The 132201-nt window shown below is 40.6% G+C and overlaps 5 protein-coding genes and 1 long non-coding RNA gene across 9 annotated transcripts in view; 4 read left to right on the forward strand and 2 right to left on the reverse strand.

Annotated features, from left to right (window-relative positions):
• Positions 1 to 7669, forward strand: part of LOC144082989 (BTB/POZ domain-containing protein KCTD16-like) — a 13520-nt gene extending 5851 nt beyond the window's left edge. Inside the window, exon 2 of the mRNA XM_077610511.1 lies at positions 5753 to 7669. Coding sequence (XP_077466637.1) covers positions 5753 to 6204 — 452 coding nt within the window. The 3' untranslated portion in view covers positions 6205 to 7669. The remainder of the gene's footprint in view (positions 1 to 5752) is intronic.
• Positions 7670 to 13206: 5537 nt separating this feature from the next.
• LOC144082222 (uncharacterized) lies at positions 13207 to 25963 on the reverse strand. Its single transcript, XR_013303194.1, has 6 exons — positions 25893 to 25963; positions 25686 to 25821; positions 23786 to 23836; positions 16853 to 16929; positions 13403 to 13457; positions 13207 to 13340 (listed from the first exon to the last, which is right to left on the reverse strand). It is a non-coding gene; the product is annotated as an uncharacterized LOC144082222 (long non-coding RNA).
• LOC144082220 (E3 ubiquitin-protein ligase SH3RF2-like) lies at positions 25296 to 43611 on the forward strand. Of its 2 annotated transcripts, XM_077609208.1 has the most exons (12): positions 25296 to 25517; positions 25725 to 25835; positions 26714 to 27094; positions 28695 to 28988; positions 33481 to 33576; positions 34376 to 34771; positions 40098 to 40216; positions 40715 to 40885; positions 41083 to 41357; positions 41446 to 41756; positions 42235 to 42527; positions 42605 to 43611. In XM_077609208.1, the coding sequence occupies exons 3-12, from the start codon at positions 26756 to 26758 to the stop codon at positions 42783 to 42785; spliced, it is 2475 nt and encodes an 824-aa protein (XP_077465334.1). In that variant the 5' UTR covers positions 25296 to 25517; positions 25725 to 25835; positions 26714 to 26755; the 3' UTR covers positions 42786 to 43611. The 2 variants fall into 2 exon arrangements, with proteins under 2 accessions (XP_077465334.1, XP_077465332.1); XM_077609206.1 differs by lacking the exon at positions 25725 to 25835.
• A 74-nt stretch (positions 43612 to 43685) lies between these two features.
• Positions 43686 to 53018, forward strand: LOC144082221 (kinesin-like protein KIF3A). The gene is made up of 17 exons (XM_077609209.1): positions 43686 to 43847; positions 44245 to 44518; positions 45207 to 45351; positions 45611 to 45695; positions 45841 to 45946; positions 46149 to 46288; positions 46371 to 46568; positions 46655 to 46829; positions 46906 to 47004; positions 47990 to 48146; positions 48344 to 48524; positions 48694 to 48804; positions 48893 to 49018; positions 49328 to 49381; positions 49680 to 49748; positions 49847 to 49977; positions 51449 to 53018. Exons 1-17 carry the CDS (start codon positions 43842 to 43844, stop codon positions 51495 to 51497), a joined length of 2106 nt encoding a protein of 701 aa, XP_077465335.1. The 5' UTR covers positions 43686 to 43841; the 3' UTR covers positions 51498 to 53018.
• Positions 53019 to 58479: 5461 nt separating this feature from the next.
• On the forward strand, positions 58480 to 84658 carry LOC144082312 (transcriptional regulator ATRX-like). Of its 2 annotated transcripts, XM_077609370.1 has the most exons (35): positions 58480 to 58667; positions 59761 to 59822; positions 59944 to 59990; positions 60075 to 60184; positions 60257 to 60337; positions 60445 to 60554; positions 60630 to 60697; positions 60781 to 61688; positions 61773 to 62687; positions 64860 to 64926; positions 65251 to 65384; positions 65461 to 65619; positions 65706 to 65823; positions 65902 to 66001; positions 66352 to 66513; positions 66660 to 66801; positions 66989 to 67098; positions 67484 to 67630; positions 67700 to 67877; positions 67973 to 68110; positions 68185 to 68360; positions 68435 to 68552; positions 69811 to 69941; positions 70097 to 70191; positions 70306 to 70445; positions 71034 to 71187; positions 71326 to 71426; positions 72134 to 72242; positions 72334 to 72511; positions 73338 to 73529; positions 79487 to 79636; positions 80958 to 81074; positions 82558 to 82653; positions 82949 to 83077; positions 83441 to 84658. In XM_077609370.1, exons 2-35 carry the CDS (start codon positions 59766 to 59768, stop codon positions 83660 to 83662), a joined length of 5859 nt encoding a protein of 1952 aa, XP_077465496.1. In that variant the 5' UTR covers positions 58480 to 58667; positions 59761 to 59765; the 3' UTR covers positions 83663 to 84658. The 2 variants fall into 2 exon arrangements, with proteins under 2 accessions (XP_077465496.1, XP_077465495.1); XM_077609369.1 differs by having other exon boundaries at positions 60781 to 62687.
• A 6185-nt stretch (positions 84659 to 90843) lies between these two features.
• On the reverse strand, positions 90844 to 101888 carry LOC144082434 (fibroblast growth factor 16). 2 transcript variants are annotated; one of them, XM_077609602.1, is made up of 4 exons: positions 101389 to 101888; positions 101112 to 101304; positions 97864 to 97967; positions 90844 to 93316 (listed from the first exon to the last, which is right to left on the reverse strand). In XM_077609602.1, exons 1-4 carry the CDS (start codon positions 101524 to 101526, stop codon positions 93071 to 93073), a joined length of 681 nt encoding a protein of 226 aa, XP_077465728.1. In that variant the 5' UTR covers positions 101527 to 101888; the 3' UTR covers positions 90844 to 93070. The 2 variants fall into 2 exon arrangements, with proteins under 2 accessions (XP_077465728.1, XP_077465726.1); XM_077609600.1 differs by having other exon boundaries at positions 101112 to 101888.
• Between the last annotated feature and the right edge of the window lie 30313 nt (positions 101889 to 132201).

Raw genomic sequence — 132201 nt, forward strand, 5'->3', positions numbered from 1 at the left:
TCACAGCGTGCATTATTGTAGTATGTCGCATGACGGTCATAGCGTATGGTCAACGATTACAAGGCCGGCCTGTAACGGAGGCAGAGTTTGAACACAGCCTGTTTGAAGTATGAATGAATTGTCGATTCCTACAGGGGATGGATGTTCCCAGCCGTGAATAACTCATCCACTACTGATGGAAGACCTGTGCAGTCACGGCTAGGTGGTGCCGCCATTTTGCACTACATCATTTCGAGTGGTGGCTTTGCCTTACCTTGGCAGGAAATAAGAGTTTATATTGAGAATGTGCAGACTCAACTCAAAGGGAAAACATACACATTTGAATACATCATTGGAGGTTGATCATTTGTATTTTCATTATGACCCTCATTCCAATCTGACCTCTGACTTTAAGAAAGAATAAAGTGTAACAGTATATAATATGAAATAGCAAACATGAAAACGAAACAAGACCACTTTCAAAAATCCATACCCCATTGTAAACCCTGAGCATTAGGTCAATGAAATCATTTTGAACAGTGTTTGAAAGGGAGAAAACAAGTCAATGGGAGTGTCATGGGTTGCTGACATATAACTTCTTAACAACCCCTCCAGGGAGGCCTTTCATGTTGCGAGGAGTTGTGAGTTTTCGGTCAAAATGGAAAGACGGCACTTTTTCGGATGTTTCCCCACTGTTAGGTTGCAGCAATGGAGTAGAAATATACTGTATTATCATAGTATGTATTTTGTTGTAACAATAAACACTCATTTTTAACAACGAGCTTTCCAATAGGAGGTACTCCAGGCAGGGAAAATCAGTAGAAAACGAAGATACTAAAATGCCTGTTTGCCTATTTGGTAATCTTCCCTTTTGGACTTGCACCTGAACGCAACACTTAAACACTTAGGAAGGTCCTATTGTAGCTCCCCATTGAATTTATTGTCAACTTGCTACAGTTTAGTCATTTTCGATTGTCAACGCGACTGATAACAAGAATAAAATAGAGGGTTTAATTTATTTTTGCATGTGTTATCATGCTGGTAGTTAGCTGCCCGCCACGTTATATTTGTTTTTAGTTGTGCTGGACTCGTTTGTAAATATTGTAAAGACTATGCTTATATAAAATAATTGTTACAATAAAAAATAACAACAACATAATTTGCAGTTTTGCTACAATACTTCAAAAGACTTTTGACCCTGTCTGCATTGTTGATTCATCTATTTTTCAGTATTGCACCCACCCACATTTGGAAGGAGAATCCCACACTTGTTAGAAACAATCAGCAGGAAAATAAGTCAGTTTCTCATAAATATCAAAGAATAAAAACTCATTTGGTTTCAGGTCAAAGAGTAGCAAAAGATTATACGCTAAGCACTTTAAAGCCGATGCTCGCTCTCACTTGGAATGCTCTCAATATTTGTTACTGTCTGAGTGTAAGCACTTTATATTGACAAATTCAAATATATGTAAATATTACAAGACATTGTGTGCGCTGACAATCAGTTAAGCTGCTGCAAAGATGCTTGAGAGGCAAATAGCAACGTGGTGGACAAACGGATTTCTTGACTGCTATAAGGACAGTCACTTTGCAAGACAAGCTTTTTCCTCCCGCTGCTGCAAGGGCACACTGACCTAATTCATAAGCTAACAAGCATGTAAACTACACTCCTCCTGAGGCTGTGCTAGCTAGGCTAAAACGTATCGGTGTGGATACGAGACGAGAAGGCCGAGAGTTCACAACTTACCTGGCAAAGTAATTATTAAAAAAAAAAAACTCTTGAAATCGCCATACAGCGGTTAAGGTAACTACAATAGAGTGCTGATAAAAAGTGCAAATTAAAGCCGGCTTCACACTTTCTGATCAAAGTCAGCATGATCCGGATTATCCAATTTCTGTAAAAAAAATTATCCGGAAAAGTTTTGGTGTGGGTTGTGATTAGTGCCGATTTTCCCGGAAAATAGTCACAGTAATCGCAGAGTAAAATCAGATTAAAATATTTAAAAAGTGAGAAAATGTTGTAATACCACGACAAAAAGGCAATAAAATTCAGTGGAACCATTTGCAATGGGAATGAATGCTAATTCATGTTTTTCATTGCAGAATATTATCAAAACGAGGAGATTAGGAATTCTTTCTTTGACCCTTTGGCACAGAAGTAGCAGAAAATAATAACGTCCATATTTCTGATGAGATAATGCAGCATGTCCTCTAGATAAATTATACTCTACGGTTAATTCAAGTTAAAAGGGAAAACCAAGCCAAAAAATAGCACGACACGAGACGTCTGAGAATGCCTTTGCCTCAAGGCACGTGCAATTCCTAATTTTCTGTTGTCTGTAATTTCCATCCTATTCTCATCTTCTCATATTCTTTCACAAAAAAAACAATATGCAAAGATGATGCAAAACTGTTAACCTTTTGATGTGCAATGAACTGAGCTGCCGTGATGCGTCACAAACTGTCGACATGCATGACAGCGGTTCAAACACTGATGCCTCATGTTGGTTTGGTACGACTTGATATTTATTTTTCTAAGGAGCATTCAGAACAGAATATAGTCTTGCGTTTAACCTTTCAAGCATAGCCCTGGAACCGCTTTCCTAATGCAAGAAGTGTGTTAATTTAGGGGCGAGCAAACAAAATCAGTGACATTTGCGTTTGTCTGAGCCCCTTCAGACTATGTGATGTTCTACTTCTTCTGCCATTTAGGAGGATTTAATTGCTAAAAAAAATGGCCATTTGAATGGGCATCACAGCTGGTGATTTTCTGTAAAATACCCTCCAACCTCTGCCTGTCCTGCTCTCATTAAAGAAAGTTCAGTTTAGCATTGTTACTTATGACAAACGGAGTCTGCTAGCTCCAGTTTTTTTTAATGTGGCGGTAACAGGATCTCTTAAGAGAGTCTTATGGATCGGAGAACAAAGGAACGCCGATCAATGGCTTCCCTGAAAAGATACAGAAGATGCACGCCTACTTTTTAAACATAACCACATTCAGGACATGGGTAAGTTTTACTCTTTAGTGGTTGGCCCTGTTTCTTATAGATATCAAAAGCATATTTTGTTTAAGTGGCTACTGAAGTGTATATACTATGATTCATAGTATTGATAGTAGTTTCATAGTCTATGAAACATTAAATTAGTAGGAATGCTACTGTATTATCCAGACTATAAGTCGTTTTTTTGACAGTTTGGCTGGCCTGTGTTGAATGCTCAAGCACACCTTATATATATATATATATTTTTTTTTTTCCTCTTCATTGTGTTCTTTTAAGTATTATTGTTATTATTATTATTATTATTATTATTATTATTATTATTATTATTATTCGTCAATAAGAGGACATAAACCATCAGACTAAATTATCTTAGCTAATAGATCAAGGGTTTTTATTATTATAGATTCATGCGATATTTACATTATTTGGTATTATCAAAGTAAAGAAAATCCATACTGTTGGCTTTTTCTCCGGAGTATAACCTAGTTGAAAAGCTAGCTGCTACGACAAAAGTAAGTTAGTAAATAAAGAAAAAAAATGAAATATATACAAAATAGAGGAGAGCATGGTGAGGGAATGGTTAGCACATTGCTTAGATCGAGGGTTCAATCCCTGGTGGCTGCTAGTCGTTCTTTTGGAAAACTGAAGATGGGTATCATGAGACTCACTGCTTTGTTCTTCTTCTACCAAGATTATAAAAAAGGTATTCGTAACAGGGTTGCGTGCAAAGTGCCACACGCGTTCCTTATTTTTATGAAAACAATCAAAAAAAGACAGCAATGAACCAAAAAAAGACCTCCAAATTTGGTCATTGTGGGGTTGTTACAAGAAAATGTAGCACTTTTTCAGCTATTTAATTCTTTATAAGGCAAGTGACTATTTTTGGCCTTTAAAAAAATTAAATATTAAAAGAAAATCATATCAGCCGTGCTTTGGAATCCTCCCTACTCGCCCCACCTGACACTGTGTGATTTAGTAAGTACTCTTTCTCAAGCTCAAGGGGGCCTCAAAGAGACCCAAATTGAAGACGTGGACAGTGTCACGACGGCGGAGAAGACCGGGAACACGTGCCACACTCTCGGCGGATTACTTGGATAACGGATAGCTGAATTATACTCCAGTTGATTTCAAGTCATTCTTCTACAAGGCCTGAAAATTGCACGCAGCTATTATTGGGAGTTGGCGCGTGGCCCTAATGGCCTGCTCAGGCCTTTACCCATTTAGGAACAATACTCCCAACACCGCCTCCTCCTCTAGATCTTGGTCACTCAAGCGCCTGCATCCATTTGCCGAGTGATGTTCGTCTGCCCAACTCAGCTGGATTCATTTTCTGCGGGGGGAAATTGGCCATCTGATTGGCCTCTTTACTCATGGATTAGCCATTAAAAAGCTGTTAGTGACTCTCTCACTATCAACCCAATACAATCACCGCGTCTCCGATACGATCATTATGACAGTGAGCGCAGAGAGGTTAAAATCCCCCTCCCTACCCCGTTGAACTCTGTTCACAAGGAGCTAATGGACAAATTATGACTCCCTGTGTGATATTATTGCAAGTGAGGACTCACCACGTTGGAAAAAGGCTATTAAGGAGGGTTTACGATCCCGTGTATGATAGGATGCTACCACTGTACACTCTTATCTACCAGCGCCTTGAAAAGGGAGACCTGTTTTTCACCGGATCTTCACAAGCTAGTAAAAGAAGCCTATTTCCCCCGCGGATTTGACAGCGTGGGAGGAGGTATTGTCACCGGAGAAGTTGGGGAAAGATGAGCAAGCCCTTTTTCGAAAGTTGTTCAATTTTTATCCGTGCAGACATTTTTTCTAGATGTTTTCTTCCTGTTCACACTGTCGACTCATTTTGGTTCACCCAGACTGCCAATGAAGGGTGCTTTATTAAAGCCGTCATTGGTCAGTTTAACAACACAGAGCCGAGCTTTCCAAATATGGGCAAACCGTTTTATTCGGAAATATAGTACTCTGTTCTCAAAATGAATTTAGAGTTGGACAATTAAAAAGTCAGTTTAAACAATATGTCCCCTTTAGGTAAAACAAGCTTTAACTACAATTCTGCTAAGCCCTTGGCTCCTTATCAAATAAAAGCAGAAATGACCTTCTAGTCCTTCCGTTCTTTCAGAATGCCCAATACTGTACAACTGATTTGCTAACTTATGCAACTTTGTTCAGTTAAAAACAGTAATTTGCCACTGTCTCGAGGAGGTGTTTAAAACTGCTTAAGAATAGATTTTGCTTTGAAATTAGCATATAGGAATGGAACGTGCAGTATGAGCAGAGACAACTTTGACATGTGCATTATGTGTTACAACCCAAGTTTTTTTTTGCAAAGTAGCAGCAGCTTGAGTGTTTTGAAAAAAAAAGGTTGAATTTATGGTAAAAATTATAGGTGTAAAACCAGGAAAATCACGACAAATTGTTTCTTGCATTGTCAAATTAACAGCAGACGACCGTGTAAGGAAGAAACTACAATTGAAAAAACTCTAGAAGCTATACATAACCAGAGCAATGGTGACATCATGGTGCTCCCTTTCTAATTCTCCCATTCTGCAATCGTGGTTTGAACCGGGTGTGCTGACTACTGGGCCAATAGGGACATCACAATTCCGACACCTGGTTATGTGATGACGGGCGATGTCGATACTATGACAATATATTATATAATATATATTAGATGTTTTTTTATTGTCCTGAAATCTGAAGATTTATAAGGGTTTCCTAACTGTGAAATGAACTTCTGTTTATGTGTCATATAGGTGGGCCCTCACGGTGGTCGTCCTCACACTGCGACTGCTGTTGCAAAAGCCACAAAAGTGAGCGCGAGGGAGAAAGCGGCACTTCCTTCAACGAGCTCTCCACCTCTTGCTCGGAGACCCAATCGGAGGCCAGCTCACCTCAAGGGACCGTCATCCGCGGCCCCGTGACTCGACGCCCCAACATCCAGTCCCTGGACCGACCCATGCACAAAGGGCCCCCTCACGCGATGCAGCAGGGCGAGATGCGGCGCAAGACTGACATTCTGCGCGGCAGGACCTTCGGAGTCCGCGACCGAGAGGCTGCCAAGAGGAAAGCCAACAAGGAGAAGATGACACCCGAGCAGGAGCTGGAGAAATGCATCCAGGACTTCCGCCGTATTCGGATTCCAGATCGCTTTCCAGAGCGGAAGTACATGTGGCAATCGGAGCTTCTGAGAAAATACCGTCTCTGAGTACAGAATGCAGAACGGCCTAGAGTCACCTGGTTAGCGTGAGCGTCCACAAAGACAAAAACTACTATTGAAAATGAGTGTTGCACCGATTCTATTTTTGGGCACCAGCTTCCGATTTTAACATCAGCCATGTGGTATTAGCCCGATGCCGTTACTGTACAATACCACATTTTGAAAAAAAACTTTTGGGTTGCCCATACCGATTCCAACATCCGGGTGTGGTATTGGCCAGCGCCGATATAAAGTAGCGATACCAAGTTAAAAATATATATATATTTTGGACTCCCAACAATCGGCTGCATGGTATTGGCCAGTGGCAATACTAAAGTACTACAAAGTGGCTCGGTGGAGACTGGTAGCGCGTCTGCCTCACAGTTTGGGGCTCGAGGGTTCAATCCCAGGTGGCCTCTCACTGTGTGGAGTCTACATGTTCTTCCCGGGGTTGCATGGGTTTTTCCGGGTACTCCGGTTTCCTCCCACATTCCAAAAACATGCGGCGTAGGCTGGTTGAACACTCCAAATTGCCCCAAGTTGAGTCATTGGTTGTTTGTTTCTTTGTGCCCTGCGATCGGCTGGCCACCAAAGGGATAGGCTCCGGCACCTCCCACGACTCGTGTGTGGATAAGCAGTTCAGAAAATTAACGAATGATTGAACGAAGGTCTGGCATTGACGTCGCTAGCCATCCAATAAATTTGGACTAATCGGCAGACGGTGTTTTTAAGCACCGATGCCCAGACGAGTATCGATGCAACGTGGTTTAAAATAACTACAACCACCAAAAAGAGGAGTGTGGAATTTAGAACTGTTCCACTTTGCCATAATGATGTGCATTCCCACCACTCGTATACAAGCACACCATTCTGATTTCATCCAAAGTGAAACAGATCCCTCCCCTGTTGACATTTTTAATGTATCTGTCGACCTCATGAGAAAGTGTGTATCGCAAGCAGCGCTCAAAACAAGCGCTATTTATTTATTTTTTTGCCAGGTCACACATAGTAAGTGAGAGGCTTTGTGAGTCATTTGATTTCTAAAGAGTACCGCCATGTATGATATGCACACGTGCGAATCAGGTTACTCCTGTTTGGGGTGCTTACATCACTAACCTCCCTTTATGTCGGAGGAGGTCGAAAGCAACAAAGCAACCTCAGGGGCAACATCTTGTCAAGCTATCACATTATCAACGGGGTCTCTTCTTCGATCGCGGATGGTGCTTTGAGTTCACTGTACTCTACGGATAACACAAAACTTGTAGTAGGCTTGAAAATGGCACTGCATGTCATTTCACTTATGGTAATTATGCAATGTCACAAAAGAAGGTGCGGTTGCATCGAGAAAGCACTGCCTGGTTCTGTCTGCCGTTGTAAAACATTTTGTCTCAAGTTGTATGAGTTTCATGATGATGATGATGATGTGTATGTAAACACAAGTGGCTATTGTGTGAATAAAAGCAAGTAAAAGGGTGAGGATTTACGGATTGGTGCACAAATGAACATTAAAAAAACTATATATATATATATATATATGTGTGTATATATGTATATATATGTATATATATATGTATATGTATATATATATGTATAAACAATAATCAAAATAATAAATAAAAAAATGAAAGGCCGAAATATCATGATAAAAACTAAAGAAAAATCCTGGAAAAACAAATAAACAAACTTTCCCCATGAAAAAACGACAGAAAAACACTTGCAAAACTGAAAAATTGCCCCCCAGTCAAAATGAATTGGATGTTGAACACCATCAATGGCTGCCAGTGAGTTAAAAAGAAAGACCCCAAATGTCCCCGAATAGGAAGTAAATGACAATCTACCAGCATCCCCAAAGAAATGTCATTTTCTTATCAAATTGAATCTCATGAAAATATGTCTTCAGTACCTTTGATATTGAAGTCTACCTAATGGAGAGTCGGCTTTTGTACTATTATTAGCAAAGTCTTCTGCAGTTGCTTTTTTTACTCACGGCATCCACAAAGAGCATGGCCTGGGGATCAGACTGCATGCTGGGAAGCTTTAAAACAGCCTGCGTGATGATAGATGAAGCATTACTTCTCTCCTGGGACAGTAAGTGTCCTCAATGACTAACTAAGAAAAGGCTGGAAGCCAGCAACGTGACAATAATCCAGATTTCTAGAAAGACAATATTCGCAAATCTCGAAAAAGCCAAAGAATTGTAAAAAATTTAAATCAGAAGTTAACTCAACTCGGTGGAAAATAAGTGAGTATGTGCCTTTGCTAGTGAAAAAAAATGGAAATGCCTTAAAATAGCCAGAAGGATCATACAATATACTAATTGTCAATTTCCGCAGCCCGACGGCGCCAGAACTCATTAAAATGAATGTAAACAGTACTAAATGATTGAAAGTCATTACATTATATAAATGAAAAATAACAATGATTAATCCATCTGGGTTGGGTTATTCTACTTTGCCAATCTGTGATGACTATTTGAAATAAAGTTCTAATCTAATCTAATCTAATTGCTTAGCGGTTGTAATTGATCAAATGCTAGGAAATAGGACGCTAAAAAAATGACAAAAATAAAGAAAAAACCCATATATTATTTAATTATGACATGATAACGGTGATACTAAGAGGTGGATTAAGACCCTATTGAAGTCCCACATGCACAACGCACCGCTGATCAAAACCATTCGCTTCCAAAGCCATTTGCCGAGTCTATCAAAACCTAATCTGCTTTCGGTGGCATTTTTCCTTTTTATTAAGCAGGGGAGCCATTAGCGTGCAATTCTAATAGGCTATTTAAAATAAAATAAAAAATCTATGAATTTGAATCCACCTATTCGTCAAGGTGTGACCTGACCGAGAAGATTTGACCTTGCAGGCCTATCCCGCCCGAGTGGACGTCGCCATTCCGCTTTCCCAACGGATCAATATGTTCAGATCCCGGCCCCGACCGGTGGCCAGCCTCTTAAGTTTTACAGCGGTTCGATAACCAGCATCCTCTTCTTGGATGCAAAGTTGCATTAAATCTTCAATCACAAAACATCACCGCAGCTGAAAGCCAGCGGCAATTATCCAGTAGGGCTCGCGGACGACTTTGCACTTCCCACAAAAGTCCCCCTTTTTGTAGTACCAGCCATTTCTGACAGCATGATTACACCGTTTTTGCATAAGGGGGAAGTATAAAGGCAGTTGGCTGTCAGAAGTAAGAATGAGCCTGCTTCTCAGAAATAGGCGAGCAGAAAAGATCATGGTTCCCATGCAGTATATATTTTTTAAAAGATTAGATTTGACAATTTCAGCCTAAAAATTTCACTAGGATTTTCAAAAACAAAACAAAAAAGGGAAAGAAACGCTGCTAACTTAACACTGTTTGTAATTGTGGACTGCAGTTTAACCACTTTAAATGGCAGTGGTCAGTTCAGTGTACATACATACACTAATACAGTATAATTTATTATAGGAAATTACATTTTTTTACTGTTGCAATTTAGGCGATGCTGAATACCTTGTTGTTTTGGTCCCCGTGTCACTGTTAACTAAGGCAGCTATCCTGCAAACTAACCATCTAACACCAGTATATTTTCCTGCAATTTAGCCCCAAAAACAACCCAACATGTCGTTTCTGACTTGGTCAAAGCAGTCTTGAGGAAAATATTCAGATTAAAATAACGGAATAGATTATTTACTGGCTGCTCTATCATTCCAAGTGTTCAATTCACTCAGTTCACCGCTCGGTCAGATGGAAAAATATTAGAGGCTTATATCGGCAGTGTTCGTGTTGTTCCATTTTTCTACACGACACGTATTAACCATTTGACAATAAGAAAAATGAATTGTTTGGGAGAAAAAACGTAACCGTTGGTTGCTACAGTAATGAATCTAGACTTAAATAGCAAGGTTACAGATCATTTCCGTACTGGGCTGCTGCAAGTAAAAGATGAAATATTAAACTCCTGACTTTCATGTAGAAAAACATTCATGCTCTTAGATGAGGCGCTTGAAGCATAGTCTCCATAAATAGCCTGCTTTTATTTTTTTTATTTTTTTGCACAAACATCTAAATTTAGATGAGTGACATATTAGAGTTGAATAAGCATAAGGGACGTTAAATGGATATGTGGCTCAGTAACGGCACGACCTCCCTCAGGCTTTTATATTGAGTTAAACTATGATGACATACATAAGAGACCCTGTATAATCTCATTTCAATGACTATGTTTACATAGACAATTATTTTGTTTAATTCGATGTGAGATCGAATTAAAATTTTCATCCAATTCACTGTTTCCATGGACACACAAATAACGATCCAATGGCCTGCATCTCAATTTTGGTCAGAACAAACTATTTTGACATGCCCATGTTGACCAAATATATCAGAATTGGTAGAAAAAAATTAAAGCAGACCGTAACCAAGCCGGCAATTCTTTCAACAATTTTAAGAATATTCGATTCGATTCAATTACATCCATGTAAACGTAGACACTGTTTAACAAAGGACCAACATTTTTTCTACTAGACTAGAGTGTATACTGACTCATTTGCAACCATTGACAGCACTAGACGTCCAATTAATTTTGACTGGGAGGGGCGTATGAACAAACGGGGATAATTTCCAGTATTTATCAAAGCCAAAGTTCAAAGAAATCAGGGCTCGACCAGGACGGGACGAATTTGACCTTAGGCCATCCATTCCACACACAATTCTCTTTAAGCGGGACACCATTGACTGGAAGGTAATTTACAGCCTCTGTACATTCAGGATTTTCTTTCATTTTATTCCTTTGGCCTGATTCTGCCATGTTCACTGTGTGGGAACACCAGTGGAAGAGCTTACAATTGAACTCAGGGAAAAGAATGACAAAAAATCCTGACGAGTGTCATCACCATCAACGCAGAGAGACGAGTGGGAGCCCAATCCTGCACGAGGCCTTCCTGCCAGGGTTCAACGGCGGCAAGACGAGCAGTCTAATTGGCGTCGAAGTCTCCTTGGCAATATTTATACTGAGGAGTTTCCCTGCGGCCCTAGCTTGCCTGACTTTGCAATGCAAAGCTACTCACATAGAATATTGGTATGTTGGTCCTGTCCACTTATTTCACACAGTCCACATGCTTAGACTGATTCCAAAAAAATCACATTTTCGGTTTACCCCCAAAACCACTAAAACAGCCAACAAAAATGATGTAGTATTTCTAATGGCAAAAACTTTGCCCTACAATTTTTGTCCATTCATAAAATTCACACAATCAAGGCACGCCAATGTTACCAGATATTTTTGGGCAAAAACGTACAATTCCGTAATAAATCATTGTGTAATAAATACTTGTGACTTTATCCTCCTATACTTGAAAACAACCCATTGCCTCACAGTACTTATTATTTACCCCTGTCCATAAAAGGTTGGCATTAAAAACCAACAAACATTTCATTAGTTAACATTTTTAGTGATTTTTTTTTCACAACATCCATCACTTTACTAATGAAAAAGATTTTTTTCATTGTTTAAGAGTGCCCTTAAAAAATGGAATTAAAAATCTACAAATAATTTATCAATTCACAATTTTGGTCATCACTACTCGTTATCTTCCTACACTTAAAAACTCAACTCATTGCCTGATTGCCAGAACTCCTACTTTACATGTATTAGACACCTGCCACTTTGCACGTGAATAAAGTGTCCATAAAAATTGGAATTAACAACCTACAAGTATTTTATTAATTAAGGTCTTCAGATATTTTTTTCACTACTTGTTACTTTAGTATCTCCCAACACTTGACTACTTTCTCCATTTATATAGTAAGTCAACTCTTTGCCTCAGTGCCAGATCTCCCACTTCAAATGGATTGGACATCTGTCACTCAACTTGGGAAGTTGCCCTTTTTGAATTGACTCTTGTATTAAATGTGATTATATTCTGACATTATTGCATGCACAAACACATTGACACTGACAGGTGTCACTCAATAGCGCTGACTTCAGCAGTGCTGGAGTGAGCTTGCTCCTTCATTTGTTTGGCGCCCGATGTGCTCCCTCAGCTCGCTGCGCTGGCGCCAGCGCTGAGTTACAGCCACCGACACAAACTCATCGACATCCTCCCAGTGCTCGGACACCAGCATTCATCCTTAGTTATCACTCTCAGCATCTCGGACGCCGACCTGGATCTATTCGCCCACCCTCTAGACTGCAGTCTTTGAAATAATGTATAGACGTTACTACCATTCAGTGCTGTTGACCATGCAAAATGTCCAATCAGCCTTTCTTTTAAATTCAAATGAGTTTGTCACTAGTATAGACGACATACAATACCCTAAAAGTGGATGGGTTGGCAGCGAAGGAACAAAGATTGATTGACTTCCATACCACTTCCAATGGATAGGCATGGTCAAGCGAAGCCAAGAGTTAACAAAAATATAACCTATTAATTTTTAATTAATTTTCCGTATCTATACATGGCTGTGATAGGCTCCAGCATCCCCTTGTGTCTGCTTTCATTAATCTCAAAATCATTTCAATAACGCATTGATTTGTGGCTTTAATTATTTATAATCCAATTTAGGGGATTTTTGGAATAACTATTCTCAGTTACACGTATTTTTGAGGTGTCAGTATTATTGAAGTATCTACATTCCAAACTTTGGAACACGTCGTAATTGAAATTAACGATGCGAAATTTCCTAGGGAAAATCATGCTCTGGTTTTCATACAATTTGGTCGTAGTTATTTATAAAGTCCACTATACCTGAAAGTCACATTACCACTGCTATGTAAAGAGTACAAACGTTCACTTTGGATTTCACCTTCATCCCTGTGGGTACAGTCGGGCTGAACCTCTCCAGTATTTGTGATGGTCCTACAGACTTAAAGGCAAGTACAAAGCTTTTAATGAGACAGAATTTCCCAGTGTCCCAATTGGATGCAAAATCTGGACTGCTGTGGGATAATGACACCTCAGTGCGTTCAAAAACTAAAAAAAAAAAAAAATAAGTGCTGCGCAGTCACTTTGCATTTGAGCAGGTGTACAACACATTTTATTTTGTTTTGTTTTAATGGCTCCATTTTGCAGCTGTAGCAAGGTTCATTTACTATACAAGCAAATTGTCTTAGACTCGTCATTATCTCCCTCATTACACCATCCTTCTCCCAAGGACTGCTCTGGAGAATACAGACGCTCAATTAGGCTGTTCTGACCGGAAATCCCATCTCTCGGAAATTACCTCTCAGGGAAGCTCCTGATCAGTGATAACAGCATCTCTCCAAGCAGAACAGCAGCTGTTATAAATCAAAGCAGGAGTATATTGCAGAGGATAAAGTATAGCAGCTACACTGTGCTGTAAATGAGAAAAATCTTAATGATAGATAAAAAAAATGAACACAGGAAAAGCTGTGCGTTCACTGGAGTGAACAAGGACATGCTAACTTTGATGGGAATTTAACGTCTTATTTAAAATTAACATTCATCACCAAACTCAGCTCCGTGGGAGACTTAAAATGCAATCAACAATGTCATGCAGTCGATAAATGCATATACAGCCTTGAGGCGTGGGTTGATAAAACGTGCACAAATAGCTTTAGGTGGTTTTTCTTCTTTGAAATATTTTACGGTCAAGAAAGACTAACTTTTGATGTATTGCTATTTAACGACGGCCCTGGGAAAACCTCTCTCTAAATGCATGAGAGCAATCCCTGCATTTGGGGTGGGTAATCTCCGTATTAAATAATTAGCATTTCATTTGACTCCAAGGTAAACGAGACAGAAAATGGGAGGGTGGGGTCAGGTTTAATTACAGCAAACCAGTCATTCGGGCCAAGTGTGATGTGAGAAGAACATGCTTAGTTATCAGTGTACTGACTTTTAGTTTTTTTAAAATATATTTTTGTGGTAGAAGTGTTTTTCATACAAATATTTAGTGTACTAACTAGAAAAGGAAATTTGTGGAGAAATTGCATGGCATTGGTATTGCTCTGCAGGTCTATAGCTATTTCCTAATTCCCATTGAAATTGATGCATATATTGAATTGAATTGAATGCTTTGATTGTCATTATACAAGTATAATGAGATTTAAAGCTTTCATTGGAATTGACTGATGTATCTATCTTTGGTGTTTAAAGATATAGCTGTATTTGGGAATTGACATATATGGCCGTCAATGGCATTGACATATATGGCCGTCAATGGCATTGACATATATGGCCGTCAATGGCATTGCAATATATGGCCATCAATGGGATTGCCATATATGGTCGTCAATGGCATTGACATATATGGCCGTCAATGGCATTGACATATATGGCCGTCAATGGCATTGACATATATGGCCGTCAATGGCATTGACATATATGGCTACCCTTGGCAATGATTTAAATGGCCATTATTGGGAATACTGTATATGGCCATATTTGACATTATATACATCTTTGGTATTGACAGACATAGCTGTCATTGGCATGGACGATTCTAGCCCTCTTTCGCATTGACGGTTATTGCCATCATTGTCTCTGAACCCTATAGCCATCTTTGGTATTAATGGAAAGAGCCGTTACTGGAATTGACGTAAGGAAAAAATTGTTTGGAACAAATTCCTGGCCCATTCATTTTAATCGGTAATATTGATTTGATCTTTTTGTGAGTAAATTCCAAGATACAAGGCTACTCATAAAACCACTATAAAAACATTGTTCCATATGTTTGAAGAAATGCATTTCTACACGTAACTTATCATCTATTTTCAATTCTGCTGTGTTTTTTCTTGCAAAGACCTGATAGTACACATGTAAAATCCCTTGAAATTGCCCATGGAATACCAGATTGAATCTGACAGAGATTAAAGGACGCACACAGATGGTGTGCGTGTGTCATCCGTCCATATCGGTTGACCTACTACCGTTGCTCTGGTTATAAACCCTTAGCTAAACATGGTGCGACCCTTCTCCCATTTCCTGGGCTATTGTGTCCGTTCACTGCCACTCTCACCAGATTTGGATCTGTGAAGTTATGTCCCTGATTTATCTTGAAATCATACTATATGTTCCTTTTAACTCGGGCCGCTATGAGTTTTCAGTCTTTGTGTTGCTTTATTAATTCATGAGTATTTAAGACTTGAATATTTAATACTACAAAACAAGCCCAATACTATATCCTGGGATCACTACTACCTACACTCAGAAAACAAAATTGTTCTTTTTAGGGGTGGAGTTCTGCTATAGAGGGGATATTTTTTTTTTATTGTTTGAAGAAAGCAATAAAAGACTAAAGAAAGATGAAAAGTGAGATATAACAGAATTTTCAGTTAAAGGTCGTTTAAGGTTAACATTATTTTTTTTCATCAAAACCAATCTTTTTTGTGGTTGAAAATAAAGTAGTCTTCCTGTTGTGTTATATTATTTTAAGATTTTATTATTGAATCGATGCTCAGAGGTCACAGTATGGTTTTTATCATGATTAAATTGTGTGCATTTTTAAGAATGGGTGTCTGAGAAAAGGACTATATCCTTCCTTATTTAAAAAAAAATCTTTTCAGCTATCATTTCAACACACGGCTTGCCTTCAGTTTGGATTCTGCAGCTTTTGTGAGATGGTGGCTCTTGCTCACGGCTCGCTAATTGCCTCTGGAGCAGCCTTGCGAAATTGCAGCATGGCAAAATGTCTTTCTTTCTGGCTGCAAATCAGTTGAACAAGTATAATCAAAAGTGTCAAACTTGTCAATGGTGGCATTACCGGATGCAGTTCTGCAGGAAAATGGCCCACTTAGTCCTTCGCCAAATACATTGTTCACACTTAAAAATTTCTGGTCGGTTTCATTTGCCTCAAATTTGCCGGGATTACTTGAGCGGAAAAATGAAAGATTGACTGCAACTGTGTTATTTGCATGCACTGTTTTCATGGGTTTAGTGCCAAGATATTACTTTGTAATTTGTACAAGCCAAGACCAAAGCCAACATATTGTCTCTCTCTCGTCGGTGTAAATGTTGACTCGCCTTCCCGCTCGTTAATCCCCATCGCTCCATGTCAGAGGCGCCAGATTACTCCAATTTCTGGCCTCAGATTCTCATTCAGCACATGCTGCACCCCATTATTCAACCATTCAGCCACAAAGAAAATGGTATTTACCTCAAAGGCCAGAGCACCTCGGGCAGTAAACTAGGACGCCAAAGAAAGGGGGAAATCATTAATAAGAGCGGCAAAGTAGAAACCCACTTCTTTTGGAAGTATCAGCCTATCATCAGTCATCCAAGAACATGACAAACGAGTGAAATCAGCTAGAGAGGGATTTGACACAGATGTCTGACATCCTCATCTAATCCTTCACCACGACTGGAAACGCATGGATGAGATGGATTTGATTGCCATGGTAACAAACGGGGGGAGTAAAAAAAATAATGATAATCCCGCCTTCAATGTTGGGGTTTGATTTGGATGTCAAATCACGGGCTGACTCAATAAGGATGCTGGTAATTAGTCAATATGACGGGCAGGCCCTGCGCTCTATAATCATGAGAGCGCCATGAGAATCTTTGCTTTGAATGAACGAGCAAGCTCCTTTAGATTGAGAGCAAGGAGAGCAATAAGCTTCACGTATAACACGAATTCCATCTGTTCTCGTCTCATAGTTCAACCGCTATGGCTGTCATTTGTTTTAATGCCATGCAAACAATTCAATCTTACCGGAGGACATATCAACATCTGCTTGCAAAGTCCGCATTCCAGGAACGACGAGCCTCGGTCGGAGTGAAGGAAGTGACCTGGATGGTGCAAAAACAGACAATTCCTCGGATATGAAACAGAATAATATACAGGTGATGTTTAGAAATGTATGGTGCAACTGCACAGTTTTAACCGTAACAGAGAAAATGTCGAAACAGAAGAAAGTAGCAGTAGAAGAGTTAGCGGTATTAAACTGACGAAAGCCTTTGGTGAGTATGTAAAGCTCGGCGAGGCTCTGGCGACGTGTCGGTTTTTGTGAGCTCTACAGATTACAGTCGCGGTAAAACCGGAGCTACGATCTGTCTGGCCTCTGGATGACATTTGGTGTCACCTTAATTCTTTCTGACACACTTCTGAGTATTGACTGAGGGAAATCAATTCATGATTTGTAATGATGATGATTGATGTTACACTTAATACCGATGTGAGTATTGTGAATTTAAGGGTTAACGTCCATCCAATTCATTTGAAGTGGGAAGGTGGCAGCGAATGAGCGTTCGTAAATGGCAGTTGTTCGTTCATTCGGTACCAACCCTCCTACATCAAATGGATTGTGCGTCTAGCACCGTCAATGACAGGTAATGTCTGACCAAGCCATTTGAGCAATGATTTTATTTTATTTTACATCCAAGTGTCCATGCAGAAATCTTGAATTAATATATTTTTTTTTTTTTTTAAACATGGTATGAGTACATTTTTAGCATTGGATGATACCTCACAGCCGCAGATGGAATTGGTATCAGGAGCCATAAAAACTGGTATCAGCAAAACTAATTATGAAAAATGACAAGCACACATTTTTCGTAACAAAAGGAAAATGTATGTATGTAAAACAAAATACTGAAATTTGAAAGTTCCCTACATTTGTCAGGTTTTGACCCCTGAACTAATAAAGAAGCACTGCATTACTGCACTGATTACTACCATCTAGTGCTCAAGATGAGAAGTGCAACACCATGTAGGCTAAGTTTAAGCTTGTTGTGAATTTTAGACATTTCCATTTTGACCAGGCTAAGAATAAACTGTCCTAAGCATCATTAAATATTTAAAGACTTGTGCACCTAAAGTGTGCAGAACATTGAATAAATAATTAAAATAAGAGCATCAAAGACAAACTTGTTCAAAACTAAGATAATTACTTGCTTTAGAAAGAATATAACATCGAGATAGCCTGTTCAAAGGGCAAACTTGATTCAGTCATTTGTTTTTAATTAGGATTTTTGTTATCACACAAGTCATGAAATCACTCTCAAACAGATCATCTTTCTGTGAGTTCAAGATTAACTTCAGTGGGGCTTTCAAATAATTTGATCTCCGAGCCGTGGGAGTAAGAATTGGCATTTTTGCGTTTGAGTGCCCTCGTCTCCCATCCGGCCGAATAATGGACCGCGGTGAAGGGAAGTGGTAGTATCGTGTTTCAAGTCTTTTATACCAGGAGAGGACTGGCTAGACACACACTAGCGGGGGAAAAAAAGTTGCAAGAGAGAAAAAGAGAAGCGGTAACAATAAGTACTTAGAGAGATGCTGGATAGAGACGGAGAGAGAGTTGCAAAATGTAGAGGGGGAACGCAGCTGTCTCAGAGGTTTGTGTGTCCTATTTTTAGTCTCCCTAATGCACATCTCCAACTCAAACAGCTGCTGGAGCATTTGCATTCCAAAACACTTGCGCTGTTGTCGTTTCTTACGGTCAACACCGGAGAATTCCATGCAACTGGGAGCCCAAAACCGGCTCAGGTGTAGTTTAGCCATACTGGTGTAAAGGTGTAGAGCAGGGGTCTCAAACTTGCGGCCCGCGGGCCAACTGCGGCCCGCGGGACGATAATTTGCGGCCCCGTCTTAATATGAAAGATCGATTTTTATTTTTTTTATTTTTATTTTTTTTTTATTTTTTTTTTACCCCTTTCCCCATGATGGCGCCGTTTAAGTGGCAGCCAGTGGCAGTAGCTCTGTCCACTCATGTTTTTCTTGTTTTACAGCATGTTTTACATGAAAAATTAGAGGGAACATTGACATGCACCTGCTTGTGGCAGGTGTGATACTGGTGTGCCGATAGCGAGCAATGATGATGTCGTGACCGGATGATTCGCCTAAAGACGTTTCGCCGACGGACGTTTGACAGACGGACAGGTCGTACTAGTATTTGTTAGTTTAATGATTAAATACAAATACTAGTATTTGTATTTAATCATTAAACGCTGTTTTCAGCTGGATTTGACCGAATTTGAGAGCATTTTGAGCCGTTTGGCGAATGGACGTCTATAGACATTTTTTTGCCTCCATCGCGATATCATCCAGTATTTGTATTTAATCATTAAATGCTGTTTTAGGATGGATTTGACCCGATTGCTGTCATTTTACGGCTCGGTTCTGCTACATCTGCCTGCCCAAGAGTGCTTATTCCCGGACTGCCATTGATGGTAGACGAACATTGATTTTTACTATAATTTGGACAACACCGGCGGCGGGCCGGATTAAAAATCCTAACGGGCCGTATATGGCCCGCGGGCCGAGGTTGAAAAACTTGTACACACACGATCCGGCGGGGCGAGCGTTCGAATCCCGTTTCGGCGAAACCTCTGTTCGGCCGAATGAACGTTCGGTGGAACGTCCATTCGGCGACCTGCCTGTCTGTCAAACGTCCGTCGGCGAAACGTCTTTAGGCGAATCATCCGAGTACCGATGATGTCGCTCACACTGGTACTCAGTGCGCTCAGGGAGGTTGTCTTTCTGCTCAGACCAACAAAAAATTAGAGGGAACTTTGGTTCGGAGCTGAATGAACCAATCACGGTGAGGTATACGGCTCTGGAGGGCGGGACATCGGCCGGGCTGTCCAGTGCCTCGCTCACTCACTCATTCCTCCAATCAGCTGGGCGGAGGAGAAGCCGTGAGGCCGATCACTCCGCTCGGCGCGCACACTCCTCCGCTGCTCTCAGCATAGAACTGAATGAGGCGCTATGATCCGTGATCCAGCCTGTGTCAGTGTCTGTAGCCATATCCGCGATTGAAACGGAGAGCGAAAGTGCACATGCGCCACAAACCCGCGCGACTGAATGTGAAAGATCAACCCGAGACTCATTCCAAGTGGAAAAACATATTACAGAGCCCCAGAGATGTCTCTTTCAAAGCCTGCCGTGAAGAGAAAGGTCGGTGATGAGCACAGACAGTTTCAAGAAAAGTGGGGAGTGCAATATTTCTTTGTTGAACACAGGGGCACCCCGACGTGTCTCATTTACACTGAAAAAGTTGCGGTGCACAAGGAATACAATTTGAAACGTAATTGTACTATGAGACATGCTGAGGAGTACGAAAAATACCAGGGAGATGAGAGAGCCAACCAGGTTGCCAGTCTTAAAACACGTCTTCTGAGGCAACAGGATCTCTTCAAGAAGGCTACCAAAGACAGTAATGCAGCAGTCAAAGCTAGCTACGCCGTTTGTGAGTTGATTGATCCTGTGCTACGTGATCCCAAATGGCTCATGGACTATTTGATAACGTTGGAAAGTTTTATCAGTGCTTTTCTTGTGGAAATCCTGATGCGGCCCAGTCTCACCCAGACTCGGCCTCTAGCGGCCCCCAGGTAAATTGAGTTCGAGACCCCTGGTGTAGAGTAACATTTGAAATGGAAATAAATAATACAGAATAATAAATAAAAAGGAAAAAACAATAAAGGGCGGCCCGGTGGGACGAGTGGTTAGCGCGTCTGCCTCACAGTGGGGGACTTGGGTTCAAATCCAGGTTGGTCCACCAGTGTGGAAGTTGCATGTCTGCGTGGGTTTTCTCCGGGTACTCCGGTTTCCGCCCACATTCCAAAGACATGCATGGTAGGCTGATTGGACACTCTAAATTGCCCCGAGGTACGAGTGTGAGCATGAATGGTTGTTTGTCTCCTTGTGCCCTGCGATTGGATAGCCAACAATTCAGGGTGTCCCCCCTCCTCTGGCCAGAAGTCAGCTGGGATAGGCTCCGGCACCCCCCGCGACCCTAATGAGGATAAAGCGGTTCAGAAAATGAATGAATGAATGAATCAATGAATGAATGAACAAATACGTAACCAGTTGGCGTCTTTTTAATTAAATAAATGTAAATACATTTTTTTTAAATGTAGTCTCAAAATAGATGGCGATTCATTTGATAATTGTTAATAAATTGTCGATTAGTCGGTGAGTTGCAGAAATCGTAGCTGGCAGACGAACGAAGTCATAACTACCATAAGGCCCGCAATTAAGATGATTTGACACCCCAGGTATAGAAGATGAAGCCCCGCCTCTCAGTCCTGCAGTTGTTGCTTTTTTTCTGTTAGCACGAGTTACCTAAGCACATCCACACGAGAGCGAGGTTCAGCGTCACATGATCTAAAGTGCAGCAGTAAATAGCTTACGTCCCATGTGAGCTTGCGAGTGGGACACAACAGGCTGGAAGGAGTCATTAATGGAGGTCGTTAATCTCCATTTTAAAAGAAAGGAAAATGCGGTTTGAAAAAAAAGAGCAAAAGCCCAATGATGTCTCAATACATTCTTGAATAAAACCTCATTTGAGGTTGCATGGCTAGGTTCTTGCAAAGCGAGCGTAGGTATGGGAGCGACGCTACCCTGAAATAGGAAAAGAGGTTGTTTCATTTATTTATCAAATGTAAAATATTTATGGATTTCAATCTACTGGCAGAGCAGGACCGGGCGGCGCAAACTGTGGATGGAAGAATAGCAAAGTTGCTTTATGGGTAGATGTTTAAAAAGGGAAAGTGGTGAAAAGGCTGCCTACTTACTGTTCTGCATATATTTTGGCCCTGAATTACATCTGCCAGGTTTTCAGGGAGTCACAACTGAGTGGGTCAGCACACCGATAACTATTAATAGCAATTTCTTTTGACAAATCGATAACTAAACAAGATGCAAATTTCTGAAGTCACTGTCCGCCATTGACGTTGCCATAGACATCCAATTCATTTGGACTAAGGGAGGCTGACAACCCTTATCTGATCAGAAAAAACATGTAAATATATATATTTTTCCTTTTTTTTTGTTACATAATGTTTCATTCTATTTAAATTTTAAAAGAAAATCCAAGTAAGGTTCCTCTTCATTAAATTTTTAAATTTAAAAAAATTACATTTTCCTTCTTTTCAATTAATAAAAGCATTAAAAACACAAAAATGCTGTTTTATCATTTATTTTAGTAAATTAGATTTTGAGAAATCTATCAAATAAAAAAATAGAAAAAAAAACACTAAACATGCCCTGTTTTAAAATTTCCAAACAGTATTTCTTAAAACATTTCATTAGAAAAAAAACTGTCAAATTATCGTTTTCACTTTCTTTACCCTTTAGTATTTTTTCTTTAATTTAAATAAAATGTAAAAAGATTAAACTAATAAAAAGATAAATAATCAAATATATTCATTTATATTGAAATCTCTAATATTTCTTTTTAATAACAAGCAAATGAATACGAAATATGAAAACGGCTGTAAATATTCCCTAATTTCTGTAACACGAACCGTGAAGGTGATTGATACAAACTGTTAAGCCGACTCGGCGAAAAAAAAAATCTTTTCGCGGCAGCCGTCTTGTGCCCTCATCGACTGACACTGGGAGCGAACACCTCGGTCACATACTGTAAAATGAGTCTCCTTAGACTCAAGCAAACTGCAGACATTCCAGTTGAGCCTGTTTAGCAAGAGCATTATGTTTTCCCTCAAACCACAACCCCAGAACATACGTATCTCTTTACAAAGTTCATGACAGGCCTTTTAATGCACCTCCAACCACGTACGACGTTTTTCAAAGCTAATCCATACAAAACCGCTCGGGAGGATTACACATTTGGACTTGATGTCGCATTGAAATGAAGCTTACAAAAAACCTACGCCCGTCCCCACATAGGGCCTACAGACGATCAAACACAAAAGGGATGGGGAGGGGGGGGGGGGGGGGGGGGGGGCACAGGAGGAAGAGGCGATGCTGCGACAAATCACATTGAGTGAGTTAGTAGCACTCTGAGCTTTGGCGCTATTTTAAATAAAACATGAAAGCTGGAGAAGAAGGCCCTCCTCCAGATGCTGTGACTTGTGACAAAACATGATATTGTGAGACAGCACACACAGCTCCGAGCAACCCCTGGGAGGACTCTTCCCTCGCTTTCAAGGGGACGCCGCTAAGTGGAAGGAGCGGCACCCGCTCGACCGCAATCTTTTCCAGAACGCACATCAGATTTCTTCTATTCCACTGTTTCCCGTTCAAAAATAATGGATATTGAAATATCCATTTGAGGCTAGCAGCAAATGAACGAAACGTCACGCTTCTAGTGAGACACTATTTGTTGGGAGGGTGCATCTTGGCCAGAGGAAGAACAAGTTTTTTTTTCTGAAACTCATTCGCTGTCATTGACAGTTTCAGATGTCCAATTCATTTGAAGTGAGACGTTGGCAGCGAATGATCGAACGTCTTCTTCAAATGGATTGGAAGTCTACAAGTTTAGAACTGATTGGTGGCTGGACACCAAACAATCGCACGCTTCAAGGCAGTATTCATTCCAATACGAGTATTGGTGCCAGAGAACACCCAAAAAAGGCCCTCAAATCACCAAGAAGTGACCCGGAAATTACCTTTAATGTATAAGAACTGCAAATGTCCCCTGAAAATGCCATCCAATCAATCAATAGAACATAACAAAAAAATTACCAGATGTGATCCATGGGAAGCAGATCATTCCCATGCAAGTTCTCATTCAATTTAAAGTTTTTAGTCTGCATCAGAGTCGACAAGGTAAGTAAGTGTAAGATGACCTTTGGGACAGCTCCTGTACGAGATTCCTTCCTGACAGACAACCCCGTCACAACACACACGGGGCGGCTACAAGTTTTGACAACTCGGAACATTGTCCATTAAGTAACTCACATGTAGATCTGTTCCGGCTCCCTTCGCTCGGTGCCATTAAACGTAGAGAGGCTGAAAAGGAAAGGCCTGTGTCAACACTGATATGACCATATAAATAAATCATGTGTAATCGCGCTCTCTCCTTCCTGTGTTTTTAGAATTCCCTGACTTCTCCTGACGTGGAGAAACACATGAAAATTACATGTCGAATTTCAAAAATTCAAAAGGATGTTCTGAACTTTTGTCGGCAAGATGGATAAATCATTTATTGTTTTTTGAACGACAGAAATATCTTTAAATTATCTCTTTAGATGAGTGTTGGTTCATTCGCCTCTCCCAGTGAAAATGGATAAGACGTCTGTCACTGGCATTGAAATGTGACCAGTCTTGCCAGTTTAAATTAATTAGACAGCATGAAATGAGTTGAACACTCTTTAAAAAAGCAATTGTTACTCGGGGCCGTTTGTATTTTTCTTATGGAATGTATGTATTTAATAATGATTTTTATTAACAGTTTATTAATTATTGCAGCTAACTTTGGGTGAAAGGCAGACAACACTCTGGACTGGTCGCCAGTCATAGAGACAGACAAACATTTGCACTCACAATCATACCCCTGGCGTAAACTTGTCATGTTTTTGGGGGTTGGTGCTTGGGTGTAGTATAAAAATGATACAAAAACTACAATAATGGTTTATAAGTAAAAACAATATACTACATGCTAAAATGTGGTAATATTCACATTTCCTTAGTGAACAAAACTGCTTGGTCTGTAAAAGATTAAAGGTCTTAATGTCCATTTTTTAAAAAGTTGTCCATGTAGTGACCACTATTTTTGAAAAGGTTAATTGAGGGTTTTTTTTAATCAACAGTGTATTATTAAAAAAAATATTGACAAGTGGCGGGCCGGCAGATGAGTGGTTAGTGCGTCTGCCTCATAGGGTCCTGGGTTCAAATCCACGTCGGTCCACCTGTGAGGGGTTTGCATGTTCTCCACCTGTATGGGTTTTCTCCGGGTACTTCGGTTTCCTCCCACATTCCAAAGACATGCATGGTAGGCTGATTGGACATTCTAAATTACCCCTAGGTACGAGTGTGAGCGTGAATGGTTGTTTGTCTCCTTTGAGCTCTGCGATTGGCTGGCTACCAATTCAGGGTGTCCCCCTGCCTCTGGACCGAAGTCAGCTGGGATATGCTCCAGCACCCCCTGCGACCCTAATGAGGATAAAGCAGTTCAGAAAATGAGATGAGATGAGAAAAAAATATGTATAATAATAGTAATAATACCTATTGTGTTTTTTGTTATTACCAAACAGTCACTTGCACAATGTAGGATTACTTGCCCAATGAGTGTTAAATGTCTTCAAAAAACAACGAAATATGAGTGAATTGCTCAATAAAATTTCAAGTGTCAACTTTTAAATAGCTCTCAAACGTGGTCAAGCAGTCTCAGAAATTAATCACGATATTTGTATGACAGATTCAAAAGCGCAGGTGACGCTTTGACGCTGCGCGGTCAGTAAACGCACCACCAGAGGGAGACCATGACATATGACAAGGCTGTACACCGGTGATACCTCCCTGCATTCATCCATATTCTTATGGAATACGGAAGACTGGTGCAAGATCGCGTCGGCAAATATAACATTCCTTCAAAAATACCGTCGTATAAAGTCAAACTTAAATAGATCTATGCCGCTTGCAGGCTGACAGCACGGAGAATGCGGATATGGAATTCCATAGAGTTTCCTTCGTAAGTAAACCCTTAATAATAAAAGTGTTGTGTCGTTTAGTCCTAACATTACATTTCTAAACGTTTAGTCAGTGACAATTGTTTAGCTCAATAAGGGTTAATGCCGATGCCATTGAAATTCGACCGGGTTCCCTTTTGAGTTCTGCCAGGCGTGAAGGAGTTTGTTACCTGTTGCTTGTAGTAATTGTTTGTTTCCACCATCTTCAGGTGTGCCGTGGTCGCCATTAGCCACGTCGTAAGCGAGGACGTCATGGCGGGGGAGTTAAAAATCGTCTTAATATTAGTCGGGAGTTGCTTTGGAAGCCTGAGGACGAATGCGTAAGTTTTAAAAGTTATCAGTCTGTGTTGTTCAAACAAGCGCGTGCATCCACTCACCTTCACTGTACCAGTTTAGATGAGACCAGGTGAAGACTGGGCAGCAATCAGAATTGACGGGTGGGGGCGTGTCTTCCACCACCATTGACGGCGATAGACGTTCAATTCATTGTGACTGGGAGGCCTCTCCCAGGCAAAATGGATTGGACGTCTTTCGCCGTCAATGGCAGGAAATGCCTTAATTGGTGTTCTATACGGTGACAGTTTTTCAGAAGGTGAGCAGCGTGCAAGTGTTTCAAAGGTGTAATTACGACTGTATGTCTCACTATCATGATTTCTTGAGTGTAATACAGTTTTGTATTAGTCACTTGCACAATGTTGGGTTACTTGCCCAATGAGTGTTAAATGTCTTCAAAAAAACAACGAAATATGAGTGAATTGCTCAATAAAATCTCAAGTGTCAACTTGTCTTGCGGGGGTGGAAATAAAAATCGGCACAAATTCAAATATTTGGTAGGTGTTTAACAATTATAGAGTTTGGCAATTAAATTAATACATTTATAAAAATGTACTTGAAATAACCAGTCCTTGTCAATCAAAGCCTAGTATTTGCAACATGATTTAAATATTTTTTAAAAAAAAAGATAAATATCCATCAATGCACATTTGGACATACAAATTTTTGATGCCTTGCTGACTTCAACCTATAAAAACATAGTATCCATACGATCTGAGATTTGTTTCACACTGCGTCCCAACCACATGAATTGACCTGATACAATGATAAAATCTTTCATTAACTTAAACAAACAAATAAGACCGGTTCAAATCAGCATCTTAAATCCCACCTCTGCTAATGTCCATCTCCTTGCATCTTTTAGTACGGTGGATTAACTGATCAAGAAGCTCAAATCCACACACAAATGGACACACCTTCCGTTATGGCCTTGCTGGATTGCCCTTTGTGTTCGGAGCGGCTGGACGCGTCGGCCAAGGTGTTGCCCTGCCAGCACACTTTCTGTAAGGCCTGTTTGCAGAAGCAGGAGGTGGTGCACTCGCAGCTGTTCTGCCCAGAGTGCAGAGCTCCTGTCAAGGCACGAACAGTGGAGGAGCTTCCCACCAACATTCTGCTTGTGCGGCTCCTGGAGGGCATGCAGGGGTCAGCGGGGCCGAGCAGGAACTCCCATTACGCCGTGCCCTCGGCCCGGAGCGGTGGGAATGTCAGGGAGGGTCATTACAGAGAGATTCAAGGCTACAAAGAGGTCAGTCAGTAAACATCACTCTGTACCAATGCTGGCTTTGGGAAATGTTTTTTTTCACGACATGAAAAGTAAAATTAAACACCCAAAACCTGCAAAATGACTGTACAGCAATCCCTCGAATATCGCGGTTAATGTAGACCAGACATGGCCGCGATAATTGAAAAATCACAAAGTAGGGTTTTTTTTCTTCAGTGCTGAGTCCTAGTAGCAAGAGTGGCTTCTGCTCACGAGTTTCAGCGTGGATTTTCACATTTTTATGAACTTTAATTTAAATTAAAAAAAATAATAGCAGAAAAATCACAAAGAAGTGAATTCGCCATAAGTGAAGTCGCGATAATCGAGGGAAGACTGTATTATCAATTTTTCCAAATGGCCTTAAACAGTAAATGTACAAATTTAATTAAAGTCGGATTTGGATATGAGGCAGGGCACACTAGATTTTTTTAAACTAGTTTTTGCAGCATGCATGTAAGGCAAATAGCCATTCAAGGCTACAAATTATTCAGTCTTTTATAGACTGAATATTTAGCGTATTAGAATGTAGGAGGAAACTGACATATTTAAAGAATTACACGCAAGCAATTAGGAACAATCCCACGCCATTGAAGTGCATCTCCTTATGTTGATCTTTATACTTATAGCCTTGACATCTATTGTCACAAGTACTATATAAAAATACTTGATGCTTCACAGCCCGAAAACACCCTCCACTATCAAATGATATATTCCAGCGAAAAGCTAATGAAAGGCTTCTTCTGGGAAATCTACAAAACAAAATGCCTCACTTACTACATTTGAAAAGACAACATAATTGGACTATAGTACTATGGACCCTATTATGTTAGTTCGGAGAAAATGTTCACTTTGTATCACTGACTAAGAGATGCAGATCGGGGGGGCTCCAGGTTGTACATCATTTACACAATTCACTGTTCTCAAGTTGGCTGTAAATCCTTGACTTTGGTTCAGCGAGAGTTCAAAAAGCTCGGCCGAGTTCAGGAGGGGGGTGTCGTGCTATGTAAATGCTTGAGACAAGCTGCTGTTTAGAACATTGTTATATAACCTATTTATCCTCTCAATCGGACCAGGCTTCGAAAAATAACATTTTGGTGCAGTTCAACTTAAAGTAACATCAACTAAGTTGTGACAAGCCCTGTTTGTCTAAAAAAAACGCCCTATTTTGTAAAAGTTGGCTATGGATGACTTAAACAACTGACGCCCTGTCTTTGCGAAATTATTAATGTTTCTAATATTTGTTCTTATCATGTCCTGTGGGGTGTGATCTTTAATATTTGTGATTTGAATGATAACACTTTCGAATTTGGGAGTTTGTGAATCGTCACAAAGTTTTGTTTTTCAATCTGTGCTTTCCATTGTTAAAGAGAAGTGCGCGCATAAAACATGGGAGATAATTATACTATTTGATGTTTTTTTTTATTTAGTTTTTCTTCTCTGCGTATTCTTTTAAGTTAAACATGGTCAAAATCTATTGAACACGTTACACAGTAGAATCGCTTGCATTCCAATGATATTTTTCATATTATTTATCCTATTAAATAAACAGGACTAAATTCTTCCACGATACTCGTCTATTCTTCAGGTTTCTCCAAGAACTTCAATGCCCAGCCATCAAGGAGATTCAGAAAGAGAGCTGATCCTCACACCTGTGAACGGCGTCGCTCAGAAATACAGAACGACGCTGAGCGAGGACTTGATTAAGCGATTTAGCGACAACACGGGCACATCTGTCACTGCCTCCACGCCGTACAGTGCCAGCCAGACGCCTCAAACGTCGCCCCACCAGCAGTCCACGGCTCTCTGCCGAACACTGTGTGACTTCAGTCCCACCGAGATGAACGTGGAGAGCGCCGATTCTTGTCTTAGCTTCCGAAAGGTATGCGTCTTCTAATCCTACTTGAAAAAATGCAAGCAATCATGTCAGAGTTTAAACATAAATCATAAACGTGGGCCTGATTTACTATGATTTGAAATGTTGACATTCGGTAATCATTTTCAGTCAATTAATTTGATTTGTTTGAGTCTTGGTTTTTTTCTTCAGCTTCTCAATAACAAATATTCTCATCATTTTTCCATTTTTTTTTTTTTTTTTTTTTTTTTTTTAATTCAACAAGTGTCCTTTAAAAAAAAGGGAGATTTCTATTAGGGGAATAAAATATTCATTTTTTAAGATTAACATGTCATTTTTACTTACAAAAAATACAGAAAATAATAAATATTTATTTATTTTAAAAAATATATCAAAATAGGTGGCCAGGGGTAAACATCTATTGGTTAAAGTCCTCAATCTTATTTATTTTACCCAGAAACGTGAAGTCAATGCACATGATTAATCTTCATAGGCCACTCAAAATACTGTTTTGGTCCCAAACTGGCCCCTCGGCCTTGAGTTTGACATCTATGATTCTGAGGTTTTCCTTTATTTCCATGCACAAGCAAAACTGCACAGTAACCAAATACCAGTTGAAACTGGGGTCCTTTGTCAAAGCACTCCGAATTTTGTCTATCAACAGAACATAGCAAACACTTTTTGATCTCTTTGACTTGACACAAGTATCACATTGCCCTGTTTCAGAAAGGTAACTGATATACCAGGTCAGTGTAATCTCTCACCAGCTATTTGGTGTCTTTCATTCAGCTTCTCATATCTTGCCAAGCACTTAAAGTTCCTTGTGGAGCAAATATTTCCTCATAGCAGTCATGGTCTTTTTTTTGTTTGTTTTTTGCTCTTTTCACTCTTTTGGTAGAATTCATCGCAGCCCTGAAGGATTTCTGTGGGAGTTATATAAGGGCCTTGTTGCTGTATGCTTTCCATTAAAGCACACTTGAGGCCTGCCTTTCTTTCGTCTTTTTAATGGAAATGTTTTTTTTAATAGCGTCAAGGCTAGCGCTCACAGACACACTATGCGTCATGAGTGTTCAGGCTTTAACCCTTTATAGGGCACTTATACAGTTTACTGTTGTAGGCAATGTGTTAAATACTAAACATACAATAAAAAAAGAAATTTAGTGTTATTGGGGGCAATAGCCCGAGTCGAGTGAAACCTAAAAAACGTAATTCTGTCTGTGTTTGTTTAAGATAACTCAAGAATGAATAAAGGGACGATCATACATGCAGTATATTTACACTCTATAATACACTTTCAAATCACCTTTCCATTTCACCCAATGCTTTGCATCAACCTCCCCCACACCAGCATCTTTCATGACCTCCCTCACTGCATCCATGTATCTTCCTCAGCATCTTCATCCCCGTTACTTATCGCTTCGCTTAGCGACAGTCTCTAAGTCAGGGGTCTCGAACTCAATTTACCTGGGGGCCGCTAGAGGCCGAGTCTGGGTGAGACTGGGCCGCATCAGGATTTCCACAAGAAAAGCACTGATAAAACATTCCAACGTTATCAAATATCTTTATTTTTTAACAAAAAATAATGAATTAAATAAATTAACTTAAAGATGAATAAAAAATAAATCAATCAGTAATACAAAACCAAATAATACTAATGAGCATACAGTAGATATACACTGGCTGGCTAAGTAGAGAAAATGAATTATTTTTATTCCGTTTCAAATGTCTGTATTAACAGCTCTTTAACCTTTAACTTTCTGAACTTGAATGGAACATTGAACATGAAATATTCTGAACACGGCTTCTCTTGCCTACTCCTTGCTGCTAGAGACCTGGCAGCGCTTCTTCTCACATAGTCACATTTGGCTTGAGGGAGGAAGCAGTGGAGACCCTCAGTAGAGCTTGAAGATGCTCATCAGTAAGTCTGGACCTGTACTTGGACTGATTGAAGTTCAAGGTGGAGAAGAGCTTCTCACACAAGTATGTGCTCCCAAAAAGGCACATGGTCCGCTTGAACCTTCGGGAAAGTTCAGGGAAGCTGGGGGTCAACTCTCTCAAAAATTGCCCAAGCTTGTCTGCTTCTCCACTCACCTCCCTGAACTTGGCTTTGAGTGCAGAGTTGCACTGCAGGTCAATGAGCTCCATTTGAAGCTCAGGAGGGGCATCTTGCACATCAAAGGAGAAGGGGTCTGCAAAAATTTGAAATGTGGCTTTGTGTGTCTTGAAGTCTGCAAATCTGTGATAAAATTCCTCCTGTAGCTTCGAAATGGCCTCAACATACTTCTCACCACTGAATGGTGTGCCTGCATCCACGAGAGCCTTGCATGCTGGGAAATGGCAAAGGTTTGTCTGAGAGAGCTGGGCTTTCCATAACACAAGTTTAGTGCAGAATGCTCTCACGTTGTCATAGGCAGCACTGACAAGTTGCCCCTGGCCTTGTAGCTTCTTGTTCAGTACATTAAGCTCATGTGTGATATCAACAAGAAAAGCCAAGTCCATGAGCCATTTGGGATCACTTAGCACAGGATCAATCAACTCACAAACGGCGTAGCTAGCTTTGACTGCTGCATTACTGTCTTTGGTAGCCTTCTTGAAGAGATCCTGTTGCCTCAGAAGACGTGTTTTAAGACTGGCAACCTGGTTGGCTCTCTCATCCCCCTGGTATTTTTCGTACTCCTCAGCATATCTCGTAGTACAATTACGTTTCAAATTGTATTCCTTGTGCACCGCAACTTTTTCAGTGTAAATGAGACACGTCGGGGTGCCCCTGTGTTCAACAAAGAAATATTGCACTCCCCACTTTTCTTGAAACTGTCTGTGCTCATCACCGACCTTTCTCTTCACGGTAGGCTTTGAAAGAGACATCTCTGGGGCTCTGTAATATGTTTTTCCACTTGGAATGAGTCTCGGGTTGATCTTTCACATTCAGTCGCGCGGGTTTGTGGCGCATGTGCACTTTCGCTCTCCGTTTCAATCGCGGAGATGGCTACAGACACTGACACAGGCTGGATCACGGATCATAGCGCCTCATTCAGTTCTATGCTGAGAGCAGCGGAGGAGTGTGCGCGCCGAGCGGAGTGATCGGCCTCACGGCTTCTCCTCCGCCCAGCTGATTGGAGGAATGAATGAGTGAGTGAGCGAGGCACTGGACAGCCCGGCCGATGTCCCGCCCTCCAGAGCCGTATACCTCACCGTGATTGGTTCATTCAGCTCCGAACCAAAGTTCCCTCTAATTTTTTGTTGGTCTGAGCAGAAAGACAACCTTCCTGAGCGCACTGAGTACCAGTGTGAGCGACATCATCGGTATTCGGATGATTCGCCTAAAGACGTTTCGCCGACGGACGTTTGACAGACGGGCAGGTCGCCGAATGGACGTTCCACCGAACGTTCATTCGGCCGAACGGAGGTTTCGCCGAAACGGGATTCGAACGCTCGCCCCGCCGGATCGTGTGTGTACAAGTTTTTCAACCTCGGCCCGCGGGCCATATACGGCCCGTTAGGATTTTTAATCCGGCCCGCCGCCGGTGTTGTCCAAATTATAGTAAAAATCAATGTTCGTCTACCATCAATGGCAGTCCGGGAATAAGCACTCTTGGGCAGGCAGATGTAGCAGAACCGAGCCGTAAAATGACAGCAATCGGGTCAAATCCATCCTAAAACAGCATTTAATGATTAAATACAAATACTGGATGATATCGCGATGGAGGCAAAAAAACGTCTATAGACGTCCATTCGCCAAACGGCTCAAAATGCTCTCAAATTCGGTCAAATCCAGCTGAAAACAGCGTTTAATGATTAAATACAAATACCAGTATTTGTATTTAATCATTAAACTAACAAATACTAGTACGACCTGTCCGTCTGTCAAACGTCCGTCGGCGAAACGTCTTTAGGCGAATCATCCGGTCACGACATCATCATTGCTCGCTATCGGCACACCAGTATCACACCTGCCACAAGCAGGTGCATGTCAATGTTCCCTCTAATTTTTCATGTAAAACATGCTGTAAAACAAGAAAAACATGAGTGGACAGAGCTACTGCCACTGGCTGCCACTTAAACGGCGCCATCATGGGGAAAGGGGTAAAAAAAAAAAAAAAAAAAAAAAAAAAAAAAAAAAATCGATCTTTCATATTAAGACGGGGGCCGCAAATTATCGTCCCGAGGGCCGCAGTTGGCCCGCGGGCCGCAAGTTTGAGACCCCTGCTCTAAGTGGTGATTAAATTTTGGGCTCATAGGGTCAAAGGTCACCACTCCAGTGAATTTGGCTGCTCAGACTCTTTAATCAATTTTAATTGACTAGGCAGCCACATAGATATACGTGGACACATTTACCTCACCTAAAATGTGACATCCACGTATGTTGACATATTTTTTCAAAAGATCAAACATACAACTTGTCATAGAAAAGGGTTCTTTTTTTAAACTGTCAAACTGTCATTTTATTTCCATGGGCATCCACCTCTTTATCACTTCTGCCTCCCTTATAAGTTAGCATGCACGTGTTTGTACTCTGCAGGGAGACCTTCTCACTGTCATCAGGCGAGTGGATGAACACTGGATTGAAGCCAAGCTGGGCGACAGGATCGGAATTTGCCCTCTCCAGTTTACCGAAGTGAGTTTCCTTCTAGAATTCTAAGCCCTTTCAGGTTCCTCGGCCTCTCTTCCACGCAAATCTTTGCATTCATCCTTAAGTGGCACTCAGTGGCCGCAAAGCGCTGAGGAGAGGGAACTCAACTTTGACACCTCCCGTACAGACGCTCGTTAGTCAGCGCTCGCTTAGCTCGCCGACTTTCACTCGAAGAATAAACCTGCCTGCTGGGAAACCTCACTGCTTCACGCAACAGGGTTAACGTGTTGCCGTCTCAGTCCCCCTCCATCATCTTTTTCCCCCTTACTTTCCCAAGCACTACCCCCTCCTCCCGCCGGTCCCGTCTTCTTGATACTCCTCCGTATCTTCCTCCTCAAGCTCCGCCTCGGCGGTCTTCCAATCTTTTTCTACCTCTGGACTCTTTCACTCTCTTTCATCCTCCTCTTCCCTTCTCCTCTTGCTGTGCAGCCAGGCGTGAAGACCCACTAATGCTTTCTCTGCTCGGATGGCATAACAGCACATCGCTGTGGTGAGTGAAAGCATTAACCCAGCTGTGCCCATCTCTGACGCCGTATATTTCCCCTCGCCTCACGCTCCTCTCTCAGCTCGCCAGTCGATCCTTTCAGGCTTTACTGGTTGCTACTTATCCTCCCGCCAGCCCGTACAACAAGTTGGGGTGGGTGAGCTACGGTATTTAGACAGTGGCTTCACTACTCAGCACTCAGCCTGTCAGGTGCAGGTGACAGGTAGACACTGAGAGGCTAAGTCGGGGCTATAAAGAGCTGACATCGCTTTCCTTTTGTCCACATCCGTCTTTCCCAAGCTAAACTCGGCGGCAACCAAACTCCTGGAGGGAAAGAATCCACGAAAGAGTGACTCGGCAGAATTTCAGCTTCGGACCGGATACAGGGGCAAGGACAAGGCCTCGGAAGGGGGCGGCAAGAGCGCAAATCAAAGTAGAGTCACGCAAGTTCCCGTGAAGACCCCTCTTGCTAGCGCTCTGGCGCCGTCCAACCCACGGAAGCAGTCGAGATCCAGCAGCGGCAACTTTCCCAGCACGGCCGGAGTGGATGCCAATAACGTCAGCGGCATAAACTTTCAGCGACAGTCCCATCGGTCTTCCGTGCGACCCCCTGCCCGTGGGCACGCGCATCCTTCAAGAGTTAACTCTCAGCGAGTTCGACGGCACTCCGACGGCCCGCAGAGACACCTGTTACTGGTGAGTCACGTGCCTTCATTTTGGGGTTCAATTGACATCGGTTTATCGGTTTTCGTGGGCTCCAGTCAGAGCAAAACGTGCTTCTTTTAGGAAGCAGGGAGATGTTTTGATTTGAGAAGATCAAGGTGTTCCCAGGGGTTCTGGGTGAGGACCATTGCCGTCAGGCTCAAGGAATGAAAACAGGGGCGTTGCCCTGCATGATTAAATATCTTCGAAGTCTTAAAAGGAAACACGTGGAGAAGTGTTGTTTTTGGCATTTGGCACCACTTTTAGTATTAGTCTTTTGAACAAAAATACTTCCAGATTCCAAATACTTTACTCAGTATAAGTTTAAAGGTTTTTGTCTAAAAAAATGTTGGTGTTACAAGACTAAAAAGTCTAATAATCCACTTTTACAGGGTTTGTAATTCATGTCGATTAAGCGCATAGCAATAGTTTTCCCCAAAAAGTTGTTCCAAAGAATCTAAAAATGACTTTAAACACGATTTTATGCTACCATTAAAAGAACAAAAATTGGCAACTAAATGTTTTCGTTATCGTCATCAATCTCAAACTCAAATTGATGGGCCGACTAAAACTTTTCAAAACTTTTATGATCAAGAGTCATGGGTAGTTAATGAGACTAATGTTTCTTTTCAGAGGTGAACATGATTGTATATGTTTCTTTTTCCTCTTCCAACAAAAACACGGCCAAAAACCTGACAGCAAAAGTTTTTAGTCTATCAAGATAAATATAAGGCTCTTGAGAAAAATGCTTAAAATAATATCATAGGCCTGAATCAAATAAGGTCAGCATTCCATCACTTTCCCTCTGTTTATTTTGAATACATGCGCTCAAAGGCCATGTTCACCCGTGGAAATTACTTTATTGAACTTATTAGCCGTCTTTGACAACACCAGAACAGACTCAAATAATCGGAAATAATCACTACCAGACCTCCCAGTCAAAATGGAATGGACGTCTGTTGCAGTCAATGGCACCAAACATTTCAAACAAATTCAAGGATTGGACGTCTGTCACTGTCCCTGGCAACTAATGGGTTTAATTACTATGAAACAATAATAAAAATAATATATTCGGAATATTATCAGGGCCATAGACAGAGTAGATTTCTGTTTTTATTAATTACCTGCGCCAGGTACTCTTAAAGATAACTTACGAACAAATAAAGGGATTAGTTGTAGTATATGTTTGGTTTATTTATGTATAGCTTTGTTTGCAGAAAATATATAAAAACATACAATGAATTAAAATATAATAATTGATATGAACGTTTTTTTTTAAATGACATAGTCACTTCTTGTTTAATAAATTGAAAAAAACCCACATCTGTTTATTCTGATGTGCAATGGCATAGAAAAATTTAAATAAATAAATTAAAAAACTACACTGAATGACATTGTAGTAGAAAATTTAGCTATAACAGTACTTTTTTCATCAAAGAAACGTGTTCAAGTCAATCAATCTGTTTAGAATTCAAGAAGATGTAAAAAAAATAATGTGGCGTTGGCTCTAATGTTAATAAAAACACCGTTTATGAAGTAATTCAAAAGAAGCGTTTTAAATACTTGGTTCTAGTCGTAATTTGCTGAAGTCTTGAACTGTACTTCATCACAGTAAAATCCTGCTTTTCCTATTTGCATCATTTACTCATATCAAGGCAAAGTATTCAAAACACCCACACGCAGAACATTGTGTTAAAACTAAGCTGATGGATCATTTCTGGCATAGCTGTTGCATCGACATGCTTTAATTGACTTAGTCTACTTCAATTTCACCTATAGTTATAAATCGTCAGAACAGAACGATGGATGGGTGATGTGGACCTCTTGCTAACGATTATATTGAACTCCAAATAAATCCAAGGGCATTGGGAAAGGGCCAAAAGCATGGTCATATGCTCACTCTGTATTTTCTCATAGCCTCTGCAAAAAATCCCGAAATGGACAGATATGAATGTTACATATGTGCTGACCATCCATCTCCTTTTTTTAAGGCGAGGCACACCATTTAATGAGGAAACTGCACAGAGTCACAGTAAGGTTATGTGGTATAGACATGAAAGACTCTACAAGGTTTTCATCGCCTAACTTTTCCGCCGAGTGCCCTGCTTCCTGCGATAATGATTTCCTTTGATTCAGTCCAAGTTTCACAGCCTTGCCCTGCAATTATACGGCGCACGAAAACCTCACACCTCGTGCAACATGTGAAAAATCAGATCAGACGATCACATTTGAAAAATTTAAGGGGTCAACTTGGCAAGAGAGAAACCAAAACAAATTGTGTGAGGCTTAGAAACGCAAGTAGGGAGATAAGGAAAAATAAAATGATACTGTAGATTCAGCGTGTAGGAGGCTTGGATAGTCCCTCAGTACGTCTGCTTATCTCTCATGCTGATGATGATGAGTCACTGGTGAAATGTGTTATATAACAGACCCCCAGCTCTCTCCCCTCACTGCTTTAAAACTCCTTCCTCTTGACTAAGCAGGTAACATCAACTCGCACATTAATGGGCCAGTGATAGTCGACAAGCTGCGCTTTCTTTAAGGACGTCTGCTTTGAAACATGACGCTCCAACCAAGTTTCTTAAATAAGGTTTCCGCCGACTAAGGTTGAAAATAATTGCCCCGATGTAGTAAGCCTTTAACCATCGCATGTCATGTATAGTGGAGTGAAAAGGGTTATCTTCAAGTGGTGCAAATACAGCACCACTTTGAATTACAACTAAAAATTTCCTCCATAATACTCTCAGTTTTAATCATTGGCTATGATCGGCTAAGGAATATTCACATTCTTCTCTTCAATACATTTTCACCTACTTTACAATTGCAATTAAATGTGATCACATTTTTTTTTATCTCATGACCCTCCCTAATTTAATCGTCTTCCGTTTCATATATAACACGTGTCAAAGTGGCGGCCCGGGGGCCATATCTGGCCCGCCGCATCATTTTGTGTGGCCCGGGAAAGTAAATCATGAGTGCCGACTTTCTGTTTTAGGATCAAATTAAAATGAAGAGTATAGATGTATATTAAATTTCCTGATTTTCCCCCTTTTTAAATCAATAATTGTAATTTTTTAATCATTTTTTTCTGTGTTTTTAGTTCAGAAATCATTTTATAAAATCTAAAAATATATTTAAAAAACTAAAATAAACATTGTTTTAGATCTATAAAAAAAACTGAATATTCAGGGCTTTTAAGCCAGTTCTTTTAATCCATCTAAAAATCTAAATATTATATCTAAAATGGTCTGGCCCACATGAAATCGAGTTGACGTTAACGCAGCCCGCGAACCAACCCGAGTCTGACACCCTTGATATATAACAATCATATTCTGCAAGTTGAATAAAACTCATATATTTTTCCTTATCCTCAACACAAGCATACAAACATACAAAAGCACATAAATAACCACCATCACTGGCAGAGGTCATAAAAACAAATAAATCCAGTGTTTACCATGCCCCCAAAGCCTTCGTAAAACACAAAAAATATACTATATTGTAAAGATGTTTGAGTTATGTAGCCTAGATTTTCATGAATTTAAAATAATCCTCCCAAAACTTTACAAAGGCCACATCGGCCTCATATTGAAAATAAGGCTGTCCATCCCAGATTTATAAGTTCCATATATAGCCCCCTTGTGAATATATTCTTAGCCACCGCTGGGTCATTGCACGCAGCAATTGCGTGACTGCTTCTTGAGTGGGACGGCCCCCTTGTATCTGATAAAACAGACTCAGAATAGAAAATGGACACGGAGAAGTGAAAAGACTTCAATAATTAAATACTTGAAGAATGCAGTGTCGTGCTTTTATATTGCTGTATTACTTACAAGGTGTCGATGCTGTCGAAAAATGATTAATTACACTCATTACGCCAGGAACTTGTTTACATTCAACGCTCTTTCTTGTAAAGATATCATTGCTCCTGTAAATCACAAAGACATATGGCAGGGAGATTTACATCCTTCAGCTCTGAAAGCCCGAATGTCTTCAGGACATACTCGATCCACTTTGTATTTTCTTTTTTTACATGTGTGCCTTGCAGCTCTGCTTCTTAAAAGTGACTTTTAGGTCATAGCAATACCTTGTTGTTAATTATAGCTTGCGTTGAATGCAAGTGTATATGTATTGCAGCCTAATGCAACAAAGCCTCGGGATGCAGGCACCTACTTTAAAAGGAACTCCTTGCTTCGTCGACCACTATTAATTCTTTAACCACCAGTTCTGCTTTAAATAGCATCAGGCTCGCACTGGTGCTGTGATATGGAATATTATTTTGCAGTTGGACTGGATCAAATGAAACGAATCCTAAACTGTGCAGATTTTCAGCAAAATGGAAGGTATTGCTTCGCCACTAAATCAGGTCTAGTGCGAGACCTGAATAAAACATTTTGAATTTGCTAATATTACGTTGAAGCTTTGGCTGAAACTGTTCCAGAGATATGGGCTTACAAAGAAAATATTTGGATTATAAGATTGAAATATCTAGCCATATCTCTCTCAGTGTAAATCACAGGCGTCGAATCAAAGGTTTGCAGGCTGCCACATTTTACTATGACTAATTCCACTTAAATAAGGCGTTTCTACCACTGTCTTGTGCATTAAAAATCTGTATTTATTATTTTTTCAACGTTAAAGAGACCAACAAAGTCAAAAGGCAATCACTGGGTCCTTAAAGAAGCACGAAAAGCTCAGTAAAAATGGAGGGCAGTTGAATGTATGATAAAGTAGGTTGAGTCCTGTTTTATGTTAATAGAAGAAGACATCACTATCGGAGCTCGCAAGTCTTTTTAACCCAAATATAAAGTTAATTTTCAGTTCTGTGACCTCTTTTCTCAATGAGTTTTTATTCAGTACTACATTACTTTTTAACTGAATGTATTCATCCACTGCAATATCCACAACAGATATATATAAACAAGTAAGTTAAACATAGAAGTAAAATCTGCAAATTCCAGCATATAAATGGTATTTTGTTACTTTTTTTTTTAATTACTGTATTTAACTTACCCAAAATGAATCTTTGCAATTGGGCTCCCCAAACCATTTACGTTGAGCTAATTCATGAGGTTATATCATTTAATTTTTGACTACTACAGTTTTACAAAGCAAAAAATACCTCAAATTTTATCAAGAAGCATTTTTTATACCCTCTTGCATAGGATGTCATTAAAATTATTAGCTGTACACAATGTACCGTTTGTTATGATATAGGATTAGATGTGTCCTCTAGTACTTTGTCTATTATCCTCTGTGTGCCCTATAAAATTCAACTATTCCGTCCGAGTTGATCATTTAACCTCCCTTTTTGTTACAGAGTGAGAAGATGGCCAACGAAGTTCCACCCAAGATCTCCATGGCGCTGTCAAACCCCCAACTTTCTTCCACCTCTGCTGACAGCAAAAACTCCAACACGCAGCACCTCTCAATCAATGTGTGAGTCCTTCATTAAAAATGTATGCAGTGGTATGGCTTAACATCAAGCACACTCGGTTTGAATGACTACTGCGATTGTCAAAATGTCACCATCATAAAACCTTTAACCCCACAATTGTACTCTGTAAAATCAAAACCAAACATCCTGGAAGTCATTCAAACTTAAGTTGTTAAATTGACTCAACTTAAGTAACTGCTTACGTTGAATATTCAAACTCATTTCATCACATTAATATGGCGAACTGGATGAAATGAAGTGAGGACATAACAGAACCACGTCTGCTGTCTGGTTTTATAGTAACGTGGGCTACATACCTCACTCCCTAACCTTAGTCTCGGTCTTTAGAAGGTCCCCACCTTGTGGACTTCCTGTGTGTGGCTCCAGTTTTTTACCTAGGTCTACAATGTCTTGTGTGTCTTGTGTCTGTCTTGCTATTGCAAGCAAGACATTTCCCGAATACGGGATGAAATAAAATTCTAATCTAATCTAATCCTTAGGTGTGCCGTGCTGTATTCTTATAAACCACAACGCCTCGAAGAGCTGGAGCTGAGGAAAGGCGAGATGGTGGGAGTGTACGGGAAGTTCAAAGAAGGCTGGTTGCGTGGGTTGTCACTCCGAACGGGCAAAGTCGGCATCCTGCCCAGCAACTACATCACTCCCGTTCTCAGGTGAAAGGCCACGATCCCTGACGGCAGTATGCGTCATCCAAAGGATGCTTGGATTCAAATGCAGTACATTTGTGTGGGCAGCAATGTTTAATCATTCAAAATGTCAAATGCAAAAAAATGTATCTGATGCTGAGAGTTATGTAAAGGATCCTGGGGAATACTTGATGTGAACGTTATCCTACTATGCCTCGACGCAGGACGTCTGCCAGACTCCTGGAGACGAAAGCAGCGAGCTCGTCGTCGCAGCACAACGCGACGGCGGCTAAGAAGAACGCCGTTGCCAGGAGTCCCACTGGGGTCTTTGCTCCTGATAGGGTAAATACTGATGGAGTGCTGTACTCAGCAGGACAGGTGCCACATGTGCCAAATGGAGCACAGCACGCAATGTCATCCACAGGCCCCGCAAAATCATCCTTCCACGGCAGCTCGCCAGGTTGGGAGACCGTACGGCGATTCTTTAACCCGCCCCGAGGTGAACGAATAATCAATCCATTCCTTCATTTGAGTATCATGGCAAAATTATGTATCCTAATTTGTTTGAATACTTTTTTTTTGAACAGTTTCCAATCCTTTCAACCATTCATCCAATTTGAATGTACCGTCCAACTCGGAGCACTTTGCTCAAGTTCAGGCTTCCGGCTTCTCGCCCGCCCTCCTGAGAAAGAAAAACACTGGAATTTCAGCCAATCCTGGGAAACCAGTAGGGTGGATGAGCGAGTCAACAGCGCTCTCTGCTGCACACATTTCAAAAGAGAGGGACTTCACATCCTCATATGAGGCAGTGGGTTATTATCCGCACGAGCGGCATCCGTCCAGTGGCCCTCACTCAATACTCGTCAGACCTGATTCACACAAGAGCACTACAGACAAGGTAAAAATAATGCTCAAATGAGCCCTTTATTGGGAAAGTGCCTATATTTGGGACCTGATAATTTAAAAAGAAATGAACATTTCATTATGTGTAGGGCGCAATATTCACATTTAACTTGTTGCATGCCATTGACGACGATAGCTAATTAATTTCATCTGCGAGGACCGCCTGTTAATCTTCATATTTCAATGCAATGGCCATTAAGGGTGATTGATTATTAATGTGTGCACTTCATGGGAAAGCTTTAAATGTTATTATACTTGTACAATCGCAATAAAAGGCATTCAATTCAATTCAAATGCCCCCCCAACCAAAATGTATTGGACGTCAATAGCAACCAACAAGTTAAATGAGTGCCTTGTCAGGATTAAAAGAAATGTCATTTTGGCATAATGGCAGATATAAAAATGAAACTGTAGGTTTAAAAACATGAGTATTTATAACTAACATAGCATCTTTCCAACGTCCTTTTTTTTAGCCCGCCAAGTCAGTGCGTTTCCTAACAGATGAAGAGCCTCCACCCCCGCGGCTTAGAACGTCCTCCTGGTCTTCAGGAAGCCAGATTCCATCCAATTTCACCCCAGCGCCCCCCAAACTAGAAGTATGGGCACCATCACTCACTTTGGGAAGAGATGGACCTGGGATCATTCTCAGAGAGGGAAAAGCAACAACTCTCAGAAAGGGCTTTGAAACGGACCTAAACACAAACTCCAAACCAATGTTGTTGCAGCCATCGCTTTCGGCCCTTTCACCCCAATTCAGCCCCACCAGGTACTTTTAGAATTTGAAAAATAAAAACATTGAGCAAAGATTGTGCACACAAAGGTTTACTGTTTGTCCCTCTTCAGACACAGAGTGACTTCAACACATCTAGCCCAGACAGACTCTGAACTCAGTCTTCTTCCAGGAGAACTGGTCCTGGTCCACAGACCTCGACCTGACGGCCGCATCCTTATCACGCAGGAGATCAGCGGCGAAACGGGCCTGTATTACAGTAGTATTCTTCACGCTCTGGAGAGGCTCACTTGACTTTTGGGGGATTTATATATTTTCTACGATCCAGTAGTTGAAACTGCCAGAAAAAAAATGCCATGATGGAGTCTATTTTTTACCACCTATTGAAATCTGTTGAGACATATTTTGTTTCTTTAGAGCATGTATGTACTGAGAATTTGCACACAACCCGACCAAATATCTGTCTTTATTATTCTGCCCATGTTACATACAACATAGGTGAGTGCCTTTGTCTAAAGCTGCACAGAAAATACTCTGTTTAATGATGTGTAAATAAATGTTAGGTCAATAAACTACCTAATATAACTAAGAATCACGCCTTGATTAAAGTGGGTTGAATGAGTGGAACTAAAGCAACGCAGGGAACAAAAAGGAAATACTTTACTCCAAAAGAACGTGAATTATATATATTTTGACCTACTTAATAGTCCAATTTTTGTGTGGCTCTTATAGCTGAGATGTACTATGAGGAGAAATTAGTTGAGTGTGATCTAATTTAGGATTTTTCAATCCACTTGAAATGTCACTAAAATGAAAATTATGAATATTGACATGTAGCTTAACAATCGAACACATTTGTGTTTTGTTCCCATGGTTAGAGTGGTGAATTTGTCGTGTACAGCCATGAGGACTGAAATAACTGAATTTACAGTAAACTTTTCATCTCAGACTTGATCATATTTTACCTTTTGAGTATAATTGAAACTGGCCTTTTTATCAATTTACTCGCCTTGCATTCTGCAGCAACACACACACACACATTAAGAGGCTCTAACAAATTTTAATTTTCACTCCTATTTTTTACTCTGGAAGAGACACAAAATAAAGTACCACAATAACACCTGTAGTTTTTTCTTTTATTTTTTAATTTTTTTTAATTTTAGAAATTCCGGACAGGTGACGCATGCGCAGACAGTTTCCGCCAAGCTCCCGAACGTGATGCTGTCTGCCAGTCTGGATTCTCCGATGGCATTTAAATTCTTTGAATAAACAGTCTGATGTCTAACCAACTCGACCGCACGATTACCAGTAATTGCGTGCATACTCTAAGTACATCCCCGCGGTTTTACTATGCCGGTAAGTCGTTTGTATTTGGTATTTTGTTGGCTAAGGGTTCCTCCCTTTTCCTCTGATCCCAGTGATGTGATGCTAACCGGTTAGCTTGTTAGCATACCCGCCTTAAACCAGAGTTTGAGGTAAGCGTACACTGTCCTTTGTGACACGTTGTCTGAGTCGACGATTGCATAGTCACTGGTTGGATCTATCTTTCAATTTATCCTTGACATTGTGATTTTCTTTTTGGGATTGTATTTCATAATACGATGGACAGAAAAATGCTTATTAACCCCACATTACTGAGATCACTTGCTACCTGCGCGTTGCCAATGGATTTCTATCAAATGTCCACTCGTCAATTTCTCCCGTTTTGAGTGAGGTTTGTGTTCGCGCAATGACCGATCGTGATGTCTTTCAGAGCAATAAGCTTGAAAAGCCGGAGGTGTGCGATAATGTCAAGGTGGTGGTGCGATGCCGTCCACTGAACCAAAAAGAGAAGGCGATGTGCCACAAGCAGGCCGTCACCGTGGACGAGAATCGGGGCACTATCACGGTCAACAAGCTGGAAACCCAACATGAGCCGCCCAAAACATTCACCTTTGACACTGTGTTTGGACCGGAAAGCAAACAACTGGATGTTTACAACCTCACAGCCCGGCCCATCGTTGACTCGGTCCTAGCAGGATACAATGGTAATGCCCCCTTCATTGTGTACCCCTCCTGCACCAGCCATGAAAAATAGCCCGAGTGTATATTCATGCTCTAAACCACTTATTCCCACAAGGGGCGTGGGGGGTGCTGGAGCCCAACCCAGCTGACTTTGCCCACCAGGCGGGGGACACCCTGAATTGGTGGCCAGCCAATCGCAGGGCACAAGGAGACGGACAACCATTCATGCTCACACTCATACCTAGGGGCAATTTAGAGTGTTCAACCAGCCTACCAACCATGTTTTTGGATTGCGGGAGGAAACTTGAGTAGCTGGGAGGTACAGGCAAGCTCCACACAGTGAGGACCCAACAGGGATCGAACTCTCGACCCCAGAACTGTGAGGCGGACGTGCTAACCACTCATCTGCCAGCCCACCCCAAGTGTATATATACAGTACTATATATGTATGTTTTGGAAATAAAGAAAAATAAAGAGCAAAAAATGAACTGAAGAGCATCCCAAAAATAGTTTGAAGGGGGTCTAAATTACCAGTTTCAAGATGATATATGTTCAGGGTATGGTAGTTTCCTCCCACATTCAATACTAACTTTTTCTGCATACTCATTTGCATTTAAAGTCATTGCTATCAAAGCAGTTTTGTCATGCACACTTTTTGCTTTAAAAAGCCATCTTAGGGGTTTGTGTTTAGATTTTTCTGTTCTGTCTCAGGCACCATCTTTGCCTATGGACAAACTGGAACTGGGAAGACCTTCACGATGGAAGGCGTACGAGCAGTCCCAGAGCTACGTGGGATAATCCCAAATTCTTTTGCTCATATTTTTGGTCACATTGCCAAATCAGAGGGGGACACTAGGTATGTAGATATGATTATCCCCAAATTTGAGGATTTTATTTCTTTCATTCATGTTATTACTTTACAAAGTTCATTGTTGCATTATTTATGCGATATGAAATGTAGATGTTACAACCACAAACATGCTGTGGTTGAAAACAGTTTTTACCTTTTAATCCACACATTTAATGCGAGTGGAATGGAAATAACAACTGAGCAACTTGTAATATGGGAAAAAAATGGATTAGTATCATATTCTGTCTTTCCTACCCTTCTGCAGGTTTTTGGTTCATGTATCATACCTTGAGATTTATAATGAAGAAGTGCGTGACTTGTTGGCTAAGGACCAGACACAAAGATTGGAGGTATTCAATCTGTTACCCATTCTATTTTATCAAAAAAAGTGGTTTATTTTTAAAAAGAGTGGTTGAAGCCAGTCATTTTTCAAACTGCATTATCTAGAATGGGCTCCAATAAATTTAATCTGGTTGCACTTGTCCCCCATTATAGGTCAAGGAAAGACCTGACGTTGGTGTATATATCAAAGATCTATCTGGGTATGTGGCGAACAATGCGGATGACATGGACAGGATCATGACTTTGGGAAACAAAAACCGTAAGAAGAGATTCAACAACCTCAAATTCTAACATTGTTGGCACACTGGCTGTAAATATCCATAATAGTGTAGTGTTGTAGGCAATCCAACTCGCGAATTTTGAATTGACCAGAAAGAGGCTTTAATTAACGTAGATTAATAATAATAAAAAATAATATAATTGTTTGAGCCTAACTCTGGTATTCTGTATTTCTTTGTCAGGCTCTGTCGGTTCTACAAATATGAATGAGCACAGCTCCAGATCGCACGCCATCTTCACCATCACCATCGAGTGTAGTGAGAAGGGTGTGGATGGAAACCAGCACGTGCGAATGGGAAAACTGCATCTGGTTGATCTTGCGGTATGTAAAATATTAGTTCAGTTAAGATTATTGTCATCATGGGGTCATGGCGTCTTGCCTTACAATTTCTTCTCCCTCATAGGGTTCCGAAAGACAGGGTAAAACAGGGGCCACGGGACAGCGCCTCAAGGAAGCAACAAAGATCAATCTGTCACTCTCTACGCTCGGAAACGTTATCTCTGCTCTAGTAGACGGCAAGAGCACCCATGTGCCATACAGGAACTCCAAACTAACCCGTCTACTGCAGGATTCACTCGGCGGGAACTCGAAGACGTTGATGGTAAATTTCCAAGTGTGGAATATTATTAGCGAGTCACTTTCCAGGAATTTGTCAGGTTTTAATATGCTGAAATTCGTACTTGGCAGTGTGCAAATATCGGGCCCGCTGACTATAACTACGATGAGACCATCAGTACCCTGCGCTATGCTAACAGAGCCAAAAACATCAAGAACAAAGCCAGAATCAATGAAGACCCCAAGGAAGCTCTCCTGCGCAAGTTTCAGAAGGAGATTGAGGATCTGAAGAAGAAACTTGAAGAAGGTAACAATGGTTCCCCACCCTTTTCTTCAGTGGTCTTTGGCGTGCGACATTATTGATTTGTTCTATGGCGTATCAGGTGAGGAAATCTCCGGTTCGGAGGGCAGCGGGTCAGACGAGATAGATGACGCAGATGAAGAAGGAGGGGAGACTGGACAAGTACGCAGGCGACGAAGAGGTAAGAAACAGAAATGTTAGTGATGCGAAATGCTTTACATGTACCGTATTTATATTTTCTTGTCCTTTTGGACAAACTATATTGCTATTAATGAGCAAAGTGATTCAAATTTAATCCCTGAATCGAGTTCCTGACTTGGTTATAATCTTCTTCTTCAATTTGAGGGCCTTCACAGTCATCGTTTCATTGATATGTCCTTGCACTTGTCTTCTGTTTTGTTATTTCTTGTACAATGTCTTTGCTGTGTTTCAGTCTAACAGTCATACTGTATGTCTCATTTCTCTTTCTTCTCTGTCTGCCATTGGCTTTTTACCGCACCTCCTCCTTCAAGGAGAAAGAGGTTGGTGTTAGAATATTTGTTTTTTTCCATCTTCCTGTTGCAAATATTTTGTATTTTGGAGAAGGGTTAGCATTTATTTAAAGAGTTTATTTCCCAGTCGATTGCTTCTAACCACTATTAATGAGTGACGTGATTCTTATTTACTCCCCAATGGAGTTCATGGCTCGGTTATAAATGATTCTATATCTATTTTATACAGTCATCGTTTCATTGATTTGTTCTTATAGTTCTGATACGTTTGTTATTTCTTGTACAATGTCTTTGCTGTTACGGTGTTTCAGTCTAACAGTCATACTGTTTGTCTCATTTCTCTTTCTTCTTCTGCTATTGGCTTTTTACCACACCTCTTCCTTCAAGGAGAAAGAGGTCGGTGTTGGAATATTTGTTTTTTTTCTCTTTCTATTGTAAATAATTTGTTTTATGGAGAAGAGTCAGTTTTCATTTTAGCGTTATTTCCAAGTAGTTTGTTTCTTATCACTATTAATGTTGAATTTGTCCATCTTCGCACTCATTCTTTATGCCTTCGTATTACATATTTAAAAGGCTTTAATGTATGGATATATTTAAAGTCCAATCACATTTTAACCATATTGAACTAACAATATAGAAGATCATCATTTTTATGAATGGATGTCTTACCTTCAGGCAAGAAAAAAATTTCCCCAGAAAAGATGGTGGAGATGCAGGCCAAGATTGATGAGGAGCGAAAAGCTTTGGAGACAAAGCTGGATATGGAGGAAGAGGAAAGGAACAGGGTAAAAGCCGAACTGGAGAAGAGGGAGAAAGATCTTTTAAAAGCACAGTGAGTCGACCTAACAAACAAAGATTAAACACATATTCAAAAAGATTTGTATCCTTTTTTTAATGGCACATTAGCATGGAGCCTAACAAACTTTTTTAATACATGCTGCAATAATAATGAAGACACTCCTCTATATTCTACCGTAGCCTAGTTTAGATTTAATTTGTGCTGTGGAACTGACATATTTTGACTCTTAGGCAGGAGCATCACCTTCTGCGTGAGAAACTGTCAGCCTTGGAGAAGAAGGTGATTGTAGGCGGTGTCGACCTTCTAGCCAAAGCTGAGGAGCAGGAGAAGCTTCTGGATGAATCCAACAGTGAGTTGGAAGAACGAAGGCAGAGGGCCGAGCACCTTCGGAAGGAGCTGGAGGTGAAAGAGGTAAGTGTTGCATGGAAAATTTTCAAAAGGGAAGCTCTATTTCGAAGTTTATATGTGAAGGAATGATTACTTCGGAATAGTCTCCATCACACTCTACCTACTAAAGACTACAGCAATGTAAATGTTCATTAGTTTATGCATCTAATATATGCGTGTCAAAAAAACCCAGCAAGAGCGCCTGGACATTGAGGAGAAGTACACAAGTCTTCAAGAGGAGGCACAAGGGAAGACCAAGAAACTGAAAAAAGTGTGGACCATGTTGATAGCTGCCAAATCAGAGGTTGGTAACACTGGCATGAATGTATTCAGGACAATTTTCCCTATTGGTCTTCAATATTTCATCCAAATCTATTTGTTTCACACTTCAGTTGGCAGATTTGCAACAAGAGCATCACCGAGAGATCGAAGGCCTCTTGGAGAACATTCGACAACTGAGCCGGGAGTTGCGTCTCCAAATGTTGATCATAGACAACTTTATTCCTCCAGAATACCAGGTCTGAACTTAAGTGGCTACGATTTGTTTGTATAAGCTAAAAGCTTTAAAAAAAAAAACGATCTACCCTACTATCAAAATAGTTCTGGATTTTTATTTTTTTAATGATGACCACCATCATAATATGAATACAGTATATTGCATGCTCAGGCCTTGTCCAATTAGGTTAGAGAGCATGGTTTTCTTTGTTATTTTGACTTTAAAGTTGTTTCTCTGATTCTAGACTAAGGGTTTTGGAGCACATTATCAGTACCACATGGCTCCAATCTAGTTGTGAAACATTCAATGATTATTTTTTTCCCTTTTTCAGGAGATGATTGAAAATTACGTGCACTGGAATGAAGACATTGGAGAGTGGCAGCTGGTAAGGTTTCGATTTACACTGTAAGGGGGACACTCATTGAGAGAGAAATAAATAAATAAATAAATATCCTGCTTATTTGAGCACGATTATGGCAAGCCACATTCTGTGTTAGACTTCCAAGTACTAACATGGCCAGATCTGTCTCTTTTTTTATTTAATGTCCCAATTTCATTGGAATTTGGGTTGTACTTTGTTTCACTGTTTTCTAAATCTTAATTAAGTTGGGTTGTTTATATAAGCGTACTTGTTTAGCGAATGTCAAGGTTTTTGTCTAATATGCGTTGCTTTCTTGTGTCAGAAATGTGTCGCCTTCACTGGCAACAATATGCGAAAACAGACACCTGCTCCAGGCAAAAAGGAAAAAGATGTAAGCTTGTTCTGCTATTTTTGTCCCACTCCAGTTGCTATTTTAGATGTTTTTGTCTTCAAACATCTCAACACTCCTTTTATGCTCTCATTCTACAGGCTTTTGAGGTAGACCTGTCTTATGTCTATTTGGCCTACACAGAGGAGAGCATGCAACAGTCACTGATGAAACTAGAGAGGCCCAAAACCTCCAAAAGTAGCAAGAGTGGTCGGCCCAAGACTGGTCGCAGGTAAAGTCTTTAGTCTGCAACGTCTAATAGGAGTAAATTTAAATTTAAAAAGACATTTTTTTCAATTTTACTTTCCAACCCGAGTGTCTGTATGAAGGGAAACGTCTCATCTTAGTTTTCGTTCTCAGAAACTACCGCTGATAACACTGCCACTCTATGCTAATCTGCGTTTATGCTGTTTCTTTATTACCATAATTTGTCCTTTCACTAGTGTATGGAATAATGCCAACGATTTAAGAGCATTCCACAGACTTTTTTTCCCGTTTTAAGTGTATCATGAATTAATCCCCTGCTGTTCAGATTAGATTAGTAACTTGGGGGCAAAATTGAGAAATATGTCCCGCATGACACACGGCCACAAAAAGTGCTTTTTTTTCTGACATTATTTAGCATAAATGAGAGAACTGTGGAATACACAACAAAGGCAAAAAAAAGTTTTTGCAGGTCAGAGTGAGCAATCTTGAGTGCGCATATTGGCTTGGATTGGATAACTTTATTCATCCCGTATTCGGGAAATTTCATTGTGACAGTCGCAAGAAGGTGAGAATGCAGATACAGGAAAGGCATAGTTACACATAGTTACAAGTTAGACAATACAGTCGCAAAGGCCACAGAACAACAAAGCAAAAGCACAAAGTACAAAGCAAAGCAAAGTATATGGTGATCATTAAGAATCACCAAATCAAATCATTAAGACCGAAACACAAAACGAGCAAGAGCGGACGGAGCTACCGCCACCGGCTGCCAATTGAGCGGCGCCATCTTGGTTGCGGTAGCAAAAATGGATACAGACTCAAGAAAAAGACGTTGTAGAGTTGGATAAAACTGGAACCACACACAGGAAGTCTTCCACAAGATGGCTGCAGACTGTGACTGAGGTAGAGAATATGCAGAGTCACTCTTCCAAGCTTATACACACAGTTCCTCAGTAGTCTGGAGCTGAAGAATCAACAGTAGCAGAGTAGAACCCCTCGACTCCGTTTCCGGCCTGGTAAGCGCCGACAGCTCTTCCATCTTATCCCATGATGGAATGGTTGGCCTGAAGCGTCACTTCTTCTCCCGGCACTTTTGTCCAGCTCCGAATTTCCAGCGGCATTGAGCTGTTGCTCCTTCTGCTGCGTATTGTAACAGCTAGTCCCATGTATATGACGGCGTAGGCATGGCTGAATGGTTCCAAAAAAGAAGTAGCAGAAAGAACCCAGGCTAACAGAACAAAGAAAGTTGTAAAAACATTAATGTAAAAAGTATAAAGTACAAAGTAAAGTAAAAAGGTAACCTCGGTGATAGGTTTTGAGACACTTTCTTAACAGACTAAATGTGAACTGCACACAGCAATGTCCCTGTCACGTCCGCACAATTTAGAAGGTGAAACATTTGCACTACGGGGCCAATATCAGGATTTAATATGGTGTTTTGAGAAATGGTCTTCCTGCTGTGGCGCTAACAATTTTGTGCTATCGTCCCCTCACAGGAAAAGATCAGCAAAAGCAGAAGCGGCCGCCGAGTCCCCCCTGGAATGAGGACGTAGCGGTGGAATGAAGAAGTATTTGGTTGAATTAACTGTTTATCCTTATTTAAAAGATGATCTGAGTACACTGTATATCAGGAACAGTTGTAAATGTGACGCACCCATTAGCTGATCGAAGTCTTATTCACTAGGATGTCAAGCTTCACATTTGCTGTATCGTTGAAAGGCACTTCAGTCGCTAGTAGCTCGGTTATGGAGCTCTTCTTACTTGGCATGGATGTATTTGTTTTTCTGTAACAGAGTGATTATACAAGAATGCTAACTGGAGTTGGCTCTGCTACTGTCGAAATGCTGCATTTAGTTATTGAATCCGCATGAAAGAGGATGCAAGTGATTTATTAGTCAAATAGTATTATGAGTTAAAATATATTCGGCAAATGAGTCTTGGAGTTTGAAATGACAGCAAAAAAACAATACCCCTGCGACCCTTGTGGGGATAATTGTCTTGGAAAATGATTGGATGAACTAACCCTGTCATGCAGGAATTACTACTTTTTTTTAATCCTTTACTCATTGCCTCCCATCGATGGCGAATTGATTTTATTTTGTCTGTGAAGGGCGAATAATTAAATGTTTTATCGCCCCTCTCAGTTCAAATAGATTAGATGCCTGGCACAAAAAAGTTAAAAATATTAATATTAAAAAGATTAATATTGAAAAAAAAAGACTAATGTTCAAGTTTCCTTATTAATCCCTTAGTAGTTATCTAACCCTAATTAATTGCTGTAGTGACCACTGTCCCTGAAATGGTTAATACAATTAAATACGCTAAAGTTACCAGATATGATAATGAGAGGTTACCAACACTGCTTTCAGTGTTATGAGTATATTTACAATCAAAATGTGATACTTCAATTATGGCTTAAGTCATGTACAATCTTTTGCCATTTTGTAGTACTACTGTGTATACTTTCAAGTAAGTCAGAAATGAAATATAAGTAGTTCAACAATTAGTTTGTCCCTGAAAAAGAACAGTTGAAGGAACTCCAAGTAAAAGATGCGCAAATACATGAATGGTATAATTGGATTTGTATGTTCTGCTAGATGTATTCACGGCTTTTTCTATTCCACTGGTTAAAAACTAAATGCAGTAATTTATGGTGATAACGATCCTTCCATGTAACAACATTTTTGGAAATGAAGGCGAAATGCTTCTACTCTGATAAGAGCTAAGTAGTCATTAATATTTAAGTGAAAGTGCGATTTCTACCCTTTAGCGTCAGGTCATAAACTTTGGGAGAGTGCATGCTAGCCCGCTCTCATTAGTGCCACTCGTGCGTCTTTTATTTTGAAAAGTGACAGCTATATTATCAGAACTTACCATATTTACTGGATGCCTTAGTATAATGCACTTGTATGAGGCTCTGTGAAGGTCATTTTTTTAATGTAACTTGCTTCTTTCATAGTGGAGGCAATCCGGTTTTTATTTGACTGTATATCATGATTTATGTCGAATGTTTACATTCACCCAGGATGTTTTATTTATTAAATTATTTTACACGTTTACCTCATATTCATGTTGCCTTCGCTTTGTATTAATGATATAAAAGATTGCGACCATCTTGATAATGAACACAACCACATCTGGAGCTTATATACACACTTGTGCAACTACATCATGTTAGCATTAAAGATCATTCACAGTTTAAACAACTAAATTTTTCTGATAACATAATGCAATTTAAAAAATAAATAAATCTGGATGTTGATTTTAAAAATGCAGTTGTCCAAATATAATTTATTAAATACAAAAATGGATCTCTTCAACAGGGATGCAGAAAAATAAATATAATTCACGATGAATATGGCAAGATAATTTAAACTTTGTCATAAAAATTGTGAACAATTAACACTCGGATCAGTGAGACACTATCAGTTTTGAGCACCATATGATGTTCTCCAACAATTTGGGTAGTTTAGATTTTTCATCCTTCCTCAGGTGGCATTTTGAAACTCCTGTCTGGAAGGCAATAATAGCAAAAAGTATGATTTTTAGTATGACAGGTGAATAGAAAAATGAAAATGAATATTAATAGTACTATTTTACCTTCTTATTGTACTCTTTCAGGTGATGCACAAGTTTCAACAGTTTCACATGAGTAAAATTTGTCAAAGCTTTTTCAGCTTCACAAAAGAACTTCTTTAAAAAAAAATCATTTCCATTGTCAATCTCACATCCAGGTAAAAAAAAAAATCACATTACTACCATTTCAAACTTACCTTGCAAGGGGTGGGATTTGGACTTTGTACCTTTACATCCTGCAACTTTAAAGGCAAAAATGTCAATACGGTATAAATATACATTGCCAATGTGACTTTACCGCACAATTTACCTCTAGACTAGATGTGTTAATTGCTATTGCTAATTCCTTAATAGTCCTCGGCAGCATATCTTTAGAACGTACAAGGGATGCTGCAAAAAAGGCCGCCAGCAAGAAAATTACGTTGATCTTGAAAGTAGTCATGATTTGAGAAAAAAGGCAGGTGTGTGCCAAAAGATGAATGAGCCTCAATTTCAAATGTCCGCCGCTTATATTGACAACAAATGCAGATTGGGAATCAGTATATGCGGACACGTCACAAGACGAAAGGGCCGTATAAGGGCTTGGTGAGTATCAAAAATGTTCCGTCATTGCATTAGCGTATGATATCTGATTCATGGTCTAAGTTGCAAAACCACAGGTGTCACACTTACAGACTGGGTCCAATCTTCACATGACATCCTCTAGGCCCTATGTTAAATTCACCTTATTGCTTTTCATTTTTGGCCAAAAATATTTCCCAAATGTTCTTGTTTCTTCTACTGTTAGCAAACATTACAATTATTTATATCTAACATAAACAATCCGCAGTTACATATTCGCGTTGCACGTATCAGTACCGATACAGCATCAAAATGGCATCGGCATCGGGGATAAATTATAAAGTGCACCCTTGGATTAAAATTAGTTTTGCAATATTACCATTATTTGTCTTCCGATATTTGGATGTGAGGTATCAGCCGATGCCGATACTTTACTGATCTGTAAAAAAAAAATATATATATATATATATATATATATATATATATATATGTGTGTGTGTGTGTGTGTGTGTGTATGTGTATATATATATATATATATATATATATATATATATATATATATATGTGTGTGTGTGTATATGTATGGTCGTGGTCAAAAGTTTACATACACTTGTGAAGAACATAATGTCATGGCTCTCTTGAGTTTCCAGTTATTTCTACAACTCTGATTTTTCTCTGATAGAGTGATTGGAACAGATACTTCTTTGTCACAAAAAACATTCATGAAGTTTGGTTCTTTTATGACTTTATTGTGGGTGAACAGAAAAAAGTCATCAAATCTGCTGAGTCAAAAATATACATACAGCAGCGCTAATATTTGGTAACATGTCCCTTGGCCATTTTCACTTCAATTAGGCGCTTTTGGTAGCCATCCACAAGCTTCTGGCAAGCTTCTGGTTGAATCTTTGACCAGTCCTCTTGACAGAATTGGTGAAGTTCAGTTAAATTTGATGGCTTTCTGACATGGACTTGTTTCTTCAGCATTGTCCACAAGTTCTCAATGGGGTTTAAGTCAGGACTTTGGGAAGGCCATTCGAAAACCTTAATTCTAGCCGGATTTAGCCATTCCATTACCACTTTTGATGTGTGTTTGGGGTCATTGTCCTGTTGGAACACCCTACTGCGCCCAAGACCCAATCTTCGGACTGATGACTTTAGGTTATCTTGAAGAATCTGAAGGTAATCCTCCTTCTTCATTATCCCGTTCTCAGTTGTCCAATTTTGTCTCAGCAGCAGGTGATAGCTTGTGTTTTCTTCCTGATCGTGGCAGTGACAAAACAGTGCCATGCACTTTATACTTACAAACAATTGTTTGCACTGTTGCTCTTGGGACCTGCAGCTGCTTTGAAATGGCTCCAACTGACTTTCCTGACTTGTTCAAGTCAAGGATTCGCTTTTTCAGATCCATGCTGAGCTCCTTTGACTTTCCCATTGTAGCGTTTGTGGGCGTTTGCATCCAATGAGCCCTATTTAAATGGCCTCAGAGAAGTCACCAGCTGTAGTCACTCATAATCACTCACAAGAAGTTAAGAGGCCATGCTATGAAGCTCATTTCACTGACACAACTTTCTAAGTCACCAAAATTGCTCATTCGTGTTGCTGTATGAATATTTTTGACCCAGCAGATTTGATCACTTTTTCTGTTAACCCATAATAGATTCATAAAAGAACCAAACTTCATGAATCTTTTTGTGACAAAGAAGTATCTGTTCCAATCACTCTTTCAGAGAAAAATCAGAGTTGTAGAAATAACTGGAAACTCAAGAGAGCCATGACATTATGTTCTTCACAAGTGTATGTAAACTTTTGACCACAACTGTATATGTAGTAGTTGTTAATACAGGTCAGTCAGACATTCCTCAACTCATTGTGTCTCATTGATGACGTTAGCCGTCCAATCCATTTCAAGTGGTAGGGTGGCAGTGAGTGAATGTTCGTTCATTGGCTGCCATAGCTCCTACTTTACAAAGGTTGGACATGTACTTAAGATAAACTTTTGGAATGGGCGACAAACGGTCCTTTTTTACAGTGGCATGCTTAGCTGGTGCCCATCTTGGGAACTAGATTTCGAAGAATACACATTACCCAGTTTGGTACATTATTTCTTCGTATACTCCCTCATACTGATGGTGTCATTTTTCTGCCATATTGACACGAGTATCGGTATCGGTGCATCAGTAATACCTTCTCAATGGTTGCTGTATACATCTCGCAACATCCGGTTAAGTGTTATGCTTGAAAACCCCTTCTTCACACCTGATGAAAAAATTATGATGGCTCATATTTATCAAGTGCACATCAAACATATTGGGTGGGAAGGCACAAATTGAGGTTTTGAGTAATTAAAATTTCCCCGGATGAGCTTTGGTTATAACAAGTTACATCAGTCATTCAAAAAAATGTATATGCACTATACTAGAGCATTTTTATGCAGTTTTAACACCATGTACTATCTTTCTTGACTTCATAAAGTACATGTTTCACTGATAATATGGGTTGTACAACTTTCATTGTGAAAAAGTGCTGAAAAGCTGAAAAATATCAAAAATTAAAACGGAAAATGAATGATTATTGTTAACAAATGCATCAAATTAATATGCACATCCAATCTTTTAGGTGACACCATATTTTTTGCACAACTTGGATATGAATTAGTCTTCTGTGCAATATTCTGCTCATGCAGTTTACTCTTTGAATTGATTGACGTCAATCAAAAACTTATTTTTTAAATTTGATGAAAATGTTGAATTTTGATAACGAAGTCATTGAATTTAACGTGGTGGACTGTGACATCATCAGGTTGTCTTTGTTCATCCATATTCTTTTATTGTCTTATCAACACATTAAACCAGTGGCGGGCCGTCAGGGCCTTCAAGGCCTTCTCTGCTGGCCTAAGAAATATCTGAATCATATTATATTTTGTCCATCAATACTTATTATTCCAAATGGTCTGTTAGCTTCCTTTCATTGCTTTCCCCCCTGGTTGCACTGCTTACAGATGTGTTTTCATATTGAAGCATTTAACCAATCACATTAAAGCCATTATTTGTTGCCAGATCAGATCTGCCTCAAAGCCTTCAAAATCAGTTCTGCGGGGTCTGCTGCATTAAACAAGACTGTTGCTTTTATAAGTATATTGTTGTTTTGATCTAAAGCCATTCTCAAAACGGACTATGCCAGAAATATGACAGGACAGGCTCGACTTTCATCATTAGCTTTGATGGCGATAGGAAAGAAGGAAGAAAGAAAGGAGGATGGATATTGTGTACAGTTAAAAAGGATTTTTGGTGAGTAAAATATGGCTATATTCCTAAATAATATTTCAATTGTGGGCCCGTTTCTGAAAAACTCCAGTGTTTGTATTTAAGCTCCAGTGTTTGTATTTAATCACTAAATACTGCTAGGATGTGGATTTTATCACAGTTTAATTTTTGCCATTTCACCATTGACTTCTATCGCTGTCTTTTCCCGGGAAAAATCACCCCCCTGGCCTGGTTGTAATGTCTCAAAAGCTCCAGTATTTGTATTCAGTCGATAAATGCTGCTAGGAAGTGGATTTGACCTAATTTTAGTGCATTATTTGTCATTTCACGTATGGACGTATCGACGTTCATCGCTGTCTTTTTACCGGGGAAATGATACTCCGGGCCCGGTTCTGATGTCTAAAAAGCTCCAGTATTTGTATTTAATCAATAAATGCTGTTTTCGGCTGGATTTTACCCCATTTTCGGGCAATGTTTGCCCGTACACCATTGAACTTTATCGCTGTCTTTTCCCGTGAAAATCGCCCCCCTGGCCTGGTTTTAATGTGTGAAAAGCTCCAGTATTTGTATTTAATCATGAATTGCTGCTAGGAAGTGGATTTTACCCCATTTTTGTGCATTGATTTATTGATTATTTTTTATGTGTCGCAGCTCTAGCTTCAGTAGAGGTTTTATAGCCATAAAATAGTTTTTGAGGGTTGGATTGATACGTTGAAGGCGCTACAAGAAAATGCACCGACCGCCACTGCATTAAACACTATGAAATTGTAAAGGAGATTAGGCATGACTAAAAATGCAGGAATATAATTTACTTATAATTCATAAATAAATAATTATATTTCATATTATTAATGTATAATAAACGATAACCTGAAATTTCTGTAAAAATCCCATTCGGATGCATTCCAATGAGTCACTTCCTATGAAAGCATCCTTCTAATTAATATGAATTAATCGATGGTATGTATAGAAAGTGGAAAGATATGAAAAATAAAGGTTATTCAAAATGATCCCGGTTTGCGTTATTACGGCCAGACCCAGATCTTGACCAATGGGAGGTCGAGAGCATCCTGGCCTGTCAACCAATGGGAGCGCTCGTAGGATTTCGGCTCCATGCGCCATTTTAGCGCGTCCACCGCCATCCGGTAAGATGGTCTCCTCGCTTTGTCTTCACTGATTGGAGTTGTTACGCTTTTTCGGGGACTTCTCTCGCCTTCGTAGCACCAAACACCGCTACTTCGAGTCTAATTGACTTGCCAGCGCTGAGAACAAACCCCGTCTTTGTGTCTTGAGAAATGACGACCGCTATCATAAGGTAGGAGAGGCTCGTAGTAATGTGTTTACACAAGTGTCTTGTACGTTGATTAAAACGAAGTGAGCTACCTTTTGCTAGCTGGGCGATGCATTAACACTCGTTGGTATTTAGCAAGCTAAGCTACGTAGCCGCTACCGGTAGTGATCAACACGGGACAAATGCAGCTTGCAATATATTTGCGGGGGCCACGGAACGATCGCCGGGTTCAACAACAACTCAAATCGATTTTATCAAAACCGACACGGTCTATTTTATGTCCTAACGTGGCTAACTGGTAGCTGCTAGCGTGTGAGTGGTTTCAGTTAGCGTTGATCACTCAGGTTTCTGCACTGGGATCGTCATCAAGATACAAGGCCCCGAGCATTGCATTTTTTTCGCTACATGCCCATGCATTGGAGCTGGCATGCACCGCGAGGAGGGGGAGGGCGAGGGCGGGCTGCAAGGTCGCCAAGGCAACGGATGGTGGAGAAAAGAAGTGGTCGCCCGCCCGTCGATTCGGATGCCTTGATGGGCAACTTGAGCCTTGTCTCAACTTGAAATCACGGGCGAGAGTTGGTGTTTTCAAAACATGTCCAGATGAGCAGGAAAAACACGCAGGGGAAGTTTTTCTGCATGATTGCTTGCAAAGTGAACCGAGCGTGGGGACTGTTGCGACTTTTAGTTTAAGAAAAATGATGACAGACAAGATGCTGATTTTCTTAAATCATTGGCTGGTGTTGACGGTGGTAGACGTCAGATTCATTTTCACTTGTGGAGGCTCTGAGCGATCGTCTAATGAGTCAACATGGATTGGACGTCCTATGCCGTCAATGGCACTGAAAAGTAATTGTCCTTTGGAATTCAATCTCGTCATTGGCAACCATTGAGTCGATGTCCCTTTGCAGTTTAGCAATTCAATATTTGTGTCATGTGCAAAATGACAATGTTATACACATAAAAATACAATTGACATTTTTCAATTTTGTTATAATTGACTTCATTCTTATTCTGTAGAGAATACATTAGGTGTAATACAATAAAAAATCTTCCACATTTTATTCTCATTTGACAACAACTTGCTGTCATTATCTAACGTCAGTTGTATTTTTCCCAGGTAAAATGAGTCTGCCTATTCCTGAATCGAGTGGAGACCCAATGGCGGAAAGTACAGAGCAGGTAGACCATCTTTCATTTTGGTTGTCTTTTGGTTCATTTTCTTTCTGCAGATTGACATATTTTTTTTGCTATATGATGTTGTGCAAACTGACCATTTTCCTTCTACTACATGTGTTTACAGGCTTGTAGCTCAACAGAAACAACACTCTCCTCTTCTCGAAGCAAAAAGTAAGCAACTTTTTTTGTACTTTCCAATTGACTCAGTATTTTCAGCCGGGAAATAATGTGTTATTTTGTGCTCCCGCATTATAGAAAGCCCACTTCTGTAGCTAAGGCTACTGACCAAAATGATTCTGACAATTCAAATGACAGTGACAATGAGGGGGCCACTTCTGACAGTAATGCAGGCAGCACATCCAAAGGTATGAATAGAAAGTTGAGTAATTTTTCTTATTAAGATGTCGGAACTGATCATATTGTATTTGTCCTTCAAGGAACTCTCGTGTTGCAGCCTGCCGGGAGTGAAAATAAAGGCACTGTGAAATTCAGAGTGGATTACAAACAGAGAACTTCAGGTGAGAATTTGGCACAATGCGTATTTTTGCGTGGCAGTGTTTACAATAGAATGGATACTGTGGAAGCTGTTTAGTTTGGCAGTGAAAGACTGTATGTTTGCCCACAGATGCCACACTGCAAACGAAGATCAACTGTACAGCCTGTGGAAAGCAAGTTAACCAATTTCAGCGCAACTCTGTTTACGAACACCCGGCTCTTAAAGTGCTCATTTGCAAGGTACACATTTTTCAGATGCCTTTATAACCAACACCCTGCCCTTATTTTACTGAGTCCACGTTGTATTATTTTTAGTCCTGTTACAATTACTACACGAGTGACGACATTAGTAGAGACTCCGATGGAATGGACGAGCAGTGCAGGTAAGAAATCCAATGAGTTGAATAAACATTTGAGTGCAAAACGTTTTTTTTTTTTTGCTTTAATCCAAACTTTTACTTGCCAGGTGGTGTGCTGAGGGCGGAAAGCTTATCTGTTGCGACTACTGCAGCAACGCCTTCTGCAAGAAGTGCATCCTGCGCAACCTGGGTCGAAAAGAGCTATCAGCCATCACCGACGACAACTCCAAGTGGCACTGCTACGTGTGTAGGGAAGAACCCCTGCGGGACCTGGTTTCCAAGTGTAACTGCATCTTAGCCAAGCTTGATCGCGAGAAAAGCAAGCAGCGTAAATCGGGCAAAAGCGAGGAACGCAAGAGCAAAACGTACAATCGCGGCGAGGTCAAAGAGCACAAGGCAATCGTGAACGGGAAGGAACACGTCGACAGCTCAGGGACTATAACGTTCTCTTACAAGAAGCTGCTGATACCCAAAGAACTCTTAAAAAAAGCAAAAAAGCTGGTTGAAACCACAACTGGCTTGAACAACACATTCATCCAGTTTGTGCAGCAGGCTGCCGAAGAGCAGGATGACGACACAACTGTCCGGTACAGGCATTTGAAAGCGTTCAAGGCTGTGCTTGCTGATTTGAAAAAAGCCCATGGTGCATTGGAGGAGGCTTTGGAGCCAGAGTTCAAAGGTATGGAACTCCGCAATGGCGACAAAGGCCAACGGCGAGTTGGAAAAAGCGCGAATGCCGTGCGCGCTGTCGTGGGTGACGAAGAGGCGGAGGAAGCGGACGCCACGGACGACCCAGTCACCGCGGAAGATCCAAACGACGAGGAGCCATCGGTAAAGAGCAACAAGCTTCTGGAGAAAAATCCTGACCAGAATGATGTGCAACAGCCCATTGAAGCAGACAAAGAGCAAGCTGAAAACACACCGACTAGCCCGCCAGATGAACCGGAAAAGGAACAGAACGAGGAAACTGTCGACGAAGACATCCAAACGGAAGATTTAACCAAAAATGTAGTAGGTAAACAAGAGGTCTCTGACGACGAGTTGCTGCCCACCGGTGAAATATCGCTTGACCAAGACATTATGTCTGTTCCTCCTTCAGTTCCCGAGGAGCTTTTTCAGATGGTGGAAAGTCTGGCAGATCCAAGCCTGCTAGCACAAAGTGATCAGACGTCCGGTGCAGACGCGCCGGCAAAGGAGAACGGAGGCGAGGAACCAAAGGTGAAGAACCTCATTGTTAAACTGACACCGGTGCCCGTTGTGACAACAAGAAGGTCTTCGAGGTCCAAAAACAAAGGAGAAAGTGAGGAAAATGGGGGTTCCGACACAAAATGCGAACCGGCTAGTCCTCCACCCAATCGGCGTGCCAGCAGAGTGAAGACTACTCCTCTGAGAAAGCAAGCTGATAATAAGAGTCTCCATAACTCCTCCGAATCAGAGCAGGAGTCGGAAAAGGAATGTAGTAGCAAGTCCAAGAAATCCGCCAGCTCCAAGAAAGAAGATAAGAAGAGTAACACGGAAGACTCCGACTCAGATGACGTTCCTTCTTTATTACTGGAAAAGGTGGCAGAATATAACAGCAGCGACGACGGCAAAGAAAGTCCAAGCTCGAAAAAATCGAAAGAAAAAAACTTACCAAATACAGAGAAAAAAAGCAAACGCAAACGCAGGTCCGAGGCCTCGGAATCAGACGTGGAAAATAAACGGAAGAATGCTTCGAAGAAGAAAAAGCAAAACGTCTCCAACTCGTCCGACTCGGAGCAAGAAAAAGTGAGCAAAGCTAAGAGGCGATCCAGCCGTGTGACCAAAAGCAGGAAAGTCAAGGAAAAAGAAACACCCGAGAAAAAGGTTAAACGATCTTACGAGAAGCAGCGGAAAGGAGGAAGCCCGAAAGTTCCCTCAAAGTTGCAGTCCTCTTCGAGTGAGGACGAGGAAGCCCAACAAGCAAGCAGTGACTCTGGAGACGATAGCGCCCAGGAGACGTTCAAACCCACGGTGGAAGATAGTGTGACGGAAGGTAATTGTGATTCGCTAGATTTCATAAACTCACTAAATTTTGACTATTTATTTCGGGGATAGTGGTCACTGCAGTGGAAATATATACAAAACTCATTATATTAGTTTATAGCAGGGGTCCCCAAACTTTTTCCTGTGAGGGCCACATAACTTTTCCCTTCTCTGATGAGGGGGCCGGTGTCAGTTTGTAACAGAAAAAGTGTGACGATTGTAGGGGAGCTTAATTTTTTTTTTATTGTTTTCCAGAAAGCCACACATAACCAAATAACCCTTTCCAGGTTCTTTACAGAAAAAAAGTCAGGGAACATATAATAACACTATTAATGAAATAAATAATAACTAAATAACCCTCTCTGAGTTCTTCACAGAAAAAACAGGAAATAAATAACACTATTTATGAAATAAATAATAACTAAATAACTCTCTCTGGGTTCTTCATAGAAAAAAAAGCCATGGAACATTAACTTTCTGTTGTGCCATGCACAATCTTCTCCCTTTGCTCTGAAGTTTATGCACGACACCACAACCGTCATTACAGAATCCCACGTCAACATTTTGCAGCACAGTGCTTGGTGGTGAATTTGGCAGTGGACTCGTAGTGGGGCGGTGAGACCCCTTTTTTCCAACTCCCGGTTCATGCGTCCCATTATTAGACCGCGAGTTTCGGCCACCATGCTAGGAGCCTCGTCAGTCGTGATGCTAGCTAGCTTTGACCAGTCCAGGTCCAACTTCTCCATGGTTTGGCACACTTTGTCAAAAATATCCTCTCCCGTTGTAGACCCTTTGAGACTTTAGAGGGCTGCCAGATCCTCGCAAATCTCAAAGTTTGCGCTAACTCCACGAATAAAAATGAGCAGTTGCGCTGTGTCTTGCACGTCCGTGCTTTCATCCAGTGCTAATGAAAAAAAGTCCAATTATTTCGTCTTCTGCTGCAGCTGGGCATATACATTACTCCCGATTTCTTCAACACGTCTGGTCATTGTACTCACCGACAGACTTACGGCATTAAATGCATCTTTCTTCTCGGGACACACCTCCTCCGCGACAGTATCCATACATTTCTTAACAAACGCTCCGTCAGTGAAAGGCTTACCGCTGCTTGCTATCAATTTAGCAACCCAAAAGCTGGCCCGAACGGATGCCTGGTTCTGCTGAGATAGTAGTCCACTTTTTCGCTTTGAGAGTTTGTCTGCTCGTATTTGGCCTTGCAATCTATCGTACTTGTCTTTGTGACGGGATTCATAGTGTCGGCAAAGATTGTATTCTTTGAATACCGCCACCGTCTCTTGACAAATGAGACAAACAGCCTTTTCTTTGCATTGAACAAAAAAATAATCGTTTGTCCACTCCAGGTTAAATACCCTGCATTCTGAATCAATTTTTCTCTCACCTAACTTTTTCGCCATTATTCCGTTCTCAAACAGGTTGCAGTTTTAATATGCTTGAATAGTCCGCGATGGTCCCAGGGCTCCGCCCTCACCTGCGATCGTCCAGATGTCTCGGTAACACTGCTCGTGCATGCAACGGTGGACGTGCCCGCATGCATCAAAGGGAAACACTCTCCCCGCGCGTGTCACCAAAGAAGCAATGCGAAGCCCCGCTTCACTGGGATGATTTGTGGGCTCAGCAGGGGTGCAATGAACCAAACACAAGATTAAAACGTCCCAGTCTTCAAGGCCAAATAGGAAAAAAAATCCGATAGCGTCTCTGGTATTGTTCAGAGGGCCGGTCCAAATGTGCCGGCGGGCCGCATCCCAAAAAAATAAAAAATAAATAAATAAAAAATCCGATAGCGTCTCTGGTATTGTTCAGAGGGCCGGTCCAAATGTGCCGGCGGGCCGTATCCGGCCCGCGGGCCGTAGTTTGGTGACCCCTGGTATACGTGAATAAAATGATAGGACATTTTGGACACCAATCTGTCAAAGAAGGAAGAGAAAAGTGTTTTTCTTTTTACCGTCTGACCGTCATTCTGTAAATATGTGGTGCTAGACATGATCTGATGATGCTGAAAAAAAGCGGGCTATTCCAGCCTTCCCAGTTAAAATAGATTGGAAGTATATTGTTGTCAATTGCAGCTAAAGCATGAAGCTAGCTAAGTATTTAAGAAACAATAAAAATCATGTGCATGAAAGGCTTACCGTAACCATAACGTTTTATTTCTCTTTTTTTTAAGGAGATGAAATGCCTTCCAACAAAGAGACTGAAATGGGGGAGGATTATGATGACGATCCTGAAAACAGGTACAAGCATTTTATGCTCCATTGTACCCTAATAATAAGGGCTAACACTTGTTTTGAGATGAAATGAATGTCTGCTCCAGGTTAAACTTTGGCAATCATGAGACAATCTGCTAAAAACCATGCAGGTGGAGCTCATAAATTATCTTATTATAACAATTGACTGGAATTCTGACTTTCCCAAACCCTGACCCAAAGTCCAATGTGTAGTATTTAAGTCTGCCTTGACCTTTGTACTGGGTTTACATTGGTTATCCTTCTGTGTGTCAGATATTTTTCAATATATTGCTGCTTTCCAAAATATTTGTACTTTTTCTTGCCTTCCAGAATTGCCAAAAATATGCTTCTCGCGCAAATTAAATCCAACTTTTCCTCTGGGGCCGAAAGCTCCTCTGAAAATGAAGGCCAGAAAGTGAAGAAATCCTCCAAAAATGTTAAAAAAAAGGACGACGAGGCGCAAGGTAGATTGAACGAAATGAAACGAACTCCATTTGAATTTGTTTATTTTGATTTGCGATTGTGCCGATAAAAATTCAGAAGACTCTGGTTCTGATGTCGAGGTGAAGAAACGTGTTCGACGCCATAAACTGCTTCGCCACAAGCTCTCGCTCAGTGACGCTGACACGGATGATGAGAAAGAAAATGATGTAAGAAAGACTAAAGGGGAGGCCAAGAATAGGAAAGAAAAGAAAAAAGGTCCATACTCGAGTTCCTCATCAGTAATTATGACTTCAGTATGTTACATGTTAGACCAGTGCAAACGTACATCTTCTATCTGGCAGGGGGCAGCGATGATTCTGAGGATTCTGACTTCAAAAAGTCAGCATCATCCAGTGCTGAGTCGGGGATGAGCGAGGAGCTCAGCGAGTCTGAGAATGAAGGGAAGCGTCGAAAAACGAGGCAAGAAATGGAATGGAATGTCGACTCCTCTCTCTGCTTTTTCGTTTCTCGGGCACTAATTTTGTTATGCATTCGCAGATCTTCAAAGAAGAAGGATGACAAGAAGCAGAAAAGTCAGAAGGAACAGAAGAAGAAGAGACGCAGGATCAAAGTGCAGGATTCCTCCAGCAGTGGGAAGGTGAACATAAAAGACAATTGAAGATTTGCGTCAAATTATTTCCAAAGTGTATTGGACTAATGGAAAATGCAATATGAATCAAATCAATACAGCTCCAGTTCAGTTAAGTTTAATGGTTGCCAACCAGATTCAGGCCTTGGAATAACATAGTTCATATTAATGTAATAGTTGAGCCCAAAATATAAGAACTCTTTCCTTAACCTTAGGACGTGCGGTTATGCGTGACACACAAAATGCATTTTGAATGCATCCCCCGAGTGTGTTACTCGAGGCTACTGATCAAAGGTTTTCTTCCCCATCCGCCCCCGAAAATGTCTGGAGATCTGAGGGCTTAACGTTCGTTTCCACAGAGTGGAGATGAAAACGACGAAGACCACAAAGGGCGCAAAAAGATCCGCAGAATCCTCAAGGACGACAAACTGCGGACGGAGACGCGGGATGCGCTCAAAGAGGAGGAAGACAGAAGAAAGCGTATAGCGGAAAGAGAAGAACTCAGGAAGAAACTTCGAGAGGTGACAATGAAGCTTTTTTTTTGTATTTTTCAGGAGGATTTTTATTTGAATTTGTCTGGAAATGTAGACTGCAGCAAAAAAAATGCCCGTGGGTGGTCTTGAAATGCAATATTTTTAAACGAATATCATAATATGTTTGTGTTTAGACAATTGTGGTGGAAGAGTCTTCCCAGATAGCGTGTCCCATTACCACCAAGTTAGTCCTGGATGAAAATGAAGAGACAAAGGAGCCGCAGGTGCAGGTGCACATGAACCTTGTCACCAAACTCAAACCCCATCAAGTTGACGGTAAGCTCAAGGCAAACGACCCAGTTCAATCCTGTTGCTGTAAGTTTTTTTTTTTAAATTTAATTAGTGTAATCACAAGGGATGTTATGGTTTGATCCCATTTATTTTTGGTTTTTAGAATTCAGAAACAGTCTGGTAATGCAAACTAAGTTTGTTTGAAACCCTGGCATCTTTTTCTTGTTTTTAGGGGTGCAGTTCATATGGGACTGTTGCTGTGAATCACTGAAGAAAATTGAGAAGTCACCTGGCTCTGGTTGCATCCTTGCACATTGTATGGGTCTTGGAAAAACTCTTCAGGTATTTCTGGCCTTAAAGCGCAACACAGCATGTAGTACAGTTGTACATTTTAAGAATGCAAATTGTGAAAATATCTGATAATGGAGAAATTACTCTTAAACACGCACAAAAAAACTGGCTTATACCCATGCACATTCTCACATTATGGAAAAGTGGGAAATTTGGGATATCAGCATTTTATTGGGAAAAATATCAATGACATTTTCAAAATTAAAAGGGAAAATATTTAACTTTTTGGGTGCCATTGATGCCATGACAAAAATGGATTGAACGTCTAGCTCCGTCAGTGGCAGTCGTTTAATTTCATCGATGGAGTACCGCCAAAGTCAGCCAACTCTGCTCTCATTGAATCTTGTAAAGCCTGAATTTTCTTTCCTCCCGCTAGGTGGTGACATTCCTTCATACTTTACTCCTTTGCGAGAAGCTTGACTTCTCAACCGCTCTGGTGGTTTGTCCTCTCAACACAGTCCTTAATTGGGTCAACGAGTTTGAGAAATGGCAGGAGGGAATGAAAGATGAGGAGTCTTTGGAGGTAACTGTTTATTCCTGCAGCTTTTTAAACATCACTTTTGGGACGATTAATCGGTGGCCTACGAAACAGGTGACGGAGCTGGCCACGGTCAAGAAGCCACAAGACCGAGCGTACGCCCTACAGCAATGGCAGGATTCGGGTGGGGTTATGATTATTGGGTACGAGATGTACCGAAATCTCACACAAGGAAGAAACATCAAGAGTAAGAAGCTCAAAGAGACATTCCAAAAGACTCTGGTAGACCCAGGTATGGTTATTGTCCTTGGATCCAAATAAAATGAAGCTTTTAAGTGGAATCCAAATTCCATTCGTGATCAAATTTTCCTTTTATTTTCCGCAAAGGTCCCGACTTGGTGATATGTGATGAAGGTCACATCTTGAAGAATGAGGCGTCAGCTGTGTCCAAAGCCATGAACTCCATCAGGACGAAGAGGAGGGTTGTGCTTACTGGAACCCCTCTTCAAAATAACCTCATTGAATGTAAGTCTGCCAGCAGCTGGATTTGTATCCGAAAGCTACCGCAAGACCTTCTGACCGCCGTGTCCTCACATCAGACCACTGCATGGTGAACTTCATTAAAGAGAACTTGCTGGGGTCAGTCAAAGAGTTCCGCAATCGATTCATCAACCCCATTCAGAATGGACAGTGTGCTGACTCCACGATACAAGATGTCCGCATTATGAAGAAGAGGGCTCACATTTTGTATGAGATGTTGGCTGGATGTGTTCAGGTAAGACAGAATACACTGTATTTTTTATGCACAATGGAGAGTCCTTAAAATGTCTTCTTTCATTGCCTCCTCAGAGGAAAGATTACTCGGCACTCACAAAGTTCCTCCCTCCCAAGCACGAGTATGTGTTGTCTATCAGAGTTACTCCACTTCAATGTAAAATCTACAAATACTACCTGGAGCACTTCACTGGTAAGCAACATGCTGCAAAAAAATTGACAAAAGACTGTTGTAATTCAGTGGAACCGTTGCATTTTTTAAACTAGAATTGCCACGAATACGCATGTCCTCCTTATAACGACTCAAACGGTTTTATTTTGCTGTGTATGCTGAAATTGCGAATACATTCAACCTCCTTAAAACTGCTCACAGTGGTTTATTTTGATGTCTAAAACACTCCCAGTACCATAAGCTATGAACCCTAACACTTTAGATACACTTCTTCTGACTCAATTGTAGTAGTTTTCAAAAATATTCTTGTTTATATATATATATATATATATATATATATATATATATATATATATATATATATACATATATACATATATATACACATATACATATATATACACATATATACATATATACATACACACACACATTCAACCATTTTACGAGCTGGTCATCCTCACAAGGCTCGTGGGGGTGCTGGAGCCTATCCCAACTAACAACGGGCAGTAGGCAGAGTGGAGTGTGTGGCTTTTCTCACCCGTAGTTCTTAACTTGTACAGAACCACAAAATAAATATTTTTAGATGAACTCTAAGAATGACTGCACTTTTCTACAAAGTAATGGAATATTGTGTGTATATATCGAAACACAACAGAGGAGTAAAGTACTGAAAATTTTGTGGGGTGATTGTGGATTTAAAAAAATATATATAACGCAATGCTGTTGATATTGTGTCAGTTCTTGTTAACTTCGTGCCGTCCTATTGCTATTGAGTCACTACCGTTTTTTAGTCACTCTTTTAATAGATGTGCGTAAAACACATAAATTTGACAACCCGATGTTGTTTCTTTTGAAGCACTACCTTTACTGGAATGGTTTTTCTTTTGCTCTCTTTTTTTCTTTCCCTCTGATAAGGTGGACTTTGCCGTGTGCGTGCATGCGTAAGTGGCAGCTGGCAAAGTACCACAGGCCGGGTTTAAGCACGGTTTCCCACGTCTCTAATGAAGAGTTCTGGGAGAGGGGGGCAGCAGTAGGGGATGTGGGGACATACGAGAAAGGGCCAGGCTTAGATCTTAAGTGGTTACATCCAAATCTTTGCCCCAAAAATGAAAACAAAAAGGAGGACATTTGGTTTTTATGGAGGTCTATCAAGGAGGTATGCAGGTCACAGGCATAAATTTGTCCCCTCTACATGTCCTGTCATTTTATGTTTAGAAAAACAAACCTTCAGCCTGTCTTGTTCACCGCCTGCATCTCGTCCTCACTCATGTTACAGGTGTGGGGAATGCTTTGGAGGGGGGCCGAGGCCGCGCAGGGACCAAGCTCTTCCAGGATTTCCAGATGCTTAGCAGAATCTGGACCCATCCCTGGTGCCTTCAGCTGGATTACATCAGTAAAGAAAACAGGGTAGGTAGGCCAAGACGAAAAGCTCGCTATATGATGAACTGGGAACATGTTTTTTTTTTTGAAAGGCAAATTCCCATGTTCTGCCCCAAAGCATCACTTATCACTTATTCGCTCCACTACACGTTTGAGCCTCGTCTGATACTTCTCTCTTTCAGGGCTTCTTTGATGAAGACAGTATGGAGGAATTTATCGCTTCAGAGTCTGAAGAGTCCTCTATGAGTCTGACCTCAGAGGACGAAAAGCCTAAAAAGTAAAGATTCCACTTCTTCTGTTTGTTGGATTTGAGAGACACATTTGTACTCCCCCTGTTCTTCCGTCTGTTACTCCTGCTGACCCTGTGTCCTTCACTGGCCCTCCTTAATAGGAAAAAGAAGAAAGGCAAGGGAAGAAAGAGGGGATCTGATGACTCTGATAGTGATGATGTGGAAGTCATCAAAGAATGGAACACGAGTTCTAGGGGCAAGAATGGAGAGGGTCGAAACAGGCCTGAACCTAAAGAAGAGCGTGAGTTGGGTGCCTCAAGAGCTACTTTGTATGTTCTAGTGAAACATAATTAAGCTTGACAAGCAATATGGACAAACTTTGATGGTGAACAATTGGGGGGGCGCACACAGCCAGATGTGCCTTTACTCATTGTAAAGTCATCTCATCCATATCACAACTGCTTATCCTATTGATGCATGCAATTGGTCCACTTTGAACTGTTGAAATCACCTGAAGATGTGTTCATTAGTTATGCTAAAAATGATTACCATATTTTCCGGACTAAATGTCGCTCCAGAGTCCAACTAGTCAAAAAAAAAAGGCCCTTTAACGCCCAAAACAAACAAAACACAACAGTAGTATCAGACTAATCCTTTCTATTCATCACTATATTGTTTTGGTTTAAAAGAAACGTAACTATCGAAAAAAGCTATCTTTTATGGTCGCCCAGTAACAAGTAGTAGATGTAAAATTCTGTATTTTAACATTATATAAGTCTCTGGCCCAGCCAGTCTATGGAAAAAGTTCACCTTTTAGTCTAGAAAATTCGGTCAGCAAAGTTGTTGGCTCTGTATTGACTTAGGAATAATTTGTGTGTTTGTTGAAAAGCCGCACAACCCTCCGGCTCGGCACCGGGAAGCCCCACGGTTGACTGGCACAAGGAGTTTGTCAGCGAGACCGATGCCGAAATCCTGGAACACTCAGGAAAAATTACAATCCTCTTTGAGATCCTGCGGATGGCAGAGGAAGCGCAAGATAAAGTGTATGTATTCCTGTGCGCAATGGATATCTGCACACACATCTATGGAATGTGCTGTTTCTATGTAGATGGTTTGTAGTGTAACGGGATAGCGTTTTAGAAAGTAAAGTGACACCAAGGAATCTTTGTGCCCATCCGCAGGTTGGTGTTTAGTCAGTCTCTTATCTCTTTGGACCTGATTGAAGATTTCCTGCAGCTGTCTTGCAGAGCAGAAGATGACGAAAAGGTCTCACCATACAAAGGTAAGCTTTATAATGCCGTCCCGGTTTCTTTAGTAAAAAAAAAAATGCTCACTTGGCTCTCTTGTGAGGCTGTTAATTAATTCACGGGATTATCCGGTCCTGTATTTGCCTGAAAATGTGGCTTTATAATGGTGCTCTTTCTTCGTCCGGATGTGCTAAAATAACAAAGTGCCCTTTGAATAGATTGGTTACGTGTCACAAATTCATTTTTGTCTTTCTGTTTGGTACTAAAATGATCAAATATTCATTCAGCAACTCTTTCCCGCACATCCCTTGAAGCTAACTTACATGCATTCTTGACCACATGACATACACCAGTGTGCACACACATACACGGTGCCACTGGTGTGAGGTCATGTTCTTAATTAAACTTGGACAGCTGTTTTTACTTGCATTTTGAAAATGATTAGACCTTGACTTTTTATTCCACCAAAAATGTTTGCTCAAGGGTTTGTAATTTGTAATGAAAAGATCACAGAACTTTAATTGGAAACATGCTCAACTGCTCCATATGAAGGCTAGCAAGGGAATGGCCATCTTGAAGGTTACATGCAGAGTGTCTCCATCCACCATAACCGTCTATCTGTGCATTGCTCTTTGACGATAAACGGCCTACTTGATGGTGACATGTGTTGTTGAAGGCTTTTTTGCAGTTTTATGATGAAATTGAAAAGTTTTTTTTTTTTTTTTAACTCGTGTCCGTCAAGGTGATGGTAAATGGTACAGGAACATTGACTACTATCGTCTGGATGGTTCTACCAACGCCACCACCAGGAAGAAATGGGCTGAAGAATTTAACGACCCTAGCAACACAAGGTGGAGAATTGATATAGTAAATGACTGATGCCCATTAAAACACTTGAGACATCACTTATAGAAATCTTTTCCATTCTTATTATTCTTTCAGGGGTCGTTTGTTCCTCATTTCCACGCGAGCTGGCTCCCTTGGCATCAACCTGGTGGCGTCTAACAGAGTCATTATATTTGACGCCTCTTGGAATCCTTCATATGATATCCAGAGTATATTCAGGGTGTATCGCTTTGGCCAGCTGAAGACGGTCTTTGTCTACAGGTTCCTGGCACAGGTGATCTTAATAGTTTTTAACACTGTTTAGTCAACACCAGATATCAAATTTAGGAATGCACCAATTACAATGTTTTTTTCCAATCTGATATCTTTCATGAACCTACAACCTTGATTGCTTTATTGTAGCCCGTAACCAGTAAACCAAGACTGTACATGTAGTATCTCAAAACATAATTGAAAAGTAACATAGATTTCTTTCTAAACTAATTTTACCCCAAATTAAAATGCAGCAGAATTTTGCCCTGCAAAAAGAAATTAACAAGGCTTAAGAAAATTGAGAGTTCAAATTTCTGGAGATGAGAATAGAACTACTAAATCTTGCCTTTTTAATGCTGGAGCAATTGGAATATGAGCCAAATTTGAACATTCACTAAACAGGTATCCTATGAATTTTCTTATAAAGGAAAGATTAGGACTAGAAACCGCAAAACTATTACCACACAGTTTGTGAACTCCATTTCTTTGCACACAATAACGTAGCAAAGAGCGGCATTTTTTAAAACAGTAAACATTATTTCCCAAAAGTATGAAAATACCCGACAAATCATTCCACTGACGTGCTCATATTAATGCCTCGACCAATTGCTAGTGGGGGTAATGAGACTAACTGCTTGTAGGTGTAATTTGTAAGCACGCCCTCCCCTCGATTTCAGAAATCGGCCTTTAGTAAAATCTACCAGACAAAGATTTTCAGCACTCCAGGCGGCCCCTAAATGTTAATACGGTACAAGTGTCATGCTAAAATCAACACGAGCACCGTTACTCCTTGGAACCCTAGAAGTTCAATTTATTGGGCTGTTTTTGGATTCGTATTCTCTTTTCAGGGCACAATGGAAGAGAAGATTTATGACCGGCAAGTTACCAAACAGTCTTTGTCATACCGGGTGGTGGACCAGCAACAGATTGAAAGGCACTTTACCATGAACGAGCTGGCGGAGCTGTACACTTTTGAACCTGATATGTTGGACGATCCCTCAGAGAAGAAAAGCAAAAAAGCCACACCGGTGCTCCCAAAGGTAACACTACTAACTTTTCACATCACTCTCGTGAGCCAGACTAGTCTACTAATAAATAAAATCTAGGCTACGCCAGTGTAAATTTGGCTTTTGTTGAGTACCGTATTATCTGGACTATAATTCAGTTTTTATTTTTATTTTTTTTCATAGTTTGGCTGAACCTGGTACTTTTCTCTCTGACCAACGACAGCCTGTTATGTTTTTATTTTAGGCTTTAGTTATCTGAAACACTGTTAACAATGTCTATTTAACCGAAATAGCCTTTTAGCTGAGTAATTTTGTGTTTTTGGTCCTCCCATCTTGTTCCCTTTTATATGGTTCATGGTTCATCTAATTCACCTGTGTCAAAGTGGCGGCCCGGGGGCCAAATCTGGCCCGCCGCATCATTTTGTGCGGGCCGAGAAAGTAAATCGTGAGTGCCGACTTTCTGTTTTAGGATGAAATTAAAATGAAGAGTATAGATGTATATTAAATTTCCTGATTTTCGCCCTTTTAAATCAATACTTGTAATTTGTAATCAATTTTTTTTCTGTGTTTTTAGTTCAAAAATCATTTTGTAAAATCTAAAAATATATTTTTAAAAAGCTAAAATGAAAAATTGTTTTAGATCTATAAAAAAAAACTGAATATTCAGGGCTTTTAATCCAGTTCTTTTAATCAATTTATTAAAAAAATATATCTAAAATGGTCCGGCCCACATGAAATCGAGTTGACGTTAACGTGGCCCGCGAACCAACCCGAGTCTGACACCCCTGATCTAATTGATGCTGTTTCCCAGTGCTGGAGTCAAATCCATATTATTTATCTGAAGTTCTTCAGAAATGTTGGATTCACCTCACAGAAATTCTGTAATGCTGCCCTTTTGTAAATTTTATTTTTTGTGAACTTGTTTGTGTGTGTGTTTGGGGTGTAACTTAATCAGCATTCTCCTGTGAATTGGTTTCCCCCACCTACTTTTATGTTGTTATTTAGCCCCCCTGAGGTTTAATGAGAACACACCGCACTTCCATGAGCCATCCAATCCAGCACAGCTGCATCCATCTGTTTACTGCTATTTACTAAACAGACTCCTCTTTGCAATGCTGCTATAAACCTGCACTTTCCCCCCTCATTCCTTACTGTCATTTACTTAGTTATTGATCTCTCAAATCAACCTTTTGGCTTCTTTTTTTTTTAATTTAAGTCCGTAAACTTGATTCATTTTGTTGTGTTAGGATGTTCTTAGTTTGGGTTGGACTGAAGTTTCTTAGAAATCTTTAAACAGGGCAGATAAACAAACATTGCTTCTGCAAATCTTTACTCTAAGCCACCTGTTGTTCCTTTTTTCTATTGGCTGATTTGCAGGTAGGAGCTTAACACACACGGAAACTGAAATTGAGGTTCTAAAACGGGGGTGCTTGAACTTTTTTCATCGAAGGCCGCTTTAAAAAATACATTTATTTATTTTTACTTTTAGGTAGCAAGTCATTGGCTGCCATTGATAGTGACACGTCAAATCTATGAATCTGATAAAGTTGAGAATGGCAACAGAATGTAGGCTGAACTGGAGTTTCTTGTTCGGGCCTTCCCAATGATGTTCTACAATTTGCATTTGGACATCACGGCTATTAACACCATTTCACTTTTTGAGATACGCATTCTAAAGATGTGTTTGTTGGAGTCGTGCCCATTCAGATGTTTGTGTGACATTTAGTGGGTTAACTTTATTTGTTTTACGTAGCACTAAAGGCAGAGGCTGAAGCAAGCTTCCTGTTTTGGGCAACTAGATAATGATGATGATGATGATGGCAACAGAACTGAGAGTATGATGGAAGGAATTCTGTCTGGATTCATGTGAAGATGAGTCAGAAAGACTCCTATTGCTTTAAGCCAACTGTCTCTTGCACAGACGGAGAAGAAGTCAAGTTATAATATAAAGATCTTTACTCTGCAAAGTGATTTTTACACAATAATGAAAAAACAGGTTGAGTTTTATCCTTTTTCAGCAACATTTATGATCTCGTCTATTTCTCTTTTTTTTTGTTCATACCTTATTTTCCTAAACGGATTTTATTAGGCTCCCTTTTTGTCATGGCCATCTTTGTCCCCATCTTTGATCTTTGTAACCATCTGTTATGCTGACTCACCTCACTACCTTGCGGTGTTCAAAGCAAACCAAGTAAAGTTGTTTTTCTTATCCATCCCTTGGACCCTATACCCCAGCGACTGATGAGGGGTCATTATTTCAACCCCTCTCTTAAAGATGTCTCCGTGCACTTCAGAGAAACTAATTGAAGACAAAAGAAGCCGACGTGCTTCCCCTTAATGACAAAGAAGGATTTGCACCCCAGACATGAGGTTTTTACTTCCCACCCACCCTTCCAGACACATCCTATTTCCTGCTCAGCTTGCTCATCCATAGAGCAAGCAGCCACTTGCAGAACAGTTCACCCTACAGTTGTCCACACTTACTGCATACTCTGGTTTGAGCGAATGTCAATTGCTGGTCGCAGCAGCCACAGACAGTTGCGCAAACATTAAGTTTTGCGGTCTTAGCAGGTCGCTATTAGACACAACAACACAGTAGAAGGAAAAAGTGTTGTGGAACCCATTTCTCTGGAAGTTGGTCTTCAAACTGCATACCTGTCAACTTCTGCCGATAACTGCCCTTATAAATGATTATTGATTCCCCTTACAAACCCCCCAAAAAACCTTACAAACACTGTACGAGTCGTACGGTGTTTGTAAGGTTTTTTGGGGGTTTGTAAGGGGAATCAATAATCATTTATAAGGGCAGTTATCGGCAGAGGTTGACAGGTATGAAACTGTCTGTCTGATTAAAATAAGACCCAACAATGATTTGCACTCAAAGAAAGGTCAACTAGTTGTTAAATAAGATAAGTGGGGTTAAACACTGTTTTTATTGCTCTTTTGTTGTTATATGAAGTTCATTTGGGTTTCCTATGTTCTCATTTGTCTATATTTTCAGCTTAAATCGGAATGATACTCGTAAAAGATCAATCGTAAACCCCAATGTTAATCAATCAAAAATTAATGGATTGTGTTCTAGCTTTGGGTTCCTGTTGTACCTTCAAAACATAAACAAATATACTGTTATTCAAAAGTATCATGCTTATCAATAAGAGTGACATGTAGTTACTGAATGGAATGCGTGCACTTTTCCTGAAGCCAGGTTGTGTCTAATCACACCATTCTGACTCCAGGTAGCCAACTGTGAAACTCTTCATATTCCAGATTGTCCCTGCAGGGAAGCCAACGCTAGCCCCGCCAAAAGTCTGCAGATATCATGCTGAAGTATTTCCACCATCAATCTTTGTTAAGTTGTTTCACGTTAGGTTGTGATAGCTCAATTGCTTCCAATGTGAAAAAGTGAAATTCAACACCAGATAACTAATAGTATCCAAAAATGCAGACAGTGCTGCGCACAGCTGTCTTAAACATTGGAGGACCATAGCCATAACAAAAAAATGTCATGGTATTTTCCTTCAAGGTCAAAACGGCGCGCTGAAAACTCCACAGAGACAAGACCGAGCCAAGCTTTCATAAAACTGCATCAGGTTTTCTATCGGGTTTAAGCTTTATGCATTGGCCCACGATCTATTGGCTTTTTAATAGACGGGCTGCAATGGTTCAGAGCCTCTGTTTATTGATGTCTCCTGAATTTTGTCCCCACAATGTGAACAATTTGATTTTGTCTCTTATTATTTCACTGATTGGCGTGAAAACAACTCTGGCATGCTTTCCTGCTGCGAAGGGTGTAAAGTCCTGAGGTCGGTTTCAGCCATTTTTTTTAGTGTTTTCTTGCAGAGAATCTTGTTTAGTACTGTCTGGTAGCATCGTGTGTGTGTGTGTGTGTGTGTTTAATTTGTCTGCAGCTGTGGGCGAGAGAGTTTTGACTGGCTGTGTTTAGGTATTGCAAATATCTCTGCCTTTTGCATTCTTGCTTTTGGGATTTTGTCTTTGCTAACACACTTGTGCATTTAAAGCCACAACATCCAACTTTTATAAACTATAGTGGAAAAGGTCAAACACTATTCACTTTCCCATGTCTTTTAAGTTTTATCTACCTACCTGTTATATGTGGGAGTTTTGCAAAGCATCTCTGTTATGCTCGTGGAAAGGACCCACAAAATTAATCCCAAATGAATAACGTTATTTTCTAGTTTGGCTAGTAATTTTAGTATATGTCAGGGTGCCAGTTGGTTCAAAGTAATCGGAATAAAACTTGAGATGCAAGAAATAAGTTACGTTTTGTGAACTTCTGACAGGATCTGATAATGGACATAAATCTTGCCTTTGTTGTCGTCTAAAACTATCCATGCTGACAGGTGTTTAATTGCATTAGCCCTTTTTAAATAAAGTCTGTTGGTAAAGTATGCAGTGGATGCCTGTGCCAGCTCGTAAAGTCCAAATGGACTCTCTTACGTCGACTCCCAAGTTTTCATCTCTCGTGGCGGCTTTGTGTGTTAGAAAACCTGATGAAAGACACTTCATGAATTGTATTTATACAAAACCTAGACTCTTTTGAAGGTGACATGCCCTGATGCATTTCAATGTGGATTTGGTCAACTCGCTACTCCCAAGACATTCTTTTTTCCCCCAATTGAGAAATCACTCTGTACAAGTATGGATTCATAATCTTCTGCACTTTGAGTGTTTTACTTTGCATCATTTCGGCCGGAGCATCTGCCCACTTGGTGCTGTTTTCTTTCTCACTTCTCCTGCGGTAAAGTGATGGGCTTTACAATCGAGCTTCATCAGGATGCCAATCGACCATATCAAGTTTCTGACAATCATTAGTACTGGGTCACCATTGCACACCGCTCATGGGAGGAGATGGACCGGACCACCCTAGAGCCAGTGCTAGTATATCCCATTGGGCACTTGTTTCCTTTGGGGCATCTGTATTGTGATTTGACCTTCAGCACTGGTGACCGCTTACCCTTAGAACGTTGGAAAGCGCAAGCCCCTTCAGCAAGGCTTTTGTCGGGAGCAGCTCGTTCGCCCGAACAGTTCAACCAAGTGAATTCTGTGTGTATACAAGCTTGTCTGCTTGTCTTACATCTCTAATTTGAGAGATCACGTTTCACCGTGTCTGGCCCACTGTTTATTTTCTCTCTTATTCTGTACAGATTTGCAATCACTGTCCGCTTTCATCCTACTGTGTGTCTGTTTTGTATTCCCTGTTGCTTTGCGCCAGTGACATCTATGATTAATTTGCCTTGCAACCTCAGACTCATTGTCAAAAGTTCAGATGTGGATGGACAATCGTGGGGGGGGGCAGAGTTGTTTCTGTGTGAACTGCCTTGTAAGGGAGGTTAATGATGCAGCAGTCATGTGACGTCTCCACTTTCCAAAATTCCGCTTCAATGTAAAGCTAAGCCAGTACAAAGAAGAAAAAAGCCTCCACAGCAAGTGTAATTTGAACCATGTTTATGCAGAAATTGTCTGGTAATGCTTTCCCAATGTTAGTCTGCTATTGCATTAAATATTAGTGCGGTCATGGAAATTAAAGTTCTGTCAGAAAGGGTCGTTATGTTTACTTCCGGAAAACATGAGGCTTTAGGTTGTGTTTTTGTCGGTAACCATGGAAAAGCATCATTGAAAAAGCAACTTGCAAGTGTGTAGCATTGGATCAAGGAATGTAAACTATGTTTATCTAGATCCAAATAGTTGATAATAGTTGAGATGATGACCTCAGTTGTTGCCGCCACTTCTAGGACTGAAACACATGCAGTAGCCCAACATTTTGAAAAACGATCATCTGGAATTTTTGGTATTTCATCAAGAATCATGAAGTTGATCCCCATGATTTGCTTTTCTGGGCCGCTTAACACCAAGTGATGGGCCACATTTGGCCCCATCATCACAAGTCTGACACCTGGTTTTCAATCAGCGAATCTAATGATGACTTTAGAATCTTTCCTTAAACATTTTACCCCTTTGTGCCTTTTTAGGACCTCTTCCTAGCTGAGTTGCTGCAGACCCACAAGGACCAGATTGTGTGTTATCATGAGCACGACTCCCTTTTGGACCACAAGGAGGAGGAGGCTTTGAGCGAGGAGGATCGCAAGGCGGCCTGGGCTGAGTACGAAGCAGAGAAGAAGGTTGGTTTGATGGGCGCCGCCACGTGTATTGGTAAACATTTAATTGTAACAACAAACAGATCAACAAACTAGGGCCACACAATCTAAACGCCATCTACACGGTCGGTTAAAAGTCTTGGAATTTGGTGGAGTTGAGTACCATTTATCTAAATGTCTTCAAGCCTTTAGCGAGATGACATTTCCACCACGTGCGTAACGTCCACATCCATCTACAAGAGACTTGTCTCGTGTTAACATTATGCTTCTGTGGCCGTTGCCTGCACCTCCTCTGCTGTCCCGTCTTTTTGTAGGTCAAATCAAAGGGCAATTAGGGTGTTTATTTGGAAGACATGCGTGTGTGTGTGTGTGTGAAGTGTTGGTGGTGCAAGCCAGCGTGAGTAGGGCTCCCCTCTCCACATGTAATTCTAGATTCTAATTCACTCTAATGATTATTTTTCCAACACACTCTCACTCCTCTGCCCCCTGTGAGCCGTAAGCAGCTTTTCCCTGAGCTTGTCTGCCTGTCAGGAGAACACAGGGTTTTCCACTCGCAGGGGAAACAATGGCGCTCAGGTCCGGTGGTAGTATTTTATAGTCTGTACGTTGTTATCTCAACTTTTGGCTTCCATTGATGGATAGATTTATTTCTCCGGCAGAGGATCAGTAAAGTCTAAATCATTTAAATTTGCGTATTTTTGAAATATTTGATCAAATTGGCAGGACTGTATTAGAGCTGGGCTTATGACGATGTGTATCGTTGAAACTCAAGGGATGAATTCTTCCCTTTATTGTCAATATTTTAATCATATTAAAAAAAAATGACATTGTAGTCAGTGCTGCAGTAGACCCTCACGATGCGAGCATCTTTCTTTTTTCACAACAAGAGCATCGTTACGAGAGAAAATGAGACTCATTATGAGAGCAAATGTGAACAATGTGAGCAGAAAAGCCTCCCACTCGCTTGGCGTGTGCAAGGGTCTGAAAATTCAGGTTTAAGGCTACTCTCAAGAATAGATGTGTTTTGTTGTGTAGTCTTTCACACCTGTCTCCGACCAGATCCATACTACAGCCCCCCCCCAACACATGCACACCCCGGATGGCCAGATTAAAGGGCACAAGAAAACCATCTGCAGCAAAGTTTAAATTACACACAGACATCGGTACCCTGCTAGCTGGCCTTTATTGGGCCGCGAATCTATCTGTCACACGTTTACCCTGTTGGTTTTCTCCACTATCAAAAAAGAAAAAGAAGAAGATGATCCTTTTGGATTGTCCTTCCTATTCAAGCCAACTAATGTCACTTTGTGTTCTAAACAGTACCATGTTGTCTTTGCTCTCTCAGGGTTTGACTATGAAGACTAACTACCCGGCATCAGCCTACCCCCAAATGGGCGCCTCCGGCTTATTCTCCAACTACAATTTGGCGGCTTTGGCCACCATGACCAACCAGCAGCTGGAAGTAAGTAATGAGCTCCACATGCCCCTCTCCTGCCGCCCACTCGCCGTCCTCCTCCTCCTCCTCCTCCTTTTCCCCCCCTCGTCATGTCGCACCACATTCTTTAGTCTCCGCTGCTAATTGTGACAAAAGTCATGCAGCCGGCGAAGCCCGGCTCGCCCCCCCAAACCTCTAGCCGTCACATCGTAATGCCTCATGTCTGGGCCGGCGGATATTTATACGCGCTGGCACATCTGACTAAAGTAGCGGGAAGATCAGCCGAGGGAGCAGAATATTTAGGCTGCTTTCAATTATTATAATCAGAGCACGATATACAAATAAAGTTCCAAGGCGATATGATCACTCATTGATGACGTGATACACACAATATAGCGCCGTCCAAACACCTCCTTAAAGCGAACTCTGTGGTACAAGAGTTCCACCCATGTGAGGATTCCTTTAGTCCCCCTAACGCGTTGGCCGGATCAAAACACTCCCAATTATTTGGTGGTTTCTATGGAAATGAGTTTTGACCTGCTGGCACGATGCAGGAAATCACCAAGATAAGGCTTCAGACCCGCCAAAAACAAGGGGTGTAAAACCCTATTATTTCAATAATCATTGGGAATGTTGTACTTTATTTCATCATTTGACACGAGGAAGTGTCTATAAAAAATACAATCTGCTAGTTGAACAATTTTAGAGTCAAAGATCCTAATATTACATTAATAAATGTGTGTTGATTATGTACGGTCTGTATTCAGTCCGCTAGTAGTCAGATTTTAGGACGTTAGGCTCGTGTTTATTGTGAAATGGAAAGTTTGGATGTATACATGTTTAGCAACACTGGAGAGAATTCTCACAATTTCACCTATTTTGTACTTGTATTGGATAGGACACTAACTAAAATTGCTACTTTTACATTATTCGTCAATGCATCGTAAGGAAAATTCTAGGTGTATTATCCCCTACGTTTTTATTGCTACATTGTTTGTAGAAAGTCAGTCAGGCTCTTAAATGCATGCCACAACAACAGGGGGCGTTACAGTCCCTACTTGTCAGAAGTCCCTGGGGGGCTGTCGATGAAGGTGATCATTTGTATTTGAAATTATTATTTTTTTTTGTGTTAGTAGCATTTATTTCTTTGGTTTTGGAGGGCATAAAAACACTTGCTGACTTCATCATGTCCCGCTGCAAGTAACGGTTAGGTTTCGACAATGTGCAGTCAATTACATGATATGTTGCTGGAAATGCAGAGAGTGGATGGTACAGTAAATCTTGCGGGCCGTAACAACCAAATGAGCTCATAATATCTTCAGAGCTCAATAATCCTCTGTGGTTTTGTCACTATAAACAATGCTTGATGACATTAATCGTTTCAATCCACGTTATTTGCGCAATCTGAGCTATGCGACGTCCAAGCCGTCCCGCCGTGGAATCGGCCGGGGGGGTGGTCTACGGCGCCCCTGATGTGATGAGATAAAGGCATTGTGTCTTTTGCGAACAGGAGCTTATCAACCAAGGGCGACAGAAGGTCATCGAGGCGACAAATGCGTTGAAGAGTTTACAGCAAGACTCACTGGAAGATACGATCGGTGCAATTGTAAGTGACATTTTCCATTTGCTCATGTCTTCATTAGGTGGTTTAATGAGTTAGTTTTGCTCACTCTGTGTTAATTTTGGGCTAATTTGACCAGGTATTGATTGTTTTTATTTTTAAAAACCTGAAATAATGGCCATCGATGGCAGGGAAGTGTTAGCACCAATATATTTATTTAAAGAAATGTTGCACTGAGATGTTCTCCCCTGATGTAACTTTTATCTAAAGGTTTATGACATGTTGTCTTGCGACAGTGCAAAAACAATGAATGTTGTGTCCCCTACCTACTTACTCACAGTGGAAAGAAAACCCAGCTCTGAATGAGAATCAAGTGCAGTCTTTGGCTCTGGGCCGAATGGCCACTGTGGAGATGGAGGCCAAACGCAGAGAAGCTGTTTACAGAGAAACTCTCACCATGCAGCAGTCGGTAAGAGCATTGAAGTTACACACAGCTAGATTCCTGGTTAAGGCGCAATAGCAGCAATTGCAAATTGAGAGAAAAATTGGGTTCAAACGGTTGTTGTACGCGATAATGGTACGAATTCATTAGATCTTAAATGGTATGCCACTTGGAAGTTGCTAAATATTTGAAAAGAAACAGTTCTTAGACCTTAAACGGGAATGTTGTTGTTGAAAAATGTTCTTGCAATTGCAAGAGACAGTGATGAAACAAAGAATAGCAACAAAATTCAATTAAAATGTTTTATTTTATTTTATTTTAACGGGTTTATCTGAGAGGCCACTTGGTCTAGAGATAAATGACCGATTGTCATTTGGCTTCTCTTTTCAGCTGATGATGTACGTCCAGAAGGTGGTGAACAACAGGAAGGTTCGAGAGCAACAACTGGCCATGGCCAACCAGAACAACCTCTTGAGCATGGCACTGCAGAACGGCATGCTGGGGGGGAATCGCCTCACCCAGATGGACCTGCTGGGCCTTTACCAGCAGCTGCACGGAGTGAACCCCCACGCCGCCATGGGCAAGAATCCTGGGCCCTCCAAGGGCCTGTGATTAATCACCTGATCAGGGCCCATCTTTTCTCGCGCGCGGAGAAAAAAAATCGCCCAAGTTGCGATAAGCTGTCCGCCAGCGGAACCTAATGTAAAAAAAAAAAAAAGAGGAGAAAAAAAAAAGAAAGAAAAAGGACTGAGGGGTCTTGGTCAAAAACAACGACAAAAAGTGTACATACCGCCTTAATGTTATTCAAGTTCTACATATAGCTTCATTTTTTTTTCATGTTCTTAAAGTCAAATCTTTTTTGTTTTTGTTTCTGTTTTTTTTTTTAGAAACGCTTTAAAGCGTTGTGTTGCCCCTGCTGAGAAGAGGGGTCATCCATTTTACTTTTATACACTTTAAGAAAAAACCCAGTGGGACCAGTTCGGTTGGTGACAACCCGTAGATTCTCTACCAATATAACTTGGTGCAAGGGGAGGAAATGCAGGGGGTTCCATTTAAATAAATAAATAAAACAAAGAAGAAGAAGAAATTTGGCCTTCACATGTTTGGAGAAAACAGTTTCCCCCAATTTGGCTTCTTTCTATTAACACAGCTGAAAATGGACCGTTTGTGTTCGTCAAAACTGCCTGCTGGTCTCTGTGACCATTTTATTCTTTTTTTTGTAATCGTCATTCTCACTGTTAGCTCGATGTCTAGCATAGCACTGTGCGTCTTTGTCATTGTTTTACGTTCCACCGCCGCCGCCGCTCACAAAGCTTGCCGGCGGTGCTCTTAATTGGTTTTGTGACGCTCCAGTTTGACCCGATTTCGGGGCATCGTCTTCAACCGGCGCCCCCGTCGTTGAAGGTGTCGTGCGGGGTGAGAGAAGACTCGTCCCTGCGGATCTTTTGTTTGCACAAGTTGTATTTCATATACGTGTATAGACTGTTTTTGCCCTATTGAATGAAGAATGTTCTTCTCTTAGCCACAATTTGCCATGTTGATCTAATCTGCTCTTCTCTTGTTAAGTATTTAATATAACATTTAATAAAGTGACCAAAAGGATGAAAATTTTTCGTGTTGAGACTAAGTCACAATGTGTTGTGGTACTTAGTAACAGAGAGCCATCTCATTTTATCAACCGCTTTATCCTCACTAGGGTCGCAGGGGGTGCTGGAGCCTATCCCAGCTGACTTCGGGCCAGAGGGTGTGGACACCCTGAATCGGTGGCCAGCCAATCGCTGGGCACAAGGACACAAACAACCATTCAAGCTCACACTCATTCCTATGGGCAATTTAGAGGGTCCAATCAGCCTACCATGCATGTCTTTGGAACGTGGAAGGAAACTGGAGTACCCAGAGAAAACCCACGCAGGGCATGCAAGCTCCACAAAGGTGGACCGACCTGGATTTGAACCCAAGACCAGGCGCCGGGCCGCTTTTTGATGTGATCTTTCAAATTATTTTATTTTTAACGAATGTGACATTTACTTTAGTTTACTATTTATGACATTTCCATTGAGGTCTCGCGCCGTCAACGACTACCAACGAGTCACAGTGGACACTAATCCCACGTTTTATTTTCATATCATCTTCTGCCAGGCCCACTCGCAAATATCTGCCAGCAGACGAGGCTAGGCTCCCCACTATTGCAGATGTTGAAATGTTGATCCCGTTCACTCTTCGAGTCCCCCAGATTAGCGGCGCTGCGGCTTTTGGGCCACCTCGCCGGCAGCTGTTTCTCACCCTATTGTGCCCGATTGGACGACACGATGGTCGGCTCCTCCTCGGCGGGGGCCCCTCGACGCTAGCCAAATCCAGCCCGATGTGTAAAGCCAATTAGGACTTTGGATCCAGTTGCATGGGGAATGTGATTTAGTAACGGTGGATGAGGCTGACTAAGAGTTTGGCCACTCTACTTGCTGAAGGCTTTATGGGGGCAAATTGGCCTGCTCTCTTCTGGGAAACCAGATCTGCTGTCTTGACTGTCCCGCTGTTTTCACATCGGATTTGTCAAATGGGATGTACTACCCTTTATAGTAGTGTTGCTCTAATGTCAATTTTTTGGGGTGAGGTGCGGGTGAGGATTATCGTGATACCTGGCTGTGCTATGCTGATAATCAAATAAAAGCCTTACTATATGTCATCAATTTTTGAACAAAAGCTACAATCCATGGTATTTTTTTTAATTAAAAAAAGCCTTGTACATGGAGATTTAAAAAAGCCTTACGAAACATGGTCATTTAAAAAAATCCCTTACCAAACATGGTCTTTTTTTTAAAGCCTTACTATACATGGTCATTAAAAAAAAAATTCAAAATTGTCTGTCAGATTCCTTTCATTGCTTTTGTCCTGGTTGCGCTGCTTCCAGATGTGTATTTTCCAGTGGCGGTCCGTGAATTTCCTAGCGACGCCTTCAGCTGTCGGAATCAATCCAACTCTCAAAAACTATTTTATGGCTATAAAACCTCTACTGCAGCTACAGCTGCAACACATAAAAATCATCAATAATAACCTCATACAATTGAAATATTATTTAGGAATATAGCCATATTTTACTCACCAAAATCCATCCTTTTCATGTGTCATTTTTCCCTTAAATAGAAGCAACCGTGTGTACTCAAGGGTTTCCAAAAACGAGAAGGTAAGGTGTGGCCACTTCATGGTGTAGTGGTTCTGTTACCTGCCTGCCGTGTGGGCAGACAGGGTTCAAATCCCAGTTGATCATCATTTTCCCTTAAATAAAAACAACCATTTGTAGTCAAGACTTTCCAAAAATGACAAACTTAAGTGTGGCCACTTCATGGTGCAGAGGTTTGTTCACCTGACTGCCATGTGGGCAGTTGTGGTTTGAATCCCAGTTGGGAATTATTTTTCCCTTAAATAGAAACAACCTTGTGTAGTCAAGACCTTCCAATAATGACAAACGGAAGTGTGGTCAATTCGTGGCGTAGAGGTTTGTTCACCTGACTGCCGTGTGGGCAGGCAGGGTTCGAATCTTGGTGGATGATGAGCCATTTTGCCATTTTGCCATTAAAAAAAGAGTCATTCAGTCTTTCCTTAAATAAAAGCACCAAATGACCATGAATAGGCGCGCCGCCTCGTGGTGTACTGGGTCATATTATAACTATATATTTGTAGTCAAGACCTTCCAATAATGACAAAAGGAAAGTGTGGCCAATTTGTGGCGCAGAGGTTTGTTCACCTAACTGCCGTGTGGGCGGCTGGGGTTCGAATCCCAGCTGGGAAACATTTTCCGTTAGTTGTTTCTATATATTTGTAGTCAAGACCTTCCAATAATGACATAAGGAAAGTGTGGCCACTTCATGGTGTAGAGGTTTGTTTACCTGACTGCCATCTGGGAGGCTGAAGTTTGAATCCCTGTTGGGAAACATTTTCCCTTAATTGTTTCTATATATTTGTAGTCAAGACCTTCCAATAATGACATAAGGAAAGTGGCCAATTCGTAGTGCAGAGGTTTGTTAACCTGACTGCCATGTGGGAGGCTGGGGTTCGAATCCCTGTTGGGAAACATTTTCCCTTAATTGTTTCTATATATTTGTAGTCAAGACCTTCCAATAATGACATAAGGAAAGTGTGGCCAATTCGTGGTGCAGAGGTTTGTTAACCTGACTGCCATGTGGGAGGCTGGAGTTCGAATCCCTGTTGGGAAACATTTTCCCTTAATTGTTTCTATATATTTGTAGTCAAGACCTTCCAATAATGACATAAGGAAAGTGTGGCCAATTTGTGGCGCAGAGGTTCACTCACCTGACTCCCATGTGGGAGGCCGGAGTTCGAATCCCTGTTGGGAAACATTTTCCCTTAATTGTTTCTATATATTTGTAGTCAAGACCTTCCAATAATGACATAAGGAAAGTGTGGCCAATTTGTGGCGCAGAGGTTTGTTAACCTGACTGCCATGTGGCAGGCTGGGGTTCGAATCCCAGTTGGGAAACATTTTCCCTTAGTTGTTTCTATATATTTGTAGTCAAGACATTCCAATAATGACATAAGCAAAGTGTGGCCAATTTGTGGCGCAGAGGTTCACTCACCTGACTCCTATGTGGGAGGCCGGGGTTCGAATCCCTGTTGGGAAACATTTTCCCTTAATTGTTTCTATATATTTGTAGTCAAGACCTTCCAATAATGATATAAGGTAAGTGTGGCCAATTCGTGGTGCAGAGGTTTGTTAACCTGAATGCCATGTGAGAGGCTTGGGTTCGAATCCCCGTTGGGAAACATTTTCCCTTAATTGTTTCTATATATTTGTAGTCAAGACCTTCCAATAATGAGAAGGTAAAGTGTGGCCAATTTGTGGTGCAGAGGTTTGTTCACCTGACTGCTGTGTGGGCAGCTGGGGTTCGAATCCCGGTTGGGAAATGTTTTCCCTTAGTTGTCTCTATATATTTGTAGTCAAGACCTTCCAATAATGAGAAGGTAAAGCGTGGCCAATTTGTGGTGCAGAGGTTTGTTCACATGACTGCAGTGTGGGCAGGCAGGGTTCGAATCTCGGTGGACGATGAACCATTTTGCCATTAAAAAAGACTAAGTCATTCAGTCTTTCCTTAAATAAAAGCACCAAATGACCATGTATAGGCGGGCCGCCTCATGGTGTAGTGGGTCAGTCACCTGCCTGCCATGTGGGAGGCGAGGGTTCACGTCCCGGTGTCGCCAGTCAACGACTGTATGGTGTCGGCAGTCGGCCGCAGGCCGACTGTCGAACACCACCAGGAATCCCCCCCCCCCAACTGTCTTCCGGTCAGCCGAAGGCTGACCGGAACATAATTGTTTTGCTGAAAAAAAATGACTAAGTGTTTATTTTAATGAAAAAAGGATTACTCATTTACTGAACTACATAGTGTCATGATCAGTCAAACGACAGTGGGATTCGAACCCCAGCCTCCCACATGGGAGTCAGGTGAGAGAACCTCTGCGCCACAAATTGGCCACACTTTCCTTATGTCATTATTGGAAGGTCTTGACTACAAATATATAGAAACAACTAAGGGAAAATGTTTCCCAACTGGGATTCGAACCCCAGCCTCCCACATGGGAGTCAGGTGAGTGAACCTCTGCACCACAAATTGGCCACACTTTCCTTATGTCATTATTGGAAGGTCTTGACTACAAATATATAGAAACAACTAAGGGAAAATGTTTCCCAACTGGGATTCGAACCCCAGCCTCCCACATGGGAGTCAGGTGAGTGAACCTCTGCACCACAAATTGGCCACACTTTCCTTATGTCATTATTGGAAGGTCTTGACTACAAATATATAGAAACAACTAAGGGAAAATGTTTCCCAACTGGGATTCGAACCCCAGCCTCCCACATGGCAGTCAGGTTAACAAACCTCTGCGCCACGAATTGGCCACACTTTCCTCATGTCATTATTGGAAGGTCTTGACTACAAATATATAGAAACAATTAAGGGAAAATGTTTCCCAACAGGGATTCGAACCCCAGCCTCCCACATGGCAGTCAGGTTAACAAACCTCTGCACCACGAACTGGCCACACTTTCCTTATGTCATTATTGGAAGGTCTTGACTACAAATATATAGAAACAACTAAGGGAATATGTTTCCCAACTGGGATTTGAACCCCAGCCTCCCACATGGGAGTCAGGTGAGTGAACCTCTACACCACAAATTGGCCACACTTTGCTTATGTCATTATTGGAAGGTCTTGACTACAAATATATAGAAACAACTAACGGAAAATGTTTCCCAGCTGGGATTTGAACCCCAGCCGCCCACACGGCAGTTAGGTGAACAAACCTCTGCGCCACAAATTGGCCACACTTTCCTTTTGTCATTATTGGAAGGTCTTGACTACAAATATATAGTTATTATATGACCCAGTACACCACGAGGCGGCCCGCCTATACATGGTCATTTGGTGCTTTTATTTAAGGAAAGAGTGAATGACTCTTTTTTTAATGGCAAAATGGCTCATCGTCCATCGAGATTCGAACCCTGCCTGCCCACACGACAGTCAGGTGAACAAACCTCTACGCCACGAATTGGCCACACTTCAGTTTGTCATTATTGGAAGGTCTTGACTACACAAGGTTGTTTCTATTTAAGGGAAAAATAATTCCCAACTGGGATTTGAACCACAACTGCCCACATGGCTGTCAAGTGAACAAACCTCTGCACGATGAAGTGGCCACACTTAAGTTTGTCATTTTTGGAAAGTCTTGACTACACATGGTTGTTTTTATTTAAGGGAAAATGATGATCAACTGGGATTTGAACCCTGTCTGCCCACACGGCAGGCAGGTAACAGAACCACTACACCATGAAGTGGCCACACCTTACCTTCTCGTTTTTGGAAACCCTTGAGTACACACGGTTGCTTCTATTTAAGGGAAAAATGACACATGAAAAGGATGGATTTTGGTGAGTAAAATATGGCTATATTCCTAAATAATATTTCAATTGTATGAGGTTATTATTATTAAACAAACTTTATAAATACATGCCAAAATAATATCATGAGTAACGAACTTGAACGTCTCTTTTCATCAAGTGTGTTGTGTATGTAAACTCTGCATATCTAAGCGACCAATGAAAGCTTTATTTCAAATTTATGGATTGCTAAACGTAATAAATCATCTTTTTAACACCTGGCTGCATCCCAAGTAGCCACCCCTAATTTGGATTTGTCAAAAAGCGATGACTCACGACCAATGTTCCCTCTAATTTTTCGTTGGTCTGAGCAGAAAGTCAACCTCCCTGAGCGCACTGAGTACCAGTGTGAGCGACATCATCGGTACTCGGATGATTCGCCTAAAGACGTTTCGCCGACGGACGTTTGACAGACGGGCAGGTCGCCGAATGAACGTTCGGCGGAACGTCCATTCGGCGACCTGTCCATTTTTCATGTAAAACATGCTGTAAAACACGAAAAACATAAGTGGACAGAGCTACTGCCACTTGCTGCCGCTTAAACGGCGCCATCATGGGGAAAGGGGTAAAAAAAAAAAAAAAAAAAAAAAAAAAAAAAAAAAAAAAAAAAAAAAAAAAAATCCGATTTTTTTTTTTTTTTTTTTTACTGCGCGCCATATGATTGCTGCTGCGCAGCGAGGACGAGAGTAGTGCGCAATTGCGCACGCGCGCAGCTTAGAGGGAACACTGCTCACGACACCCGGTCAGCGTTTAAAAAACAAAAAATGCAAAAATAAGAATTCCAGTCTGGTCTTCTAAGGTATCTTTGTAGAAAAAAAGTTGAATTTTATTGGAACAAGACTTGACGTCGACGGAAGTCCAACTCATTTTGACCGAGTCACAAAAAAAAGTCCCAGTCAAAATGGATTGGACGTCTCTTGCCGTCAATGGTGCTGAAACATGATCATTCACATCATGACAATTTTGAAGTTCATTCACCCAAAAAGACACATTGACATGCTCATATACATTCTACATGTGTTTTTAATCGGTACATCAAATTTGGATCCAAGCACAAATAATCTCATGGAAAAAAATGTCACAAAGCAGGACAATTTTATTGTCTTCATTACGGTCTTTAAAAAAAAAAAAAAATCTAAAACTTGGTGTTATTTCAGTAGAATCTATGGTCCAGGTACTTTCAAGTTCATTACAAAATAAAGTCTTTGCAATAAATAAATATATAGATTTAGATTTATACTTTATATGTGGAAAATAAATATATTGTACATCTCATAAATAGGATCGCCAATATGTCCCCCTCCTCAGTCGCTTGCCTTTTTTTAACAAAGTGTCTTTCATACAAAACATTTTTTGAGCAATATTTTTTTTTGAAGAATTGTTATTCAAATTCTAGAAATGCTGGAAAATTCTTCAAAAATTAATTTGGGTGAAATGTAAGTTATTTTGTGAAACGGCTACATAATATAGTAAAAAAAATTGGATCAGAGGAATTTGAATTAGAAGTTATAATATGAGCAAATATTGTATGGTCATGAAATGGATTATTTACACTACATTTTTTAGTTAAAACGAGAACTGTAACGATCAACCTGGATCGAAACATTGGGTTTGGTTCTGTTTATTAAGGACCCCTAAAAATGGATTGAAATGCAAAATGTGGATCAATATCATTTAGTTTAGTTTACATGACCTTAAAAATGTTTATTTAATGTTTCAGCCATACAATTGTGACTATCATATCACTTTAGTTGTTAAACGTGTCCATAATATCATAATAAATCTATCAGAAGCCCTTCAGTCCAATCAATATCCGATTTTGTATCATCATATCAGCGTCCAAAATACCCAAATGGTTTGCATTCTCAGAAAATTGGCAATTTAGACCGCTAGTTAAAACTAAAGGCCCTTTGGTTATGAATAATCATTTTCATCAAAATGTCTGAAATTGTGTTTTTTTTAAGGTGTGATTTGAAATGCAACTCATTGTTAAACGTCTTTACAATCCAGTATGAAATGGATCGAAGACCCTTCAATCAAATCATGGCAGACTGCAGTATCGGCAAAAAAATCGCGCTTTATCCATAAACTCGAAAACGTAACGTCTCTTCGTGAAATTGTGGGTTTCGCCCTCTAGTGCTAAGGGTACTCGGTCGTTTGGTCGCCGGTCTTTTGGTCGCCCGGAAGGTTATTGATAATTGCCATTGAAATCGTTGCTCAAATTCCCTAAATACAAACTGCGAATTATTATTTAGTCATACTTAATGCCCTAGTAATTATTAGGCTAAAGAAAAGCTCCAAATTTCCCGGACTTTTATTGTTTTTTGTTGGAGAACTTGTTAAGACCCTGACTGACGTAGCTTCTTAAAGGGACAACGCATGTACATACAAACTCTTATACACTCACACGTCGGCTCAGTGAAACTGCTCAGGGCCATTGTTGGCTTTTATTGATGCGTAGACCGTGTTGTTTTACCTTGTTTTGTCGCCGGTCTTTTGGTCGCCGGCCTTTTGGTCACCCATTGTTTGGGTCCGGGAGACCAAAAGACCGGCGACCAAAAGACCGGCGACCAAAAGACCGACGACCAAAAGACCGACGACCAAAAGACCGACGACCAAAAGACCGACGACCAAAAGACCGGCGACCAAAAGACCGCACACGAGTGCTAAGTACCATGGACGCAATGCTCAAACCTCCAGCTGGGGCGCGTCGTGTAAGTGCCGTGGGATGGAGACCACATTCATCACGCGTGACTTCCTCCTCACATTTCAGTACCCGAACCTCGCCCGACGTGTCTTCCGTTACACTCGGGCCTTCTTCCCATCCGTCCTCTCTCGGAGTCCATGTGGGGACGTGCCCGCGTGCTATCCGTCACGTGGTCACCTCCGTATCTAGAACAAGCGCGGACCGAGATGCGTCCAACTGTTGCTCGGCTGCAGATTTGACGAAGCCACGTCCAAGAACGCGGCGAGATGTTTACGTCCGTGCTCTCGGTCGCGGTCACCAACAGTTTGGGGGAACAAATAAGCGTCTTCTGCAAAGTGGGACCAAGCGTGCGGGTTGCGGTCACCTGTACTGGAAGAGGTCCCGGTAGGCTTGGGGGATCTTCTCGATCTCCACCGGTCGTGGGAGGAAATGTGTGAGTTTCTGGTGTTTTTTTGTCCTGCTGCCCTCTCTGGGCGAGCCGTCTTTGTTCAAGGCCACGTAGTAGAAGCGCGCCGTGTCGTTGTGCTTGTACAGTGTGGACGCGTACGTGTTGTACCAGTTCTCTTCAAACTGCTCGCGGAAAACGCACTCCGACGTCAGCTTCCTCTGCCGGGAGAAAGAAAAATGTGAGTGTTAGTGTCGGGAAATCATGTACGATGGAGTAGCAGGGAGAATAAAGTCGCGATATTACGGGGATTGCGTCGTACGGTGGAATAGGAGGAGAAAAGAGGGACCGAATTGTGTGATTAAAGTCGTGATATCGCGAGAATAAAATCGTATGTTGTAATCCTAAAAGAAGGAGACACCCAGGTTATGATATTAAAGTTTTATATTGCGAGACTGAAGCCTTATTATTATTAAGAAAATAAATATCGTAAAGGTATGAGAGTGAAGTTGTGGTATTGTGAGAAAAAAGTCATAATATTAGGGGATTAAAATTAGGGGATTCAAATTAGGATTACGAGAAAAAAGTCAGTAAATTAAGAGATTAAAGTCAAATCAATACGGAATTTTTTTTTGTTATTACGAGAGAAAAAAGTAATATTATGAGATTAAAGTCAGTTAAAAGAGGCAATGTTACCAGATTCAACTCAAACCGTTATGGGATTTTTTTTTATTATTATGAAAAAAAGTCATCATATTGCGTGATTAAAGCGTATGTTGTAATATTATGAGATTAAAGTTGGAATATTACGTGGAAAAAAGTCAGAATATGATGGTATGAATGTCATAATATTGAGAAAAAAATAATATTACACGATTAATGTTGTATATTATTATTATATAAAAAATCTTACACTTATTTATCATAATATTAACAAGATTGTATTGATACGCACTTTCCTCAATTCAATCTGTTCGGAACTAAATTGTGATGAACCAGACAAAAGGCTTAACTTCTTTAGCAGCGCTGATAGTAAATCACAATAAAAAAAACTTCCAATTTTCATGTTTTGTCATCTTATTGGATAAATATTGATTAGGAAATGCTCCACATTGACATGACAGTGCCGTACCTCTGAATCGGAGGCCATTGATGATTTGGATGTGTAAAAACATCTAAATCAATTTGAAACGCACTTTGAAAGGATGCACGTCGCTTCGCTCCAGATAACCGACGGCAACTCATTTAAGCAGGTGCTCATTACGATGAAGGCGAGTCATTAGACTTGACTTTTCACTTTACATTCCTCACTCGCTCTGCAGACCTGCTGACCCCTTCACGTGCATCGGAGGGGTGGGGGGATTATTTTCCTCCCTGTAATGCAACTTGAACGCTTAACAGCCCTGCGGACACACGCCGAGAATCCCCTAAAAAAGTGCACATACCCCCCCCCCGCTGAAGGTGCACGTCAATTTTTTAAAAACTTTTTCCCGACGTGATGGCGAGGGTTTTGTTGAGTTCAGTTCAATCGGATGTTTTCTGTAAACACGACCCCGAGGACACGCGAAGGGAGCATCCTATTAGCCGCCAACCTCAGCGCATCGCCAGCTCGTCAAGGTCTGGTGGCGCGCCGTGGCGGAAGAGCCCCCCTCCAACTTTTGACCCCAGATAAAACCCAACATGCTTCAATGGTGCTCTAAAGTAAGGCTTTCTCTCTATTTAACTCCTTGCATGCCACTCACGGCGCTAAAACGCCAATTCATTTAAACTGGGAATGGACATCTAGCACCGTCAATGGCAGCCAATGAGTTAAATGACTATGGTGCAATGATAAAAAATAAAATAAATGAAAGGGTTAAATCTGTGCTGGGAAAATGTGCATTTTCTTCGGGACCTGTGATCAATTATTCATCGTAAATAAGCAAATATTTCGTGTGAGTGTCATATTGGTGATGTCACGTCGCTGTGCTTATTTATTATAGCAGCCTAGCTAAAACTATGAACTCACTCGTATACGAAAGTCATACTTTTGAATAGTTTTACGCACATGTGTCAAAGTGGCGGCCCAGGGGCCAAATCTGGCCCGCCGCATCATTTTGTGTGGCCCGGGAAAGTAAATCATAAGTGCCGACTTTCTGTTTTAGGATCAAATTAAAATGAAGAGTATAGATGTAGTATATTAAATTTCCTGATTTTCCCCCTTTTAAATCAATAATTGTAATTTTTTAATCCATTTTTTCTGTGTTTTTAGTTCAAAAATCATTTTGTAAAATCTAAAAATATATTTAAAAAAAAAGCTAAAATAAACAATGTTTTAGATCTATAAAAAACTGAATATTCAGGGCTTTTAATCCAGTTCTTTTAATCAATTTATAAAAATATATATCTAAATATTATATCTAAAATGGTCGGCCCACATGAAATCGAGTTGACGTTAACGCGGCCTGCGAACCAACCCAAGTCTGACACCCCTGGTTTAACGACACACTGCGATTGGCTGGCAACCAATTCAGGGTGACCCTGCCTACTGCCCATAGTTGTCTGAGAAAGGCTCCAGCACCCTCCCACGCCCTATTGGCTCGTTCTATTAATGAAAATGGCAGCTAACGAGTCAAAGAGCCTCACGTGAAAGTGATATATTAGTGTTGAATAATTGAACTACTGACCACAGTTGTTTACGTAACATGTTTGTGACTGTTTACATGCAAGATGCACAGTATTGATGGTTTAAGAGCCTCTGTCTTTTAAGTGCTTTGACTCTGCTTGCAATTACGAACTCCTTTTAAGGTGGACATTAATTCTTTATGGATGTTTGAACTTTTTGCAGCTGGGCTTTCTCTCCATCGAGATAGAGAGCAAGAAGTAATAGTGTCACATTTTACTTTTAGTGTCTATGCTTGAGATTGAGTCACAAAATGACAGCTTTGTATCTAGTCAACAGGAACAAAAATGGTGTTTTACTACCTTTCTACTTGTATTTAGTAGTGTTGCACTGATGCAAGTATCAGTACCGACATTTTTTAAAAAATAAATGTGTGACATGTGTGGGAGCAAAACAATAAAATAGTATTGGTGCAACACTACAATTAGTATTTTCCTATTTTCTATTTTTTTTATTTCTTTTTTTAAGTACAGGTTTGACATTTTTACTCTTTATATTAGTTCCTCAATCTTCATGTAGCTACCAGCATAAATTATTGATTCAGTTTTATTAGAAGCCACTTGACCTCTATGCACAATTTAGAGATCAAAACTGGAAAACGTGGCAAAGTAAACGGCTAGAATTAAGTCAAGATTATTTTGACATGTTTTGCAGATACATTAAATATGAAAATATACCGTAGGGCATATGTGTCAAAGTGGCGGCCCGGGGGCCAAATCTGGCCCGCCGCATCATTTTGTGTGGCCCGGGAAAGTAAATCATGAGTGCCGACTTTCTGTTTTAGGATCAAATTAAAATGAAGAGTATAGATGTATATTACATTTCCTGATTTTCCCCCTTTTAAACCAATAATTGTAATTTTTTAATCCATTTGTTCGGTTTTTAGTTCAAAAATCATAGTAAAATCGAAAAATATATTTAAAAAAGCTAAAATAAACATTGTTTTAGATCTATAAAAAACTGAATATTCAGGGCTTTTAATCCAGTTCTTTTAATCCATTTATAAAAAAATTATATCTAAATATTATATCTAAAATGGTCCGGCCCAACATGAAATCGAGTTGACGTTAACGCGTCCCGCGAACCAACCCGAGTCTGACACCCTTGCCGTAGGGAAACTATAAAAAGATGATTCTTGAATTAAAAGTAAAAAAAGTTCTGGATAAAATAGTGAAATCCAACTGTTATGACAGACATGCCTTGCAAATTTCATGCCAATCAGTCAGACTCGTGTCTGTGGTAAATGACTGCCAAATTTCCTTCAGATAAAATTTTGGAGTACGGGACCCCTCGCCTAATAAACCAATAAACCCGTGAAAACTAGAGAACTTTCGGGTGTGTTGCTTGGCAGGAAAAAAATAATTCCAATATGTTCGAGGGTTCGATCCTAGTCGAGTCCTCACTGTGTTAAGTTCTTCATATTGGTCAGGTGTACAATAGGGCCCGCCCATCGACTTCCCCCCACCATCTACCCTCACCTAGCCCTCCCACCAGAGGTCAAAACTCCAGGATGGCAGACTCTGATAGCCCACCGTAACAATATCTGCACTCCCACCACAATGGGCATGCTTAAAGGTAGAAAGGTGGCCTCTGTTTGGAACCTTTTTGGCTGGAGTTTGTGTTGTGGCTGCGGGGGGGACTGGGGGGGTTGTCCCTGGGTCTCGAGAGGCCCCCAGGTAATGCCCTTGGACACCTGATACACATACTTCCCCCCTCTTTGTCTTCTTCTCTTTCCTCTCGAGGTAAAATAAAAAAAAAACCACTGCAGGCTTGACAAAGAGGCGTTGAGAACCAAACAAACGTATTTAACGTCGGAGTCCATCAAGTCCATTCTGAATTTCTCAAGTCTGGCAATAACCAAAAATGTATTTCCCCCCAGCTGCCTGCATGCATCGAGAGGTGCGTCTACATGGGGACCGTGTGATACATAATTGTTTTGTCTAAGCGCACGTTGCTATCAGTCGGCGAGCCTTGACGACGCAGCTAAAAGTGGCGTCTTTGCCAACAAAGGCTCTCGAAAAGACAAACAAGAGAGGAAAAGATCTTCCCGACAGGCTGTTTTGCAGGCGAGTGGTGTGAATGAATGAATGGAGGCTTCTGACTCACCGACCCATAGAGCTCTCCTTTCTCGTTCATGCCCAGGTAGAGTCCGGCGTCCACACCTCTGATGCTGACCAGACCGACTGCCAGACTGATGAACTCCAGGATGCCTTGGGTTAAAAAAAATGGACCTTGGTCAGGGAAAACAAATCAGTTGAATGTGTTATACTACCAATTTCATGCCAATTTCATTTATTGGCTCACAATTGCGCTACTTTTTGATTGAAGGTGATTTGACATCATCAGTTGCATTTCATCTACCATCTATTATTTATACAGGTCTAATATTTGACACGATAAGATTCAATTGATGTGTTGATCGATGTTTCTAAATTTAATCTCAATCAATTGGAATTGCAATTAATCGCAAAGTGTAAAACAACAGGTTAAAAAGTAGTAATTAGCACATTTATTTAGGAAATGTTCTACCACAAGGGTTGGTTCGCAGGCCGCTTTAACGTCAACTTGATTTCACGTGGGCCGGACCATTTTACATATAATATTTAGATATTTTTTATTAATGGATTAAAAGAACTGGATTAAAAGCCCTGAATATTCATTTTTTATAGATCTAAAACAATGTTTATTTTAGCTTTTTAAAAATATTTTTAGATTTTACAAAATGATTTTTGAACTAAAAACACAGAAACAATTGATTAAAAAATTACAAGTATTGATTTAAAAGGGGGTAAAAATCAGGAAATTTAATATACATCTATACTCTTCATTTTAATTTGATCCTAAAACAGAAAGTCGGCACTCATGATTTACTTTCCGGGGCCACACAAAATGATGCGGCGGGCCAGATTTGGCCCCCGGGCCGCCTCTTTGACACAGATGTGCTCTACCATATTAATGACCCTCACGAGGGGGTGCTGGAACCTATTGCAGCTAATAATGAGCCGTAGGCAGGGTACACCCTGCATTGGTTGCCAGCCTATCATAGGACACGGAGACAAACAACCATTCGTATGTTTTGGGGGTGTAGGTGGGAACCGCCGTTCCCAGGGAAAACCCACCCGGGAAGGAGATAACATGCAAACCCCACACGGGAAGCCCAGTTCCCGGAGTTAAACACTTGTTAGGCAGATGTCCGAACCGCCCAACCACTGATCCGCCATATTGATCAAATAATAATCTATATCAGTCAATGATTGCTCCCAGTTCAAATAGATATCAACGTGAAAAGCAGACTGAGTTAAGTTCAGAGCAGCTAAAATAATTACTAATGGTTAATGGCATTCTGTACAGCAATGAATTTAACAGTAGCATTCAACACACTTATTTGAAATGTACCGTCATATTAATGCCATATTCATCTCTACTACTCCCAATAAGATAATGTGCTATGTTAACTAAGAGTTAACTCGCACAATTTTAGTTTGAACATGTATGAAGAATACTAAACAGACTTTTATGAGGAAACCGAGTCCTAGCGCAAACGTATGTCAACTTCAAAGGGTGGGAAACAAGCAGTCAAATGAAAAGCCAGGATGGCGGGACGCAAAGGTTAGTCCTCAGAAAGGATCCAGCTGGCAAAGGCCGGCGTGAGGCCACCTGGGCCCCATCTTCCCTGCAGCTCACCGGGTGCCAAACACTGACAGCGAGCCTTTTTAATCAGAGCCATGTCTGACAAAAGGCTTCGCATCTCAACCTTAAGTCGGGCCAGAGACAAACACGAAGACCACCCAACCTTTTTATGCACGCCGTCCTGTTTTTTGGGAAGCCTCCGAGGCTGGAAGCCTTGCAGTAGTTGCGTTCCAGCTTGCACCTGCATGCGCCACTTGTTTGTGGCCGAGGGGACGAGACACACCTGCGGCCAGTGCCCAAAGGGGATTATTAGTGGGGGGCGGGGCTTTTTCCCGGCACGCCAGGTGACTGTGACGCACGGCTCAATTTCCACCGGGGGATGTAGAGAGCTCAAGAATGACACCGGTGGAGATTCATTTAATTGCTAGGGTGGCTTCATCGTTCAGTTCTTTTGACGTTGGGCCGTGAACATTCTCATTTTCAACTAGCTTGATGTCTATTGTTGTCAGTGGCAGGCAATGAGTTAATTGTGGGTCACTTCATTACAATTTGTGGCATTTCGGGGTCACTTCATTACAATTTGTGGCATTTCGGGGTCACTTCATGAAAGTTTTGTGTCATTTCCTGTTGGTTTGGGGTATTTCCGGGTCACGCCCTGTTCATTAGTGGCTTCCATTTGGTTTTGGGACATTTCCAAGCCACGTCCTGTTAACATTAGAGAGAATCACATTTTTTGGGGGGGTAAAAAAAGGGGTGAAATGTGATTTTTTTCTGAATTTAAATGTAGTCTATACTGTTTAAAAAAAATCAAGTGTGATGATATTTTTTAAGTACTGTAAAACTGCATGTTTTTGCCTTTCCATGATGTAATATGAATAGTTTGAATGTTGAAGACTAGAAATGTACTTTGTGTTGTACAAATGGATTTTGTTTACTTTTGCAGTGTATCCTTTTTAAAACGACTTGCACGCACATGCACAAAATGAGAAGTGTGTTTATGTGGACATTTTGATAACACGGGATTTTTTTTGTGTTAAATTATTCTGAATTATTATGCTGATTACAAATTTGCAGTCATTGTTTTTACGTTTTTTTTTTCCTCTCCACTTAGTATTGACTTACTGTGTTGTCAGAATTATGACTAAAGTAGTCATATCCTTTCTACAAACTTACAGATTTCAATTATTTTACTATTTGTCATTTTTGCTAAAACAAGTACGCATGTCAAATGTAGTATTCACTTCCAATTTGTGTTGATAGAGGCGGAAAAACAGCATCACTTTTGGATTCCGCCCCATAAACAAAAAAAAAAAAAAACAGCAGCCAGCCCCAAATCAACAATATTGTGTTTCCCAGTGTAATGCAAAGATCTAGTTCAGGGGTGGCAAACACGCTGCTCTCGAGCCGCATGCGGCTCTTTGCTTCTTATAATATTTTGTATATCCACTGTGGCTCTTTGCCTCGTTTCAAGTTTCTCTCTCAAAACACACTCAAATTCATCAGGGCCCATTAAAAACAAATAAATCATATTTTAAAAATAATTTGGCCGACTGGATTTTTAAAAAAATGCTGCTTCTGACGTAAGGTGTGGCAGTTGAAAATGTTGTCTCTTTGTGTCTAACTCGTCCGCCACCCCAGAACTAGTTGACGGACGAGGACAGATGTCCAATCTAAAGCGATCGTCAATGGCGGTCAAGCTCAAACCTTGGATTTGAAGGACCTACCGAATCTGCTGTGATCCTGCCTGGTCCCATGCACCGTCCCATTGGGAAATATCTCCAATTGGAATCCCGTCCTGCAGTACAGCTGCCTCCTTCTGAGGATGCCTTTGAGGTGTCCAAAATCGGTGGGCGAGCCCCTCTGCAGCCCCCCTTCGATCTGGCCCAGGCGCTCGTTCAAGGCCAGCGGCGTCTCCGGCTGCAGTGGCAGGGGCAGGGGCGCGTTCCCGAAAGCAGGCAAACTTTGTAAATCCAAGTCAAGCGCCCCGAACCAAGTCCCCACCTCAGCCATGGTGTGCACGGCCGTCACGTTCAAACTAATCAAAGAAGGCATGTGGAAGCTGCTGGCAAAGTGGGCAAAATGTCCGAGCCATGCAGACTTGAAGGAAGCCCCCTCTCTCTCCTCCTCATCCGTTTTCATATGCGTGCGGCGCCTAATGAGAAGGAAAACACGGGATTATATACATCTCATCTTGACGTTGGCCACGCCTGGCTGGCATCCTTTTCTCATCTTCCGATCATCTAAGCGAGCGAGGTTGCGCATGGAAGGAAGCTTGCTTGCTTCTGGCTCTCCTCTCCTCTCCTCAACGGCAAGTGTGCTGGACGGAAGGTGCGTTCAAAGACCATCCCGAGGAAAAGCGCTCCATCTGCTGCTGCTGCCGCCGCGACACCTCCTGCTTTCCCAACGAGATGATGAAAATAACTTGTGCATATTTGCAATCCAAGCTTGCGCGCAAGTGTCAGTCAGTGCCAACAACTGGAGCTTTTCTCCCACTCTTTCTCTCTCTCTCTTTTCTCTCTTTTTCTCCTCCTCTTTGGAAGCAGGTGCTTCCTTCCTCGCCCCCTCTGCACTACGTCTGCAATGTGCTGCAACAAGGCAGCAGCTTTAACCACTTGTAGGGACAACTACTGGAGAGGAAGGGAGGAGAATGGGGGCACAGGGGGGTGCATTTTGCATTCGTATCTAATGGGACTGCTGTGGAACCTCTGCAGCAAACCACCGATTTGAGTTAGACAATTCAACGCAGGCAGAGGCGCGGCTAACAATAAACTGAAAAGTCAAAAAAAGCCCCCCTTCCATCCCCCCCAAAAATAAAATTTAACTAGTTTGGGGTTTTGGAATACAAAACTGAGTTGAGTTTTTTAAAAATAGAATATTAGTAATATTGAAAGAATATTGTTTAAAAAATTGAATTTGATTATTCTTAATCTGTCTAAGTGGCCGAAATGTAAATAAGGGAAGGCATATGGTCAATGTCAGTACGATTTCATAGTTGGGAAACAATACCGATAATAGTATCATGGTTGTTTTATATAATATTCACATACAATGAAGTATAAAATAGAAATGACGATACATAATAAAAAAACGTGGGGAATACCTGGATGCGTCAAAGAACTGAAATAAATGTTTGATTCTGCTCCCTTCTGATGCACCTATTGCATTGTTTTAAATTAAGTCAACAAACCTCTTGGATCAAAACCATTTAAAATGTGTCTGTATACTCCTTTTTTCTTTATTTCTCACAGCACGTAAATATTATCTTAGCTTTTTTTCTGATAATTTAGAAAACTTTCTTTAAAAAAAAAAGAAAAATCACCTTTAAAAAAACAAAATTTTCAACAGTGGTGCTGGAGCCTTTTTTATTTTTACATATTCTGAATAAATGATTTTAAATAACTTTCTTCACTGACAGGCTTGCACGTCAACGTAACAGCTCAAAAATATTAAAATCGCCACTCGGGAGTGCATCAGAAATGAAAATTATACGTACCTCATGACTAAATATTAACTCAGTTTCACTGTATAGCAAGAGTGCAAAAAGAAGCTATAAGTATGGATGTTGTATGTCTTCTGTACACAATGGGGCAACAGGTCCTGACATGTGGAAGCATGCCCTGCCAAACCAAAAAAAAAAACAGATAGAAAACACAGCTGTTTAGCAAAGACTTTACTTGTGTCGAGTGAAAACAAACCGTAGGAGTGTTTTAATTAGATGACTGTTCTCGAGATATCAGTGACAGCAGGGGTGGCCGCTCGGAGGACATCAATAGCACAATTCAAGTAGGAGACATGCTACGTACGTAAGACCACCCTCAAGCTGTCTTTTGGGTAAACCCCCCCGCCAGCCCTCATCAACACGAGCAACATTCTGACATAGATACAACCCAGTTGTCTGTTTCAATGACACATAGTGTACAAAAACAACAACAGATCAACGGGATTTTGGTTAGGGCTGTTAACTTAAAGAGTTGGTGTTGCATACTAGTAACTAAAATCATGTCATTGGTATTAAGGGTTAAGGAGTAAGGTGCCGATGATTACGTTTATAAATGAGTTTATCACTAGCTAGTAGACATTTAAAGTGGAAGGGTGGCAGCAAATGAAGCGGTATCGGTACGATATCGGCTGGTACAACATCGGTATCGGTGCAGCATAAATTGTTAACGTAAACAATGAGTTAAGCAGTCTCTGGCCAAGCTTTGATGGCAAGTATTATTAAGTCATGTATGCAGTAATTTAGTATTTAAAAAAAAGTGAGTATCGGTACAGTATCGCACCTGGCCAGGTATTGTTGCAACACAAATTTTTATCATAAATATTGATGGAACACAACAAACATTTACACTTCTTACACGTGTTGTTATGTATTTCTCTAGACTTGTAATAGTGCTAAAAATACCATACTTGTGGCATTAAAAAAAGACAATTACATATTTATGTTATACAGAAATGACTTTTAGGCAATGCAGTAATTCCATAAATATATCCCTTTATTTATAATTAACAATCAAAGTAAATGCTCTGCACTTGCTTCAATTGATTTTTTTTCTTTACCTTTTTGTGTCTTCACTATGGACAAAAGAATTATTTCTAACTTGCTGCCCTTTAATAATTGTATTTATCTCCTGCCCTTTATAATCTTTATGAACAATAGCTTTGACTTTGAAATGCAAATAAGTAAATGTCAGGAAAATCCTTTCCTATCAGATGAATTTGTTTGCGGAAAAAGGTTGTTGCCAAGTGGGTGGAATCACTGATACTCATTCATAAATAGGACACAAGGCCTTTGGATGCCCAAATTAAGGCCCTTAAAAAACAATGCAGCACTTTTTGAGACGTTTCAAGCATCTTTGGAAGCCCTGTGAATAAAAATAGAAATAGACTTTAGTTGTAATTCCTAATAATCCTGTTAAACTTTGCCATTTTTCTATGCATGACCCTCAATGGAAAACAATTTGACATCCCTGGAACATTCACTGCAGATACAGTACGACTTGACCTCAACCAAAGGCCTGCTTTGGGGCGACCGATTGTCCCACTATAAATCTCACGGGGGTCTCGGGCCCGCATTGAAGTCGACGCAGGGACAGTGGCTTTCAGCACCAGGGCGTCCTTGAAAAGTGGCGCGGGTGACGGATGCCCGGGGGCCTCCTCTCCATGAATTGGCCGAGGGGTTGACGAAGAGTCAGGTCAAGTGCGGCTTTGTGCGAGGGGACATCGGGGCGATCGCTACGCGGGGGCCTGAAAAGAATTTTTGTCCCACTCGGGGTAGAGATATGAAAGAGGACAGAGAAGGAGGGACATAGAGAGTGCAATTGAGTGAGAGTAACGTGGAGGGTGGGATTGGGGGGGGATAGAAAAGATTGCACTATCTTGTGGAAGCAAACACAAATCTCTATTAATTCAAATATTGGGACTCGACGCAATTCCTTACGATTCGTTTAGGACTGAATAAGCAATATGTGTTCCACCTGCAGACTGTAAGTGTAAAACACAAAAAACTACTCCATCACTTCCCCCATTTATGATAGTTTACTCACAATTTCTCATGGCTATTCATCTTTTGCTCACCCACTGGAAACACATGTATTTCTATCCAACTGCAGGCGACTGGGAGATCAGGGCTTTACAACACTTGCGCAGGTCTGATTGGGGAAACAGTACCAGTTTTGTCCACCGGCGTCGCCAAAAATCACCAAAAACTGAGTCACTTAGTGCTGCCTTATCATTTCATCTAATTTCTGTCCCTAAAAAAACAATAGACAATTTCCATTCTTACCTAATTTTTCTTTTTAAGTGACCTAAATGTATTAGTCTACTACATTTATCCACAAAGCAGTTTGCTTGTGGACCAGTGTTGTCTTTACCTTTAGTCATTCACTGGCCATATGTGTTGTGGTCATTAGAATAAAAGTAAAATAAAATAAAATAAACTCGATTTTTATTCCCAACTTTTTTGTAGCTAAATCTGCTGCTTCTCGGCTGTACTTTACAGTTGACGAGACAGATTTACGGCTGCAGACGCAGAGAAACACGCACACGCACAGACTTAAAATGTTCCCATATGTCGCTAACCTGCCGAGGATACAGAAATGAAGATAATGACCTCAAGTGTACGTCTGCACTTTGATGTCGTTCTCGCGGGATCACACACACACACACGCACACACGTATACACACACATGTATACACAAAGCCCCAGTTGAAAATACACTCACTGGCCAGGATTGGAGGCTAACAAGTACCTCGCCTATTTGTTTGGATTAGAAAAAATTCATACGTGTCCTCTTTGGGGAGGTGAGCAAAGGTCTGCTTACCCAAATAAAGGGGATATGTTTTACATATAGATACGATGTTGGATTCAATTATAGACCCTAGCTGGAGGTGCTGGTGCACATTTGAGGACTGTTTTGACATTTGGGGAAACCTGCTGGTTCCTGTTCTCTACGGTGCGTCCAAGAAACAGCTCACTGCTCCGAAAGCTGCTCTCGTCTTCTGTAAACATCAAGATGCATCTCATTAGTTAAACTAATAAAACTAAACATCAAGGATTTCTGGGTTATGTAAGAGACTGATGCCTTTATTTTTTGGAATGCTAGTTTTTTTGGTATCTGTTAATGGCCCACTCACTGGTTATTTCACACTGAAGGTCAATTCCAAGTCCTTTAGTCCTTTTGTTTTATTTGTTTTAATTTAGCTTGGATTTTTTTTCGAATATCAAAAATCTGATAAATCCTAAATCGGATATACATGTGATGGGTTCATTGGCTGGCCCTCCCAGTCATATTAAATTGGATGTCTTTTGTCGTCAAGGTTAGTTAAACATACTAATCATTCAATCCCAGTAATCCCAGTCCAAATGGATTTGATGTCCATCACCGGCTTCATTTCCACGGCCAAAATGTATTTAATTCAGATTAAAATTCTAATCGTATGCACTGTTTTAATAGACATTAAAATATTGCTCCAATTAGAATTGGAGTCTTCTGACATCAGACTTTCAGTTGAAACAAACAATTTTGACATAAGAGATGAAAACCATCAATATAATGTCGATACAAAACTGATCTTTTGAATGATATATTTGTCTAATTTACAAAGTGCCACTTTTCTATTCTAATCTATACAATGTGTACAATCACACAACACAATCAGCGTCATTCCAACTAAAGTAAAAAAAGACATTTAGATTTTTTATGATACTTAAACATTTAAGAATATGTATTATCATTTTTTTCTTAACACAACAGCATGTATAAAAGATGAGGCTATTGATCAATGTTTTGCTTTTTGATTAATTTCGAGTAGCTTGTACTTGAGCAAAAGGAAAATCGCTAATTGAACAATATTATAAATGAGAGAGATTTGTAACTGTGTGCTTTTGACAGTTGACAGCCTTTTTTTTTTAGAACTTTGCCCGGAAATCAGCTGGAAAAGACTCCGGGAACACGATAAGCGTTGTAGGGAATGGAACGGATGGATATACAGATTAGAATATACTGTGAAGTATAAAAACACCGGTCCTTTACAAACTGGCGTCTTGCTGCTCGGGATACCCGACTTGTAATCATCTGATCTGGGATCAAGTTCTGGTGAACCCCTTTTAACCTCAGCCACGTGAGGGCACTGGAAGATGGCGGGGGCTGATGTCGGCGGCGGCGAGCACGGGAAGGTGCCCGGGGGTCAAAGCCCAGCACGGTCACCGAAAGCGGCGCGAGTTGCCGAGAAGAGGCTCACACTCCCAGAGAGAAGGGCTGCTATCATCTGTTCTTATTTTACCTTTTGTCAGGCAGCATGTGGAAAATGATCTTCGCTGTGAGTTATTTGCAGAGCTGGATTCCGTGTTATTTCATTCCCAAGCAGAGACATAACAGAGAGGGTCTCCACTTTCATGCAGGTGGTCCCTCGGCCTTGTTCAAGGGCGCCGTGTGCGCCGGGGCAGGGGGGGGAGGGGGTGCATGGGTTGCGAGGGAAGGGAGGGGGGACAGATGCCTGCCAATGTAGGTAACGGTTTAACGTTTCACGGCCTGCCCACCCAATGCAAAGATAGTTTTAACTTATTAGTTTGCTTTGCTTTCATGCCCTGATGAATGAACCGACCCACCCTCCATGTTTTGGTTAGCCACTAACATCCAAGTTTAAATGCAGCATGTGTGTGTGGGGAAAAAATATGTGCGATATCTCAATGGACTTTTTTTTTGCACCGCGGGTACATTTTAATATGACATTTTCAGCCTTGTCTCTTACAATTTGGTTGAGCAGTAAATTATCTCCCATTGAACTTTTACTGTGTTCACCCCTGCACTCTACAAAAAAATTATGGAGTACACTGGGATGATAAAAGCCATATTCGTGTGTCTCAACTTGCCAATTCCTCATCTTTGATGCCATAATGTGTAATGATACTTGTCAGGTTTAAGGGCCAATCTAGGTTTGCAGTTTGAGTCGAAATTCAAATGTTTTAGTCAGAAAGCAGCCTGTTGCCCGACATTCATTCATTTTCCCAATCACTTGTACTCACATTGGTCGCGAGGGGTGCTGGAGACTATCCCAGCCAACTTCGGGAACAAGGCGGGCGACACCCCGAATTAGTGGCCAGCCAATCGCAGGGCATGAGGAGACCAATCAGGCTAGCAGTCATACCTAAGGACAATTTAAAGTGGATAGTGTATAGAAGTGCACAAAATAATGGCTGAATTAAATATTTAAATGTTTTTTTTATTGAGTACAGTGTACTGTTTCTATTCAAATATTTAGGAACAATTTGCAAGGTTAATTTTACTCCATACCTAAGTACATTACCTCTTTTTTGTGCCAAACAGTGAAGTCCAGTTTCAGATGCCGTTATGTTCTTTCATGTTTTCAGTAGTAAGTAACTTTCTGTCACACAGCACATCCACCAACCAGTGTGCGGTAGCTCGGTAGTCAGCACTCTCGACTGCCAAGATGTCAGTGCGAGTCGAAATCCTGGTTGGAAAGGGGGAGAACGTAGCAAGAGAGCGCAGTGACATCACCACCACAATCAAGACTGGTTGCATATGGATCACAGTAATACAATAATTATGAAATTATTTTTTTTCTACCATGATTTCCAGTTAAAGAAAATCTACCACCCGGTTATTGAAGCACTCTACTGTTTTTATGAGTATTTTATTTTAGGTATTTATCTTTAATTTACTCTATTTATTCTGGCAACTACAACTGCCAGTAATTTAGTCATAAATGTAAAAAAAAATTCAATAGTGTAGTTGGGCAGTGAGTTTCTTTTGAGGTTCCACTTGCACTAAAATGTTTGAAAAGCACCGGCTTGGGACAAATGACGTAAACTTTTGCCATTCTTGTGCATGGGATTCATGTTATAGATATCTACCATTCAGTGGCAATGGCAAAACTGATGTCATTTGTTTGAAACGAAATGTCATGCAGACATCTGTCATTCAGTTTTGACTGGGCAAAACATAATTAAAGATATACCTATCTGCTGTTTTGACTAGTCACGATTACATTACAAATGGAAAATCCAGAATTTTTTATCCACACAAATGACTGAAATACAAACAAAACAAAAAAGACTCCTAGTGTCGTCGGACCTGGCTGCCCCCCCCCGGGATGATAGAGATTTACTCCACGTTTTCTTGGCTTTAACCTCGAGCCGTGTGACATGAGAGGTTAGTCTGGAGTGCGCGTATATACGTGATCATGATCCCGGCTGATGAGGGAACAAGCCCTTGGAGCGAGACTATTATGTTCACTACAACCCAGTGCAAGGATCCAGCCTCAAACAGATGTTAGCCGGCCGTTGTCGAGGCCTTGGCACGGTGCCCGGGCCTACCTATCTGCACAGCTATTTACATGGCGATCCAGCTGCTCGCTCTCTTTTCCCGTTGGCTCCTTCTCCTTTTGCATGGCTCCGCATATTTGCATGCCCCCTTCGCCCCTTCCCCGCCGTTTGAAATCAAATACCCACTCATGTATAAACTTTGATCAATCAAAGCCACTAATTTGTTTAGCTGACAAGACAGCTGAAGTACTGATGCAGGTCCGCTTGCGAGGGGGATGAAAAAGACCAGGCGGTCCGGATCCCAGAATATCTTTGTGCTGACGCAAAGCTTTACCCCACCATTTATTTTTAGTTTTTTTTTCCCTCTTAGAAAAGCTTCCCACATTGCTGATGTTCTTACCTGCTGCACTTTTTTCTGGATTTGCTCGAGATGGGGGTGATATGTCGTTAAATTATGATCTATGGGAGGGATTTTCAAAATGGTTGCATCCAGGGACCACTCAATGAATCTCTATCAACTTTAATGGCTTTAATAGCATCGGAATTTTTTTGTATCGGTATTTCCGCTTTCGGGAAATACTGACTTTCATGCAAGATATTCTCAACTATTACACATCAGAATGAAATTTAATCAAAAATCAAATTTTAGTTCTTTTTTTTTTTAAATTTATCAAATGAGGTTATTTTGCCGAGGATATTTAACGATAAAGGTGTCATCTGTTCCTTTAACTGTGGGGGAGCTGGATCACTGCAGATTACGCTGGGCAAAAATATAGGCCTTTAATTAATCTAAAAAGTCACAAAAAACAACCCAATAGTTCAAAAAATTGATGTGACAGAGGAAAACTGAGAAAAGATTTCAGATCCAAAAATGTATTCAAAACTCCTGTCAAGACGACAACTAAAGTTGTGTTACTCATTGTTAGCATTAGCTTTAAGTCTAAGTGGAGGGAAATATGGTCAAGTCAGTAGAGGGCGCTGATGCTTTCCAAGCCGACTGCCCACATGACCTCATCAAAATCGTACTGTGACAAATGAAGATTCATTTGATAAGTTCTGTCTTCTTTGGTTCAATCAAAGTTGTTTGTTTTTCTGACGCCGTTCTGCTGCTAATCTGCGGTTGGATTTGTCAGGTTTGCCACATTAATTAAGGTCGTTCGCTGTCAAGAGTGATGCACGCTTTGGCGCCGTCACATGAGATTCCGCATGAGAATACTCGCAGTTTGTTTACCAAATAGGATTACCAGGAGGCATGACTTTCCGGTGCTTGGGGACATGAAGCAGGCCCTCTTCCAGGCACATTTTAATTGCCTCGAAGGGCATTTTGGCCATTGTCGATTACGAGCAGAAGAATGGAAAAGAAACCTACAGTTTCCACGTGATGTCTTCAAAATGTTCAACTTTGATGTTATGAGAGCAAATACTTGTTGGGTTGAGACAATCCCTCCACTGGTGGAAAGCAGAGCAGAGACTGAAACAGGTGCAGTGTGTTCATCACATCCTGATGAAGCAAAACCACAGCCAAAAACATATTGGACGTGCTTGCGAACAGATGGCCGATGTTGGCTCACTTTGTCCGGCAAGAAGGAACAGATATAGAAAATAAGGCTTTAATTGTTAATGTTGTGATGTTAAAACCCCTCACGGTAAGAGTATCCACACCATGAGTAGCACAATGTGGGCAAAAAATGACAAATCCAGTCAAATTAAGGGAGAAAGACCATTTGAGATTAGGATTATTTTGTATCCAAGAAAGATTACAGAACAACTCACAATCAAAACACCACTGTAATTGTGCTCAAGCGATTAAAATCTCTGTTCTCAACAATTCCTTATTTTAAAGAAAATGAATTCACTGCCATTACTTGTTTCCATTACTCCGAGTAACTAGAAAAATGAAAGTTTGCATTGAAAAATTCAGGAATCATACATATTGATACACCCAAATCCCTCCTCAAATATTAAAATTGACAATTTTCATTAACTCTTTCACACAGTGGATGACTGCCTAGGATGCAATTCATTTGGGGGTGCCCGAGAGCCCTACTCAAATGGTAATTTATTGAATTTTATTTTTGTTTCAGCGTTTGTCCAAATACATTGCTGTTCATATGCCAGTGTAGGCTATATATTTATGTTTTCAGTCGACTGTGTCATATTTTCTCGCATTCCTCAGTCACGTGTTCCCCATTCCTTACCTCAAGGTGCACCCTCATCTTCTATGTTTGTATCGCAGTTTTATTTCTCCTGTAAGGTCATGCAGCAGGAGCACAGCTGGCATCAATATGGCCGACGTCTTTCTCCATCCATTGGATGGAAACTTATATTCATCTGGTTAATCAGTTTAAAAGATAATGAAAATCTAGATTAGGAACAGAGATTTTTGCTTTTGGAGATGGCGTAATCAGTGTTTTGAGAGGGACCTGACAGCACTTTGCGTGGCGAAAGAAAGCGGCGTGGCCGGAGCGTTGATGTGACGGTAGATCGGAGATAGAGGACGTTCTCGGCGGCTCCTCTCTCCATTCGCTCCTCCTCCATGGAATGAAATTAGTCAGCGAGTCAACGGACGGGGCACCTGTCAGCCAGATGTGTTTGAGTAATGAGCAAAGTGGAGCATGAAGTAAGCGTTTTGACAAATGTGCAGAGAAAAATTAATCTCGGGCCTAATTTGACTCCAAATATGTGTTTGGCTTTATGGTGATGACTTCAGAGAGGTGCTACATCTTCAACAAATTCATAACCATAAACTGCAATGAAGCGCATTAGTGAGTGCTTGTTGCTCGCATTGTGTTGTTTGTTGCCAGAGCAATTTGAGCCGGTTCCCATTTTATTGATTGGACGGACACAGAGGGCCTTGTCTTAATTGGGGAGGGGCTCCCTTGTAAGCCATGAAAGAAATTATCAGCATCTCACATCTCATCCTACAAGGGGGCAACATGTGTTTAGAATTTAGACTCACATACCTATAGCACCGCCCCAATTCACCAGGCAAACACTTTAACCGTTTTACTATCTGTGTTCTCTCTAAGCAGCAATGTAGCAAACGCGACGCTTAAGAATGTTCACACGTTACTTCAAATATTGCGCGTACACTTAATAAAAAGTCCTTAGTGGCAAAAGTTTGATCCTGTAATGGAATAGTTTTCATTTCTAGCTATGATTCTAGTTTGCTGTTAATATAAATGTCTCCCATAGGAAATCATAGTAGAATTTTTTTTAATTTTTATATTACCTAGTTGCCTTTAATAACCCTTTATAGGGGGCTCATAAATACTCGTTATACTACATAATGTTTAAGATGGTTATTGAGAGCCATAACCAGAGTGTATGTGTGTTTTTATTGTTTACATTTTTGTTCATTTTGTTTTTAACATTTGATTAATCTTTTTTACCCGCTTATCCTTACGAGGATCGCGAGGATTGCCTAAAGTTGTATACGATATACACACGTACATAATCATATATCAGGCATATCTTTGGCAAGGGTCAAGAAGTGCAAAATTGTAATTATTCACGTGTTTTGATTTTAGACATAGGCATTTGATCCTTTTCTACACAATATATTCAATTGAAAAATCTACAGTTTGACTGTTTAGTGTCCTTTTTTTCACCTCCCGACTTGTTTTTACATCGTTTAGGGCGAGGACTTCTGGAAAGAAGTATAAGGGTGTGAATCTTTTGTCTAGGTCAGAAAACACGCTTTTCAGTGCAGCGGGAAGCATCGAGGCGAACCTCAGCCCAATGACCAACGCCAATGGCATCCTGTGCTACGGCACCGGGGGGAATCTGTATTGTTGACGCTGGACATAAAAGTCACATAAAGTTGCATAATAAGCTTTAAAAAAAAAGAAGCACGGAGGTCTTTGTAAAATATATGTTCTGACTTTAGGATCATAAATCAGTGTTCTTTTGATGCGATTCTTCTCGAGCACCCCAGGGTTTACACGGAGTGTGTTGCGTGTCGCTTCCACTCCGATGCTCTCGTTGGCTAAATCTGCCCATTCATTTGTTGTGAGAGAGACCCTGACAGTGTACTCCATCCATTTCCTTCCCAGAGGAGCATGACAAGAGGCGGCCTGTGCTGCGCCGCGCGCCAATAAGAGCTATGAGTTGGGTGGTCTGTCCGTCAACAGCAGATTTGAGGCCGGGCCTGAGAAAAGCAGCTCGGCCGTATCACTTTCAAAGGGTGAAACCCAAAGCAGCGGCTGCTCTCCTCAGCCCGCTGCAGCACTCATACGCACAAAGACACCTGTTGTTCGGACTCCATACGAGGACTGGATCCGTGGAGGTGTTCGCGTTCATGCCATCTTGTTTTCACTTGCTTGGCTTGCACATGATAAAGTGAGTGTAGTGGTGAAACCGCTTTTTGTCAAAAACAGCTTTGAACAGAAGGGAATAGCTAACTGTAATAGAAACACGGGATTCAATGGAGTCTGCATTAAGTGGCGCACCAGCTGATGTTGCTGTGTTTCTCTTGAGATGCTTTTTTAAAAATTATATTGTCATTATTGCATGAAAACGCTTCTGGGGAAATCCCTCCATGCTTGTTAAGTCGCTTTCTGTGAATTTTTCTAGGGCAATTTCTGGTCAATTCCTTTTGATTTCAGGTTATTTTCGGTTGATTTAGGTGCTGTACGATTTAGGTGTTTATTCCTGCTAACTTCCCGTTGATTTTGACGCAAACAACTATGGTTTTTGCCTTTCATTTTTGGGGAGAAAAATGTCCTTTTGATTTTGGGGCATTTTGGTTACTTCCGTTTTGGGGGGGGCGCACCTCCTTTTCATTTTGCAGCAATTTTTGGTCAGTCCCTGTTCTGAATGCCAAACAATGCTAAAAGACAATCTTTACTCAATCAAAAAATGGTAATGCTTTTCTGTCTTTTTACTTTGAAAATGCAAATAACCAATGTGTCATACTTAATGAGGTTTGCATATTGCAAACATACTCTAATCACGGGTGTAATTTCATTGAGTGAAGCCAAGCAGAGACGGAAGTCCCTCAATACTTTTAACGAGAAATGACACAAGCAGTAATTTCCTTGATTTCTCTTTGGACACCATTGCTTTGTTGTGTTTCTACTCTGGGGTGCAACTGATGGGGTCCCAGAAAAGCCATACGCTTAATCTACCCACAAGTGCTAATGGCAGTAAATAGAAAACAGTGAAACATTATTGTTAGGGTTGAAAAGCTTACTGTACAATTGTTATTATCGCTTAAGATGTACATTTATCCACCATTGGACGTCTATTACCTTCAATAGTAGCTAATAAATTGAGCTTCTGTTCATTAGAAAATGATTGAGCAAAGGAGAAAAAGTCAGTGGACCAGTTAAATCTTTCTAGTTCAATATGAACAGCAACGGTAATTCGATAAAGCGTTGCCACTCTTTGGGTTCACATGCAGTGAGTGGAGGCTTTGTTCGGGTGTCAAAAGGATTTATGGAATCAGTTTTCATTTCCTTGTCTGAGGAGATATGGAGAGGATTAGAAGAGAGAATATGTGAGCAAAGTCAAATCAAGTTACCAGGCACATTTTAGTGCACACACACACACAGATATATATATATATATATATATATATATATATATATATATATATATATATATATATATATATATATATATATATATATATATATATATATATGTGTGTGTGTGTGTATATATAAACCTCCAATGTCCTTTATAATCATTAAAAAGAAAATAAAGTAAAAATTTCATAAAGCTATCCTGAAAATATGCGGCCAGTTTTTTTTCATTTTTTTTGTTCATTTTTTTTAAAACTCTTTTGGGAATTCAAAGCCTCTAATCTTATAATTCCAGTTAGCAGTGTTGCCACATCATGCAGTAGATGAAAAAGTATGTAAACATGTGTTGCATGTGCAGCGCATTAAAGGGTGTAACTGGGCAGTCTGACTGGTTTTAATGTAAAAAGACACAAAGTTTCAGTAGTTTGAAGAGAAACAGACATCTTGGGGTTGTTGGTTTGTTGTTTACAGTGCATGTTTTTGTGCATACGCGCTCCAAAATGTGCAAAGAGCAATCTCATTTACATATGTCTTGGCTGCCGTCATGTTCTGAACGTCAGACAAAATTCCTCTTGAATCACTTTTAATTTTATACACTAAATACATTAGCGGTTAGTGTTGGGATGGGACGGATGACATATGTTCTTCGTCGTTTTTATCCCGCATTTATGCGTTCTCCAACTTTTATTTACGTCATTTTCCAAAAATCCTGAAACATTCTTTTGGCATCAAACCACGTCTGCATAGAGTTACTGTAATATAAGAGGGAGCACATGAAAGCTCTCCAAACTATTGCTAGGAAATCTTCTGTCCTCACAAGTGTAGAAGGTGCTATTTTTTTGTGTGCTCTGCAATGAACAGCTCAAGTGCACTTGTTGATATTCGAGTAGGGAAGTTTTTGACTTGTGAATTATTTCGCCAAAACAAACACTACAACAATTGAAACCTGAGCTATTCAACTGTTCCTAATTTTTTCACAGGCATTCCAAAACTCTAAAGATATTTTCTTAAATCTGTTCAGAATTTGCTAACTAATCACATATTGTCACCTTCAGATTTGAGGAAATTTTAAATCTAAATGGTCCACAATAGCTATAAGCTAAAAAGACATTCTTTTGCAAAAAAAAAAAAAAAGATTTCATATCCTCTTTCTCTTCAGTTTTTTCAATACATACATATGCTAGGTCTGGTAATACACAAAAAGGACGCAAGCATCAAAGAGAACATTTCAGAGCTGACAGATGATTCATAAATAATTAAAAAATGTATCCAAAACTATTCCTGGATAAAATACACACAAATCCAGCAAGGTTCTGCTGAATTTGTCGTGTTTCGATACTGGTTTAACTGGTCCATAAAGCAGCATATGATGGATTTCATAGCAGGGCATTTACAGATCTTGGACTGAGTAAATATTGAATGATCCTTCCTGAAAAGATCAATTTTCCAATTGAGAGCCGTGCCTTTCCTTTGTTGTGTTCCTCAAACATGTGAATCCCGGCCATGGAATTGCCCGTGCGCACATGACGTCTGCATTGCAGTCCCAGAAAAGGCCTGTCTGTTGTCGATCAGAAACTGGATGCTGCTCTGCGGATGCACCTGGCACATAAGGTTTCACTCGCTTGTCCTCTGTCACGGAAAATGTAATGGTGACAAGAACTGGAATTGTTGTGTCATCTTTAAACAGTCTGTTGTGTGGCACAATAATGGCTTCCACGAAGCGGGTAAGTTGCAAATATCTTCCAGGAGTTTTGCTGCTGCATATGGGAGCAGAAGATGTGGTCCCACATGGTCATCATCAGAAGTACTGGCTGCCATGGTGACCATGTCTAGTAGTCTGGTCTCATCATATCTGACGTTTATTAGGGCCACTATTGACCACTGGTGTGACTCTCAAATAAAAGTCAGGCCTCCAATAAATATCGGGTTATCTATAACTGTCTAATTGGAAGCATCTCTTGAGTCTGCTAAGTTTTGTGCCTTTGCGTCACCAGAAACAGATGTGAGTAAGAATATTACTGCTTTCTGCTTTTGATTGAAAAGCTGGTCTACAGTCAAGCTGATGACATTTTACTTGCCTGTGAACATATTCTTGATTGGATTTATGAAGTGTCTTCCAACTCCAACTGCATATGTCACATCAAACGTTTGTATTGAACATCTGTTACTTACTGAACAAAAGTAAAAATGCATGAACCCTTGAGCGGGAACTCATTTAAATATGATCAAATAATGATAATAAGTGAATAAGGACTTTAGAGTGTTATTAAAGACCACAATTATAGAGTATTTTTTCACTAAATATTGAATGTTTCATCTTATTCTGCACCAATATTTCCCATATTTGGGGCAAGTAACTCTTTTTGTCCATAAAACAACATCTTAAATATTACCGATTATAACTATATATCTTTTTAGTTATTATATGTTGTAGTAATATTTCTAATTTTTGTAATATTATTATTAAAAATCAATACAATATTGATTAATAGTATGATATGAAATGAAAATGAACATAAACAGAAACAAAGATTGTTATGGCCTCAAGTAACACTAAAAAATTGATTTTTCGGGGGGATTGGACGTCTATATCGCTGCAATGAGTTAAATACGTACCCTGATATTGGTTAAAGATCCTATACGTAGTTAAAAAAGCTGACACTATAGAATGAAACCCAAAAATAATAAAAAAACAGCTGACGGCCCTAAAACCACAAAAATGATGTTCCCCAAATATAGGTATTTACAATTAAGTGTCCTGTGAAATTGCAAGGTTAAATCAGGGCACAATGATTAATTAGATTAAATTAGATTACTTTATTCATCCCGTATTCGAGAAATTCCCTGACGGTGAGAATACCGTGTGTGGTCGATTGGTCGCTGGTCTTTTGGTCGCCGTCTTTTGGTCGCCGGTCTTTTGGTCGCCGGTCTTTTGGTCGCCGGTCTTTTGGTTGCCGGTCTTTTGGTCGCCGGTCTTTTGGTCGCGGTCTTTTGGTCGCGGTCTTTTGGTCGCAGTCTTTTGGTCGCGGTCTTTTGGTCGCCCCGACCGCAACAACGGGCGACCAAAAGACCAGCGACAAAACAAGGTAAAACAACACAGTCTACGCATCGATAAAAGCCAACAATGCCCATGAGCAGTTTCACTGAGCCGACGTGTGAGTGTATAAGAGTTTGTATGTACATGCGTTGTCCCTTTAAGAAGCTATGTCAGTCAGGGTCTTAACAAGTTCTCCAACAAAAAACAATAAAAGTCCGAGAAATTTGGAGCTTTTCTTTAGCCTAATAATTAATAGGGCATTAAGTGTGACTAAATAGTAATTCGCAGTTTGTATTTAGGGAATTTGAGCAACGATTTAAATGGTAATTATCACTTACCTTCCGGGCGACCAAAAGACTGGCGACCAAAAGACTGGCGACCAAAAGACTGGCGACCAAAAGATCGGCGACCAAAAGACCGGCGACCAATCGACCGTGTACCTAGAATACAGACACAGTCATGTATTATTGAACTTATTGACTGCCATTGACGGTGACAGACATTCTATCTATTTTGAAAACGGATTGTTGTCAGTGGCAGCCAAAGAGTTAATGAAGGCCTCATTTGTGAGCTGTTTAATGAACAAGTGAGCAGAATTTCGGGTGATTTGTTGCTAACCTTTGATTAACCCGATAAGTCATAGAGCGATGCTGAAAAGCAGGAGTCTCCCCCACGCACCCCCGCCTCCACCCCCTTCTTCCAGAGGTCCTGTCGCTTCACATTAGCGCCTATAGGGCGCCGCGTCTGGCAATCAGCTCTGCAGTCTAAAACACCTGCTCACGTTAGGCACTTTCCATGGAATCATGCAGTAATTCCATCAGGAATTGATTGGAGTGGTGGAGGGGGAAAATGGGAATGGGGAAAACAACTATGTGACTGCACGTACAGTAAAGTAGACTCCACTGGAAAGAATGCCACCGTTTGTTTTCTCAACTTCGAGAAAAATGTCCACGTTTCAACTGCTGGAGATCAAACATTTGGGGATATCAGATAGTCTGCATGTATTGCAAGTGAGCTTGTATAATTACTGCCAGTGGGGGGAAAATATTTAATGGATCCCCCGAGGCGCAGGTGTCAAAGCCAAGGCCGAAATATGGCTCGCCTCATCATTTTATGTGGTCAATTTAAAGGTGCTATGAAATACTTGAGCAGAAAAATGATAGCAGACCACATTTTGGACACAAATCCATCCAGAAAAGTGACAGAAAAGGCTTAATAATGAAATTAGATCCTAGTTCGTCTTCCTTTTACAGCTGCCTTGGCCCCGATCACTAAAAATCTCCTGACAAAAGATGTCAAAGCCAGAATGAGCTGCAGATTTTCGCATTCTGCTAGCAGAATTCTCTTTTGACGTGTGAAGGTTCTGTCATTCTGTCAACATGTGCTAGGTACTGCGGTATTAGAAAGCCAGAAATGATTATCAATTGTCACATCTCCACCAGAAATTTGGAGAAAAAAATGGATTCTTTCTGATGCATTATTTTGGGTGGAACAACTATGAGATGGTAAAAAATAAACATACAATTGTTTTCTACACGCAAAATTACATTAGTGTGGTCATGGTTACCATTTCATGGTACCTTTATGCAAATATAACATGTCTACTAAATGTTTTTTTTGTAAAAGAGAAGATTAGAAGATTACCAAAAGATTTTGGCATAAATTGAGCTACCTACCGAAAAAAAAGACGAATCCTAAACACACAAAATAGCTCAAAAGGAAAAAGTTTCATATTTTAAAATGCGAAGTAGAGCCTTTAAATGTGGGCTGAAATATTTGCTGGCCTTCTAATTACAAACAATGAATGAGTGCACTCTGGCTTTCTTACAATTAAAATTTCTGTTAGGGCTAAATAGTCCCAAGATTGTTTAACTTGCGTTCGTGACTGACAAAATTCCAACATCTGAACAGCGGTGTATTTTCATTATAATATGGACTGTCTTCAATAATACCCGTGAATAGAGCTTCACCCATGTTGAATTTGAAGAAATCATGGCTTTCATCAAGTTTTGATGAGTCTCTACTTGATGTAAAGCAACATAACAGATTTGACACGAATCCTTTCAGCTCCTCATACAACTTGAGGTATTTCCTGGCTGGTGTCAGCTGTTTTTGGACGACTTGATTCCTTTTTAAATTCCCCTCATAGCGCCTCCTTCCTTAGACACTTTTACAATCCATCAAGATTTGTTCTGACATTTCCTCGAATGCCAAGGTGTTTTCATCTACATCGGCGCACAAGCGCCCTTTGTTTGAATTGCACTCGTTACTCCGATTGTGCGCCACAACACAAGTATTTACCCGCCATTGCGAGCTGTGAACGCACAATATCAGGGAGGCATGGAGAACCACATAATGATTGTACGCACGTGCATCTGATTACACGCAACCAGTTTACTGGAAGAGCATTTTGGTACGTGCTGACTATTTCTATTTTCCTAACAACAGCAGCCAAAGTGGGGGTGAAGTAATTCATTCAATTTTGAGAATAAAGCTGTTCATATAGAGTTACAGTGTATAATTTACACGACACCAAAAGGAGGACGCATTCAGTGCAGAAAGAAAAACCACGACATCCTTAATGCATAATGCAATGTGTACTAGAGTAATATTTAGAATAACACTTTGGAAGACATGTTTTTTTTCTTAGTGCAGTGCCACAAAGCAAAAGAATTATGGCTTCAAATGTGCTAACTAAATTTACGTAAAAATAAATGAATGCAAAAATTACAAAACCCAGTTCTTTTATGCAAAGAAAAACATAAAACTGAGTATTTAAAAAAGAGAAAATGTCTAATACACGTGACGGTAATGTGACGCCAGAAGCTTTTTTAAAATATTGCCCTAGAAATATTTGACAGCATAAATAAGACAAAGAGTCCAGGACCAACAACTAAACACAACAGCAGGACCAACAGTAACTGAATCGCAAATATATTGGAGTTGGTTAAATTCAGGTGGAAATCAAAAAGGAGGAAAAATAAGGGTCCTGCTTGCAGCTACACTGGACAAGGTATTCAAGGAAGGACACTTGCCTGCACCGAAGTCAGGCGAGTGAACCACTACACCATCAGGTGGCTCTAATTCAGACGTATGGTCACTCTATATGGCGTGAAGCTCAAGTCAAAATGGACAATCATTCTCACCTTCAACATGTCTTGCAGACTATCTATTGCACTACATTGGTGCACCTATACAGCTCAAATTAAGTTCTATAATTAGACAGTATGTGGTTAATATACACCAAATATATTTAGTAAAGGATGAATAAAGCGTTATTGTCCTAGGTTTGTTATGTTTCTGCTCTTCACACACATAATACTATGTGCTTACGTTGCCCTCTCAACTTGCAAAGACATGATGTGATAATGTCATCTTCCATCTAGCAGGTATTCTATGTGCTTTACACACACACACACACGCACACAAACATGCACATCACACTATCCCCTTGTGATGATGGGTAAGAAAGAAAAACATTCCTCAGGGGTAAAGATGCCCTGAAGCAGTGTGTGTGTGTGTGTGTGTGTGAGAGTGTGTGTGCAATTACTTGATAAAACAGATTCAATAAGTTATCATCACTCAGAAATACACTCAAGCACACACGTTAAACACACTTTTAGCCTGCAATATTTTTTAGTAAAATATATGAACATAAAAATATACACATAAAGCAGGGGTCAAATTCATTGGGCGAAATCGTAGTTATGGTTTTATTCAGAGGGTCATTATTTCTGCCAGCAGGAGTTGCCTTTATTTATAAACTAATCGACAGCTAATGGATTATTAGCGAATGAATCGTCAACTATTTTCACTATTATTTATGAATTAATTGTTGAGAGACACTGTTGCATGAAATTGCCAAATTCCCTTTTTTTGAATGCATTTATTATTTTTATTAAAAAAGGTAAAAGTGTATTTTTTCCCAAGGTATTTAAACATGATAAAACAAAGGTTTCAATATATATATATATATTTTTTTTAATCAGATTTTTTTTCCTTTAAAAGAAGAAAACCAACTGCAGTTCTTGGTATTCCATTGAGGACTACACACTTTGTATCTAAATTTCATTTTAGCTAGCTAGCCGCACATGATTTATTGTACTTCTGTAGGCCACTCAAAATGAGGCGGGGTAGATAGATCTAACCCCGGTGGCTTGAGTTTGAAACCTGTCCCATAAAGGATAGATATTTCTTCACTCCCAAAGCATTGTGGGTGCTGCAGAGTGAGTCCAGGTGGATGACATCAGCTCTTGAGTATCACTTCAGGTGATGCCTTGTCATGTGCAGAGTGTTTATGTAGTGCATGGACTCACGTAGCAGCCACGGCAGACTGGTTGGTGGTTTGCGGTGGCGGGGCGGGGCGGGAAGGGGCGGGACGGTGGGCATTGTGTGGAGACATATCAGCCCCCCCAAAAAAACATGTTGTCAAGGCAATACCGAGCGTGTTCCCTCACGCCCGAGACTGGCAGCGGGGAGTGTTTCCAAAGCGCTGCTGCTGTTTCTGCACTTAAACACCTGCGACACACAATATGAGCACAGCCTGGGAAAAGGACGCTTGTGCTTCCCTCGGGGAACAAAGGGGAATGTTGGGGGGCATGTGTGTGAGGCCCGAAGAAGTGTGGCCTCCTCGTCCAGTATGCGGTGGGAGAGTGTTGAGCTGGACTTGCAGGATGTTTTTATAAGGGAGGCCATCCTGTCCTGTTTACAGGTGCTGGCAGGCTTTAGTAGTGTGATGGGGCAGGTGATGTGACACGCAAGGTGGATGCGGATTGTTTGGATTTTTTTTTTCAGGGCATTTTGTGAAATAAGACGAGTATGAGGTAGTCAATTACTCTGACGATTTGAATTGAGAGGAAGGGATTTTACATTATTGGATCAACTGGAAATACACTGATACCGTAACAGGGAAAGCACAAATTCAGCTTTTTTTTATCCTTGTTAGAAAACTGCAAGGGTTGACAAGGATTAGAAGAGATATTTACATTCACCTTTAGAGGTATTAGTGCATTTTAGGGATCCTGAAATTACACACGAATCATAAATTCCCAATTTTTTCCATTCCTAGAAAAGTGACACTCTCTAAATTGGTAATTTGTAACAATGACCTCGATGATAATGATCCTATTACCACACTTAAAATAACTTTTCAAATCACGCTATAACTTCCGAGAATCTGTCTGTCTGTCTCTCCGATATATATTTTATATATATATATATATACATTATATATATATAGATACATATATATATATACACATACATACATTCATACATACATATATACATACATTCATACATACATACATATATACATACATTCATACATACATACATACATATATACATACATTCATACATACATATATACATATATATATATACATATATATATATATATATATATATATATATATATATATATATATATATATATATATATATATATATATACTATATACTATATACTATATACAACACTATTTGGTGACTCGGGAGTAGCTAGGCTTTGGTACTAAAACCATTGCTGTTGTGCACATCCCCAAAAAACTAGCGCTTTGGTACACCCCGCCAGGCCTCAGGGGAACCTCCATTTTCCCCGCGAGGAAACAAACCCTTACACTAACTCCTACTAGGTCTGTCGGGGGGGAATAAATAAATAAACAAGCGAACTCCACATCATAACATTTTAATTGGCATTAGTGGCTTGACTGTGGCTCGCCTGTGGTTAGTGCGGTCAGGCCAATGTGGAGTAGAGCAGCCACCGGATGACTTTAAAACACTCGAGCGCTCTCGAAGAAACACACACAATTTAATAATGACACTCATATTTAAAGGCCCGGATTACTACACCGCAGCGGTCGGGATTTCCTCTCCATGTAACCGCTTGACGAAATCCATCTTCCTCATTACAACACGTTAAATGGGAGCAAGCGTGCCGCTAAACATGTCCACAAAAATGCCCCAAACTATGTCTCAGAATAGGTCGGCTTGTTTTTGTTGGGACTCTCTTAGGGCTTTCCCCTTCTTCCCCCCCCGAGCTTGTTCCCTTTGATGTGTTTTGACTTTGTGGTCCTTGTGGTCTGGATCTGTGTGTGGCTCACTTGCTATTCTGAGTAAAAAAGGATTTTGGCAATTTTGCATTCTCGCTGGGAAAATCTGAGGAGAACTGACTGGCAAATTTTTCAATCCAAGTACCACCTTAAACCCATTCAGTTATAAAGCTATTTTATTTTTTTTGCTAGGGTTAGTTAGTAAAACTGAGAAATTGATATTCAAAAAACCTGATGACAGCAATAGATGTCCAATCCAATTCAGCTTGGACCCAGTTATCTGCCTTTTATAATGTAAAGTACGAGTATTTAATTGGTGTACATCAATGACGCAGATAAAATATGTCTAACCCTTCTTAAGGCACCCTTAGTGATCTGTGTTTACTGTAAATATGTTTGCATGCTTGTGTTATGAGATAGTGACATAATTAAATAACAATCCATTGCATACAAAAACCTCAATTGTGTCTGACCACAAATCTTTCTTGTACAAGTGAAAGGCATTAAAAGTCTCTAACAAGAATTTGAGCTCCTTTCACACATCTGCTGATGCCATTCACCAGCCACTAGTATTTTCTTACCTATTTATGAGAGACCCAAAGATCTCTCCTAATCCCTCAGCCTCAATTATTGAAGAGAAGCACGCCGTCACCATAGAAATCCAGTATGAGCAACAGAAAAACAAAACAGGGACTGGAACAGGATAAGGAGGAAACAATAGAGACAATTCTCATCGGTAATATTAAACAAAAAAAAAGAATCTTGCACAAAAGCATCAAGATGGAGTATGTGAAGCATTGAGTGAGCGGGTTTTCCGCTTACGCCAATGAGTCCCAGGGGTACATTATTTCTAAAGCTGCCTCTGTATGTATTTCCTGTCAAGAGTAGAAAATCTTATTAAAAAAAGCATTAGAGTGAAGTAAAGATGGACTAGATGAATATTGTAGTACTATATTGTAGTTTATTGTATGCGTCCCTGCCATGATGGAAAATTTATATTTTTAAAATCAGATTATTTATTATGTTGTACTGAAGCATATTAGTATTTTATTAGTACAAATATTTTAGTGTGCTAATTTTTTTAGGATATCTTGTTGCTCAATTATTTAAAAACAGTTTTAAGACTGTATATTAACATTATTTGCCTAGAAGGCAAAATGATCAAATTTCATTATATACATATGTACATAAATAAACGTATGAATATATATATATATATATATATATATATATATATATATATATATATATATATATATATATATATATATATATATATATATATATATATATATATATATATATATAACGATTTGCTGCCACTGGCGGCATACTTTTCACAAAAAAAAAACATAATTTGTATATGAAAGGGTCATATGACCCAAAATAGTCACTTTCTCTATTAAGGTTCCAAGTGTGAATTTTTGAATAGCTGTCCACGGAAGGTTAAAAAAAGATACTATGTAGTATTTTTTTTCTTTACAATTTAAAACAGTCTCCACGTGCAAAACCACAGACATCAGGACTTTCCTTCCCATCATAAAATGGTCCAATTAAACTAAAAAAGATTTAACATCTATTGCCATCAATGGCAGTTGTCTTGTGCAGCGATCCAGGTCAAAAGATTTTCTCCCATAGAAAGCACAACTCCATTAGTTTACACCTTGTATAGCCATGAAACACTTTACACGTTTTGGCCCAAAGCCTCTCTTTAGTCCTTATTGACCAGTAAAAAGCCCAATAGCCCTGTGGAAAATCAAGGTACTAGTCCACCCGCGTGTGAAATCGAACAACAGCATCAGAATGGGCGAGACAAAACTCATCAAACGCTCCACGTGTTCGGAGAAATGAATCCATGGAAAAGACACATAATCCTCATTACAAAGGGGGCTTGCCGACGCCTTTTATGACACATGTGAGCGCTTGAACAATTATATATTCGCTAATCCCATCGAGTAGTTTGCAGGGCACCCTCTGGAAGCTTAACCTTGCAGCTCTTATGGAATATCCCAATCCAAACAGGAAAATTTCATATTTCTGTTGTGTCTCCTGCTCGTTTCACTGCTGAGTAAATGGGAATGCGTTTGAACACACTAACAGTTGCTACAGTTTCCCTTTTGATGTTGACTATGCTTATTATTATGATCATTACCTTTCCCGTGCTATGGTTACAGACTATTTGACACTTCTTGTCATGGGGACATCATTTCAATAAGTGTAAATATTGACTGTACTAATGTAGATCGTGCAGTGGGAAGAATAATAGGTACTCGGCCGTTTGGTCACCGGTCTTTTGGTCGCCGGTCTTTTGGTCGCTGGACGTTTGGTCGCCCGGAAGGTTATTGATAATTACCATTTAAAATCGTTGCTCAAATTCCCTAAATACAAACGGCGAATTATTATTTAGTCATACTTAATGCCCTATTAATTATTAGGCTAAAGAAAAGCTCCAAATTTCCCGTACTTTTATCGTATTTTGTTGGAGAACTTGTTAAGACCCTGACTGACGTCCCTTCCTAAGGGGACAGACAACTCATGTACATACAAACTCTTATACACTCACACGTCCGCTCAGTGAAACTGCTCAGGGCCATTGTTGGCTTTTATTGATGCGTAGAACGTCTTGTTTTACCTTGTTTTGTCGCCGGACTTTTGGTCGCCGGTCTTTTCGTCGCCCGTTGTTTGGGTCCGGGCAACCAAACGTCCGCGACCAAAAGTCTGGCGACCAAACAGCCGGTCACGGAATAATATGGGGGCGCCGGCTAAAAACGTGGAAAGGGGATTTAGTGAGATTTTGAGTAAAATACGGCGTGGTTTGCAAAAAGGTGGCGTATTTTTTATATTTAGTTTTTTAATGCTTTAAGCGAAAAGGATAGAATTTATTTTTAACCTGAAAGACAAAATTTCAAACATCACTCAAACCGGGAAAACTGTCTGTGAGTGCACATATTTTAGTAATATTGATGGCACAAGACATCCAATCCATCTTGACTGGTCATTTGCCCCTCCCAGTCAAGGTGGATTGGACATTTAGAGCGGTCAACGACAGCCATTGAGTGGCCTGTAAAGCTTTAAAAAAGGATGTTTTTGGGAGTTGACATTTCTCTCTAAAGTGTGTGAAACAGCAGGTATAAATGATTCTTCCACCATTAGACTTTGAGCAAATTAAGAGAGGTCGGGTAGCAATTTGTGAAGCAATGAACGTTGCCAACAGTTCTGGAGTACAAGTCAGTAGTGTTATGGAGGCCCCCAGGGGCCGATAACAGGTTACTTTGTTTGATGTTGATTGATCTTTCCTTTTCACTACCACCTTGGCTAAAGAAGTGACCTCATCTCCAAAAATATTTGACATTTTGGTCATGTGTTAGCTCGGCATTTAACCCGCAGTGCCAATAAGTGCAAATGCAGCGCAATCACTGGCGCATGCATTGAAACAAAGCTTGGCGGTGGGGAAGGGAAACATTAATTCCTGTGGCGCGCAGAAACAGGAGAACTATTCCTTCTGACTCTCATCGACAAATGACTCAAGCGATGCATGTGAAGGCCCTACATCCAAATGAAGTTTGAAGGAAATGTCTGTGTAATGACTTTTCTTTCTCATTAGGACCTTCAAATGTAGGAAAGGTTGGCGTTGCTTTTGATGGACTGGACTTGAATAAGTGTAGGATTGGAAGCTACTATTTTGGCTTTGCTGACAAATTGTCAACATTTCAAGCGTTGTAGGGGCATTTTTATGGTAGGGTATGTTTTACTTACAGTGATTTTTTAATCTTTTCATGGGGAGGAACGAGAAAGAATGGTGATCGCAGTAATGGTGATTTCTATTTTATTCAGTGGGAAAGACATCATATTGAATCATAATCCTCTGTTAATATTCAACACTTTTCGTCTGATGTTTTAATAGACAAACATTTCTCTTGTGCATTTGATAAGCTTTCCCAAACTGCAAAGTTATTTGAAATTCAATAAGAATTGGCGAAAATTTCAGATGTAATTTTAATCTTAAATTTGATTAAAACCAAGACAGAAAAGTTTAAGAAATTATAGAATACCATATATGAAATTATAGAATACTATATATGAAATTATAGAATACTATATATGAAATTATAGAATACTATATATGAAATTATAGAATACTATATATGAAATTATAGAATACTATATATGAAATTATAGAATACTATATATGAAATTATCGAATACTACTGTGCAGGCAGAGAAAGTCCAGTTCCAGTTTGTGAATGTTTGTCTGCCTCTATTTGCATTGAGATTGCTTGCTGACCAGTCAAGGTGCAGCTGGGATAGGCTCCATTTCCCCCCTTGACCCTGCACAGGATAAGCAGTAATGAAAATAGATGGATATTTTTTGTTCAGAATCTAAAGCACGCAAGATTGAAAAGCACTCGTTGACAAGGCAGAAGCCACACATCTTGTCTCGTTTGTGCTTTGGAAAGATAACAAACAAATGAGAACATAACCTCCTTGGCAGTGCTTTTTAGTGGTTCCCGTCAGCTATATTCAGCATTTTATTGTCTCCCGACTAATTGTTTTAGCAGCATTTGCTCTGTTTTAGTGTTCTCATCGTTACCGTCTTGGGGCACTGTCATCAGTAGACACTTGGTTTTGAGAAAAATCTCTCTTGAGTTTTGAAAATCCACTACTGGTCCAAACATTTCAATTTATCGGAGTAGAATTAATGTTGTTCGATCGTGTCAGCGGTGACTATACGAGATTCGACAGAGTGTGTGTTTGTGAGGAAAAAAAGAAGTGCAAACTGTGTGCGTGCGGTCCTGCTAATGCACTTCTTCAACACGCAGAGAAGCATAAAGTGTCTCTCGGAGGAGCAGGTCTCCATTGTGCCTATCACTCCATTAGCAGCCTCGCTGCTTGACTCAGGCCAATGTGTAAAACAGCTGTGGAAAAGGCCTCATGCCTTTTCTTTAACGCTGTGTCCCCTTAGAAATGTTTTTCCTACTCTCCCCATTTTTATCAGAAGTTGAGAAATTCCCACCCACTCCTGTCATGTAAGACTGGTTTCCCTCCAAGTATGACATGATCAAGTGCATCTGGATTGAGTTAGGGTGGGGCACCCTGCGGAGATAGAGTGGACTGGAACGACATGACTGAATCGATAAAGTCTCATTAACACATTTGGGCTGATGGAGTGCAAGGAACACTTTATTGTGTAGCTCAGGAGGCTCGTATGGAAGGAGCTGCTGTGCTGACGCAACGTTGACGCATAAATTTGAACACTGTTTTGATTTGGTTAACCTCATGATCAATTTCTCGGCACTATCCCACTTCTTACTGGACTTGTAGCTCATTCGGGGGGTTTGAAATGTAATTTTCTGACCGGGGGAGCCTTTTACGAGCAACTTTTCTATTTCCCTTCACAATTTATAGGCATTTCCAAATTGGTCAAAACTATTGCTTAAAAAAATATTTTCCTGCAAAGTCTTTGCATCTTGTGAGATAAAATTACATGTAGTGTCAGAGGACTTTCACTTTTGTATTTCTGTGTGTTTTGCAGTACCACAAAAGGGTTACAATGACGGCAAATGGGAACAATGTGATGATGACCTTGGAACTGGAATTAGAACATTATGGAGAAGAGTGGTAACATGGCCAGTCCAGTAAGGATGGGTCCGCATACATTTTACATCAATAATGAAAGAAGTATGTGCATTGCTAAGTGCACTTGAAATTGCTTTTATGTGAGGACATTAACTTCCTCACCACAATCTCCCTCTGCATGCTCGTCAAAAAAGGTATTGAAAAGTTTGAATTGTGATGTTGACAACAGTATTATATCTGAAATGAACCTCAAATATCATAATTTGCATTGAAAATAAGAAGGGAGCAAATGTGCTTGTATCAAGGGCTCAGAACAATGTGACATAGTAATAAAGAGAGAGGAAACATATTGGAGGTGGCCAGGTTTCCTGGTTCAGAAGTTCTATGATTCAATGACCTTTAATAGCAACGCCCAAATGACATTTAGCTTGTGTATGACATTTCCTTATGAGTGCATTCAATATTTCCATTCTTCTCTCCTATCTACATATGCAAAAAAATATTTACCATAAAAGACATGGGTGACTACTGCAGGGATTTTTCCATTTCAATTGAACCGGTTTGTACTTTTTTGTTCATGTAATTATTTATGCCAAAGGATATCAATCCATAACTGGAATAACTTTCATCAAATTTGGCTGGGAGGCCTCAGATTTGCTTCCCCACCTCCTCTTTTTCTTACGTGCGTTGAACAGCAAGTCCAGGACCTATTATGGGTTCTCTGTTTGATGCTAATGCACAGCAATCAGACTAATTGCCCATGGCAGCGCAGAAGAAACATTTCATAAGGAGCAAAAACAAAACTTGGAAAGCAGAATAAATCTCATTAATCACAGACAGGAATCTGCAATTACTGTCTGTTTTCTATTAGAGGCAGGCGTGAGCGGTGTACAGGGATGGGGATTATCAAACCGCTGTTCTGACCTCAGATGTCCTCACCATGACCAGACAACAAAGGTCCCAGTAAAGTTATCACCAAAACACCAGCAAATCTCGCTGATTTATTGTAGATTGCTTCTGGTGCATGGCTAACAAGGACCCAACCAATTCATTCCGAGCTTTATTATATGAACTGTGGAGACGTGTTTGCATCATCACCAGACACTTATGATGGCAGGCAATCAGATTCCAAACTGGTGCCGTCATACGCACTGTTTCTCAAGACCAACGTTTGCAAGAATGGTCTTGCACATTCGGGAGAATAGATTTGTAAAGTTCGGATTGGAACTTTCAGTGGGGGAAACAATCATTTGCACAGTTTTTTGCAGGTAGACTAGCTGCCTCCATTTAGGCCTGAATGGGGAACTGAATAAGAAAGTTGCGTTAACTCAATATAGTAATACCTAAAATGGATTATCAGCTAATGACAATAACTCATCTCATCTAATTTCCTGAACCGCTTTATCCTCACTAGGGTCACAGAGGGTGCTGCAGCCTATCCCAGCTGACTTTGGGCCATAGTCAGGGGACACCCTGAATTGGTGGCCAGCCAATCGCAGGGCACAAGGAGACAAACAACCATTCACACTCATACCTAAGTGCAATTTAGAGTGTCCAATAAGACTACCATGCATGTCTTTGGAATGTGGGAGGAAACCGGAGTACCCAGAGAAAACCCACGCAGGCCCGGGGAGAACATGCAAACTCCACACAGGTGGACCGACCTGGATTTGAACCCATTTCCCCCACTGTGAGGACGACGCGCTAACCACTCATCTGCCGGGCCGCCCTAATGACAGTGAATTTAATCACCTTTCGTATCACAGTTTCTGACTCAAGAACATAATGTAGAAGCTAACTAACCAGAGTTTACACAAGTACCAGAACATATCCGGACATTTTTACCCACTCAGAATTTAAATTTAAGATGTTCTTGTTGGCCAAAGGAGGATATTTCACTAGCTCAGCAGAAATTAAAATCATTGTAGCAGTAGTTAGTGTACAAATCCCCTACTTTACCAGCATCAAAGACACCCTAAACTACAACATTACCGCCACCATAATGCAATGGCTGCAGTCACAATGGACCTCTATGGACCACCTTAACTACGATGTAGCTCGGGGAAAAAAAAGTTTCAAAACCCTGCTCTACTGGTCAATGTGACACATAAACAATATAGGCAATAACGTGTATTTCATTGTTTGCTCATATCATTTCATATATATTGTATTACGTATTGTTATTATTAAAGATATGTCCCACGATGCAATACCAATGCTGAACGGGATGGCATCAAACTAGTAGTTATCCAATTTTTACCCCTCGTTTAGACAGACAAGCATTCATACAAACACCTATGGGCAATTTGGCGTCTTGACTTTTGTTATTGTTTAAAAGAATTTGGCACAAGAAAGCACATACCTTGCGTATTAGACACAGTGGAAAGTTAGTCCCGGTGTCTAGCCAGTTTGCAAATTTAAACCCAAAAGTACAGAAGGAGCATTCACAGTTCTCTATCATTTCATAGATAATTATAGAGTTTTGATATAAGGTCACAATGGACCTTGGTGTAACTGCGACAATATCTTTATGAAACAGAGATTAAGAGAGAAGACGATAAACAGCGATTAAGTGAAGAATGCTGAGAACAAGGTAGAGACACAAAATATGGATTTGTTTGTAGATTCTGCTCAAGAAAAACGGCAAAACAGCCTCAAATTGAAAGCAAGTTCCTCTATTGTGCGAGAGTGGGCCATCGGGGAGAAGTGTGAGGCGTGATAGGTGTACGAGGGCGTTGGCGGTGAAAGCTAAACGTTTCGGCTGATGTCCAAGCTCAGAACGCAAGTCCTGCTGTGCTGGGACGGTGTGTGCGTGATGTGTGTCAGAGGGCGGGA

Source organism: Stigmatopora argus, chromosome 9 (genome assembly GCF_051989625.1).
Source record: "Stigmatopora argus isolate UIUO_Sarg chromosome 9, RoL_Sarg_1.0, whole genome shotgun sequence".
In the NCBI taxonomy this organism is placed as follows: domain Eukaryota; kingdom Metazoa; phylum Chordata; class Actinopteri; order Syngnathiformes; family Syngnathidae; genus Stigmatopora; species Stigmatopora argus.

What these genes read in the sequence shown, in the direction of transcription:
- LOC144082220 (XM_077609206.1), top strand. Translation starts at nt 25,494, where the DNA reads ATGGAATTCCATAGAGTTTCCTTC. An exon ending in CTTGTCTTAGCTTCCGAAAG is followed by an intron (nt 28,989 to 33,480) that starts GTATGCGTCTTC and finishes TGTACTCTGCAG; the next exon opens with GGAGACCTTCTCACTGTCAT. An exon ending in CCCCAATTCAGCCCCACCAG is followed by an intron (nt 42,528 to 42,604) that starts GTACTTTTAGAA and finishes GTCCCTCTTCAG; the next exon opens with ACACAGAGTGACTTCAACAC.
- LOC144082221 (XM_077609209.1), top strand. An exon ending in TTATTCCTCCAGAATACCAG is followed by an intron (nt 49,019 to 49,327) that starts GTCTGAACTTAA and finishes TCCCTTTTTCAG; the next exon opens with GAGATGATTGAAAATTACGT. An exon ending in ACATTGGAGAGTGGCAGCTG is followed by an intron (nt 49,382 to 49,679) that starts GTAAGGTTTCGA and finishes TTCTTGTGTCAG; the next exon opens with AAATGTGTCGCCTTCACTGG.
- LOC144082312 (XM_077609369.1), top strand. Translation starts at nt 59,766, where the DNA reads ATGAGTCTGCCTATTCCTGAATCGAGTGGAGACCCAATGGCGGAAAGT. An exon ending in TCAGGAAGAAACTTCGAGAG is followed by an intron (nt 66,514 to 66,659) that starts GTGACAATGAAG and finishes GTTTGTGTTTAG; the next exon opens with ACAATTGTGGTGGAAGAGTC. An exon ending in CTACCTGGAGCACTTCACTG is followed by an intron (nt 68,553 to 69,810) that starts GTAAGCAACATG and finishes CTCATGTTACAG; the next exon opens with GTGTGGGGAATGCTTTGGAG.
- LOC144082434 (XM_077609600.1), bottom strand. Translation starts at nt 101,526, where the DNA reads ATGAAAACGGATGAGGAGGAGAGAGAGGGGGCTTCCTTCAAGTCTGCA. An exon ending in GCAGGATCACAGCAGATTCG is followed by an intron (nt 97,968 to 101,111) that starts GTAGGTCCTTCA and finishes TTTTAACCCAAG; the next exon opens with GCATCCTGGAGTTCATCAGT. An exon ending in AAGGAGAGCTCTATGGGTCG is followed by an intron (nt 93,317 to 97,863) that starts GTGAGTCAGAAG and finishes TTCTCCCGGCAG; the next exon opens with AGGAAGCTGACGTCGGAGTG.